The sequence below is a fragment of the Melanerpes formicivorus genome, unplaced genomic scaffold (genome assembly GCF_026170545.1).
Source record: "Melanerpes formicivorus ecotype bairdi unplaced genomic scaffold, bMelFor1.0.p_v2 SCAF_6, whole genome shotgun sequence".
In the NCBI taxonomy this organism is placed as follows: domain Eukaryota; kingdom Metazoa; phylum Chordata; class Aves; order Piciformes; family Picidae; genus Melanerpes; species Melanerpes formicivorus.
The window spans coordinates 11,611,543-11,755,721 of record NW_027142358.1 but is presented as its reverse complement, the minus strand read 5'-3'; the positions used below and the strand labels follow the sequence as shown (position 1 = coordinate 11,755,721).

Below are 144,179 nucleotides of genomic sequence, written 5' to 3'. Positions count from 1 at the left end.
TATTTGTTCATGCTTGCAAGGAGGTGATAGCAATCACATAGGCACGCTCTGTGAGAAATGTACTTTAATATGCAGTATTCCATTCCAAAAGGCACTTCAAAAATTTTAAGTAATTCTAAACACTAAGAATTGCTAATTTTAGTACAGCACTGTTGTGCTCCATTCTGCAGTTTCCAAGTGCACCTGTCACTCAGAATCACCAAGGTGGGAAGAGACCTTAAAGATCAAGTCCAACCTGTCACCACAGACCTCATGACAAAACCATGGCACCAAGTTCCACATCCAGTCCCCTCTTGAACATCCTATTTGTGTAATATCCACATATCATTTTTGCATCATTTACAAGAATTATAGGGAGATTTAAAGCTAGCCACTGTAACTCAAACTTGATGACTTAATGTTTTCCTGCAAGCTGCAATTCTTGTGATCGTTGGTATGCTCTGGACTTTGGACACTGTATCCAATGCTGAAAATAGCTTCCTAAAACCTTAGCGTGCTGACACCAGACTAGGCAGCATGGCAAAACCAGCTGTTCAGATACAGCAGTGTATCATACAAGCTGCTGTGCAGCCATAATGCAAACTGTGATATTTATCAGCAGATAAAAGTTCTGTATTTGTAAACTGTTTCTGACGCTTGAGAAGTTGTGTAAACAACCTATGCTCTTTCCTGAATGCTTGAGGAAACAGGGATCTGCTTTAATCCTCAGAATACCTGAAAAAGTAGCTCTAGGAAGAGTTTGGGGACATAGTAACTTATACTGTTTCTATTAATTTTTTTAAAGGGTATTGGTACATAATGACTGTGTTCTGAAAAAAAAACAAACCACACCGACATTTCCTCGCTGCAACACACTAAAATGAATCTTCAGACTGAATAACACCCATTTTGATACGTGTGCTCTTTGCCCCTGTAGTTTTTCATCAATGAGCTCATTCAGTGCAAATTTGTCTTCTCAGAGGGTACTAATTGTACAGATGAGTGATCCAATGCCATCTAAGGCACCTTTACTTAGACAAGACATTTATCATATGTGAAGCAAATGTGTCTTATTATTCTGTCTGACATGACACTGTGAAGACATTTACAAACAGTATCATGTTATTTGGTTTTTTTCTGAGTAATAAGGAGTAAGAGCGGTTTAACAGAAAGATTAACTTGTAAGTAGAGGTGTGTCTGTGGCTACCATACTCCATGCCAGTCATAATAATCTTACTTTTCACACTCTCTTAGAGGATATTTTGTAGTTCAAAGCCATTTCTTTTGCACCTAACTCACTCACAAAATCTTTTCCCCCCCCCTTTTTTCTGTTCTCCTTTGAAGAATTCTGATAAAATGCTATTATTTGAGTCATTTGAAGACTGGTTTTCTAGCTATTTTTATCTTCTGTTTCAGCTTGTTTAATGTGGGAAATGAAACTGGAAAATCTGTGCTGATATGTGTTGGCAAAAGGTCTGTAATGCCCTGTGTAAAATTTGTACTGGTAAAATTCCCTGATTCCTCTCTCTAATAATCATCTCTATAAAGTTTCCCATCCACAAGGGGATGACTTTCAATGTTGCTGATGTTATTTCAGATGAAAAGAAACCTAAAACATCTGTGAATATGAAGGCATAGCCTTTCCTTTTACTTGTAAGAGTCTGCAGCTTTTAATCTCTGTGAGTAAAGGATTGATGTGGGGCACACGTAGAGTGAGAATGAGAAAACAGAGCAAGCTGCACATCCTTTGCTTCCCTTTCTAATTTTCTATCTTTTTACTGACACCATTTTCTCTACTTTTACTTCCTCCCAAGTGTACCTTTTTTCCTCTTTGTTCCTTTCTTTCAAATGTAACTTTGTGAAAACTTTTAATATAACCTCTTGATGCTGTTTAGGAAAAGTAGATACATACCCTGGGTTCTGTCTAGTGGCAGTCAAGAATATTTGTTCATTCTGCTCCTGCTTAAAGCCGGAAGGCACACAAATAAGTTACATAGATGTAATGGTCAGCTTGCTAAGAAACGTGCAACCAAAAATTCCAACAATACAAGCTTTTTTAAAACATGAAACTTTAAAACAGTAATGCTGTTTTTAAGTTGAGGTATTGCTCAATTTTCCTATTCATGGTTTAAAAGAAATGTGAAGGGTTTTTGTTGTTTTATTCTGTCTTACCTACATAAGTGAGTCATAGAGAGAAAATAGCCAGTTAAGAGAGCTCAAGATGTGAATTAGCATGTTCTGTTGTTCAAGACTTGGCTTCTTCTCACTCCCTATTTTGACACTTTAATGATATTAATAAGAACTTTAATTTACAATAATGGAAGTGGTCTTTTTGCTATGTTTTTATTGTGAATTTGTAAACTAGGTCTGTGTCTTAGACAAGAACTCACTTTTTTCTTTTTTTATTTTGACTGCAATTGCATATCCAGAGGCACAAATGGTATTTCAAATATAAGATAACTGACATGGAACAATGTTGGACAATGTATGTTTTGATTAGGATTTGTAAAAGCTTGTGGAAAGATTTGTGACATATCCGAAACTCAAAAAATGATTCCTCCCCTTGGGCCCACTATGATCTGCAATGCAATTGCCTTGTTAGTCAGAATTACTTGTTAGTCAGAATTACTTGCAGTAATACCTCTGGTGAATGGATTTCCTGATGCAACTGTGCGAGTAACAGGCATTTTGTTTTGTTTTCAAAACCCTGGGTCAGTTAAGATGGTCCCTGAAATTTTAACAGGCAGTTGGGCAGTGGTCATAGAATAATATTTACAATCTCAGTGAGTAAATAGTCCCTCTCTGATTACATTTGATCTGCTTCTTTATTGTAGCTTAATATTCACTGGCACTGTGAGTGGAAAGCAAAGAGCCTGTCACCACACTGAATAGGGTGCTGTGTGCCTCCTGAGCCCTGCAGCATCTGTTGAACAATAATGATTGCATTTGTTGTTACTAGCAGACACAATTCTTTCTCACTCTGCTTAGCTTTCCCCAAATGGCTAAAATAATCACTTTATATAAATTACATTTGATGTGGAAGAGAGAAATATCAAGAGACTGTAACTTTGTGATAATCACAAGGCCAGTTTTATTAGACAACATTATATTGGTGATTAAGGTGAACACAGATTTACCTGAGTACAAAGAACAGAGTTATATGAAGCACCCTGTATACATTTCACTACTAGTTCTTCCACACGCTTCTTTTCCAGGTCTGTCTATGCTGTCAGAGTCACTGTATTTTTGTATTTACTAGGCACACAACTGTTTCTTCTTTCAGTTTTTAAGTTTGCCCAAATTTCCAGTGTGTGCATTTAAAGTAGTGCTCAAGCAACATCAGTTTCACACGTTGTATTTGTTGAAATTATGGAATATGAAAAAAATGCCACTTATTGCTTTTATAACATGTAGAGGGCAATTCTTCAAACTTATTTTCCACTGATATATCTTTTTATACATTTGTGTGATGACAGTCATATAAAATTTAGCACATCTGCACTTTTTGTTGTTTTGCTGATTACATTGCCATTTCTATACCTTTTGTCCCAGATGTGGCAGGACACTGAAAGCCTCTTCGCAGTTTTCAGCATTGAAATAGAGGCTCTTCTTTGGACTGTGTGACAACAGTACACTGTTGATACTCTCTCTGTGGCTTTATCGAGTCCCAAGTGATGCCATTGTGCATTATAAAGGTCAATAGTAACTGATGATCACATATTTCCTTGAGTAGTCCTATTTCCCAGATGGGATTAGAAACTGAGGCTGTGGAAGACTGTGAGTGTTTCTGAGAAAGAAAAACTATCAGGATTTATTCAGTTGTATTGTGCTGCTGCCCTATCAATAAAGGACAGAAGAAATTATGACAAACTGCTTACTGAAATAGTAAAGTAAGGAAGAAAACTCAAGTAATAAATTCAGAATTTGCTTTGTGCGTTTTGATGCAGGATTTATCACAAAATGTGTACTACATAGATAGGTAATCTTATCAGTAGCTCCACATAGTACAGGAGTACAGAAAGAAACTAATGGGAGCTAGGAAAAAGTGTTGCTGTTGCTGCTGACACATGATAGAACAATACTGAAGATTAGGAAGTTATCCTATATATTTAAAGTATTTAAAGATATTGGTAACTACTAAATAGTTCTGATCAAAACATTCAGTCTTTCAGTTCTGCTTGTGATGTTGATACTTGGTTTCTGCACTAAAAGCTGTAAATTAATATGGAAATACCTAAAGTAAGCTTATTTTTCAGTAGTCTTATTGCAGCTTTGTAGCAATTCAGCACGGGCTGTTTCTTCACCAAAGGAGTCCTTATTTCAGCATGAAGCCAAGCTGTTGGCTATGAGGACTGCCTGTAGGGTAGATTAATTTTCAGCCACAAATTTTAGAGAAGAATTAAAATACTCTATTTTTATTTTAGTGAAAAGAAGACTTTATATCATTTGGCTCCCTGTAAAGCTAAAAAGAGATGGAGGAATTTTCTGAATAGTTTTATTTTTTCCCTAGGATGTATAATTTAATTTATGATGCACTAATCAGTGAAATTCTCAGCATTGGGTGAGACTTGCTGAGCTGGCCAGTAAGTTGTATGCCAAGCATCATGTGTAAGAGCATTAGAGGATAGCTATCAAGTATGCGTGGTGTGGTTTTCCATACTACTGCTATTAAAGTTTTTCAATAGTTCCCCAATAGCAACTGCAGACAGATTGTATTTCCCATTATTAACGCTGGTTTAGATATAACATTAGAAAATGTGTACTGTGATACTGTGATACTGTGAAAAAGAAGCTGATGAAGTGGCAGCACAGAAATAATTAAAGCTTACTTAAGGAAATTCACATTTCAGAGGGGAAAAAAATTGACATAATTAGACTCTATGAAGTGAAGCCTGGCATAAATGGCTGGATTGCCAGCATAGATACAATGCAAAGAACCAAATTCTATCAGAAGCCAGTTGAAAAATTAAGCTTTGTGGGTGTTTTGGCCCTAACAACAAGGTTTTCTCAGATGAAATCATCAAGTACAACTCAAAAAATTAGACTGATTCTTCTGTGTGTAGAATGCATGAACTACACCCCAGGCTTCATAGAGCACTATGCTATTGAATGCTTAAACAAGACGGAAGGTTCTCTAAAGCACCATCACCTAAGAATAAGGGTGCTAATAGCCAAGCATATTTCAGAGTTATAAGTTATATACATTCCTTGCATCAGACTTTAATTTTTATTTGGAAAAATAATAAATAATCCAAAGCATTTAAAAGGTGACAATTTGTATGTTCTCAGTGCTTTCACTGGTTATAAATATTGTTGTTTTGTAAAATATTGCTTGGGACGTGAGTGAGGATTCCTTGCTTTATTTATTTTTTTCCTAAGTGGAATTTGTTTTGGTCTGTCTCAGAGATAGCTATGTATAAAACTAGAGGGAAACAAACAACAAAAAAAAATACATGGGGAGGAAAAGAAGCATAGAAAGTAATTTGAGATGCAGATGAAGCTTGTTGACCCAGGGGAATAAAATAAATGAGCAGTAAGTAAAATGCTTAAGCAAGATTTTCAGAGCTCATTACTTGCATAAAGACACACAAGTACTCTGAAAAAAAAAAAACCACAGTGTTGCTTGTCTACTTCTTTAGGCAGCTAATGAACCCTGCTAAGTCATTGCTATTCTAAAAGAAACACCATAAGTCAACACAAGTAAAGTGCATGTGGAAAATATGGTCAGAGATATTTTAAATCAAATTTGTCCAGAATAAATTGTAATCAGGTACAATTTCTAATAAGCAACCCTAGCACAATGCATTCTACCGAAGATCTTACTTAAGCCAATGTCTCAGTGGTGATTAGGTTTAGTGAGCATCAGTTTTCTGTATTGTACGTGACTTAAGAAGTAAATGCTAGTTAAACCCACATTTAGTGAATTGTAAAATGATCTTTGGCTCTTATGTTAGCCTTTTTGAACAGCAGCAAGAAGAATATTTGTTATCTGCTGCCCATAATTTTCTGCAGTTCTAACAACTTCATGGCATCTGCTTTGTAATATTCTAATATTCTGTTTTACACTTCAACATCCTTAATACTCACATTTGTACCTTATAAGTTGTTTTTCCCCACTGAATTTGCATTCAATATTATTAAGTGATACATTTAGCATGCTTTATACCTTAATGTTTGCTTTATCTGCTTTTATTTCATTCCTCTGATATTTTCAGTAGTGAAATTAATATTTTGTAAACCTACACAGGTTTTGAATACTGCCCAGAATAGCAAAATTTTTCTTGTTCAATGGGGGGAAAAAAAAAAAAAAAAGGAAACAAAATACATAAAAATACTCATTGAAGACTTCTATTACAATCTAAACCAGGAGTATTCATCTACAAATATTCTGACTGTTTCCAGGAAGAAAAGAAACTATACTTGTCATAGGATTTATTACACCAAATTTTTACTCCCAGTTCCTGGCTTCCAGCAGTTAGAGCTAACAGCAGAAATGTGGAGAATTGTGACACAATGGTTGCTTTTTGCTACCTCCACTTCAGCAAATATGAAACACTACTGAATGGATGTCAAGAGCTAAGGCTGGACAGGCAGGCTTCCCAAAGGAGAAGAGAAAGGGAATAAGGAAGAGAGGCTTATGCATTGGAAAATAAAACTGAAACAACTTTAATGAAAATAAAAATGATCGTATACAAATCCTGTATTGAGCTCAACCTTACTGATGGCAATTATGTCACTGTCACCACTGATGCTATGGGCAGGCACTAAGGAAGTATGGAATCAATGACAGATGAAAATTAGATTCAGGAGCTGGATTCTGGATCTGGACTCAGAAACACACAGATCGGGATCAAAGGTAGAATGGACAGAGTTCTTGGATGCCAGAGAATAGAACTTGACACTTGTGATCCTTCAGCTTTATGCTGAATATGATGCATATGGAATGGAATACCTTGTTGGTCAGTTCAGGGTCACCTGTCCTGTCTGCTCCTTCCTGTAGGAGCAACCTCTTATTGCAGCCCCAATGCTGTACAGAAGATTTAGCAGTGACCTTGGTTTTCACAGGCACAAGTGTAAGAGAGAACCTTTCTGCATATCAATCCTTACTAGAAACTGTAAACATTGAGCAATATCAATATTAGAAGCAAAATCATGCTGTTAACTTCAGAAAGTGTAGGTACTTAGAAGTGGCTAAGCTACAAAATCAGTCATTGAACAGAATTAGTTCTGTTCTAGCTCAGACCGGGACAACTGAATGTGCTGCTACAGTGCAATCTAGGAGGAGAAGTAATTGAAATCAGAAACAAGGCTAGGTTACTGTGTAGGATTTGCACTGCTGATCAATGACTACAAGTACTCAGAGGGGGGGGGGGGGGGGGGGGGGAATGGCAAATATTATTGTATTTTGTTTACTTAGGTGTTTGATGCTTGGTTTTTTCCAAGGAAATTGGTAAATGGTTGAAGTCTGTGCATTGCTCATTCAGTGAGATTCATACGATCCAGGTACAAAACAGCTCTCAAGGACTGAAGAAGAAAGCAGAACTGTCCAGGAAGGAACTTTTTCATTTGCATTTTAAAAAAATACATTACTTTTGAAACTGCTTTTCTATTCCACTGCCTATTTATTACATATTCCAAAATCTCAGCTTGGGTCCAGCCCTCAGATCAGCAAATGCCATTCATGGCACTTGACATTTCTCAAAATATCTTCTGTTAAAATGTAGACTCTGAATGTTTTCGTTCAGCAAAGCTACCTTTCTGCTGGCCTGATACTCATCTCCATAGCAAAGCAGCCAAGAGGTTCAAGTGGTTCAACTATTTATCCTCAATTTAATGAGACATCAGTCCAGCTTTTCTGCAGAACTGTAGTTCAGTGCAGTGTTTCTGCAACTTCACTATGCTACTACAGTAGCCAGGCAGCGCTCCCTGGAAAGGTGCAGATAGAAACAGAGCACAGAAATACCTGGAACAAGCCAAAGAAAGGATTGTCAGACAGGATGCTCAGTCAGAGTAGCAGCTTTTCTGATTTGCTATTGCAGATCTCTTAGAGTCTGCTGAGGCTACTTCAGCCCCAGTTTGAAATTGCAAAATGAGAAAATTTGAACGGGAACAGATTTTCAATTGCGCTGATACAGGTCTTCAGTTAATGAAACATCTTGTCCAGTTAATGATACATCTCATAGGTGGGGCATTTTGCAGCATTTGTCTTAAGTTTACTTTTCATCTTATTTCATCATTGTCCTTGCAATTCTATTTATTTGGTAATTTTTTTATCTTGCCCTATAATTCTTCACTCTCCCGTGTGCACAGTTACTTTCTTCTTTCACCTGTATTTGATGTTCAACTCTTAAAACATGAATGAAGACTTCAAGTAAATGGAATTGTTGGGTTTGGGGTGGTTTTTTTGGTGGGGTTTGTTTTTTTTTTTTTTTTTTATCAGTCTGAGAAATCATAAACAGAAAAGAAATATTTCAAATATATTACTATTAGAGCTATTTTCAAGGGATTATACTGCATTCATGTCTTTCTGACACTTGCATGCACACCAGTCTGATTTTTGCTCTCATGTTACTTTTTAAATTTTTTTATCACTTCCTCCTCCCTTTGGTGTTGCTGCTGTCCAGATAAAGCTTTCTACTTGCCATGTTCCAAGTTTATTTTCTGCTTTTGTTTCCAGTCATTCTAGGGAAAATTACTTTCTTCAATAACAACCTTACCACCAGACCTTATTAACTTCTTGTATTTTTGTCACGCTTATGGAACGTTTCCTCAACTGTTTCCTCTGTATATTATGATCATTAAGGTACCTAGCTTTTAACTATTAATTGCCTGTTAATTTTGATCTAGTCGTAGTAGTATCTGTTTCAAGGCAAAAAAAAAAAAAAAGTGTATTTTAAGCATAAGGTTTCATTATATACTAGGAAAAAATTATAGCAGCTGGAAACTGCAGATATAAGATTAGAAAAAGGGATGCAAATCAGTGTGTTATGCCACACTTGTGCTTTCCACACTCCCAACAATACTAGGGAATTGCCTTATTTCTAACTTGAGAAAAAAGTAGTCTTAACAACACCCTCGTTCTTTAAGACAAGGCAAGAAACATTATTTTATATAGCTGTCCATCTTTATGCCTGATGGATGCTTTGGGGTATTTCTGTCTCTTGCATTTTTTCAAATCACTAGAGCAGTATCAAAGGGATGGGGAGCAATAGGGAATAGTTCTTGCTATATCAAATGCTTGACTGGAATTTAGATAGGTTTATTTTATTCATCTCCCTTCCCTGGCCTCCCCTGGTTCTCTAAAGCCCAAGAAATTGGGTTGTATAAAGGTTATGTTTTCAGAAAACTGAATTGATGGATCCATCATGTTCAAAATATTTCAGCTGAGTTGTTCATTTGGTATGTTACTGGAATTTTATTTACTGGTATTTTGTTAATTTCTTTGCCTTCAATGACCTGATACTACTGCTTTTCTGAGATTTAAAAAATTAATTGTGTTAACATTAGTCTTGTAAATCAATTCCTTTGACATGTTAAATTAGTTCTCCATTCTTGACTGCTTGCATAAATTGATGTTTAGCATCCTCTCAGTTTTATCGTTACTCTTGTATTTCCTGTCTTTGTTATTTTCTTCAGCATACTTAGACTATATTGTACCAGAAATTTTAATAATTTGTTAATATTAACACATTCATTATTACACTCACTTCCTTCATCATCAGAGACACATTTCCACCCACCCACCCCTATATTTTTCCCTGAGTTTTTGGGTTCTCATTTTGAACTTCTTAATCCCTAGAATTTTAGTGACCCTTCCTCTTGAAGGATTCCCCTGAGCACCACCACCACCACCAAATTTGATGTGATCTACATTTTTGGTTGGTAACTTCCTCTTTTTCCTAATTTGCTAGTCATTTAGCTCTCATATGCTTTTTGAAGATGTGGGGGTTTTAGGAGACAAGTGTATTGTTGTTTATTTGTTGCTTCCTTTCTTTTTGGAGATGCGCCCTTTGGTAAAACAAAACAAAACAAAACAAAACAAAAAAAAACCACAAACCTAACCAAAACAAAACAGAAAACTCCATCCAACCAAAAGATGCACACACCAAAACACACCAAAAAAACCACAAAACAAACAACAAACAACAACATCAACAAAAAACAATGCACATCTTCCATACCCCTCTTTTTTTTTAGTGGTTATTTAATTAACTCAACGCTTTTCTTTATATTCTAACACGTAGGCATGCTTTGCACTCATTGCTTCCTGTGAAATCAAGCTTCATACACAGAACTAAGGAATAGATAGGTTTGATAAAGTCTAGCTGCCCAGCTCTATCAAGGGTGGTATATTTCTGAACATGCCCAGGAATAAAGGTTTAGTTAAGTAGAAATGAGAATACTGGAAGTGTAAAAGCCTCCACTGATTTTGAGAGAAATAAAATTGGCATTTACAGTGTAGAAGTGGCATCACTCAAATGCTTCTTTCGGAGAGTAAAGCTTTTTCTGGCTTTATATCCTGGGTTCTGTTTGAAAAGGTAGAAGTTAAGTATTTAAGTAGTTAATCAGTATATACATTCTTGTGCCTTTCTGTTGTTGTATATGGCTTTCAATATACAACATCACTGATATTTCTGGTTAAATTACCTTATTTTCATAATTCCTCTTCACTCTGTATAACCATAGTTATTTCCCTTTCTGCACACAACAGGATGTTAATTCTTTGACTTCAATTCACACTCTGCTGGCGTTTTTATCTCAAACTGGACGAGTTGTTCCCTTGATTTATTTATTAGTTTAAATAATTAAGTGTTATTGAGGGATTTCAGGATTTGGCTGTGGGGAGCTGGGAGACAGCTGCTTTTGAAAATTGTAATAGTTACTTTTCTTTGCATTTATGGTTACAACAACCTGACTTTGAACTTGCAGTTTCCAGGAGTCAAATTGTGTACTTACTGTCAGCTTCTGTAATAGCCGGCATCTTACATTATAGAAATCCTTCCTGCTGCCATCTGCTTTATAAATGTGAGCTCTGACAGATCAGTGACTTTTGATATTTCCTTTTTTCCTAGTAGGGAAGAAAATGGTATTATTTTCAGGAATGTTTGTTATAAGGTTCATTTATTTGATTTCCAGTTGTCACCTTGGGTGACTAAAAGGTCAGTTCCTAAATACACTCTATAAAGAAGTGACAGGAAAAAAAGACTCTTGAAAAAATATTTTAGTTAAATGAAATTGGTCATTCAGGTCAGATGTCTGCAAGTACTGGATTGTTTCTTGAAGTTTTGCATGCCTCACTGATACTAGGTCTATTCCACTCCATAATCTTTTTTCTCCTTGTTATTCAATGTACACTTTCTTGATGTAAATTTTATTCCCATGACTGATATGTTTTAGATATTTTTGACTCATCCCCAGTTCATACAACATACTTCATGTCACTGCATCTGCATGAATAAATACAGCCTTATTGTCGTACATACATACATACATATATATATATATATATATATATATATATATACAGTGGTGATTTATATTGTGTGAGAAAAAAGCAGTGTTTTCATATTGGAAAACTAGTAGTATTCAACATCTTTCTTTTTAGTTCACAGACAAAAGATCATCTACTAAAATTGGTTGCTGCTGTCATTTCTGATAGCATTGTTATGTATGTTAATAGCAGAAGAACAGTTGTTTTATTTCATATCTAAAAATAACACCACTACATTACATAGCACATATGTCAAACTGTTATACTAAGAGGAAGTTTCTTGCTATGATGGTCAATGTTCTCCTTCCTGATTTAATAAAGCCTTTCCAAAGAGCACTTATCCTCTTCTCTTATGGGAATAAGAGACACTTGAAGATCTATGGCTAAACTATTCCATGTTGAACTCATTAAAGTTAAGAATAACAACAGTTTCTCAGCTATTCTCAAAACCAATATATTAACAAAAAAGAAAGTTTTCTAAAGCTGTTTTTAGTTCCTAGATGAATTCTGACCTTGTAAGAAATCTGTGCTGGTCCCTTTGATACCATGTTATTTTCCAAGAATGCTTTCTGCAAAAAAAAAACCAAGGTCCACTTCAGGCATGTCACTGTTTTATTGATTTTTAGTTCCAAGGTCTTTAGAGAAAAGAATCAATTCAGCAGTAGATTTTGAACAGGAAAAACTGTGGCCTATGTTATATGGGAGATTGAACAAGATCTGTATGAGTGAGATTGGCTCAGTTGGTAGCACATAAGACCCTTAATGGGAAGGTCGTGAGTTCAAGCCTGCAGTGGGCAGTAGAGTCCTCCCTACTCTAGTCATGAGGTCTGTGGTGACAGGTTGGACTCGATGATCTTTGAGGTCTCTTCCAACCTTAGTGATACTGAATACTGAACATGTATGATTGCTCTTCTAGCTTTAAAGTCTTTAGAGTTATAGAATATATTTAAATGTTTGTTACAGCTTCATGCTTGAGTCTCTGCCATGGGTGTCATGCAGAAAGTCCTTGTGTGAGCTTATTTACTAATGCTGCAGTATATGAAAATAGTGAGCATAATAACAGTTCATTCCTTGACATGGCTCATGCCCTTGAGGCTTGTCAATGGGAGCGTTTTGTTGTGCTGAAGCACAGGAGAAAGGAGCCATTCTCTCTCAACTAATACCAGCAGAAAATGACACCTCTCTGTTCAAGTTTAAATAACATTTCAGAATAATGCAGACTATGATCAATATTCTCATTTCACTCAACCACTTCACAGTGATAAAATATGAAAATTCATTAATATAACACGTTTTCAAGTGTTTTGGAGCCAGTGATTGTCACACAAATATAAATCCATGTAGTATTTAATTTAGGCAGGTAATTAAGGGGGGAAATATAAAAGCTATAAAGAAAACCAGGCAAAAGTACTAGACACAAATAGGACCGAGCTCAGTGTTGCTTAGACAGAAAGTAAGAAGTATTTTGGGAACACCAGGATGGATGAGGTTCTGGCTAGCCTGATCTAGTGTGAGGTGTCCCTGCCCATGGCAGGGGGTTTGGAACTAGGTGATCCTTGTGGTTCCTTCCAACCCTGACTGATACTATGATACTATGATCCTATAATGTTGAGAAAATCAGTTTCTGACTGTCAAAATTCAGGCACATGACCAAGTAGATAAGTTCTGATTTTTGTTGTCTCATTTCCAGTTCTGTTTATTTATCCCAGCTTTGGTTAAGGTGTTAATATAGTTCATAGCTAGCATAGTAAAAATTATCAGAATTTTACATATTCTGCTTCCAGAAATACTCAATGTTTGGTGAAGGATGAGCAGTCATGTAAGAAGTATACTCTTGATATTTTCAATATCAGGTGCTGTCCTAAGGTGATTTGGGAACCATGGATTCTAAAATACCGTAAGCCAGCTCATAAAATGCCATTAAGACAAAAATATGCTCACATTACTGCATTCTTCAATTGTCACTAGTTTAAAGTGCATTGAGAGCCTCTGAACAAAAGTGTGTTGCAATTCAGTTAAGTAGAATACTGATTTCTAATTAGTATTTAATTAGAAATGGAATGCACATTGGGAAAAGGGTGGCTTTCTTTTACTAATTACAAAACAATGTTTTCTGATTCCAATTAGCATGATAGTTTGTAAACTCCTTGCACATGAAAGCAATTAAATTAAATTAAATGTATCCCATGCAAAACATTTCATTTATGCTATGAGTTATCTACAGTAATGAATATTTTTGATGATATAAGTGGTGGTCTTATGTAATTAAAAATGTATTCATGTAAGACTTGAGAGGAAAACAACAAGCAGTTAATGTGTAATATCTATCTGCACTTAGGTGAACTGAGCTAGTCTGTCTTAGACCTGCAGGTTATTATCCTACGCAGCTCTGGTGTATGTATAATTCCTGTAGTCCCATCTGAGCCTAGCCCTTACAGCAATAGCTTTTCTTCAGGAGACTCCATAGTACCCTGGGGGCAGAAGTGTTTGCTTTGGTACAGATGTACAGATACAGCCTCAGTAATTTGATGTGCCTACTATGTTAAACCTGTATCTGTTTCTTTCCAGCAAGCACAGGAAAAGCAATTTGGGTGCTCCCCAAAGTACTTTAAGGTTGCAAAGGAACTGGATATCTGAGAACTGTGAATGTGTCTATTATTTTTTTTTCTTTTGATTGGCATGTCTTACACTTGGTAGATCTATCACACAGAGCTGTGGCATGTCTGCTCAATTGGCAGTGAGGATCTAACCCAGTGACAGATATGCAAGCAATGAAAACTAATTGGTTTCAGCCAGTTAACTACCTTGTATCAATGAAGCAACTACAAGAATGATTAGAACAATTAATTTAATAACATAAATGGGTAATGAAGAAAAAAAACAGCTGCTGAGAAAGTATTTTATAGATGTCAACATCCATGAAAATTAGAAATTTTAGAGTACTGTTTGATTTTGTTACACTTCTTAAAACTCCCTGGTTTTGGCAAGTTTCAAAGAATCCTTACAGAGTTAGATATTAATCTTTCTCAATATATTTCTCAAAGACAAGTTTCTTAACTTTACTCATGTAATATCACATTCATAAATCTGCAATAAAACAAGATGAAAACTTCCTAGTAATAAAAGGCAACTAAAGATCTGAAATCCCTACCTATAAGCACGGTTCATTTTTATTACTTTGCATTTGCTATCTCCATGGGGTCTAGAAAAATACCATCTTTGTGGTCTTTTCATAGATAGATATTAACAGGCAGCTCTCTTAAAAATAAATATATGTAGTAGGTGAAAGGAACTTTTGGACATACTTGCTTCATTTAGTTGATCATAACATACAGTGAATAGTTACTGCAAAAAATACATTCAGTTTTCCACACGGTTTCAGGTTCTGACCAGTCAATAATCTTTGTATGTAGCCGAAGGTCAGTATCATGGAGAGGTATAAAGAGTTTGTGAGCTTACACATGATATCTTCTGTCTTCTCAAGCCCAAACATTCTGCTTGTTCTCACTGCTCAGCTCCATCCCTCTGAGCTTATGGTGTGAAGTGACTACTGGCCATAGATAGCTATAAATTAATGAATATCAGTTACTGGCTTGAATTCAATTACTGGCAATTTCTTCTTGTACTCAAAAACATTTCTAAGAGGTGTAAAAGGAAATCTTTACTGAGGTACAGTGTTCACACTTATGGTGGATAGAAATTATGCCAGATGAACTTCATGTATCCCTTTTCTTCCTAAAGAGGTGTTTTGACTTGCAATTGGTCAACTCATTGCTCCTCTTTTATCTGTTGGTCTAATTAAAAAGAAATCTTTCCACTCCTTTTTCACAAAGTCCATAGGTGAATTGCAAGAACGTATTCTTTGTTGTGAATGATGTCTTGCAAACTAAGGGAATGTAAAGTTTTCTAGGGAAAGTGAATTACTTGCTGTTCTTTTAAGGGGATTTGTGAGGCTGGGCTACTTTCTGAAGAATAGCTGAAAGTATTTCAAAAGCTTTTGTGAACCAATTATGTTAGAGGTAGTAATAAGCATAATTTCTTAGAAAGTGTTCACCAAACCCAGGAAATGTCACTGAATTTATCATTCACCTGCTAAATGGAATAAAAAAGTTCAGGTAAATTGTCTAACTATGGTTAGACCCTAAATTTTAAATCCTTTTTTTAAATGAAACCACCATTTTGACTAATGAAGAGTCAAAGAAGCACTCCTATTTAATTTATCCCATGGCCCACAGTGTGCAGCACCTGTGATCTAAAGGTCATTTTATTGCCCACAGCGTAGTTAAAATTTTCAGTTTTCAAGCTACCTATTCCTTTAGAGACATTAACTTGCCCTTGTCAGTTTTCCATTAAAGAAATGTCTATGCCTGAAAGTGATTTGTGGTCATGCCAGGAAATTGTTGTGAGGTATATGAAGAGGCTGTTAATCCTTACTATATTTTAAAAGCATACTCAAACACTAAAAACTGGATGTGAGTCATGATTAGCCATATTTCTTTTGTATTTTACTCTGCTGTAATAAATATAATATTAATTCTGTTTTATTATTGGTATCCTTTTAGGCTGTTATGGAACAGAATATAAATAATATTTTAACAACTAATGGCACTTCAAAAGGCACCAAAATCCTAAGTAAACCATTTGCAACTGTAATCCAAACTACACTTTTCTTTTAGAGTCTTGTGCTGTTAATGCTGAAGTTGACCTTAAGATGATACATTAGTGGTTTCTGCTAGTTGTGCCTACTGCTGCCATAAACAAAACCATAGCATACTGGCTTATTTAAATCATAGACTGCCATTAATGAATGAATTAATCAATTTTCTGCTATTGATTGGATAGATTTGGTGTCATGTCATAGTTTAGGAGGTCTATCATGGAACAGTGAATTTGAGAACATGAAATTAAGCTATACTAATGTTGACCCTAACAAGAGTATGTCACTGGAAGTGCAAAACTCAGTCTGTGCAGAACAAAAGGCATTGTTACTCTTGCTTGGTTTTAAGGCAATAGGAGGTGAGAACAGACTGACCAGGCTGATATGCTTCAGATGAGGAATAAACAAGGCAAATGTTGAGTACTTTCTCTAAGCCTGAGGATGGGACTATGGGTGGCCATGGAACTCATACCCAGAAGAGCAGGATGGTTTTCCCAAAAAGCTGGTGTGTACTTAAGTATTTGACACAGAGTAGTTATCAGGCTGCAGTGAGCAGAGACGTGTATGACTTGATCAGGCTGCCCAGGGCCACAATGAGTCTGATCTTGAATATCTCCAGGGACAGGGCCTCAGCCACATCCCTAGGCAGCATGTTCCAGTATTTTACCACTCTCACTCTAAATAACTTTTTCCTTATGTCCAACTTAAATCTACCCTGCTCCAGTTTAAAACCATTGCCCCTTGTCCTATTGCTACAAGCCCTTCTAAAAAATCCTTTCTCAGCCATCCTATAAGTCCCCTTCAGATATTGAAATGTAGCTATAAAATCGCCCCAGAGCTTTCTGTTCTTGAGGCTAAGAGGTGCTCCAGCCCTCTGATCTTTTTGGTGACCCTCCACTGAACCCACTCCAGCAGGTCCATGTCTCTGTTGTGTGGGGAGTGGAGAGCTAGACAAACTACTCCAGGTGAGGTCTCACCAGAGTAGAACAGAGTGGCAGGATTCTCTCTCTTGACCTGCTGACCACACTGAAGTGGCCACTTTTATTACTTTTAAAAAATTGCAGCATCAAAAATATCTGAATTTTTAACTATACCACAGATGTGTATTTGGACAGTTAGTGTTTTGTTAAGTGGTGAGATGCAGCAGTGGAAATCATGTTCTGAATTCAGGTCACAAACAAAGAAACCATTTACTCTTTTCCTTGCTTATGAAGAGATAATTGCATTACTAATGTACTGAGCCGTATGATTCAGTAATAATATACTTACCTCTTTCATACAACAGCTTCATCAGTAGATCACAAATCACTTTACAAAGGAAGTAAACATAATTATCCTCATTTTATGACACAAACTCTGTAAAGAAACACAAAAACTCAGATAAAAAATATTGTGCTGCAATTGTACTTAATTATAATATTGTTAATATTATCAACCTTACATTCATAAACCATCATAGTCACTAACAAGGCTAAGAATCTTCTGGGTTTTTTTTAATAACCACAGAAGCCCCAATTCAGGTTTAAAATTGTGAATATGTTGATTCTCTTTATTCAGCCTTTTTCTACATAATTACTTCTGCTTTATTCTTGAAGCTGGTAGTTAAGGGTCTCACAAGACTTTTGTCTGAACCTTAGGTCTCCATGCATGTAAAGCAGGCAATATTAAGAACAAGATGATAAAGCAAAGTAGAACGTATGAATTCCATCTCATTTTAAATCCTAAAATATCTAAATGCTGACATTCCTCTTTTTTGCTGTTTTTTTGAGAAAATTGCTTACTATATACCTGACTTATATAATCTTCTATCTTCTATAAAGCACCTTGCAGTTTGTTTAGAGGAGGCTATGAATTGTATTATGAAATTATAAAACCCTAGAACCTGAGACCGCTAAAAAGAATAAGATTCCAAACTGCAACTGACATAAAATACTGCACTAAGAAGATGTTGATTAATTTTTCTCTTTTAAATAATTCAAAATACAATGCATTGCAGAAGTTAGAAAAGTGAAACATTCTGCTCCAAGTTCAAGCAATCCTAAAGTAATTGTAGTAGTTTTATTGACCAAATTCTTTTCCTATCTCTCACTTAAAGGTTACCTGTAAAATCACTATTGTTGAAGCTGCTGAAACTGAACTGAACCAGAGGAAACATTTACTTCTTTGAAAACTTGCACAGTTTTCTAAGTAAACAGATGTTGAAACTATTCCATACCTGTTTCATCTAGGACAACACTTAAAGTTTTCTAATAGGTATAGAGATTTTTTTTTTTATTACATTTTGGAGTCTGGACAACTTTTCTACACATTTTTTCATCAATGTTTATGTAAGGTTTTAAACTGATCCATTTTTTTGCCAAATATTTGTAATAGGAATTAAGAACATGGTCTAGAGTGGCTGATCAGAAATATACAGTGAAATAGCAGATAGAGTTTATCTGCAAAGGCATGCAAAAATAGTCTCCAGTGCTTATCCTAGAAAAGATTTGCACTTTTAATATCACTGTTGAGGAATAATCTGAGTGAGCTGTTAAGTTTTTTAAAATCAGTGCATACTTCTGAGCTCAAGTGAGTACTTTTACATTGGAATTTCATTTAATCATGCATTTTCCTGATCTATGTTCTTGAATTTTCTAAGTAGCTGACAGATAACTTCACTGCTATTTAGCAATTCGCACGTGTTTATAGAACTCCTCCTGTCTGAGGTTTGTTTCATTTTCCAAATCACCATATGTAATGGTAAAACCTAGTAGTTTGAGGATAGGAGTTTGGTTTGTTAGGAGAGAAGGGAACTGATCAACTGAATATTTTTAGATCAGATTCCTTGTAGTGATCTTCACACTTACCATACAACTGATCAAAAGGACCAGTCAGAAATAACAATCTAAACATAACCTGCTGTTTCTATGGCTCTGGAGAAAATTAAGCACAGTGTTAGCTTGCTAAGAAAGATAGAGAATCCTCGCCACTGAGGGCTTTAAAGAACAAGGTATCCAAAAACCTATTTGGAGCAAGGCAAGAAAAATTCAGACAATGATTCCCTACAATTCTGTAATTCTGTAATGAAAAGACTGGTAGATTGTTAGGAGTAGCTAAAAAAAAACAACCCTAGCTGTTCAATGAAACTAAAGCAGTTTTGGCTGTGCATAAATACAAGCATGCATTCATTTCATCTATAAATTACAGTTAGGTGAATTACACTAGCAGATAACTGACTTGCCTTCCCCCCACCCCCCAAGCAAAGAGTTCTTTAGTTCCTTCTTTCTTCAAACACTGAGCCCTATGCTCCTAACAGAAGTAATACAGGCATTTGCAATTTTCTGTGAAGAAAGATTTCTTTTGTGATTGTTTGTTCTGCTGACATTTTGGTGGAAATTGGTCTTCCTAATGCATGAAAGGCATGAATTTTTAAAGCTCATCATAGACAACACAGAAAATTTCAGGAAAGGTCAGCATATGATACACTTAATGACAGCCTTTATGGGAGTGTGTCCTCTTTTTTTTCGTTCTCTCCTCCCTTCCAGCATTGTGCAATATGCAATATACATAGCTATACCAATGTGTTGGGTGTATACTTTAAATCCACTGGCTCACCCAGAAGGATCTGTGTATTACCACCTGCTCCACTGTGTCCAGCTGCTTGGTCTGGTGTTCATAACTAGCAGAATTTCATGACTGTATGGGCAAGATCTGAGTGCAGCATGTTTGTTAGAGATTAAACTCTGCCCTTTGTAGCCTTCATGCTCTGCAATGCCCAATGGTATGATTCCTGGCACACAAAACCTAGAATGGGCACTAGAAACAGTCAGAAATCATCTCCTTCAGTGTATTTCTTATGTGAGAAAATCAGCAATTCCGCTTACTAGCGCACTGAAACTCCCATTCAAAACAGCTTTTACTGAAAATCTGTTTGAGTCATATCAAAATATCCTTTAATTAATGAGTTTATGCAAAGTTGTTGTTATCAACCATAAGAAAATACACAGCCCAAATGCAGTGCAGAAATTGAGAAGAACTGAACCTATGTACAGGACCTTCTTGTAATCCAAATGAGTGGTATATTTCTCTATTATATATGATGTGAATGCCATGGAAGAAGGAAGAAAATGTCTTCTTCAGCCTTTTAAAACACAACAGGCAGTAAAATTGGATGCTGGGAATGATTCAGTGCATGTGTTAGAGTTTGTGTGTGGGAAGTCTGTAATTATGAGCAGATTGACAGTTATGTGCGCAGTAATTCCCTTCTGATAGCCAGAGTACTAATACTGGTGGGCATACATGAAGGAATACATGAACAGGCCAAGAAAACCTGCTTTTCCTGGATCTGATCCCTGTAAGCAGGCAAGCTTTGTGAATTACTTCCTATAATTAAAGCATTCACCAGCTCAAATTTTGCTCCAACGGCTCTAGAATGTTTTCATTTATTTTTAAGTTAGTTTTTTACAATATCAATTTTGTGATTAACTTCTAATACATATCCTACAAAATATATGCACTACAAACTCTCAGTGCTCACGAATTGCTGGGCCAGAATTTGCAGCACTGAAATATAATTCTTTCCTTTGTCCACAAAATCTTCATATCTTAGTTGCCACTAGTTAAAAGAGATGTCATAAAAGCAGTCAGTTGGCCTTTAAATGCCTCAGAGAGCCCACATAATTACACAGATGCCAAGCTCTACCCACAGGCAATCTGCAAAATTTCCTAGTGTTCATAAATTGCCTTCATCTAGGCTAAAAAAGCAAATATTACCCTTGTTAATGTATCTGATTTAAAATTACCTGTATCTCATGATAAATCCATTTCTCTGCTAATCATTAAAATAATAGTGTTTATTAAATATTTAGTGCCTTAAATTAAAAGCATTTATCCATTAAGCTAATAGATTAAGAATGGAAGTCAACATTAAGTTAGAAGTATCTCTTTAATAGTTGAGGAAGACTTCTTGGGCAATGAGTAGCGCAGTGAAGACAGATTATGCCAAGTGACTTCATTAGCTTTGTACAGAGCAGATGGGATTTTCTATTACAGGAATATCTGGGGAGAATGTTTTGAAACCTCCTGTAAGAACACTCAGTCTAAATTTCCTTTTTCTTGTTTTGTGTTTATCCCATCCTACTTGCCTGCTTTGTAAGATGCATGGGTCAGATGTTGTCACATTTAGTGTTATTTTTAAAGTTTCTGCTTTTATCCCCAGCCTAAATGAGCAATGACCGTCCCTAATAGTAAGGAGAGTTTCAAGGCTTTGAGTCTATGGCTGACTAATAAAGAATAGGGCTCCATCCTCATCCCCCAAGCACGCAGGACTGAAACAGGAAATAGAGAAGGCATTTGACACAGTGCATAAGGAGGTACAGAAAAGGATTCTGTACTGCTATATATATAGGAGTACATAAACACATACAGTTGCAAATGCTAAATATTGAATTAGATATGGAAGGGAAGGCTCCATCTAAGACTCCTATAATGACCTTTTCCACAAAAGGATGTATCTGGCTTGCTAAGCAACCCTGTGTTGTACATATCTGAAACAGCAGTAGCACAAATTATACCACACTTATTTAATTTGACAGTAAATAAAAACATTAGAGGACAATCAAACAACAAAACGGATCTGAAGGAAATTCTGAAGCCTAAACCAGGGGTCATTCAGATAGTCAGTGGTGAGAAAATGTGGAACATTTGGCTCTCTTAAGTCATCAGGTATCATGCACACTTGATCTCCAAGTATTTCAATTTCTATTTTGGATGATGTTACTCTTACTCTGAAAAAGGCCAGTGTTGCCTTTCCTCTGAAACCCCAACTGTCTTCTCAACCCCTCTGAGGCTTCACTTGGTCATCAGTTTGTGAATAAGTAGAAGCTTGCTCCTGCTACACTGTGCCATTACTGGAGAAAGCAAATCTCTGACTATCAGCCTTGACTGTTTCATCAGGACTAGCCACATAGCAAAACAGTACAATTAAACTATAATCTGATCCATAATGCTCTAAGAGAGGGAAAAAAGGTAATTATTAGCTGAGCCATTTAGAAGAAATTCAACATGTTTTTTAAACTATAACAAGGCTATTACTTTGAACAGAGAAGAACAGAAGGGAAAATTGCTAAAGAACAGTAGCACAGGTCTCACAAATAGGAGTTGAAAAGACACATTTATTTATAATGACTTGGGGTATAGTTATAGTACACTCTATAAAAAAGAGAACAGGAAGGGAAAATAGTGACTGTATGTTTCTTCAGCTGAGAGCTTCAGGGTGTTGAAAGTGATGATGCAACTAGTGTACTTATAAGGATAAGATTTTTTAGCACTTGTTTTAAAAACCCTCCATGATAATTTTTAAATGTTCTCTTATATTCACTTCCTCACTGTGGGATTTATTTAGCCATCTATTTATATGCAAGATTAAAAGACTTGAAAGTTATACACCCAAGATAATGCTCAGTAACCTCTGGTTTATGCTTTTTTTGGCTGCTCTTTTTTTTTACCAATAGCTGGATGCCCTGTGGATGTAGGGCTGTTAAACAGGGAAGCATTCAGATTGTTCAGTGTGTTCTGGCTGATTTTTAGATCCCTGCTTCACAGGACTTTAAAGGGTCTGCAACTTGGAAAAACCTGATGTTGCTTTGGTGTGGGGGAGAGGAAGTGAATTTATTTGGCTATTTATTCATGCCTATGGCTGTGTGCCTTTGCCTTCCTAATATGTGAAGATAATCTCCAACTCAACCACAAAGCACATCTCAGGGCCACAGTGAGACCTTTTTCTACCTGTCCATCTGAAGTTGCTCTCTACTGATTTTTTAATTAAGCTAAAGAAATTTTCTCTGTTCCAGTCTTTCACCTGAAAGCAAGGTTTCAGCCTGCTGATTCACTATGATTTCAGCCATGAGTCAGGGAGCCTCAGTGCCCAGTCTGTTACCAGCCTGAGAAAGAAAGATATATATTTTCTTTTTTTTCCCTCTTTTCCTACAGTTTGTCTACATGAGTCTCTCCCAAGATCAGATGAAAAATCAAAAATACAAATGCTTTCAGTGCAACATTTCTATAACTTCCAGAAAACAATGTTTGGGTTTCTAACTTACTTCCCACTCCCCCAAACACAAAAAAAAAAAAATAATAAGGATAATAAAACATTTTGCATTTTCTGGCACTGAAGGCTACTAATCTTGCCCAGTACCTTCAAAAGTATAGGCAGTCAAGAGATGCAAACAAACTCCAAATCATTTTGAGTTGACACGAGTCTCATGAGTTAGAATAGTGAACCTGGAATTTGAACCAGGCTAAGCTCTCTGCTTCTGCAGCAGCTTTGTTCATTTTCTTGACTTGCTGTGATGTAAAGGGATACCATTTTCTGATTTTATGGATGCTAAATTTAGTAGGCTGCCAATTCAAGGCACAATAGTGAAGATCACCAATTAACCTGCAATGGCTGGAGGATCCCTGGCAGCCAAATGAAAGGCAGGAAAACCAATAGAATTTCTAATAGTTCTAGTGAATTTGCACAACAGACAAAAATCATACAAAACAGAGGGAGCTGTATCATTTAGGATTGTTTCGAAAGACTTGGTTGTTGATGATGTATCATACTTTTACCGATTAACATTTCTGCAGTTGTCTCCCACATGGCCTGATTGCTTGAGCCTATTCCCGTAAATAGTTCTTTAAGCTTTGCTTAAAATAACATTTTTGCAATTTCTTACATAAATTTATGGTTTCCTCTTTTGCTCTTGCCCACAAGAACATCTGATTATCAGTGTTCTCTGCAGTGTCTGTGGGAATAAAATCACAACTAGCATTGTGCTCTGACTGAGCTCATTTGCTTGATAACTGTCTTTGACTCCTGATTGAAAATGAGCTTGTAACAATAAAACCATACAAAGAGACGAGAAAAATGTCAGGGCCAGATCCACCAGTCTCTCCTGAGGGCTGCAGGATTGACTCAAATACTCAGTACAGCTGATGAAATAAGAAAAATAATATCTCATCTTCAAGCTGTGAGCTATAAACCTTTCCACTTGGCAGGGCTCACTTTCACAGGGATTGTTTTTTTAAAGCATCCTGTACTTCTCTGCTGTGTCTCAAATGCAGCTTGATCACATTTATTTACTTAATATCTCAGAAAGACAAATTCTGAATGTTAGGGAAAACTGATATTTAGGCTTTTATTTGACAGTTTAGTATATTGCAAAGGACATTGCATTTCTTGGAAAGCTGACCCTGGGATGTCAGTAAGTGCCTCTGAGAGTCTATTTAATGCTTCTGAGTTTCTCTGTAAGTGAATCTTTTCTAGCACCATGTTTTGATTCAGCAGAAACTCCAGCTGTGTCTTATCTAACTCTCCATCCCCATCTCAAATTAAATTGTCTTGGAAGTCATTAATATTTTCACTTGATTTGTAAATTGTTTTAGTGTGGTTTTCAGCTACTACAAATCTCTTGTCATTTCTGAAAGTAAGTTATCGATTTCACAGACCAGGATTTAGATAAACAGCTTCTTTAATTGTCTCACATGGAAATATCTATGTTTCAAGGGCTGATATCCATAGACGTTGCTCCTATTTTGCTGTATAGGCAAGATGCATTTACGTAGATTTTGAGATGCTGCAATTCAGGTTAGAGTTGCTAGACTTTCCCTACTAAAGAAACACAGTGTTTAATCATAGAATACATGATTGGAAGACACCACAATTATCATCTGGTTCAAGATTTCCTTCAGTCTTTATTTACTTGGAATAACTCCCAGATAATAAAATAAAGTAAGAAAGTAGCTGCTTACTGCTGGAATATCTCTAGCATAATAGTATAGATCATTGGGAATCCTGTAAATGAGCTTTGTTTTCAAAGTGCAGTGATTTACAGGCAACATTTGAAGTTGGTATGCTCTAAGCATTGTGTCAAAGCTTGATGTGAGTACCTAACAAACAATCAACATTTTGTTACATCTGTAATGGGCTTAAGACCACTTCCTGACACTGTCTTTCCCAACTACTCATAATCTTTTCCTCCCAAAGAAAGGGGGGTTAGTAAGTTTGACTAAACAGAGCAGGACAGAGCTAGTGTTTGGTATGTCTCAAATTTACCAAGTTTTTTATCTATGCCAGAGGTATTGATGAGTTGGGAAGAGTACTCCCCAACTTTTTAAACCAAAGCTGTAGCATACTTGCAGTCTTAGTAGTGTACCGTCATCAAATGGAATCCAGTAATGTGTTCTGCACTAAAATGTCACAGTTTACTCACTTCTATCACACTGCAGCAGGGTCAGATTGGGCCTGAAAGAGCTTTCCAATCAAGAGTGAGGATGATTTTAAATAATACCTGATATTCTTCTGAAAGCTGTGTCAGCATCAGAATAGCAACAGTTGGACTCTTTCCATCTGTACTTTTTGTTGCTGGATTAATTTTAGATGTGCTGCATATGGTTTATGCATGAAATGTTGTTTTCCTGGTTTTGTTGCTGCTGCAATTAGTTCCACAGTAAGTAACACTTCTGGGAATTTCATGGTCCAGCATGCAAGCCTGTTCTGTCAGTACTGGAACCTGAAAAGTAACAATGTACACTCAAAAAATTAATTTGTGGCTTTAGAGCAACCTGTGGCTAGGAATAGGAGAGCCAGCCACCAGCACTGTGACTCCATCAGTTGTGGCCAAGTCAGATGCTGTGCTTTGCCTGGAGCTGGGCACTGTTAGTGATGTGCTGGACAACCCCACCTTCTGCTGGGGAGCTTGTGAAATTATCATGCTCTGAAACTCAATTTAAGTAAGAATCAAATAGTAAATCTAGTATTGTTATACTTTGCAACCCAGATATTTCCTAATGACTTTTACAATGATAACAGCAACAGAAACTCATAGTTACATGGCAAAATATGTTCTCTGATCACTGTAGCCTAGTTCTTCTCTATAGATTTCCTAGCTGCTCATTGTTTTAATAGTAATGCTGGGTGTATGGCCATTTACACTAGTTAGTGATTCCTTTACCCTTGAGAATACAGCCTGTTGTAGTATAGATGTTTTATGCACCCAGAGCAATGCTTTCTGGACCAGATGGAACAGCCAACACAACAAAGTATGGATTTTGTTTTCTTCTAACTGAAAAAGTTGAAATCTTACTTTAAAAATAAAAGCACACTTTCATAATAATTTTTGTGGACAGCTGAAATCAAAGCAAGCAGTGTGGCCTTTTTAAACATGTAACATTTTTTAGCATTGCACTATTCTTATAAAATGTTTGCCTGCAAAGAATAAATAGTACTTTTTTTATTTTAAGGCACTTAAACTTTTTGTGTAGGTTTTTTTATTTTTAAAATGAGATTTTACTGAATACAAGAGTGGACAATTTATAGTGGTTGTTTCATAAGTGGACTAACACCAGTGTTAAAAATCTCCTTCAGTTGAAGTTGCAGGTTGACATTCTCCTCCTAATGCTGACAGTGTGGTGTGCCATTTTCTTAGGCACCAGTATGAGTTTTGTATTATTACTGTGCTTCTGAACACAAAAATAGGGATAAAGCACACAGAATGGATCATGACCTTGAAAAATTACTGTGTCGTTTGCTTCATCTGACAGAACTCAAAGGCAATGGGTTTAAGGTTGAGTTTCTCTTCCTGTTTTCATTCCAAGGTGGAAAAAGTGGTGGCTTATTCCAGTACTAATTTCTAAAATATTAAAAGACATTTTCTGTGTATGCCCCAGCCAAACTGCAGAAAAACAGCTGGAATTAAGAGCAGCTGTTGAGCTGTCTTTTCCTAGTGGAAGAGGGACATTGATATCTGTCTGTCGATGCAGGACCAGGCAATGTGAATCAGAGATGTGCATCTGCAGCACGTTGGGAGGGTAGGAGAGTTTTTAGGCAGTTCATCAGCAATGCTTAACAATTTGTAAAGCTGTGAGAGCAACTCAGAGTTAAAAATATGAGAATGAATGTCAGGTAGAAATGTTTGCTTGAGTCATGTGAGATGGTGTAGGCTGATCTAATCACTCAATCTGTTGGCAGAAGGAGGGATCTATACCTTGCTGAATACTGCACTGAAACAGTTCAATGACTGACCCAGTGACAAGCCATCACCTTCCCTCAGGCAGACACACATGGAGACAGGCTTTTCCTTCAGGCCAGACTGTCTCTCAGTTGTCTGTTGCTGCCTCTTACTGCAACCCTCAGCAAGCATTGAGGGGTGGCCGTGGTGTAGGCTGGGCTCCAGCCAAGACAGGCAGGAGGGAAGCCTCCCACTCAGGCAGTAATGAGCTCTTGGATCAGCTTAGACATCTCATGCAACTTCTTTCTAAGGTTCACTGAGCCTCTTAAAATAGAGAAATGGTAAAATTTCTTTTAGATAATTAACTCCTTTGCAGAGTTTGAGGGATGGTTAATGCAAGGTTGCTGTTATCCACATACAGGAGGACCCAGTGAATAGGAAATGTTGTTAAATGGCTTCATTTTTGCACTGAGAAATACAAATTTCTCTAGTAAGAGAAAACAAGGGGGGGAGAAGGAGGAGCTTAGAGGGAAAAGGGGAAGAGTCTTGCAAGATAACAGGTACATCTCTTCCTTAATTGTTAGCTTCCGTCTACAGAGCTTTCTTTGATTTAGTTATATAAATTTTTGAGTCCTCTTCTGGACCTTTCTGGCCATTAAGCGTCAACTCCATTGAAAGCACACTTTATTTTTTTAACTTATGCTTGTCAGTATTCTGATACTGTCAATTAATATTGACACTTCAGCATAAATCTTAGGTATGGCACAGAAGAATCATAAGCAAGACCTAAGTTTTAGTAAAATCTGATAGAATCTTTATTCAACTTTTATGCAACTTTTTATCTATACCTTAATCTCATATTTCAAATCTAAATTCTAATTAAACTTTATAAAATGGAAATTATAGCCTGCTTTTCGTGGTAGCTATGCATTGACCTAAATAACAATGAAAGGAGGTAAACATTAGTCTTTCTTCAATCTTTCCTATCAATGAATGCAAATGCATCTCTGCAGACACTGTAGCATCTACAATTGTATTTATATGCTTTGCGGGGTAAAGTACACATCAAATGGAAGTGGAATAATAAAATATATTTATCATTTGCTTTCTATGCTTTGTTTGCTTTGGTTTGTTTTATAGAAAATTAAGTTTTATTTTATGCAAATTGTTAAGTAAGTCCTCATAATGAGTGCTCCACTTCTGCTTATATATGCATACAGAATGGAGGTTTTCCTCTTGTGCTTCCTGGCCATTTTATTAAGTGTTTGTGTGGGTCTGTTGCAGATTTAGACTTTAGCTTATGCAGGATAATATGAATGTATGAACAATTTATTGAATATACAAACAATGTGGTACCACTAGCCAAATGTGTGGCTAGAAATCCTCGTACTCATGTATGCAAGATGAAACGTGTGTTTGTAGTATAATACTGCATATACTTGCCATATCACAATGCAAGTGTCACCATTTTATAGGTTGCAAGAATCTGTACATCATGGATTATTTTCCTACAAATGTTGCTTACCAATGGTTCACTTAAAGAATATTAGTGTGTGTTAGAGAACACCCACAGTTTCCTGGATATGTCAGTTTTTATCAATAGGATTAATCCAGAGTGGGTAAAACACTAATGCCCAGAAGCACAGTTTGAGAAAGTGTGTTGATTATGTAGGAGATCATTCTCTCAGACGTCTACTTAGTATGCTGAGAGTCTGATTTATTGAAAATAGAAACTAATATCCTATATAATTAGACTCATTCAGGTAGAAAATCTGAGGTACAAATTGACAAAAAGAGAGCTAATGAAGATTAACAGCTTTGCTCTTTCTTCAATTATTTTCTTCTGTCACACTAAAATTGTTTTCCTACCTCCTTGCTGGCGCTCTAATCTCCTCCCTAGGATGCAAGATGGGCTGCTCCGTGATTATATTATCACTCCAGTTTAAAGGCCACCAGTTCAACCTCTGCACTGGGGCATCATGATGAGTGTTTTAGCACCCAATTTCTGATGTTTAAGGGAGTATCAGAGCTATTTCTTCACAAGTGGACACAGTGTCCCTGGAGGAAGAAAATTTACAGTTTTCATCTTACATGGTTGTGCTCTAAGCTGCTCCTTGCATTCCCACAGGAGACAAATATAACAACCTAATCTTCTTTTTAAGTAGTAAATGATAGGGTTTCAGCTCTACAATGTGTGTGGGTGAGCTGAGTATCAGAGACCATCAAGAATGTTTTAGATGAAGCTCTTTTCAGACAGGAAAAAAGCATCAGGAGAAAAATCATGAAGTTTCTCCTGGGAGAGAAGCTGAGGGTTCATAGTATCATAGTACCATTCAGGGTTGAAAGGGACCACAAGGATCATCTAGTTCCAACCCCCCTGCCATGGGCAGGGACACCCCACACTAGATCAGGCTGGCCAGAGCCTCATCCAGCCTGGATGGTAAATAAAGATGAAAAATGCTGGCATGACAATGTTAGAGATGACTGTCACAATGGGATATTTGGTTATTATTTGAATGGATTAAATGATACAGGGACTTAATAGGCAAGAAAGCTTGAATGGACAAAAGGGAAACCAGCACAGGGATTAAATGGAGTGGTGGAGGGTCTACAACGCTTGTTTCAGTAACAGTGCATTGAATACAGAGAAAAATGTTGCTAGAGTCAAGCTTTAAGAAAGGGAAGTTTAAGCATAATATGTTGAGATCTTGGAGATGTGGGTGTAATGACAGAAAGAATGATGAGTCCTTCAAGGTACATGGGTAAAGAAAATGAACAAAATCTGGAAAGAGCTGAAAAGTGTAGAGAGGGATTCTTGAAGTTATGACTTAAGGGGGGAGTAATTTCAAAATTCCATGTCTATTATAAAATATTTGTGGCAACAGTGAGATTTTCTTCATCCAAACTGCTGCAGTTGGGTCACAAAAATGCCCAGAGCTGATCATTCATGACATGTTGTTTCATTACCAGAAGACTTTTTTGCTTAAATCTGTATTCGTGATATATATAAATGAAGTTTTTGAAGACCTAAATGTCAGTTACCTGAACTAATCACTTACCAGTGAAATATCATTTCTTAATGATATTTCTGCTGTGAGAAGAGCAGACTGTATCTTGTAGGCTACAAAATCAAACACAAAGTAGCTTTTCTGAAAAACTTTATCTGAGGCTATTTAATATCAATACATGCAAATTCAATTCAAACACACCTAATTGTGAAACAATTTCAGGAATGTGACAGTAGTAACGCATCATCTTGTCACCTTGGTTAGAAATTATTTCTCTACAGAAAAGCTCTCCTAGGAGAAATGCATAAGTACTGACATCTAGCACTATCAGAGAAAGTTTTGTCACTTGATGGTGAGGTGATTCCTGCCTGAGTAGATAAATGACATTTGGTCTTCTTTTCTTTTAATTACTTCCTTTACAGCTTCTTGTTTGTATATCCATTATTCTCAGATACTCAAAAAAATATTTAAGAATATCACCTTTATTGTAGTTATGCTGTTTGGATTCATGTATGTGACTAAGTTGGGATTTTTTTTAATGTTATAATTTATTTAAGTTACCTTAAAAATAATTTAGCTGGTGATTAAACTGTGTACATGAGTGTAACATCACAGGCTAAATGGAAAACCTGAGTAACTGAACAATGTCAGTTACAAAAGGAAGCTTTTCTAGGCTGAACCAACATGTGTGGAAAAAAAACCCAGACCCACAAACAAAACAAAACCAAAACCAACCAAACAACCAGAGAAAGAAAAAAAAAAAGAACATTATAAAAACCCACAACAACAAAAAGCAATTTTTTTTTTTTCAAACTTGCTTCCTAAAAATCCATTGATCAAAGCTCAAAGTGTACCACTGAAGTGGAGGTCACGTTATTTTCCCATCTCCCATCAATATCCCCATTACAGACACTCTAGATACCAGAAGCGCTTCCTGACAGTTATGGTCACTCATAAATGCTTTTGTATTTATTTATGCCTTTGAAATAAGCTCAAAGAAAATACCAAACAAACAGAAGATCTCTTAAATATGGCCGTATTAATTCCCCTCTCTTTCCTCACTTTTACCTAATGGGGCTACATTCATCAGACCATTTGATCTTTACTCAGTCTTACTGATTTCAATGAGAATGACATACTTGTATGCCTTGCTCACTAATGAGGGAATTAAATGTATGTTTAAATAGTTCACTGAAGCAAAGCAATTTCTTTGCTTGCCTTTTAAATATTGGAGTGTGTGTATATATATTCATATCTACAGATACAGGCAGATATATGAACATATACATGCATAATGCCACTTGTGTGCCCAGCCAGCAGAGCAATAAATGCATTCAGAACTTTTTTCAGAGCTAAACTCTCTCAGGACTGGAGTTGTACCTCACCAGACCTTTACAGGATGGATCTTTGCACCATGTAAGGGCTGCATGCCAAACCCTCCAGAAAGGACAATTTCATCTTCCTTTCTCAGTCATGCCAAACAGCAATACTAGATAAAAAAAATCAAAATACAGTGAGTTCTCTCGTTGCCTAGATTTTGTGGCAAGTGGAAGGGATAAGAATAGTGGTGCAAAATTTTACCATATTTGATGTGGTAACGAGATCTCACCTCATCTTCAGATTAGTTTATTTGATGCCCGATCCCTAAAGGTATTCAGTAATCCTGAGAAAATGTAGTAGAGTTCTTCGTCAAGTCTTCTGTCTCTGTTTTGGGAAGGACTGCAATTTTATTTTAGTTCTTCTCTCACCTTTAAATCTCCAAGTTCCTGGTCCTCTGCATCAATCCCTTTACCTTTTACATCTTTAATTTTGATATCCGTTTTCACCATATGCTCCTATTTTTCAGCCATCCATTCATCTTTTAGTTTCTGGTTTCTTTTTAGTTCAGCCTGCATTTGCTTCCTTGCTTCCATCATGAATTATACTCTTCTGTGCATGTTCTTTAATTTCATGTCTTGCTTAGTTTATCCCATTGATCAATCATAGATGGTACTGCAAGTGCAAGCTGTAGCATACATATAGCCATCTGTAGGGCCTATAGAAATAATTTAAATTATTTATTATACCTTGTAGTCTATGCTATTTGCTGGATTAAGGAAGTAAATTTAACATTCTGTTTATGCCACATTCTCATGTTCCATTTTACTCCAGGTGTTTCATAGTTAAGTAATCCAAAGGATCTGTTTTAGTCAGATTATGTCATTGTGGACACAGCAGAAAGGGATGTTGTAGCGAGGTGGGCGTTGGCTTCTTCTCCCAGGCAAGCAGCACCAGAACAAGAGGACACAGACTCAAGCTGCACCAGTGGAGGTTTAGGCTGGATGTTAGGAAGAAGGTCTTCACAGAAAGCATGACTGGCCATTGGAATGGGCTGTCCAGGGAGGTGGTGGAGTCACCATGGAAGTGGAAGTGTTTAAGAAGAGACTTGATGGTGTGCTTGGTGCCATGGTTTAGTTGATTAGATGGTGTTGGATGATAGGTTGGACTTGATGATCTCTAAGGTCTTTTCCAACCTGTTAATGCTATGCTATGCTGTGCTGTGCTGTGCTATGCTATTTGTAACTCCCAAGCAGCTACATGCTACAACTCAGTAGAAAGGAACGCTGAAGCTGTCCAGGAAGAGCACTTGCTTGTGCTGCAGTGGTGGATGATCACTCTGGTATGGCTTTATTGTAATGTTAGTACATGTCTTGCCACATAGCAATGTCATGTTTGAGCTGTAATTGCTCAGTGCTGAGTATCGTAAGCATCTTCCCACTGATACAATTTGATTTCAATTGGACTTTCATAAGGAAAAGCTTTTCTACAAACTACATGATGCATTTACAGTTTGCAATCTCTACCTTTACCTGTTTAACGGGCCTGACCCATTCTATACATTGAGCCAGTCAGGATGAATTGCCTTTGAGCTAGAAGTGAGGTTTGAATCTAGGATTTTCACCACAAAAAGCCCAAGAATGTGTTAAGATGGAGTACTAACAGCCAAAGAAACATCAAGCGCAATAAAAGAGAAGGTTAATGAGGACTTGGTTTTGTGAAAATGTGCTAAAAATGCATTTGATGTAATCACAGTTTTGATCTAAGAGAGCTCTCTCTGACTGTAGGGGGGGAAAAAGACCTTATAATTATGCTTGGACAAGCAAGAGGGTTGATGATTAACCTGTAGATGTTAAATTATCTATGCTGACTGGAAACCAAAGTACCAGTTATTAATGTTACTTCCTGCACCCTCCTGCACAAATAACTACCCTTTATTGCAAAGTGTTTTCATAATGTGATATAAAACAAAGTGGAGTTAAGAAAACATCAAATATGTGTTAACAGATGAACCTTTTCAAAAACTGCTTTTCCAGAATGCCATTCATTCCCGAGAGAAATAATTAAGTAGCTTGTAGAAAATTCAATTTGATGTCATCCTTCAAAGTAACTGATGCTATTATTACATGTCTACAGTGAAGATCCTGCTTTATTTCAGACATATGTTAGCTTAGGCATAAAGACACAGAACCCTTCATTTCAGTAGTGCAGAAAGCTCTGGAACATGGTCTTATCAGTCTATATCACTCTGTATTTTCCTTTCAGTGCATTACCAAGGCAAGTTTTGATTTGTCTCTGAATTCTATTGAGTTATGTACATAATCCATATTTTCCCTGCTATAATAAATGTGCAATGTTTTTGCCTGCAGGAGACATTTTATGCAGACAACAGAGCTTAGATTGCAATATATAGTATGACTCTGTTAAATAGATAACACTATGTTATGGTAGCTCTATGGAAAAAAACACTCAGGTAATCTATCCACCAGCCTCAACAGGCTATGAAGAATTTGTTCTGATACTATAACGTGCATAACAATGGTTGAAATGAAAGAATGATCTTGGAACTAATATTTTGTCTGAAACCTAAAGTGTTATCTAGAACACACATTAGTTAAGATGTTCCTTTAAAGTGTGAGAAATTACAGTTTTATTAGTGACAAGCTGTGCCACTTTGCATTACAAGGAGTAATATTATTGAGTCAGCTGAAGTCTCAAACTACAAATCTGACACTGCAGTGTTTTTAACTGCCAGGACAGCTTTTGGTAAATATGATCTCAGTCAAGATGCCTCATTTTGAGTGTTCTCAATTTAATTCACTCTAGTACCAGGAAGTCTTCTGTTTAAATCCATGGATAAAGTGTGCTAGTAATTGTTACCTGTGAGTTCTGAAACACCAAAGGGCAGAGGCTCCAGGAAACTATTAGTTCATCTCACTAAATAGATCCCCTTTCAATGGGTTAATAAATTGGTAAGTTTTTGAAGTGCAGAACACTTATCCTTTCTCTGATGTGTTATGGAATGGATCAATTATAAAATTATATTTTATTCAAATTCATTAAAGTTAAGTTTCCATTCTAAACTGATTAGACATATAACACCACGTGTAAGAGCTTTAATCTCTTGCTCAGATCTGTTAATCTTTAAATAGAAATGCCATTCACCTGCTGCCAAGGAGAAATTTTAAGATTCTACACACACACACACACACATATGTATATATTCAACTGTAAAATTCCTTGTGCATCATAACCTCTTGGTCAGCAAAGGCAAATACCAAGTTTTAAGCAAAGGCTCCATTCATCTGCAAATTCATCTGTACATGTCAATAATTTTTGATTCATGGGACTTAATTACTCTTTTTGAAAGACAGCTGAAATTGCAAATGCAAAGGCTAAACCTGGTCTTATAATCCAAGTTGGGTTTTTTGCTTGCTGGTTTAAATCCTAAGTAAAAGGGTAGTTTAAGAATTGCAGTTTAACATTAGTACACAACCACAAAAAATTGGTTTAGCTGTCAATTTTTTGAATAGTTTTAAAGAGAAAGGGAACTTCTGAAAGCATAAATAATTTTTGTGCTGAATCATCATCAGACGATGACGATCAACAGCTCAAAGGAAGTGTAGCAGGAGATAATTTTCTGCAATTTGATTCTTTGTGACCTTGCATAGTTAACATAAACTAAAACTTACCATTAGCTGCTAACATAGTACATAGGATTGCAGAGAATCACACCCAGAATCAACCATGCAACACACTGCATATTTTACAAATCACAGGTCTATCCTTTTGGGCTACTTATACGATGCCTCTTCCTATAAAAGTAGTAAACAACTGGAACAAGTTTGCTTCATGGGTTCTCATGGGTTTGAATTACCTAGGCAGCAGATGTACTCATGTGGCACCAGCAAAAGACACAGCTGTTTCCAGTGCAATCCACAAAGAGTTGATGTGCTCCAGTTTCTTTTAAAGCCTTTGCTAGCCAAGAAGTAAAATTCTGTACTATAAATGTAAAAGACTGAAATATTTATCAAATGTCAGTTGGAGGACAGAAATACCTATATGAGTTTGTATCCCAAGTGATCTCAGGATCATGCTCTCGAATAAAGGCTTCATCCCTGGAGGTGTTCAAGAGGGGATTGGACATGGCACTTGGTGCTATGGTCTAGCCATGAGGTCTGTGGTGACAGGTTGGAGTCAATGATCTTTGAGGTCTCTTCCAACCTCAGTGATACTGTGATACTGTGATCTTTCCCTGTGTTTTATCAGAACTTGCCAGTCTTAGCTACTGCTTTTTTCACTGACTCACAGTTTAAACTCTGCAGACTGTGACTTGCAGATAAGAGTTTGAGGTCAAAATGGAAAAAAATTTGTGTCTGTGTGAGTTGCAGTTTATGGAATTATGCCAAAAGAAGACAAATATATTTTGTAGAGCACATTCAGGTTACTTTTCTTCTAAACATGCATTTTGTAACCTCTCAATATTTCACTAGCTAATTAAGTGGGCTAGTTCATGAAAATGGAGGAAATTTTATATATTTACAGTTTATTCTATGTTAAAATTAAAAAAAAAAAAAAAAAAAAGGTTCTTTCACCCTGTCAGTTATCTAGGACAGATCTAAATGGGTCATTTTAAAGGCTGTAGTGTTCCTTTGTGGCAATAGAATAATTTTAAATGACATTTTAAAACTTGCTTTGATACAAAAGCTTTTATGCTTGATAGTCTGAAGATCATTTTAGGAACAAGTTCTTTACTATGAAGGTGGTGGAACACTGGAACAGGTTGACAAGGGAGGTAGTTGGGGCCACATCCATGGAGATATCCAAAGTGCGGCTCAATAGGGCTCTGGGCAGCCTGATCTAGTCAAGGATGCTCCTGCTTACAGCAGAGGGGGTTGGACTAGATGACCCTGTGAGGTCCCTTCCAACACAGACCTTTCCATGATTCTATGAATCTGTTATCATTCACCCAGAAAAGTCAGACTGGAGAAGAAGAGGCTGCACAATGTAAAAGCTGCTGTCAATTCTGAAGTTTTCAATATTGTATTTTTATACTTTTGGAGCTATTACCTAGGATTACTGTGCCAAATCCAAATAACAGAGCTTGACCAATTTCTGTTATGAGTTCCAAATTCTGGTCATTGAGATGAAGAATGTTATTTGCATGACCTCAGTGACGAATAGCACATCAGTATTTATATAATGGCTGAATAAATGCCTCCAGTCTAAAGCCCTCCCTGTAAGTTATACTTTTCATACAGTACTTAATGCATATTCCCAGCACCTGCTCAGCTTTTCATTAATTGGAAAAATATCAGTGCTTTCTTACTAAAGTCTTGTGAAATTTCTTACTGAAGTCTTGTGAAAACATCATTTAGATGTTAGGGAACTTCATTTTTGTATTTTGAGAAGTTATTTGTAAACTGGAGCACAGACTAACGCAGCACCAACCACCAGAGCACAGTGTGTCAGCCCTCTGTAAATGGCGCTTCCCCCCTGCACTCCCTCCTTGGATTTATCTGGCCTGCCTTCCTCTTTGCAGACCTTGCTACAGAAAAATTCACTTCCCACTCTGCCTTTTTGAATGTGACATCAGCTGCTTTGTGTTTTTATTAAAGTGTTTATGAGATCCTAGTCTTGCTGTGGTAAAACTAAATTTCTAAATAATCTTAAGTATAATCAACTTTAAAATAAGTGTGTGGTTACTTTTGTGTGGCAAATGTCAACTGCTGATCAAGGTCAAACACAGTGTTTGAGATGCAGAAGATGTCCAAGCTTATAGGCTTTGGCTTTATGGTGGCAATACTGGACTGGGTATTTGCGTTGGTCCAGAAGAGAGGACCTTGAAGGTATAATGAGAACTTAGAAGTAATGCATCAATATATTTAGATAAAGGGTTTCTGGGAGAATCCTGAAAGGTAGGAAACTCTCTAAACAGCATCAGTATTTTACCAGGTTAGGAAATAACCTTGCAAAACACATCCAGAAACATTATGAAGAAATGACCTGTTGAGGCAGTCAGTTTTCTGAGTGGAATATGTGCATCCACATAGGAGGAAATTACATGAGGAAAGGCACTTATTATCTTCTGTTGGAATGCTTTGAGATAGAGTAATCTGTGTAGCAACAAGTAGCTGCTGATTATCTCAGCACAGTTTTGAATAAATATTTTTTTTCTGTTTTTACATTGATAATCAATAATGGATCAAAATATCTGTAATGGATCAACACTTCTGTATCCACTGAGTATTTAGTATGAGGAGCTAGTGTATGTACAGCCTTTGAAAGGTAAATACGAACTAGTAATTCAAGCAGCAAGATGAACATAGAATTAAAGGCTTTACATAAATTACCTTAATTTATGTATTGGTTGGTTTTGGTTTTCATCTTACAGAATTTAACTATCTATATGCAAATTACCAGTGATACTGGCTGCTTTTTTTTTTCTTTCTTATTTGTCATAGCTCCACAATGGATCATAACAAAGGAATGAGTACTGTTGCTAACAGAAAAATGTATTGAAATGCACAAAAATGAAAAGCTGCCAATGAAAGTTTAGGTCCCTCTCTGGCAAGCTATATTAATGAATATAATCATTCACTGTAAAATAACGTTTTTATCCCTGTGCTAGCTGCATAGTGGCTCTATGGACTTAGTAATTTTCATTACATCTTAGTCAGTCCTTAGAGAACAGCATATGTTTTCTTTTAGTTAATTAAAGCTGGTAATATAATATCCATTACTTCATCCACATGTTTGTGCCAGCATACTTTGAATATGATTTTATCAAATCTAATGTAAAGTTTAACTTCTTAGGCTCCTGATGCCCAAAATGAAATGCCAATGTCTGTGTTAGGAGTATAGGCTTCTACTGTGGTGTCTGAGAATGGGCTGGGAGCCTCACAGTGGGATTTGGGAGAAATAAAACTGCCTTCAAGTAGCCAGTATAATACTCTGAGTTATACCTGGAACTGCTTTCTGGAACTCAGATATGCCTGCTATTTTTTGGGTTCATTCCTAAAGACGGATATTTATGCTCTTTTCTTTCAAAACCTCCCTGAAGCTCCCTATTTTCCCTACTTTGCTCTTCCCTTAAAAGGCTTGAATAGATGAAATCACCTTTTGCTTAGGAGTCATCAATCTTGACCTGAGCCAGTGTTCATTATAGCAATGCTTGTGCTGAACAAACCAAACCACCCCTTCATCAGGAGAGTGACTGATATTTCCCATCTCTCACTCTTCTTGTTCAGTGCTATCCAACAAGTGTAGGTAACTTTCTTTAAAATTAATTTTCATACAGTAAGTATTTTAAAGTAGTCAAGCTGGAAAAAAAAAAAAAAAAGACACATTTTTGTAGATGAGAATGTCTTCCATGAATCTAAATTAAAATCACTTAAACAAATGGATTCCCTGACTTCTGTAACATTAGTTCAAAGAAAGCATATGACACAGGCACAGTATTCAGTAGACTTACTATTTTATTTTACAAAAGTAATTACCTCTTAAATACTATCCAAATTAACATTATAATATGTCTGAGGACATACAAATTTTAAAAGAATAATATATCTCAGTACCTAATACAGAAGACCCCTATTTTCTTTTCTACTGAATTAGTCTACTGTGTAAATCTTAGTAATTTGCAAGTTAAATGGCAGCAATTGTTTATTTTACAAATAAGAATCATATTGGAACCAAAGATACTCAACATTTTCAGTGCACACCACTTACAACTTAAAGAGCTTAATTTCCCTGTGTTTATGTTTCCTGGTAAGCTGTTCATGGGAAGTAGTCTCTCATGTTAACCATCTTCACCTTTAACTGGATATCATCAAGGGAAAATATATGACTTAAAACATAGAGTTTAAACTCCATTCTCTAGTGGCTTTTGCATACTAAAAACCTCATCTGACTGAAATTTTGTGAGTGTATATATATATATATATATAAAATTCAATTTTATCTCTTAAAATTATCCAGAACATCTGGCTTTTCATATTGTATATAGATATGTTTTTTTCATACTTTCACATAACTTTTACATTGGTGCATCTTGTGATAAGATCATTGTATTTCTGTTTTGCCCAGGTCTGAGGAAAATTAATCACTTTGTCACATGAATAAAATTGGTTAATTTAGCAAGAATTTTATGCTAGAATCAAAGGAACACTATGAAAAGGCTTTAAGTTTGTAAAGAACATAAGACAGATGAGGAGGGAAGGGCAGGAGAGTTATAATAAAGGTATAGTAGATTGGCCCAGAAGATACCTCAGCTTTTGATCCCAAAAATACACATGGAGAACAAAACAGACTACTGTGCATAATGAAAGATCAAAGCTTTTGCAAAAATATGGGCAAATTAGTTTAATTTTTATTAAAATTGACAATGGTAGAGTGATAAGGCAGCTCTGTGAAAATGCAGTCTGCCCACTATCACATCCCAGACCAGGTCTGGTTACAGAACTAGAAAGGTATCTCCTATGGAGATCTCTACCTCTTGAAAACCTCCTTTTGTAGTGTAACAAAATACATTCAGTATGATTGATGATCCCTGAATATTAGTGTCAATGTGGCAAAATACTAACGTGGTAAACATAAATGAATGCTCTCTGCACTTTTTTTTCCCCCCACTCAGTGTTCCAAACTCTTATTGCTGAAATTATTTGGCTTTCTCAGGCAGAAAGCTATTTTTACTTGTATGTAACAGCACTTTGCCCCATAACAAACAAGATGTGACTACTTCCAATAAAAATATAGTTAATGGAATGTATTGAGCTCATTGAGTAGGTTTAGCACATTCTCATCAAAAGAAGATGAAGTACGTTTCATGTATCTACCCCATTCTTCATTTTTCTTCTTCCAGTTCTGGTTTGACTTTTCCTGAATGCTTTGATGCACATTTGGTCATGATTCTTTTTCCCTGGAGAAATCAGGACTTCTCCTGTTTTTAAAAAAAGTGGACACATTAGATGAGAAATGTTCTAGAGCAACTAAAAGACATGATCAGGAAATAAACAGAAACTTTTCTTAAGAGTCAGTTAGATCATGGCTAATGAGTTCATTCTCAAAGGTCCCATGCAAAGGAGGAAGGCAGGGGAAAGCAGATGATTCTAGTGGTTTCCAAGTCTCTTGTGCTTATTGCATTCTGAGTTACTGTGAGAACTGAGGAAGTTCGAACTCCATTTTACACAATTCTACGGCAGAAGCCCAAAATTACTTCTGAAAATGTAGCTGGTTTTACTCAGAGCCCCACTTCTGGCCCAACCTTCCAGCCTCTTGCAGCAGCACAAGCCAATGTGTGACTGTTCATGGAGACCTCACACGTGCAAGAGAAAAACTTTCCACAGAATACACATCATAGCTGCTACCATGGCGTATTTTATCCTACCTATAACACCATTACTCTAATCATAATTATGGCAAGTTCCTGCCTCTAGTCTCAACTTTGTTGAAGGAAAGAACCAAGCTGCTACAGTAGCCAGGCTGAAATGTTATAACAGAAACACCTGCGAGATTACAAGCTTTTCAGAGCATCCTAACTCCAGTTCTGCCTGGCTATAATGTGTAGCAAGGTAGTCTTTTGTGTGCCTATTGAAGTCATTGAATGATTCACATTGGTAAATATATCAGGAGAAGACATTTTTACACACAAACCTGCATTCTTGATAATTTCAAATATTTAATTAACCAAAACCACAATCCAGCAAAAATGGATCCAAATTAAAGGCAGGCAAATTGGCAGAAACTTTGGAGAATTGGACAGGTAATTACATTCAAGTTCAAAATAAATTATAAAGGAAAACAAGGAATCTTTTTCAAGTTATGTTTTAGCTAATTGTGGGCACTTTTAAAAGTCAGAATAAAATCCTGGACTTTACATCATTTCCCCTAGGAAATACTGTCTAGTCTAGTCTACTCTACTCTACTCTACTCTATTCTATTTTCTGGTAATGTATTGCATTCATTAGAACAATTTTCATTGTAGCTATTTAATTATTATGGCTAAAATTTTGTTTTTATAAATCTTTGTAATACCAAACCAATTTGTTGTTGGAAATATTTGTTGTTTTCTGGGCTGAGAGGAGATTATTTTTGAAAGAGAAGACTAATCTTTAAAAAGTCATTTATTTTACAGCAGTAACTGTTGTAATTCAACGTCTGGTTTGGGGCTGTGTGTGGTGGTTGATTGGTCGGTTTGGTTTTGTTATTGCAAGTTAAAGGTCTGTAGCATCATTTTCAGTTGCTGCATTTACTGTTTTGTTTGAAGAGAGAAACAGAATTTATGGATTTGTCAACAGTACTTACTATGTGTAAGATAAGAAAAACTCAGAGTATTCTGTAAGGGACAGGATTTCTCTATGCTTGCAATAAAACATACAGATTTCAGCTTCTCTGAATTTGTTTGGTTCCTATGTTAGTTGTTAACTATTGCTGCTATTTCTTGTCTCTCAGGACAAATATTTAGATCTCTTTAATGTCCTTAGCTTGGAGATGCAGTGTGTACCTTGAACAGGTCCTCAGTAGTACATCTGCATACAGGAGCTGTGCATTGTCCTTATAGCAAATACCTGCTAAAGTAAAATTATTTTACTAGACCTCAAAACCACAGCAGCTTGCTCCAACATTCCTTAGTGAAAATCTCCATTAATTAAATATGCAAGAAACAAAAGTAGCTCTCACTCAGTTTGGAAACACATGCCATTAAGGTATTAATTTTTGTATTTCTATGAAACATCTTGTAATATTTTGTCATTATGCTGTTTAAGTATTGAGATTTTAAAAACTTCATCATTGTTTTAACTTACTGGGTTGGGTTGTTTCATGTTTGCAGCTATTATTGGGAGGTAAACATTCATTTAATTTGCCAAATTGTATCTTTTCCTTTTCTTCCTTCAGGATGATATATCTGACTGAAGAACTGTTGCTGTTTTATCACAGACCTGCTGAAATCTTGGTTCAATTAGACAAAGATGTGAAGTTTATTGAGACATTGGTGAGTTCATCCAGATGTGTTCTGCTATATTTTCTTGTACTTTAAAACAGATTCTGCAGAAGGGCTGAATTGAGTATACTACAGTGGCTTTCTTTCTCTTCTCTCACAGAAAGTGAAAGTATACTATAAACACAATTTTCTGGAACCAGCAAGACCACACAACTACTGAATTAATGAAATATTGTTGATTTTGACTGAGCAGACAGAAAACTAAAAGCCAAATATTTATTCAATCTGGTACATTGGTTTATAAAAATGCATTAGTCTCTTTTGGAAACTTTGATACGCACTATCAGTAGAGTCACAAAGTTACAAACCATCAAAACACTTTCCTTTGCACTAACCACATAGTAATATCTTTTAAAAAACACAACACCTCGGTGGAGGTTGGGGTGTTTTGTTGCAGCAGAGAAAATTAATCCAGGAATCATAATCATCTTCCAGTTTTCAGTGAGTAAAACAAATTTGCCTTATTAGATGTACTGCTACACGAAGAATGGTTTGGTAATGCACAGGACAGCTGAAAGGGGGCCCAGAATTGCAAGCATGGGGTACAACAGGCCTACCTTGAATACTGTTTAGAAAGCAGGTATAGAAACAGTATTCATTCACTTCAAACTCATGCTGAACCCACTCTTCAGTGTCAATAACTACCTAAGATATTAGAATTGGTAAAGAGGGTTATAAGTTTATATTTCTTGCAAGGTGCAAAGATTGCTCTACAATGAGGGATATCTTAGGCTATTTACCTGAGCCCTCCTTTAAAAACCAACCAAACAAAAAATCCCAGGAAAAAATAAAAACACAACACCAAACACTAAAAAAACCCTACAACAACAAAACCCCCACAATTTAAAAAGTCCAGTTCTCACCATTCCTACCTCTTCAGCCTTTAAAATAAGTGGTGTCTTCTGTGTCGTGCTGTTAATAGCTTTGCACATTAAAACTATTCCCTATCTCTCTGAATTTTCTCCCTTCTCACTCCCTGCATCTTCCTGAGTAACACTGTTTTAAAAGACCAGAACTGATTCTTAAGCAAGATGTGATCAGGTTTGATGATGCATTTCTCATTTTCTGAGAATATTATACTTTGAATAGTTTTTCCTGAACGATAAGAAAAATAATAATGAAAGCTAAGCTGATAGCTAAGGGAAAGCAATAGAGCAAACAGCATTGCATCCAAACACCTTCCAGTTCTATACCTGTAGCAGCTTGGTCAGCAATCCCAAAACTTAATTGTATTGTAATGGTCCTGCACTGACCCCATTGTCTGGAGCAGGGGCTGTCTGGAAATCCATTTTCCTTCTGTGAAGCAGGTAGAAAGGAGTGAATGCATTCTGTCTGCATTATTTATAGTATTAATTTGAGAAACAATAATTTCTTTTCTCTATGTCCATTGTAGTAGATTTTTTTTCCCACTATCATTGTAATAGATTTATTTCTCATTGTTTGGCATATCTTTCTGCAGGTGGTGCTAGCTAATAAATCATGTAAACAGAGCATGAAAACATTGCTTCCCTTCCTGTGAAACTGAGCTGGGAAGCAATAGACATATAATAATGAGATATTGTATAAATTCATGGTTTACTACTTTGTTCATTCTATTATTACCCAGTAAGACTCTTGCTAAATAGAGGAGTTTGTTAAGTACTAAAACTACGCTACAGCTGGGAGAAAATATTAGGGATGAGGCTTCAACCACAGACAGACTCCCTCAAAAAAGCAGTACTAAGTGAATGAAGGGAGTACAGTTTTCACAATGTTATTGCTACTACATCAAAACCTTGAGTTTTATTTGAACATGGAGGAAATACACCATGGAGAATGCTGTATGTTGTTACTGCCTGGTTGTACTGCAGATTAAGAGCTATTGAGAAAGGAAAATGGTCTATAGAACAAGAGGACACAGTCTCAAGCTGCACCAGGGGAGGTTTAGGTTGGATGTCAGGAAGAAGTTCTTCACAGAAAGAGTGATTGGCCATTGGAATGGGCTGCCCAGGGAGGTGGTGGAGTCACTGTCACTGGAGGTGTCTAAGAGGACACTGGATGAGGCACTTGTTGCCATGGTTTAGTTGTTTAGATGGTGTTGGGTGATAGGTTGGTCTTGATGATCTTGAAGGTCTTTTCCAATCTGGTCTGGTCTGGTCTGGTCTGGTCTATTCTATTCTATTCTGTTCTATTCTATTCTATTCTATTCTATTCTATTTGAGGCTAGGAGAATGTTTGTGGAAAAGCTGTCAGCAAGAATGGCAATGAAGAAAGATGACAATTTGTGGCATGGCTCCTGATTTGATTCTGGATAATTAACTCAATAGAAAGAAACAGAGATGGGCGGGTGCGAGGTGGACAGGCAAGGCTGCAAAACTAGCCAATCAAAGCTCTTCAAAATAAACACTATCTCAAATTCTGCTTCAAGAGTATTGCTTACCCTGAGGAGAATTGTTCCATCTCTTTGTTCATCTAGATCCTTTATGGTAAGCTGTGCTGTATCTGAGCAGGATGAGACTTGAAGGATGCAAGTGACTTCCTAGTAAAGTACAACTTACACATCGGCTGCTATATTACTGGCATAAGACACACTATAGAAAGACTGTTTCAAGTAAAGGAGGCTAATCCAAGACTCCCTCACCTGGGATCCATTGAGATCTAGTCCTAGTTTTGTCTATCAATTATAGACAGGGTATTGCTAATACCATATAATGAGTTGCAGAAGAGGTTGGGGGATTTTGTTCCCTTTTCCTGGTTTTGATCTGTGGCTTTTATTTTGGCCACAGCTGGTCTTTATCTTGGGTAAAATATGTTTGTGATGCCGAGAGGTGGGCTTAGGGAAGGATCTCTGGCATAGCCATGACTAAAACTCCTTTTAGAGAACTGTTTCAGTCATTGGATGATCTTGAGGATTCTTACATACACCTCAGAGGTGAACAAAGAGATGTACAAAATAAAAAAAGGTTTGACAGGCATCTCCATATGGTGGTGTCTAGATAATTCTGGCACCTATTGAAGATTTCAGGCTGCAGCCAAATACTGACTAAGTGGTTGCTTGTGCTGGATGAAAAGGTGATCTAGATATTGTCAGCAGCTGCACAGCTGCTCCCCAGTTTCCTCATCTGCTGGCTGATCTTAAAGGTCTTTTGCAATTGAAATGATCCTTTGATTCTATGGTGCTATGACTAAGCTTTATAATCAGAAATAGTGTATGTGTGCACTGTAGCCAATAACAAATGCTGCACTGACTTTCTTCAACAAAAATCCAGCTAGGGTGAGGCCAGTTCTGCACTGCAGTTAATGAGAGATCCTATTCTCCAGGATAATCTTTTTCATACTTTCTTGTTTTCCAAACTGTGCTGCCCTGTGCACCTAAGTACCAACTCTATCTTTCTTGTCAAACACTTATTAAACAAAGTGGTAGCTACCTTCATAGAAAAGCTGAGATATTCCAATGTTACAAGCCATTCAAAATCTATATTTAACATGGGACTTCTCACATCTCAGACTGTGACACAAGGATGAGATAGCTGACATCTTCCAAATCTCCCAGGAGTGGTGTTACAGAGTTAGCTGTCACCATTATCTTCCTCTTTCTGTGACTAAAGTTTGTGGATTTATCCAACATGCAGTGATTCTTTAAAAGGAAAGACTGGTGTGGAGAGGTTTGTATCTTTATCTTCAGCATCTAGGATATATATCTCTGTTGCCTCTATAATTTTGTGCTTATTTTCCCAAAAGTAACTATCCTGCCATAAGTCTGAAACTCAGAACAGCATCTGTGCCTTGGTTCTGATATCTTGCCTTTCTTTGTCTCCATTCAGGTAGTGTCATGCTGGTCTCTCTATGTCCTAACTTGTTCTGGGAGGGGTTTTATTATCTTTTCTTTTCCAGTCACATCTACCTGATTCACCCACCTTTCTTTCCCCTAGAAATGTGTAAAAGGAAGCACAGAGCAGGAGTGATAGGGCTTGATACTAGCACATGTCAGGCTGCACATGTGTTGATATAGACTTCTCGTTTACTCATTCATTTGCTACCCCTTATGTTTCTTATCTAAGCCTCTTTCAGTTAGAATTCTGATATACTGCTAAGGCATTTTGATAATGAACATGGTGTCTCCTCATTGATGTCCCTGTATCTGAAAAAGTAGATCAAGCTCTGAAATAGTCTTCTAGTCTTCCTTCACTTATACATATTGTGCTTCATCTGGAGCACGGTGTGCAGTGCAAACTCGGTCCCCAAAAAAGCATCTTGTTGTTATGTGTTGTTTTAATCATAATAAATAAATGTATTTATTGTGATTAAAATGTGAAACATAAAAACATAGAAAATACACATTAAAAATAAATAAAAAAGTAGTTTATTATTGGTTATTATAGTAATATATTACATAATCAGTGCATTTTATATTAATACATTGCTATTCATATATTAATATAATTAATGCATTATTATTAAATACAAATATTATAATATTTGGCCCTGCTCTATTGAGGAAAGAGCTTTGTTACCAAAGTCAAGAGAAACAGAATCACATACTTGGATGAGCTGCAGTGGTGAGGGAAACAACCAGAAGAAGAGATGTTAAATTGTTGTGATCCTTACAAAACTCAAGGCTATAAACCACTTCAAACAGAAAAGATGACCAAAATCAGTTAAAGTCCAAATTTCTCTGAATGTCATAAAGTCTTACATTTGTTTTTTTTCTTACTGACTTCAGCAAGGAAAGAAATCCCAAGAAGATAAAAGACCTTTCAAATAGACAATAAATTAACTGCTGAAGTGGAATAAGGACTAGCCATACATCAACAGAAAAAGCTTGAGCACAGACAGGCTCTCAATCTAGGTTAGAGAAAGGCCCAACTGATAAAGCCAAGAGATTTAAAGAAAGAAAGGACAAACCAAGACCAAACAGCTCCTGAAATAAACTGTAATCAGACATATTTGTTATACTAGAAATACAGGGCAAGATCTTTACCTGGTGTAATTGGCATAGCAGCACTGGCCTAATTGTGCTGCATGACTGCAGCTACAGACATTGCTCCATGTGGCTTTTCTCAAACTCTTATATTCACATTGGAAGTGTAACTTGAGCTTTCTGTGCTATAGTTACTGTTCAAAGGCATCATTACATTTCATAAAGCACTTTGTTTCCAAGCAATCTAGTAAATTAACATTGTGGGCTTTTGTTTGTTGTTGTTAATAAAGGGTATTTCTAAGCAATATAAATTCTCTGACCCAGCTCCTTCTTAAATGATTTATTTTTATAATAACAAAGTGGAAAGCAATGAATTATATGGAACTTTTCTTCATTCTTAAATCTTTATTACAGAAAAAAAAAAATGGCTGGGATAAAAGATGCATCCAGCATTCACACCTACTGAAAGATTTTGAAGCCAAAGACCAAACAAATGGGTTAGGCCAACTTTGCTCTTTCCTTTCCAGCAACTCAAACATTTTGCAACACCTTTTTATCTCTCCCCTGACTGGTGCTCCTCTAACACCTGAATTCTTTAGATGGTGTTCTTGTTTCTCCAGGCTCACTAGAGATGGTGGGCTGTACAAGAATTAACCTTGCTACCTTTCTGTTTCTTGAACACTGCATTAACTGTACTCAAGAAATCTGGTTCTTTCCTTAACTCCTTGTCTATCAAATCTGTGAGGAAAAAGTTAATATAATAAAACATCAAATTATCAAGTAAAGGATGAATGACCTTACAGAACAAATTCTGGCTTTTCTGCAAGCTTCAGAGCCTCATGCATCCCTGCAGCTGATAGTTTCCGGTTGATGTTCCTATATCGGCATTGCAGGAGGTTGCGATAAGTTGTCCTCAGGTCCCGATTGAAGAAGGCATATATAAAAGGGTTAATGAGAGAGTTTGCATAACCCAACCATAGAAATGTTCTCTCAACCCACAGTGGGATACAGCTGCATGCTGTACCACAGATGAAGGGTCTGGCAGTGGAGAGGAGGAAGAAGGGCAGCCAGCAGATAGTAAAAGCCCCAACGATAATCCCAAGTGTGGTGGCAGCTTTCTGTTCTCTTTTAAAGATTGAAATGTTTTTCTTGTCATTCTTTAGGAGTCGAGAAAAGTTAGTACATTCTTCAGATTCCTTGTACAGTTTTACAACTCCATTCATAGAAACCCCATCCACTTCTTCTGGACGGGGAAAACCAGCAAACTTGTGTTTAGCAGCACTCCTCTTGGCAGCTTTGTAAATCTGATAGTACATGAAAAGCATCACCGACATCGGAATATAAAATGCAACTGCTGTGGAGTAGATGGTGTAGCCAAAGTCCTGACTAATCAAACAAACTTTTTCATCATTTACATTTTGGGCCCAGCCAAAGAGTGGGGGTATAGTGATAGAGGCAGATAAGAGCCATACACACAGAATCATCTTGGCCATACACTTCCCATTCTGCCTTACAGGGTAGGTGAGAGGTCGTGTTATTCCCAGGTACCTAGAACAATAATGTAGAGTTACTACAGAGGTTAAACAATAAAAGTTATTCACATAATCTGCCCTAAACCAAAACATCTTTGGCTAAGATTTTATTTTTCCTTTTTCAATCCTCTCTTTGCCTGTGTCTTTCATGCTAAAATCCATGTTGTTGATATTCTGTATAACAGGTCTTTTATTCTAGTAGGTAATCACCCAGGGGCCATAATGGACTGTGATTTTAATGAATTTGTACAGTCTCCATTTTTTGGCTTTCAGGGAAATTCTGAAACCTACATTCTATTTGGCTAGCTTATCAAATCTTAGAATATAGATGACTCCACAAAGCTTAAGTCTCTTTGGGTTGAGTTAAAACAAGCATTCATTCATCTTCATTCTTCTTACATATTCAACAGTTACGAAGATCCCTGCCACTAAACTGATATGATGAGTTCTCTCTCTTACCTCTATTTTTCAGAAGGGTACAACAAACTACAAACTTAGGTTGAGTAGATGATTTCAGTTCTACAACAGTTTTCTATCATCATGTAATTATTATAAAATCCATGGGTTTATTCAGTGTTCACATTTTACTGAACAAAATAACAATCTCTTACAGTGACAGCTCAAGAAAACCTGGGCAGGGGAGGGGGAAATAGTTTTATAAAAAGCTAAGTTTATGGTGGTGACTTGTAAACAAACATGAAAAAATGTGTCTTGACTGTTGTCAATGTCTATGTTTTGTAGGCTGTGATATTTAAAACTATGGGGTTTTTTTCTAGCTAAAAAAAAATATAATTACAAAATTTCAATGTCCCTATAGTTGGACAGAAGTATCCTAGGTTTATATTTACTCTCAGCTTACTTTATTTCCTCTCTAGCTTTGGGAAGTTAAATACAATTAGATGCTTTTTTTCCCACACCTAACATGGACATAGAAATTTATTTTCTGCTCAGCTGGAACTTACCTATGAGTTACTGTTAACTTCTCAAATTGCTCTTTTCTTTCCTCCTCCCAAAGGAAATACTGAGAAAAATCACTGTGATTCACTTTGTTAGTTTTAAAAGACATGGTTTCAAATCGGGTTTCCAACCAGCATTTTGGTTTCAAGTGGTAGTAGTGTTTAGTTACACAAGGAGCTTTTTGGAGCATTACAAACAAAAAACACAGTAACACGATTAGAAATATTTTTGGGGGAGCATTTTTTGATCTCTCTGTTCACCTAGCAAATTAAATGAGTATTTGCCAGGCTCAGCAGAATGCTGGATTGTTGATTTTACTGCAATGCAGTAAATCATGGGCAGTGCTGCTGCTTTACACAAACACCCATGTAGGTTACAGTTCTAGTAGTAAAAAGAAACATCTTTTCATGATCTGTCCTGATGAGTACCAACATTTACTTTTAACAGTGTCATTGATTTTATATTACTGCTGTGGCAAGTGTTACACAAAGGAAAGAATTGGGGGGGGTTATGCCCTATTCTTCACAACATGCAAAATAAAAACTAGAGCAGGCCAGTGTTTAACCAGTAAGGCTGTGCCTGGTGGAGCCATGAGATAGAACAGTTAGTAAAATTGTCCAGGATCAGAGCATTGCAATACATGGACCATGGTATAACATTTATAACTTTTATGAAACAAAAGGCTGTTTGATGCACCCCTCTCTGTTAGCACTAGAATATAGGCACTGGACCAGCTCTGGTGGCCGTGGCCAAACTCTGTAGCCCATGGAGGTTTCTGGTTGACAGCATATCAGCCAAAATTCTTTGCATAGCCAAGATGCTGAGAATTTTCTGAAGCACTCCAAGATGTTGAAGAGCAGGGTTAACGTAGTCGATTTTCATAGTTATTTGCCTAAAGAATACATTGTACTGCTTTCAGTAATGTAGCTGCAGCAAGCTTATTAGCTGGAGTCATCCTGGGACAAGAGTTGCACCCCCTTAAAATTTGTCTGAGAATAGCATGATTTTGCTACAAAACAGTTAAATACATCCTTTGTGCAGAAAGATTACTTAACACTTCAAATGTATGGTGTTGAAAAACTCTTTTAAAAGTTGACTAACCTTCCAAAGTACTTTTTTTACCTGTTACCCAATTGGTCATTAAAAATAGCACACTTAGGAGGTGAGCTTTATTATGTAGCTAAAAAAGCTAAAGTGGATTTCTGTAAAAATCAGATCTGTGGGTTGTATGCTCTGAATGCCTACTGATGCATTCTCATGCATCAGAATATAACAAAAAGAATTCATGAAAGCAGAAGTATACTGGAAAAAAAAATTAAAATTCATTAGTTTTGCCCTGGCACCACTCTTTTGGAAGCTATCTGAGCTCCAAAAATGTGATTTGAAATTAAAATATGTTAATTAACATAAAAATACACCAGCATCCTTTCTGCCTTATCCATTTTGCTAAATGAAATATGATAGGGAAAAGAAGTCAGCAAGCATAAATGAAGGAATGTTGCCTTTTTGTCTCTCCATTTAAATCTATTATCCTTGAAAACTTCCTTGCAACTTCAAAATAATCTAAATCTCTGCTGTTGTCCAATACACTAGAGAGTGTCCAAGACTTAATAGATTCATAAACTTCAAAAGCATTGTGTCAAATTCATGGCAAAATATATGCTTTGTAATGCTGAATCTGTAATTACTGCCTTCCCCAAAAGCCCCCACAAGCAAACAACAGCAACAAAACCACCAAAACCGACCAACCAACAACAAAAAAACCCAACACCAAACCCCAAAAGAAATGAACAACATCCCCAAGAACAACAACAAACCAAAACCAAACCAAACAACAAACCTTAAAGGACATAAAATTCAAAAAATATGTAACACCTTGAGGCTTGCTGCTGGAAAAGAAAGAATGCAGTTTCCCTAAAAAAGCTCATTTCGTGTATCACAGCTATCTCCCACAAGAAAGAAATGTCTCAGATTTGTTATTTTGAGATTTGTATCTTTTACATGCCACAGATGTTCCTTTTGATCTTGGTGGGGAAGAAACCGTTCCTCAGTTCTTTCTTGTAACAGAAGGGCAATGCTATTTCCCATTCTTCCCTCTCTGAGTTTCTTGATTACATGGTTCTGCCAGACAGGGCATCTATCCATATTGCACAGTGAGGACTATATCTAGGTTACTACCCAAAAGCACAGCATCACAGATGCAAGGCCCTTGTTTCTGATAACCTGGCAATGGCATTTTCTCACTCAGTATTGACTGATGCTGTCTGCAGAATGCTGAAGTGCAGGATGCTACAGCAAACAACTGTTAGGCAACACTATGAGAAGCACACTCCAACTATAGTCCTGCTGTCATTCCAAGAAGAAAGGTTGCTGAGTGAGTGGAGAAAAATGAGAAGGGAGAACTTGTCACTGATGTCTAGAGGGTGCATAAGAAAAAAAAAAAAAAAAAATTGCAGGAACTTTTCTTTGTACTACACACTAGAATCTAAAAAACAGCCCCATGTTGAAGAGCTCAAAATCAGAGCAGAAATTGTAGACAAAAAGGAAGGCAAAGAGTACATTTCTTTTAAAAGGAAGGTGTGTAATTAGTCTCTTACAATTTTTTCAGTGCCTCCTCTTCAACACTGCAGGATCAGAAACTGCCTCCTGTGCTGCTGTCCAGAAAGATTGTAGCATCTCCTCTAGAGACTTTAAAAACCTGCCTGGAGGTGCTCCTGTATGATCTGCCCTAGGTGATCCTTCTTTGGCTCAGGGGGTGGACTAGATGATCTCCAGAAGCTCCTCCCAACTCCTACTATGGAGGCAGGGAGCAGTATAGTTCTCCTGTAATCCAGGAGGAAGTAATTAGAGACCTGCTTAGCCACTTGGATCCCCACAAATCCATGGTACTGGATGGGATACACCCTAGGGTATCAGAGTATCACAGTATCACTTAGGTTGGAAAGGACCTCGAGGATCATCGAGTCCAACCTATCAACACAGACCCCATGCCTAGACCATGGCACCAAGTGCCACGTCCAATCTCCCCTTGAACGCCTCCAGGGTCGATGACTCAACCACCTCCCTGGGCAACCCGTTCCAATGACGAATGACTCGCTCGGTGAAGAACTTCCTCCTCACCTCGAGTCTAAACCTCCCCTGGTGCAGCTTGAGACCGTGTCCTCTTGTTCTGGTGCTGGTTGCCTGGGAGAAGAGGCCAACCCCTTCCTGGCTACAACCACCTTTCAGGTAGTTGTAGAGGGCAATGAGGTCACCCCTGAGCCTCCTCTTCTCCAGGCTAAACAATCCCAGCTCCCTCAGCCTCTCCTCATAGGGCTTGTGTTCAAGGCCTCTCACCAGCCTTGTTGCCCTTCTCTGGACACGATCAAGTGTTTCGATGTCCTTCTTAAACTGAGAGGCCCAGAACTGGACACAGTACTCAAGGTGCAGCCTAACGAAAGCAGAGTACAGGGGCACTATGACCTCCCTGCTCCTGCTGGCCACACTATTCCTAATGCAGGCCAGGATGCTATTGGCCCTCCTGGCCACCTGGGCACACTGTTGGCTCATATTCAGGTGGCTGTCGATCAGCACACCCAGGTCCCTCTCTGTTTGGGAGCTCTCCAGCCACTCCGACCCCAGCCTATAGCTCTGCATGGGATTGCCGTAGCCAAAGTGCAGCACTCGGCACTTGGACTTGTTGAATGCCATCCCATTGGACTCTGCCCATCTGTCCAGTCGGTCGAGGTCCCTCTGCAGAGCCTTTCTACCCTCTAACTGACTAACATCTGCCCCTAACTTTGTGTCATCTGCAAACTTGCTGGTGACTGACTCTACCCCTTCATCCAGATCATCGATGAAGATGTTGAAGAGGACAGGGCCCAGCACTGATCCCTGGGGGACACCACTGGTGACTGGCCTCCAGCTGGATGTGGCACCATTCACTACCACTCTCTGGGCCCGGCCCTCCAGCCAGTTCCCAACCCAGCACAGAGTGTAATGGTCCAATCCACAGGCTGACAGCTTATCCAGCAGTTTGCTGTGGGGGACGGTGTCAAAGGCCTTGCTGAAGTCCAGGTAGACCACATCCACAGGCCTCCCCACATCCACCAGACGGGTCACCTGATCATAGAAAGAGATCAGGTTGGAGAGGCAGGATCTGCCCTTCCTAAATCCATGTTGGCTGGACCTGAGCCCTTGGCCATCCTTCAGGTGCGCAATTATTGCCACCAGGATAATCTGCTCCATCACTTTCCCTGGCTGAGATCAGGCTGACTGGCCTGTAGTTTCCAGGTTCCTCCATCTGACCTTTCTTATGGATGGGGACCACGTTGGCCAGTTTCCAGTCATCTGGGACCTCACCTGTGAGCCAGGACTGGAGGAAAATGATGGAGAGTGGCCTGGCTAGCACATCCGCCAGCTCTCTCAGCACCCTAGGATGGATCCCATCCGGTCCCATGGACTTGTGAATATCCAAGTGGCTCAGCAGGTCCCGAACTAATTCCTCATGGATTACCGGGGCACTACACTGCTCCCCGACCCCATCACCCAGCTCTGGAGGCCACTCGTCCTGAACTCCTGCCTTGCTGTTAAAAATTGAGGCAAAGAAGGTGTTCAGGACCTCACCTTTCTCCTCATCTTCAGTCACCGTGTTCCCCTCCAGGTCCACCAGGGAGTGCAGGTTCTTCCTGCCCTTCTTCTTATTGTTAATATATTTATAAAAATGCTTTCTATTGTCTTTGACTGAGGTGGCCAGCTTCAGTTCCAGCTGGGCCTTAGCCTCCCTAATTTTATTCCTACATAATCTAACAGCTTCCTTGAACACACCTCGAGAAGCCTTCCCCTCCTTCCAAAGATGATACAGCCTCTTCTTCCCCCTTAAATCCTCCAGGAGCTGCTTGCTCATCCAGCCCGGTCGCCTTCCCTGCCGGCTTGCCTTCCGGCACGTGGGAACCGCCAATTCCTGTGCCTTCAAGAGCTCCTGTTTGAAGTAGGTCCAACCCTCCTGAACCCCTTGGTTCATGAGGGCTGGTACCCAGGAGACTTTGCAGACAAGTTTCTTAAATAGGCTGAAGTTCGCCCTTCGGAAGTCCAAGGTGAAGGTTCTGTTGGTGCTCCTCCCTATCTCCCTGCATATTGAAAGCTTCACTATCTTGTGGTCACTGCACCCTAGGCAGCCTCCCACGATCACGTCTCCCACCAGCCCTTCCCTATTGCAGAACAGCAGGTCAAGCAGAGCCTGTCCCCTGGTAGGCTCTCTTAACAGCTGGCTCTCTTAACAGGGTGTTGAGAGAGCTGGCAGATGAGCTGTCCAAACTGCTCTCCATCCTTTTTCAACAGTCCTGGCTCACTGGAGAGGTCCCAGATGACTGGAAACTGGCCAACATGACGCCCATCCACAAGGAGGGCCGGTTGGATGAGCCAGGAAATTACAGACCTGTCAGCCTGACTTCAGTGCCAGGCAAGGTTATGGAACAGGTCATCTTGAGTGCAATCACACAGCACTTACAGAAGTGCTGGGTTCTGCATATTGGCCACAACAACCCCATGCAGTGCTACAGGCTGGGGTCAGAGTGGCTGGAGAGCAGCCAGGCAGAAAGGGACCTGGGGGGTACTGGTTGATAGTAGGTTGAACATGAGCCAGCACTGTGCACAGAGAGCCAAGAAGGCCAATGGCATCCTGCCCTGTTTCAGGAATAGTGTGGCCAGCAGGAGCAGCGAGGTCATTCCTCCCCTGTACTCAGCACTGGTTAGGCCACACCTTGAGTACTGTGTCCAGTTCTGGGCCCCTCAGTTTAGGAAAGATGTTAACTTGCTGGAATGTGTCCAGAGAAGGGCAACAAAGCTGGGGAGGAGTTTGGAGCTCAAGCCCTATGAGGAGAGGCTGAGGGAGCTGGAGTTGCTTAGCCTGGAGAAGAGGCTCAGGGGAGACCTCCTTGCTCTCTACAACTACCTGAAGGGAGGTTGTTGACATGTGGGGGGTTGGTCTCTTCTCCCAGGCAACCAGCCCCAGAACAAGAGGACAGTCTCAAGCTGCACCAGGGGAGGTTTAGGCTGGATGTTAGGAAGAAGTTCTTCACAGAAAGAGTGATTGGCCATTGGAGTGGGCTGCCCAGGGAGGTGGTGGAGTCACCGTCACTGGACGTGTTTAAGAGGAGATTGGATGAGGCACTTGATGCCATGGTTTAGTTGATTAGATGGTGTTGAGTGATAGGTTGGACTTGATGATCTCGAAGGTCTTTTCCAACCTGGTTAATTCTATTCTATTCTATTCTAAGATTCTATGATTCAGGTATGAGACACACTCAGGGTGCCCAGCTCTAGGGTAGAAAAATGATCTCTTGCCCTGCTCTTTCTGGAACTCTGCTCAAATGTAGGTGGTAGGTAACGGAGTCCCTCCTTCATGGGGTGATATTGCTGGCTGTTGTATACAATAGCCATTTGACACATTGTGGTGGGTTGAAGCCTAAAACCACCACATACATTCACTCAATGAACACCAGCAATGGAAAAGGTAAATGAGTAAGTCCTTTCTTTCCTTTTGCTTAAAAAAAATTAAAATTGACTCCCTGAGTTCCAGTATTCTTTCCTGGTACCTTTAAATTGTCACCATTTAATAGAAGGCAATTGTTACAGACAATTTAATGGAAAACCATTATAACTATATAGGACTGCACCTGAGATCATTCAGTATGTGGGTTTTTTCATTCCAGGGTTTTTTTTAATACTGCTGCATTACAACAGCCACACAAAATAGTTTTTATCCTACAGGGCTAAAAAAAGCCTCAATTATCACTTGAACTGTAGCTCTTACAGGGAATTTCTTATTACAGTGTGCTCAATATATTGAATGTTATAGCAAGCGTTGAAATGTAATGTATATGGACCATTACATGGTACATGGCAAAGGGAAGAGGCACCCACAGACCCTGGTTTTGGTACACCATTTTATCTCTCTGTGACTCTTTGTATTCCCTCTTTCTGTTTGTGTTTTTCTTAGCTGCTTGCTTGTTGTGATGGCTGTCATACTTAATTGCTTGCACAGTGATTATCAAACTGGAAACTGGACCACACCACTGTGTGTCCCACTAGTTGTTATTATAGTTAAAAATGTGAAAAGCTCAATGTGGTTTATTTTCTTCTAAATACTTGCATTTCATTCCCTAATCCCAGAAATTGTGAAAAGTAGTTTGATTTATCTGCGCTACTATGGAGTGAGTTAACATAGCCATCTATTTGTCATTCACATGAATAAATCTCTGTTTGTGGTTGAATTGATTAGTAATTCTGTAGATGTAGAAGAGAGCATTTTTTCCTGTAAGAAAACAGCATCAGCAGTGTCAGGTATGGTAGCATTTCATATTATCCAGGTATAACTTTTGTGAGTGTGAAGCTGATTTTTTTTCTCTTATCAGCAACAGAAAAGTTCATTTCCTTTTCTTTGCGTGTTTGTGGTTTTTTTTTTTTTTCCTGAGAAAAGTAAACATAGCTGAAATATTAAAGCTGAAAAAATGGTGATCTTTTTCATAGCTATAGTAGAAACTTTGTGATGGGTCATCTTTTTTTTCTTTTTTTTTTTTTTTCAAATATCAAGAAAGCAAACTGAGGTTTAACAGCTACACCAACTTCAACAACAGAAAGAAAATACTAAAAGGATGGTCCAATTTGGGATCCTGTGTCCAAAATCTTTCTTTATTACTTCTGTTATATGGCTAAAAGATAAATGGGGGGGGGGGGGGGGGGGGGGGGGAATAAAAAGGAAAAGGACTTGCTTCTCACTGTGAGCAAAGTCACAGAGTAACAGAAAACTGAACAGCCAAAAGCATGGAAACTGTTTCAAAGCCTCCTGCCCAATACAGTAATAAATTGAATGTGCCATGACATCAGCATGATGACTACTGCTTTTGAAGCACACACATTTAATTCCGTTGTGCCTGGTCTCCGTGTACTTCATAAGCAGATAGAATTCCATTCTAATTAGTCCACATTTGATTCTCAGAATTCACTGACTTCATCTAACTGATTATTCCAGAGTCAGATTAACATCCTTCACTGTTTGACTTAACAAAGCAGATTGGGTTAGTATGGAACAGAATTTGAAGCACTGAACTGGAAAAGATAGAGACGTGTATTCTAGCTATTTCTACCAGCTATCTTGACATATTGTTTTGTTATCACTTACCATCTGACTAGGAATTGTGCTTAAACTGAGGTTCTTTCAGTTCTTCCTATTTTTTTTGTTTTAACAGAGTCATAAAATTATTTTATTTCAAAGACACAAAAATGCTTACTTGCTTCCTTCTGTGCGTTTTCTAGTAAAGCACCTTCCCATATCTCCTTGTATCAGTTTCTTTGCCAACCCACGGCTATAGAATTCTCTCTAACAATTTGCCTCCAGTAATAATTTATTCAGAAGAATGATGCTGATCTACTGCTCTTCCTTTGGTGGTTGTGATTCTCTCATGATCTTTCATATTTTTTCTGTTTAACTCAGTGCAACATCAAGAGATGCTTCACAAGAATAGGAGTAGGTGCATTCCTAAAAGCTACCCAGCACTCAAAAGTATTCTCCCTAGTGTAAGGATCAATCTAGATTCACCACCCCACCCCACCCCTTTTTTTTTTCCTTTGATAGACTAAGCAGTAAATGTAAATACAACAAGTTGCAGCAATGATCAAATCCATTATTTCTATTATGGCTGTGTCAAACCACCTAACAGAAATTGTTCTTTTCAAAGATATTGTGTTTACACTAAGCAAGAGATGTTCTGTCCCATAGACCTGGTTTTAAATAGAATGAGGTATACAAACTGCTCAGGGAAATACTATTCCCATTGCATATTTAATTGAGATGGAAGTAAAGGGATAGAAATGTAAAAATACTTAAGTACCGAGACATGAGCATTGCAGAGCATGACTAAGGTGTTATAATGTGAAAAATAACCTTGTTAATTACTGTATGGCAGCATTAATACCTGGCTTTCTGCAGTACAGGCTGGCCTCATAATCACATTATGGTAACCATGAGTTTATTGGCTGTGAAGAGGAAGATATTTCAGAGGCAGTAAAATACTTCTCTCCTTCCCAGCAGAGAACAAAATTACTGATTTAATTGCATATAGAACAGCCTTCAGAATATGAATTAGATCACTTTAAAGCCTAAATATTTAATACTGTGCAATGTCAGACTGAGACAGCAGAACTAACAAAATCAAACCATTATTCAGTGGAGAGAAAAAAAAAGACTTTGTTCAACAGTCCTGTGCTCCATCTAGTTAAATGTTGCATCTTTTCTATGTAATGAATTACTACATTGTTTATAAAAAGTCTTATCACAGCTCCCACATCTTGACTGCATTTGCTAGAAATGGTTAAAGCTCTCCTTCATCCTTTTTAGTAGCTAGTGAATGCAGTAATGTGTGAACAATCTCAAATGTATGGGTTGGTATCTATTGTTTCAGATGTTTATGGTTCATGCTTCATACAATTTCAGCATCATTTTTATTATTGAAACAGCGATACTTTGATTTTTATACTTGGAAGAATGAGAATTAAATACTTGTTTTGCTTTCAGCAAGATTAACACTCCCCACTATTCCTCATCTTGCTCTTAATTAAACCTATTTCCTTAAATTCACTTTACAAGAAGAAGAAATTCAGTCCTACTGTTAGGGTATGTATGGAATACAGTACTATATTTTTATTGTGCATGGTAAATGTTCTGACTTGATTTTTCATTAAAAAAAAAAAAAAACAAAAACACATTTTAGGAGGTTATTTTTTATGGAAATCAAGAACTGTAGGCTTTCCTGGTAGAGGGGGAGGATTAAGTCAATCAAAATTAAATATCTAAAGGAATGTAATTTGCATAGTAGAAGATTATGTTCTCCACTATTACATTCCTCTCATTTTCTCTGTACTTTAGGGACTTTCTTCCTCTCTTATTGCATAACTTTACAGCTTCATATTTTTCTTATTTTTCCTTCTTTTACTTCAGGCCTTAGCTCCTTAGCTTCATGTTCTGATCCTTACTCCCAAGCTCTTTTACCTCCTGCACAATAAATCTCACTGTCCTTTTGGCAACTGCAGTCTGTCAGAAGACAGACGTTAACGATGATCTTTTGCTAAATGCCTACATGTTTACAGGATTTGAAGCCTTAGATGATTCATTTGCTCATTGACTTGAACCACCTATACAACTGAATATAAGGCTCAAGGCACTGAACTTAATTTGATCCTATGGGCTAAGCGTTATAGAAAAATGAGAGTTGGTTATCATCAGGATAGCCCAAGCTGCCCAGCTGATAGGCAGAAGCACTCCACAGAGTTGATATTTGCCACTATAAAAGGTTTATTTGTTGCTTTGCCTTTGCTGTGAAGGAGAGTAACTTTAAGCAAAGATGTGGGTTCTTGAAGCACCAGCTGAGATCAAATGCCTACTCTCTTAAAAAGAGGCAGTTCATAGCTAAACAAAACAGAGGAATGGAAAATAATCCATTTTGCAGATTAGGAACTGGAAATTCCCTATTTTCCTCTAATTCTTTTGTTCCTCACACTCAGGATATTGCCAAAGCCAATGAAGATTTCAGGGTTCTGTCAGTTTACAGTGCTTCTAACATTTTTGGTTTTCCCTTTATTGCCTTCAGAGACAGTTTTAGTTCTCAGACTCCCAACTTCCTAACAGAGTTCAGGTTTCTTACTCTCCCATATCCTGACTGCTGCTGTCCTGTGGCAAAGACAAGCACTCATGATTACAGGCCAGCCTGCCAGCTTCATTCAGGCCAGAGGAGATGTGCCAGAACACAACCACCAGATATGCCTCAGTCTTGGGTCCATCCTGTTCTGTGCAAGCGTTCAAGTAAGCTGTAATAGAAATTGCAGCATGTTTTGCCTCAGTTCTGTACTCTGTCAGGCACCAGAACAAACACCTCTTAGCTGAGCAGAGGCAGATTATAGCCCACAGGACCTGTGCCTGTATTTTGGCTAGCAGATGCACATCAGAGGGTGCCTATGTGGATGCAGCTGAGGCAGCCTGGAGAGTTTCTCAGGGGGAGGGGTGGAGTCTCAGACTGGGAATGGGACACCAGGCCTTTAAACAGTTCTCAGAAAGAAGAGGTTGTCAAAACAGTACAGAGATGTGCTGCTCAGTAACACAAAAATGCAGGTCTGCTAAGTTCCTGTGCCCACCTGAGTGCTATGTCCATTCCCTGACACCATATTGGCATAAGACCCAGATGTCCTGTACCCCTTGCTTTTCACTGGAGAACCCCTCAATGCTCTGAGAACCTGAAAAACAGGGGTGGGGGTTGTGTTTCTTGAGGTGAGCTAACAGACACCTTCAACTAAAATGTGTTTGGGCTTGATTTTAGAGCTAGGAAAAATCATCTTTTTTTAAAACGAAAAGCCTCATCAGATTCCCATAAAGTAGAAATGGCTAAGGTGATTTTTTTTCCAGCCTCACTACATGAGTCATGCTTGGATTGACACTAAGCGTCAGCTTAAAAGGAATTATTTTGAAAGTTATAATGGTGTTTCAAAATGAAAGCCTCCTACAACCTTAACTAGAAAATCATGACTGATGTCTCAGTACAATTAAGTGAAGCATTTCAGAAACTTCCACAGCATAAGTGATGAATGAAATGAAAAATCACAGCCCGATGAACCACTGTATTAAAACAAAGTATTTAATACCACTGTATTAAAACAAAGAGTCTTCAGGGAATATCTATTAAAATGTGCTGATATTTATGTCCTCTCTCTTCCTTCCTTGAATACAAACGTATCTCCAGATGAAGCACTTAAGAAAGAATTCCTTACAGATTACTTCCCACTTCCCCCTTCTTTCTCTTCCTCTCTCTAGACAGAAAGAGTTCTAGAAGGACCTGGTCCAAATTCTCCTCTTTGCTTCTCCACAGTAGAGCCCTAAGGATAACCTATATAGTCGTATGGTGGAATCCCAATACAGAACTACTCTACTTGGACTGTTTGGGCTTTGTCCCTAGCTGGCCTGGCCTGAGGGCAGGTCTGAACTTGTCAAAAATCACGCAAAGAATTTGTTAGGTTCCTCTGGATCTGGTATGTAAGAACTGTAAATTTTTGCCCCAAGTTTTATATTTTCTGCCCCAGTTCAGCAGGAAAAAAACCAAAACCACAAACAAACCAAAACAAACAATATATCGATAAAATGTGTTAGTTACACAGGAAAATCTGAGTCTAAAGCAAGTTCAATTACAAGTCTTATTTCTAAAACTTTGAGTCTGTACAGAGTCTAGGTCTCTATAATGTGGAAATGTCATCCAGAGCTACCTACTGTTCCTAGAAACTAGGCACTGTGGGTTTTAATTTCACTCCTTTCCTGAAAAATATTTTAATTGCAGTTCAGTGTAAAATACTTTTCACTAATGTAATCCCCTCACAAAGGAACTCTCAATGCAAATATGTCTGAAAGTAATAAGCGAACCCACTAACAGAAATGGCAAAGTGAGAAATGGCAAACTTTGGGATTGTAACTGATGCACTGAAGCAGCCAAAGAATCAAAGTATTTCTGTTTCATAACAAAGTCTGAGATTAAAAACTATACTGTATCTTTAGCTGACTAACTTAGATCAGTGATGCTTTACTTGAGAATAGCAGCAAAGCAAAGAATTTTTGTAAGACAGGGTCAATGGCAGTGGAGGGGGTGGAAGGCAAACAACCAAACTACCCAAAACAGGAGGTAGGCAGCTAGTGATAAATTTCCAGTGTATGAGTAACTAAATACAACTCTAAATACAACTCTAGTCTAAGCACTAGAAGAATTAGTTATCTCTGCTCAAAGTCACATCCAGACAAGTATCTAGCAGCGCTTTGTGAAGAATGAAGAGAGCCATGCTGTGTTCCAGTAAAGCTTTACAATTGGCCTTCATTCTGAAATATATACAGGATTTTTATCCTGATTGAGCAGTTTGAAACACAATGGTGCACTGGACCTTGCTGCTCACATACAAGCAAATGAACAGAACCATCTTGTTCTGAAGTATCAAAAGAGGACACTGCCAGAAAATAATTCTAATTGTATTGCTCTAACAAAATAAAATCCAGGAAAATTGTCTCAATTGCATAGAACACTTTTATAATAGAACATCCCATTCTGCTTGCCTACAATACCTGTAGATTTTTAAAGATGCAGACTCTGGGCTTGCTTGTTCTTTACAGTAGTAAAAGCATGTCTCCACTTCCTATTATGAATAGGTCCTATCATAGGAAGAAATCGTAACCTGGTTTGGAAAGGGAGGCAGTGGGTTGGAACACAGCAGGAGAGGAAGGTATCAAGGAGGGGAGGCAGGATATTAGATCACATTGTGTATCTGCAATTCAAAGTTTTTAGAAACCAGTCCTTTCCAACAGAAAATTCTGGAATGGGGACTTACTAGAAGATAATAATGTGATTCCTTCCCTAACTTATACAGGTAGTTATTTATTTGCCATTTATTGATTTTTAGCAGTATATTTTTGCTCAGTATGTGGTACAGAATAAGATTATCATGTCTCATCATCTTTTGTGTCAGTTAATGTGAGCTCTGCTCTAGCTGCCACATCTCTCAACCATATGTCATTTATTTTCTTAAACACTTAGCGTTTTATCTAACATATTTATTTACAGCATGCTTATACACCAGATCCTCAGTTCTCCCTTCACATGTAAACCCCCTGCCTGATGTCATTTACCTCGGAAAAGGCCTCATTCACTGATGTCTTGGAATTTAATGTCAGTAAATAAATTTGTCAGATTGAGCTCTCCTCTATAAACTGGGAATAGACAAATTGTATAAATGTAATATTACTTTACATGTATTTTGGGAATCCTCAAGGATTGGCATTCTGGCCTGTATCATGAACAGTGTGGCCAGCAGGAGCAGGGAGGTCATTCTGTCCCTGTACTCAGCACTGGTTAGGCCACACCTTGAGTACTGTGTCCAGTTCTGGGCTCCTCAGTTTAGGAAAGATTTTGACTTGCTGGAATGTGTCCAGAGAAGGGCAACAAAGCTGGGGAGGGGTTTGGAGCTCAAGCCCTATGAGGAGAGGCTGAGGGAGCTGGGGTTGCTTAGCCTGGAGAAGAGGAAGTTCAGGGGAGACCTTACTGCTCTCTACAACTACCTGAAGGGAGGTTGTAGCCATGTGGGGGTTGGTCTCTTCTCCCAGACAACCAGTACCAGAACAAGAGGACACAGTCTCAAGCTGTGCCAGGGGAGGATTATGCTGGCTGTTAGGAAGAAGTTCTTCACAGAAAGAGTGATTGGCCATTGGAATGGGCTGCCCAGGGAGGTGGTGGAGTCATCATCACTGGAGGTGTTTAGGAAGAGACTGGATGGGGCGCTTGTTGCCATGCTTTAGTTCATTAGATAGTGTTGGGTGATAAGTTGGACTCAATGATCTCAAAGGTCTCTTTCAACCTGGACTATTCTATTCTATTCTATTCTATTCTATTCTATTCTATTCTATTCTATTCTATTCTATTCTATTCTATTCTATTCTATTCTATTCTATTCTATTCTCAAATACACAGCTCCAGGTGCTCTTTAACTGAAGAAGAAAGTTGAAGGGGATAAACATCTGGTGATAAGAAATAACTTCAGGAAACCCTAAACTCTTGTGGGTAAAATTATACATTCAGACCCTTACAAACACAATATTTAATAGCTAATGTGTCACAATATTTATTAATTTTTACTAGCATATTTGGGAATGAAGAAATTAATGGCTAAATGGACACTACTTCTTTCTAGCTAACCAGTCTTCCACTCTCATGAACTTCGAACCTCCTGAGTCTTGCTCGGCCCTGCCATGTTGTGGTTCTGTGTGACTGCCTTTTTCCAGCTTGCTGCTTCAGTAAATTTAAATCCAAATCCAGGAGTCCACACTCTGCATTTCAGACGTCACTAGTTCTGCTTTTCCAAAAGCAGCTCCAAGTAAGCTTTGAGATCTCTATACAGGAAACCTGAAAAAGAAAATTACCCAGGATAATGTGTCCTTTTTGTCTTGTTGAGCGAGGGCCTACCCAAAATGAGCTTTCACTATAGTCTATTCTTTTCCTTCAGGAATGTCTGTCATCATTTTCCTCCATTTCAAAATCTTGCAGAATCTGCAACACTAAATATTTTTAAAATATAGAACAAATTTCAACACAAAACAAACTGCTACCACAAACTTCACAGGTATGCAAAAAGAGTACATCCAATCTACAGAAAACCTTTTACTTTTTTCCTCTCCAGAAAGAACTTTCTGGCTCTCTTTTGGGATTTATGTACAGAATGATAAAATTTAAGCTTGGATTCACCCACTGGTTAACCACAAGCAACCACTTATCCAGCTCACTCTATGTGGGGATCACATTTATTTTACAGTACCTTCTCAAGTTCTCCAGAATTTAGAATACCTTGATGCTGGACCAAAAATAGACACAGCCAATAACAGATCATCTCCTCCAAAGTCTTTAAAGATAGAATGATCTGGAGATCAGCAAGGATCCCAGACTTCTCTATTTGTTTTACAGATGCTACACCACACATGAAGGCACTGAAATATGTGGGACCAGCAGAAAGAAGCCATTCTTTCCGTCTCTCATTGAGTATGCCTTGCCTTTCCTTTTCTCAGCAGCAAGTTGGCAACCCTAAGGTTCTTTTGTGACACGGTTGCATCCACCTTGTGTGGATAAAGACTAAAATACCTAAGGGTTATTGTGGTGCCTAAAGCTTCCAGTAATATAAGTTCTTTTTACCGTGCTGAAAACTTCAAAAGTGGGTTTGAAATTAGGAACAGAACTGCGACATCAGTGTGGGACAAATCACCACAGCTAGCCTATAGACTTTGCAGGAAGCTCACTGCAAACTGCAATTACTTGGGATACTTGATCACATGCTCCCTTCACTTCAGCACTTAGGCAGCAGTGCAGAAGCTTCATGTTAAGTAACAGGCTTTGGAAATGTTTAAGTTCCTTCTTGCATTGTTTAATTCACAGGCAAACAGTCTACTATGCTATTTTAATTTCAGTTATTTTTAGAAATGAAGACTGTGTTCTGCTAATGACCAAACTCATTTAGCAAAACCAGCTTTTTAATATGGGACAATACATTCCTGAGAGACTATATTTGGTGTTCTTGCTAAAACTACTTGTGTTAAGAAGTAGGTCTGCCAGTGCAGACTCTTAAGGTAGAAGTGAAAATGTAGTAAATAACAATGGGGGGGGAGGGGGGAGGGGGAGGAAGTCTTTAGAGCCAAAGCTGTACTATCTTTAGCATCAAAACATCTTGTTAAACCGTTAAAGAAAAGCTTTGCATCTTGTCAGCAGCTGTTTTGGGTCATGGGTATAAATATTTTCAGGCAATTTATGGTCAGACAACACACTCTGACTTTGTTCATGGATTTCATACTTCAGCTGTTTGTTAAATGTCAACTTCTAGAGCAAATAAACAAAATTTAACAACCCACATGGAGAACTGCTTACAGAAAATTATTCTGGCAAATGGTACTGTGTATGTGAAATATTTCTTGACAATCACAACATGTTTTCCTGATTTGTATTCATGATGACAATTGTGGCACAAATTCTACAGTAAGTTTAGATAGCATCACATACTTCTGCTACCTGTGCTCATGCCTTCCATTTCCCCTTTCTAATTTTTATGCCTGTTACCAATTTCTAAATACCTGTTAGCAGAATAAATTGTCTAGGATACTATGATTCAAAATTCCCTGCTTTTTCTAGTATGGGAATAGTCATAGCTAGTAAACACACTACTGACAACAGATGGATGTTTTTGCACCTACTTTTTGTCGCCTTCTCTGGAGATCTGCAAATCATATGTTGAAATACATTGTCCCTAGTGAACAGTTTATAAATAATGTACTGAAAGAAAGCTCTGTATCTGTGGCTCAATTTAACTAGCAGCACCAATAGGCCATATTTCTGATGTCTGAGATACAACAAATCCTGTCCAGTCTCCCTTTCATCCCTGAGCAGTTTTTCCACCACTGTTAATAGATGGCAAACATGCTTACTCCTCAATCTGCTACAGCCTGCAGGACAAATAGCTCCTAATATGAGAAAAGTGTTACTTTTCATATGGTTCTACTTCCGCTTCTCATAGTCTCCCTAAAGGAACATAAGACACCATAAACAAAAATGCATAACTAATTTTCCTTTTGCTTATAAAGTTCCACGAGCTAAAAAAAAAAAATGGTTTCAGGTTTTGACAGTACCAAAAAAATGCCCATTTCCTTGATATATCTCAGGAAAAAACTTTGCTGCCAGCTTTTTCAGCAAGACACAATGTACCTCTAAGAATAGACTTTGCCCTGGTTTCTCCTCAAAAAAAAAAAAAAAAAAAAAAGAAAAAGAGAAAAGAAAAGAAAAGGTTATTTCTGTAATGTCCCTTCATGTTTTTGTGGTTTGGGTTGGGTGTTTTTTAAACACTCAGGAACCGTTTTGCAATGAAATAGCCATCCACGATGATGTTACCCCTTCTCAGAGGTTTCCTGGGCTAGGTCACAATTTAACAGCAGAGGCCAGTGTAAAGACAGAAAGAATATAGTACTGACTTGATTTCACTGCACATCTCAATTCTGCATGTTATTAGAACAGCAGTAACTATTAGAAATTTCATTCTTTTCCATACATTACCCCCCAAAAATTTGTTTACTGTCACAGGTGAATCACTTCTTGAGTTGCATACATGCTAATAAATTTAGAACCACCCGGATACATCAGATAAGCTAGATGTCCTTGTATAAAGGCTTCTGATGAATCAGCAAGAAGAAAATCAAAGCTTCTGTATTCTTTAGTTTTGTTATATTAAGAAAAAAAAAAAACATCCCTATGCCATATTTAATTACAGGAGTATTTTGGAAAGGAAAGCTTCATCTTTGTAGTAAGAGTTTGCTAAAAAAAGTCACCTGTTTTTTTTGCTATGCTCAGGATAGTTAAGGATAGACCATGAATCAATCCTTTAGAAACAGTTGGCTATTCAGTATAGCACAAAAAGTCTAAAACTTGCAGCTTTCCAGCTGAAAGAAATTATCCTGCCTCACATGTAATAGTGACTCTTAGGACAGAACTGCACTGAGAATTGCCTCATGATGCTTATGCTTTGTATACTCAGATATAAGAATTTGTAGTTTTACTCCCCATTCTTTATTGCACAACTGCATCTTGGCAGATTCAAGTGTTTCTCAAGCTCTTTCAGGTTCACACAAGACCTACAACAGCTGGCTTTCTTCAGATTTCCTAGTCCACAGAGGAAGGACCAGATCTTTGTGTGAAATACTGACAAAGAAGTAAAAATAGATACTTGTTACCAAAAGACAGGCAGGACAATATCACCTGCAGATAAAGTGGGATGTTCTGTTTTAAAAGTTGCCACAAATGTTTTCAATGAACTCCTTCAAATTAAAAAACAGTATTAAAAATAATGCTGGATTTCTTAAAGAAGTGAGATATTACCCTTATATAATTTACAAGGATTGTTATAAATAAGCTTCAGATAAAATTATTCCAGAAAATTCAAATAACACTCCTTGGTTAATTTCTCTTCCTCTAGGAGGTTGTGGGAGCATGCTACCAACGACACAGTAGTCTTGCTTCAAACACAATATGACTACAAATGCTTTGATGTTTCATTCTACTATACTCATTCAGTTCAAGAAAACACTCTAGGAAAATATAGTTTGATACCAGTGTACCTAGGTTACACTACACCATCACGCCAGTATGATATGTGTTTGCATTTTTGTGGTTTGTATTAGGAGACAGTTCTGAAAACTGCTTTCTCCCTTCAAAAACAAAGAGAAGTGTTTCTAGAATTGTATTTTTGCTATGAATCTTCAAGCAAATCCAACCTCATTTAGGGAAAGTATATTTATGAACTTGACAGGAAGAAAATAATTTTTGTAATGTCTCCAGAATGCCCTGCTTGGCAAAAATGTGAATTAATGTTCCCTTACCTCTGACTACCAGGCTCCTTTGAAATGTCTGGATGAACCCCCAAGAATTAGAGACCCCAAAATCACTTCTCAAAACTCATTCAGTGTTAAACCCTGGTAGGAGCAAACAGAAGATAGTTTCAAACGTGGGGGGGAAATGCAACATCCAATTTCAAGAGAAGGCATTCACAAAAATGTGATCTAATTGCATGTCTCCTGGTACTGACTTAACTATAATTCCCCATTCATGCATACCTTGGAACATTACCAATTGCAGTCACCTTTTCACAGCTTCGTTTGCATCTCCACACTTCATGACTCCCTTTCATTAACACCACATCAATGCAGCCAGTATATAGCAGCAATAATCAGTCTACAGACTTTTTTCTATGGCATCTTCTAGCTTCCTAAACTTTGTCAGCCCCTACTGTGCAGCCATGGGACACATCTACCACACTACAGATTTTATGCCACAAGAGAAGGACAAAACTTCCACTCATTTTGATGGTAAAACCCCCCACCTTTCTCCTGAGTTGTTAAGTGTTGACAGAATTATCAGTATTTGATAAAATATTGCAACCTCCCATCTTATTTATTGTGTATCTGGCAGTCTGGTCATAGAGCATAATGTCTCCACAAAGTCATAACAAAGTAATTCCTATGGGCAAGACTAGGTTACAGCACAAGCAACTTCACCTCTTGCAGGCTGCCTACATGACATGGGAAAAGATGCCTAAGAATGTCACAGAAAGGTGCTCAAAGTGTGATCAGTTAGTACAGAAAAACACCTTGTCTTCATGTACACTTTTGAAGCTAGCTCTGAGTGAGAGATACACATCGCACTGCCTTATACTAAATGTATCCAACTTCCAATTCCTTTAATCTTAGAATTTGGGAGCAAAACTTTATGTTGTACCTCTTTTCAATGTAAATAATAAAACAGTAATTGCAGGACTGCTCAGTAAGAAAATCCTTGTAAAAAAAGAAACTACAGTAATTTGAAGAATGTTAATTGGATTAAATTGGAAGAACTACATGAAAAGGAACAAAAATAAAACTGGGTTGTTTTCCACTGTAGTGTATCAATGCTGCCTGTATCTTTCATAAGCTAGACAAGTTATTTACAGACTTAGGATCAGAATACAGTTGGGGTTTGGGATGAACAATGAGAAGAAGGGTTTTGTGATGGTGGTGGTAGTTAGGAATTAGCTGTTATATTGATCCTAAAACTTTCTTCTGCAGTATACACCTTAAATGCAATAACTCCATCACACAGTTTTCCTATAGTTCCTTTTAGGTTTTTCCTGATTCCTCATTAATTTCTGTGTCAATACCTATACTGAACAAATTGCCACAGTGGGTACTGCTGGTGCCTATATTTATTCTGCTGCCTACATTTATTCTAGATGCAAAATGGATTTTGTCGTTTCTGTCTTACAGATAGGACAAATTTTTCTACATGCATTTTCTGAAGGAACTAAACAGGACTAGCAGAACAGACCACAGCTGTTTCTGCCCATGGCCTGAAGGTAGTATTGAGCGGGAAGCTATGCAGGGTTCTTAAGTTACCATTATGCTTACAAAATCACTGACAGAGTTTTCATATCACATTATCAGATTTGGATGTAGGCAGAATCTAGACACCTGGATTGTTTTTAATGTGCTTAAATTTTTAATTAAATTTAATCCCAAGTTCTTCCTGTGAGGCACACTGAGACACCTCAGTTCCCAGGCATGCATCAAGGACACTGGAAATGGATGAGTTTTTAAGGACTGACATATTCTGAAGTGAAGCATAAGTACTTGTACTTACTTGGAGTATGGCAAAAGGTACCAAACAGGGAGAGAGAGAGAAGCAATCATTGCATATAAAAATCTCATGCTCAACAGAAAGGCACACTTTGGTGTCATTTCCATGCACATTGTAAATTCTCATCAATTTAATGGAACTCTGGAATACTCATGAATTGTTGGCTAAAATGCAGACTGGGAAAGTTCCCCAAAAGTGTTTCATTACTTGTGTGGGGAAAGTGTTATAATTCATCAACTCTATCTGAGTAGTTATGTTACTTTATCACTTTCTAAGCCAAAGAGCTATTCTTGAACTGAATTTAAAATTGCTACTTATGCAGTTATCCAGTGGATACTCTCCAAAACATGATGAATCAGCATACAAACACCACCAGTTTAAATTAAATTCATTCCCTGTATAAGTTCATTCACCCACAAAGATACAGTTTGCATCTGTTCCTTGTAATTCCCTCCCAATGTTTCCTCACTCTTAAATGAAAAGTAATCTTAATGTGATATAATTTAATTCAGAAGCAGAAAAAGGGGACCCTTACAAGGAAAAAAAAAAGCAAGCACACTAATAAGAAATACCGAAAGGAGACTACTAGTCACTGAGGCACAATTATCCTGCCAAAGTCTGTGTAACTCCCACCTCTCTCCAGAGCTATCATGGATGGTGATTATAGTGAAGGTAATAATGATTGTCTGGATATCAAACTGTCTTGCGTGTTTAATCTTTTAACAAATGTGAAAATGCAGAAATACTCTTATCTCTCTGTCACCTCTGTTTTAGGTATGACAGACTAGCCTCTAAACAGATAAGCCTTCTTCCGAAGAGGGGGCTTAAGTAAGATAGAGATGCCTCAAAAATAACATGCTTATCTCAGGTCACCCTGACTAAAGATCTGTGGAAGTTTTCATGTTGTGAGATAATAGGAAAGATATGATCTGAAGAATAGCATAACAGTCCAAATCTTGGTATCATGGAATGGAATGGAATGGAATGGAATGGAATGGAATGGAATGGAATGGAATGGAATGGAATGGAATGGAATGGAATGGAATGGAATGGAATGGAACGGAATGGACCACATCAGAAGAGACCTTTGAGATCATTGAGCCCAACCTATCATCCAACATTATCTAATCAACTAAACCATGGCACCAAGCACCCCATCCAGTCTCTTCCCAAACACCTCCAGTGATGGTGACTCCACCACCTCCCTGGGCAGCCCATTCCAATGGCCAATCACTCTTTCTGTGAAGAACTTCTACCTAACATCCAGCCTTAACCTCCCCTGGTGCAGCTTGAGACTGTGTCCTCTTGTTCTGGTGCTTACTGACATTATCTCATGATTTCCACAGATTTTCTTCCTTGTGGAAAATAAAATTACCTTTTCAGACTAGCTTCTTTCTTGTGCATGCTCATAATGGCACACAAACACCAACCAGTCTCCATTTTTACACAATTTAGTGTAGAAGCTACTTCAAAAGCATGAGCAGGGCTTCATGTGTCTGACTAGGGAAATATTACTGCTGTTTTTCCTTTTCCAGCAGTATGAAACCAGTCCATTCATAGACTTCATGCTAATCTGCATCTTTCAGAGCTTTCCGGCTGATAAATTCAGCTGAAAAATACATCCACCCCTAAGTGCAGCAAAATAACCTCTGTGTGCAATGGGTTTGCCAGCTGCTGGCATTTCATGGTTCTCTGTGGCATTAGCTGAGCAGCACATATTTACACAAGGGAAACAAATCAAAAAACCTCTTTAATTTACTCATTTTATCCTCTTTAGAAGGGTCTTGAAGCCCCTTTTTACCAGCTATAATTTTGGTGTCTGATAAAAGTTAATACCTCTCCTTACAAATCTTGCCTGTTTCTAACAAACTTCTTTTATGTTGTTGTTGTTTTAAGATTAAGTCAATAGTAACATTCTCTTAGCTATTTACCTTCAACTGAGTCTCTTATCTACTTCAGGAAGAATCCAGATGTTTAATGATGAACATTTTAAAACACCATACTTACTTGCTGTCTCTGCACTGACTGCTACAGCCTCAACATTCTCTTCAGAAAAGACTTTACCGAATCACAACAAAGGCTTCCTAAACCGTCCTAAAGTGCCAGGTGGCAGTGCAATTCATAACTACTCTTCAAAATTGTTCCTTTTTACCATATCTTAACCCTTCTCCCTAAACAAATGTATTCCATGTGCCCCTGGGACACCTACCTGTGTTAAAATGTTTAAGTGTGTCTAAACAGCACTATGGATATGAGCCAAGTTAAAGGACCAAGAATTTCATTCACTCCTCTGGTTTTGGATTTCTTGATTCATATCATATTTGTATACTTTGAAGTGAGATAATGAGGACTGATCACTGGTGATCTTCTAGATAATATCAGTGTGCAAGTGTTTCCATCAAAACCATGAGAAAAATGTCCTCATGGAAGTGGTCTGACACTCCAATGTGTTGTACATGCGGTGATGTGCAAACTCCTATACTATATACAATTCTTTATCTGGAGGTACTTATTCTTTCAGAGATAAATCTCTCTCATTGATCAACCAAAACTTTCCTAACTTTTTAAGTGTAAGAACAACTGCCTGTAAGATAGTATCATTAAAATCAATGCTACACTGGCAACATCTAATCATTCACATTTCATGTTCATCATTTCTCCCTGGTTTGCATATTCTGTACATATTCACTGTTCAAAAATCAGTTAACATCCCAAGCTAGTCTTTGGCCTGACCAAGCAGTGTTACAATAGTATAAGATGATTTTATTTTTTTTTTAAATAGGATTACAAATCATGGAGACTTCTTAATTCTTTTTTGCCAAGTGGCAGAGACATTTTGCTAATGAACTGCTGGCTTGTTTCCTTCTATTTGTGGCATCACCCTTCTTAACTATATCATGGATTTAGGTGACATAGGTTAAAGCACCATGATTCACACAATTTTGATTTCAAGTAGGGAGCAGACAACAGTATAATGAATTATGAAGAAAACATGTTCAATAAACATCCAGTGATAGAATTGAGGACAAGAGGAGAATAATTCTGGTTTAAACTAGCACTTGTTCATGAAAATCAGACATTCATAGTAAGTTATATTCTGTTCTAAATACACAGCTGTATCTCTTGTTAGTATTTTTGGGGGAAAGGGAAGTGGAATGAGAATGGAAAGCAGACAGCAAGAGATTAAGTAGTCGCTGTGACTGGTTCAGTCAAAGCCCCTGTTCAGCATATAGCTGAACTGTGTAAATCAGTCATGCAGACCTACTTGGGTAAGAAGGCTTAATTCTGTTAAAATGCCTTCAAAAATATTAGAAATGGAGGCAGAGAACACAGAGATAGATGGAAATGCTTTATGCAAAGAGGAAAAATTAAATCACCTGTCTTAGAATAGGTTAGAAAAACAGAATAATATACCTTAGGAAGGTAGACAAGCCTGTTCATATTTTCTTACAGTGCTGGAGTTAAAAGACAACAAATTTCAAGGCAACCGAAAACCAAACCAAAGAAAACAAAGAAAACCCGAAACAACAAAAAAATCCACACACCAAAATCCAACAGGTCACCACTACCACCACCACCCCCCAAAAAAAAACCAAACAGAAAACCAACCAAACAAAATACTCACAAACAAAACCAAACACATTAAAAAAAAAAAAAACACCACACACACAAAAAACCACACCCCACCCCACTTCACTGCTTCAAGATGCTTTCAAGTATTCAGTCACAAAATAAAGAGTATCGATGATCAATGCAGGGGATGTTCACACAGAAATTAAAGTTTCACAAGTAATATAAACCATGATGCTCCCTGGCAGGAAACAACCCTCAGTTACTGTGGGAAATTCTTTTAAAAGAGTATTTCTTTGCAGAAAGTTAATGCACAGCCCTCTCCAGAAACTTTTTGAAGTAGACAGCCAAGGCAACTGTTGGATATTGGACTTGATAAATTACTTCTACAGTCTACTTAAGAAGTTCTTCAATTTCTGCTAATTGCCTTGAGTTGTAATGAAAACAGTCCTCCTCTAGATGCTAAAATTCTTGGCATAGGATTTAAGATGTGGAAGAAGGAATTTACAATCTGAATTTTATTTTAGAATGGAACCTACATGAAATAAGGGAATCTGTTTTAGTCTTAGTTACAGAAAAGAGCCTAGACATGAGTAAATGTGAGATTTAGGTATGGTCTTAACATGAGATATAAATGCCTAAGATCCTCTTCTGCAGTCTGTATACACCTCCATATGGCTCTTGTGCCTGTATCTTTTGGAAGCTAAATTCCTAATGACCATAGCTTGGGTTTTAAGAGGGCAGAAAAAATGTTTGAAGATACAAATCTTTGAAAGCAATTTTTCTTTCAAATACAATGTTATTTGTCAAAAAATGGTTCTGTTACTTGAAGTGAAGATATTCTTGAGTTGTAAAATAAACCCTTAATAAACACTGATCTGGTAAAACTCCACTGAACTCAACAATGTTACACTGTCACAGCTTCAGAAGAATCAATTCAAATCTAGTTGTGGTGTAAGGCAGTTTAAAGACGTATGTTGTAAATTCTAAAGCGGCTGACTGCAAATGCCGCGTTACTTGTACAGGGCCACAGTAAACGTATACAGTTTATCACCAGATTTGTTCTGACACTTTGACTGCACTGGTAGCAGGGACATTACCCAGGGGGATAAAAGAGCATCTAGGCTGGGACAGCGGGAGGCAGCACGGGCTGCTCCGGCGGGCTCCTTCGCACGGGAGAGGCTGCAAGGCTCGCCTCTCTCCGCGCTTTTAGCATGCCTACAGGTAATTTCCAGAGGCCCCTGGCTCATAGCAGGTCCCCAAGGCCAGCGGCCACCCTCGGGAGGCGGGCATGGGCGCAGTGCCGCAGCCAGTGCCGGTACTGCTGGTCCGGGTCCTGCCGGGAGTACGAGGAGCAGCGGGAGGGCAGGGCGGGTCGCCGGGTGTCTCACCTGTCGATACTGATCACGCAGAGGGTCATGATAGAGGCCGTGCAGCACATGACATCCATGGCAATGAAGACGTTGCAAAAGAGGCGCCCGAAGATCCACTCCCCGCCGATGAGGTCGGTCACGCTGACGAAGGGCATGACGGCCAAGGCCACCGAGAGGTCAGCCAGGGCCAGCGAGACGATGAGATAGTTGGAGGGCTGCCGGAGCTTCTTCACGAAGCAGACGGAGATGACCACCAGGCAGTTGCCGGCGATGGTCAGCAGGGTGATGAGAGAGAGGACAGCCCCGATGATAACTTTCTCCACGTTGCCGTAGCTAAGGATCTGCTCACCGCACTGGGAGTCGTTGGCTGGGAGGGGGCTCGTCGTGGGCAGAGCCGACGCGGGAGGCGACGGGCCGAGCTTCGCCAGGCTGCGCGGCTGCCAGGAGCCGGCGATCATCCTGCCGCCGCTCAGCGCCCGCGGGTCCTCCAAGACCGTGGGCCGGAGGTTACCGTAGAGGTGACTGCCGTTGAGGGCGAGGACCATGTTGGCGTGAGCTGTCCATGAAGCCCGGCCGCCCGCTCTCCCCGCCAGCCGGGATGCTCGGGCTCCTCCTTGGACACCCGGTGTCGGCCGCCCCCTCGCAGCCGGCTCTGGGGCCCAGCCTTCAACTTCTCCCGGAGCAGCCGGGATCGCCCACGGTGCTCCCCGGGCGGGCGAGCTGTGGACACGGCGTCAGGGCCCCCTGCCCACCAGGAGAGGGGCGGGCGGGAGGGTGGTCCCTCCCTGCCCACCACCCACGGTTGCTTTCCAACGCCGGCGGCGGGGGACGCGGTGGGAGCCGCTCCGCCCCTCCCGCTGCCTCCTCCCGGCAGGTTGGAGGAGCGCCCCTTCACCGCAGCCCCTTCGCGCTGCCGCCTCGGGCCACGGTTTCGCCGCCGCTCCAAGCGGGGCTCGCTTCGGGAGCCCCTCTACATATATATGCATACGGCACCCGAGAAGCTGCAACCCGGTGGACGCGCTTCGAGTAGAAGCGACCGCAGAATGAGCTGCTCCGGTCGGAGAAGGGTGACAGTCCTCCGGCGTGCTTGCTCCGATACAGCCCTGTGCCGCTGCCTCCGCTGTCGAAATGTACAGGGGTCCCACTGGACGCTAGCTCCTGCTGAGAGAGTTGATAGTGGCTACTCTTGTAAGATCTACTCCATCAACACGGTCATCTCTGAAGTATTTCTTTGTATCCGCAGGCTTATAGATCCTCCTTCCTACTAAATTAATGTGAATCCCATTACCTGTATTTTCTCTCTTCTTAATATTTATATATCATTATTTTCAGTTTATGCCCTGTTTCGTGTGTTATCCTTCAGGCAAAGTTAAAACAACAACAAAATTGCATTGCTTTGAATTAGATGATTTTCCTGCAGATCCCTTGCTCTCTTGGATACTAGCCTATTTCTGGGACTTACCAGCTTTTTCTATTCTTTGAGTCATACTCATGCCTCCAAGTGGGGTGAAAACTATCTGAGTTGTCAGTCACCTATGGGAAGCCAGCAGATTACACCTTTTGGTATAGTAACATGCTAGACAGTGAGGATTAAAAACAGGAAACACATGCTCTTCAGTGTCTCCTTGCATGTCCAACAAGAGACAGAAGGCAGATGAACAAGGGAAAGAGAGGAAATGAAATGACCAGATGGAGCAGTAGCCTTGGAGCAATGTCACTGGTCTTGCAGGCAGACACACTATTAGCAAGTTTTATATACATATGCAACAGACAAGAGGGAAGAACTGTTTGTGTGTCCTAACAGTAGGACACGCTGCAGTTTGAGATCACATCATACAGACATTAAAATCTTTGAAGGTCTTTGAAGAAAGAACTAACAAGCATTCAACTATAAGGAAAAAAATAATTCTTAGTTTTGATGAAATGTCAGCATCACCTATTTTGAAAACAGATTTTTCCACCATGAATGAGGCCCAGCTCCTCCATGAACCTTCATGAGACTGAGGGACTGGGGTAAAATGTGCCTGACACAATCTGAGTGCAGGCAGTCTCCTGCAGTCAGAAAAGCAGCCAGCAGAGAGCAGGGTTTGGGAGTTCAGTTGCTTGCCTTCCCTTTCACCCCAACATCTTGATTTGATAAATACAATAAAATAAGCAAGTTTCACATGACAAGGATGAGGTCTAGTTGGGCAGCCTTTTGCCATTATCAATCTGAAAGTGTTTTTCTATTCAGCCAGATATTGTTCTACACTTTGCCTCACTATGTCCACTCACAATAAATACTTTCCCTGTTTAACCATGAAGAATGTGTTCACGGGCCTTGAGCTTCAGGTGACTTACTCCTCCAGGGTGATAAAAGCAAGTCCTTTTGTCCCTCCTTCCCAGCTAAGCAAATATCAGGAAGAAAAATATCTTTAGAAATGGCAAGGGTAATTCAAAGTAAGTTAAAGCATTAAGGAGAAAGGAGACTATTTCCTCACTGTGTGAGTACTTCTTTTTTTTTTTTTTAAGAATAGTATCTGAAGTACAGCTATAGAGACAGGAACTGGGAAAAATTTGTTCAAAATAAATTTGTATCTTAAAAGCTGATAATGCTGTACAGTTTAATACTCACTGTAAAAGCAATTTTTTAGTTGCTCAAAATGTCACTAAGGCAAAGCAAATTATAATATGGTGCTTCCTGCAAATGTGTTGACACAGTTCTTTAAATCAGTCACTTTTCTTGACAGCCTTTCAAGGCATTTCTGGAACGTGACACCCTAAGTGAACTCAGTGGATGATATGCTGGATTATTTTTGTGTTACTCTTACCCACTCCAGCCTGAAAGGAGGATTTTAGCTTCATCTTTTGTTCTGTACCTTAAATTCCCATAGAGTTCATTAGAAGTTAATCACTTGGTTTTCTTACTTCTCAAAGGTCTCATGTCACCATCCTTTGTATTTACTCTCATAATCTTATTTTTGAAGGAAGGGGTTTACATGCTATTGCAGAGAAAATGGGAAACTTCAGCAAGATGAAGCAGATGACACCTCTCTAAAATATCTTCCTTAAAAGCCTTTCACTAGGACACATCCAGAATAACATGCCAGTTTTTAGGGCTGGGCTGAATCTGGTGAGGTACTTTCCTGGAGGGCTTTACAGGGTTTCACATCTCCAGTGTATGGGACTACATCTATTTTATATATTTAAAATAATGGTACCTGAAGGTAGGTGTTGATCCTTCCAAGTGTACTTTTGTCTTCAGCACCCTATCTACATATTCTACCATGCTTCTCCAGAGGGTGTACATAAATGATTGGGTGTCAAGGATAACAAGCTGGCATTTGTTCCCCTCAAAATATAACTTTTTTATCTGCCATTAGGCTCCCATAAATATAACAAAAACAGTTTTCTGGCTGAGTTTAATAACATCCTGTCCTCTGGGTAATTTAGGCTCTCTGTGTATTTTTATACACTTCTTATTTCTGTATACTTCTAACTCTGTGCTATGGCCCTTTTTCCTCATTCTTCCTGCATTTATTGAAGTTGAATTATTTTATTCACACATGATAATGTATTTTATTTGTAAATCTCATCTGTGATATTTACATTTGGTTCCCCATTATTAGGGGGGGGGAAGAAAATTATTATTTTTCTTCTACTTTTTACCCCCTCCTCCAGAGATAGTATTAATCACATAACATCTCCATTTGTGAGTCATGCTAATTGTATAATACAGCACTGGCTATTGGTATCAGTTTTTTACTCTTATGTTAGTGAGGTAAGATAAGAAAGGCATCATCAGAACTAGCTAAGGAAATCCAGTTTCCCTAGCACATGTTCACAGAATCACCAAGGTTGGAAGAGACCTCAAAGATCATCAAGTCCAACCTGTCACCACAGACCTCATGACTAAACCATGGCACCAAGTGCCACATCCAATCCCCTCTTGAACACCTCCAGGGATGGTGACTCCACCACCTCCCTAGGCAGTCCATTCCAATGGCTAACGACTCTCTCAGTGAAGAAAGCCCAGATCTATCTAATCAAAGCATTTGTATAGAAAGAACTTGCACTAAATCCTGGATTCTAGTCTCTCCCTGGAGGACTTAATTCTTGCAGTGTCTGTTGATGCAGTAGGTCTTTGCTAACTTGGAGCACCCTGACTGAAATGAGTCAAGGAGTGCAAGACAACAACTTCAGCCTTGGAGCAGAAAGTGTGGAAAACCAACTCTTTCCTCCATACAGCCACCTCTAGAAAAGAACAGCTGTAGTCAGCATAAAAGCTTAAAGGCACCACTTCATTCCCCTTCTTAAACAATTCAGTTTTGGATGCATGACAGAAAGGTAACTCAATATGAGTATGCAACGCAATAAATACATAGAATATTTTTTTTCTTGCGCTTCTTCCCTTTTTCATCGTCCTCTTTTTTACCCTTCCTTGCCTGTGACAGTCTATAAGCCATTGTTTTAATTTGTCTGTTGTACATTGTTTTTTCTTTGCTTTCATTTTCATCTTCTTTTCTTGAACACCAAGATAAGTCTGGTGAAGACTTGCTATTTGGAATAATAAATAAAGTATAGGTATATGTTTCTTTGGCCTTGGGGAAAATATGTTATCAAAATGTTGAGAACATTTTGTCAGAGACTGGTTAGAGCTTCGTGGACAAATATTACTGAAACCTCAATTTTTATTCCCAGCATGTACATCTAGCAAATAACATTTTTGTCCTACTTCTTATGCTGCAGCTGCAGTTTTCCTTTCTGTCTTTTCTTGTCTTTGTGAAAATAAATCATCACCACTCTGGGGCAGTAAAACAGAGAGGTAACCATTCTCATCTTTGGCATTTCTTATCATTGTCAAAATAAATACTTGCATCTGTGCAACTGAAATGTGAAATGATATCTTCCCTTTTTGGAATCAGCAAATAAAACAGTAAGCTGAAAAGAATCAGCAAATACAACAGTCATCTGAAAAGAAAACAAAAAAGATGGAATTTATGCCAAAATTCTTTATTGCTTAAATCCCTGAAAATTTAGTCTGCACCTTTATGAAGGAGGTTATGAAGTGATAAAAGTGACTGTGACATTCATGCTACTGAGTTGCTGAGATAGTGCCATCTTATCTCCCTAAAAATGTTGCACACAGAAGTAAAGCAAAAAACCCCAAAAATCTAACAGTTGTTACTATAGGCTTCCTATTGAAAACATACTAGGGTTTCTGTGTAAAAGTGTACTGGAAGGACTGTCTTGAGATCTAAGTTGTTGAGAAAGAAAATACCTGGAGGGAGGAGATCTATCTCCACCGAGAGGACTTTAGAACATCAGTGAAACAAAACACCTTAGAAGTTTGTGAGGACCACAAAGTTATTTTAAGTAGGGGCCGGCGTAAATAAAAGTTGTAAGAACTAAGTAATTAATGTAGTAAATAAGGTTATACACTGGTTTAAGTACATGATTCATGATACCTGATGCTGAAAGTGCTTCTTAAAGCATTACAGCAAATAGGGTTCCGCAGATCTTACTGCATGAAGATCTGTTTAAATGTTCTCTATTTAAAGTGCCTCAAGGAAAGGCTTGTGTTGTTTGAATACTGCCAGACACAAAAGATGCTTAATCCTGTTAGAACACTGCTATAGCAGGGGCATTCCAAAACAGTTGATAAATGTTTATGGATTGCTTCTTATGTTCACTAGGACAAATCAAATTCCATCATATGCTCAGTCAAAGAAAAGCTGGAATAATATCTTGACCTCCTCCATTTTCACGCACACGTCAAAGAAAAGCTTTGACAATACCATTCAGGCTATGCTGCTTGTTTGAATGGCTGATAGAGTAGCAGTAGTGAGTGATCTAATGTAATAGAATGGCACCTTACAGGTGGATATAGGCCTAAACAGGGCTCCTTTACTCTAATGTTTGACCCAGTGTTTTAAAGAACAAAATGCTGCCATAGATGTGGTAAGAAAGACTGTACTAGCTGGTTTTTTTCCCTTTCAGAATGAGGTCTCTTTGCCTTGTCACAGAGATGTGGCAGGCAGTTTACCAACCCTGAGCTCCTCGTCCAGCCTCTCCAACCTACAAGTAACTCCTCAGCTACCACTAACCCAGGTCTTTGTAACTCATCAAACCGCAATGCCAGAAATGTGTCAAGAAGCCACTATGTGTCTCAGCCATTCATTGTAAACCATGTGATCTCTGTTAGAAATAATCCATAAGACCCCTGGCATGGCAGGGACATACTAGAAGCTGGTGGCATTGACAGCTTGGCCTTGGTTAGAAGCGTTTTTGCCTTATTAAGAATTCAGATCTCCAGATATCCCAAACACTTCTCTAAAGGAATATTTAGCCCAGTTTGAAGAAAGAAGGAGGTGAGGACTCCCATCCAGACCAAGGTCCTGAAGTGCCACCTAAAATTGGATGGGAAATGGAGACCTGCTGTCCTCACAGCTACTCTAAGTCTTCATAGAAAAACCCCAAACAAAGAAAAGGACACCTGTATTTTACATATTCTGTACTATTTATCAGTGGTAGAACGATAATTTGTGCTTTTTGTGATAGTGTGGCAGAGTGAATGTGAATTTGCATATTGGTTTATTATAGTTCCTCAGCCCCTTTGCACGTTAGGGGATATCTCTTGACACGGCAGCTTGGGGTTTTGTTTCACTTTTTTTTTTTTTTAAAAAAAAAAAAAAGTTAACATAGGGAAGAGAAACCTTTCAATAACTAGCAAGGATTTTTTTATTATTATTATTTTTATTTTTTAATTGACAGCGTTCAGGTGGAGCTCAGCAAGTTTAACTGGCAGTATTTGAGTCGAGGAGCAAGGTTACTGCTCCACCTGGTGGGAACCGGCAGGCCTCCGAGGAGAGCGTGGGCCTCGGTCTGCTCTGCTTCGGCGAGACAGAGTGGCAAAGAACCAGATTTGATCAGCCTCAGGGACAGGTTTGATCTTCTTCAGAGTCCTGCCTGAGAGCTGAGAAATTCACCACACAGGCTTTCTGCTGGATTATTACAGCATTTGGTGCAGCACCTGCGGACGAAGAGCATCCGCCATGAGCACGTCGCCTTCCTTTGCTGCTGCGGTTCTGCAGTTGGCGAATCGCCCGGGCTGTTACCAGTGCTGCCGGGCTGGGGGCGCTGCCTTCCCGGGACAAGAAGGGAACTACAAAGCCCAGGCTGCCGCTGGCCGTCTTGGGGCGGTGTCGTGCGTGGCACGCCCGGCGCCGCGCACAGCATGGCTGGCTTTGCCGATCTGAACCTCCCGCAGGGGCTGGACAAGAAGTCCCTGCAGAGCTTGCTAGACGCCGCAGCGCACTGTGAGTCAGTACTCCGGGCACGGCGCGGCGGGAGAGGGAAGGGCGGCAGGACCGACCTGGGGCTAGGGTCCCGGTGCGGAGTCAACGGGCCTGAGCTGGGGAGGGCTGGGCCTCGCCGGGGGGGCAGCAGGACGCGGGCGGCAGCTCCACCAGGCTGGTGTGAGCAGCGTGGTTCTCTCGGATGTGTTTTCCCTTCTTGTAGCCTAACTCTCGCCATCCTCTTCCCTGTTCGGTTTCCCCTCGTTCCTCTTCGTTCTTCCTCTGCCTGCAGGTTTCTGCCTCTGAGGTGACAAGGTCTCTGTGGTGCCTAGTGCGAGGAAAACTTATGTTGTGTCTTGCAGGCGCTGGCTCTGCCATTGCCTCTGGATCCCAGTTGTTCTTTTCCCAGCGTGGATACGGGTTTTTTTGTCTGCAGTTTCTTATGGCCTAAATATGGGGGGGGTTCTGCAGAACTATTGTACGGCCGGATGCTGCCTGGCCAGTATTTGGGGGTGATTTATCTTTGGCATGTGTACCATCTTCCTCTCACCCCTGCTAAAGGAGATCTTTGAAACGAATTTGTGAGCATCGATTAAACTGCTCACCTTGCTGCCATCTCTAGCTGTTTCTCTCGCAGCACTGTGCTGTCTGTAATTTTTAACAACTATCCTGAATGTTATTAACCGTTTTCCCTAAAGAAAGCCATCAACGGGCCCAAACCGGGGCAAAATCTTTGGGAATCCTAACCGTAAATATTCATGTTCGTAAAGCTTTGTCACTGAGTAAGCGTTGTCAGAGCTGGGGTACATTAAAAAGCTAACAGATTTTTTTTTTTGTTTTTTAAATTATTTTAGGGCACTATTGTTTTGTAAATTAGTCTTCAAAAAAAAAAAAGTGAAAGGTAAATATGTGTGTGGCTACAAAGTCTGAGACCCGTGCTGAGTGTTTTAACGGGTTTCTGTTCGGATTTGTTTCCATTTGTTCAGTGTACAAAATGTTCTTACTATGTGTTTGCCTTTCCAGTGGGATATTCTGCAGTTGCTCTTAATCATGTCATCGATTTTAAAGAAAAGAAACAGGTAATTTTTTTGCGGGGGTTAATTGTTCTTGATGTGGTTTTATATGCCTTATTATTACATGTTCCCAAATAGCTTTAGATGCAAGTCCAAATGTCTTCATTCATTCCATTACTCCTGTTGTATAATTCCTCTGGGGTTAACATTTAATATGGTCTCCATCCCTGAGAAATAGTTTTGTTAGTATGGCAAATTTCTTTTTATGATTAGAACCCAGCTTTTGTTTACATTATAGATTTAACCCATGGCATTTTGAATAACTTTGTTTTGGTCCCTTTTAAGGAAATTATCAAGCCAGTATCTCTTTCGGAGTTGTTTCCATCTTTGCCTATTGTACAAGTAAGTCTAGCTCCAGTCTGAGTTATGATTTTTCAATTGATGGGTTTGTGTATGTGATTTTTGTGTGTTACACATTAATAAGAAAGAGAGAAATTTGTCCACTGCTTGATTGTTTAAACTCCAAGCATTGGAAGAAATAGACTTGCGCTGTTCGTTATAGAATCAATAAAATAATTGCTTGCTGTCAATTTTTAATCTTCTTGTAGTTGAATAATTGCAGTATAATTCTTGAGATTTGAGTTTTGGAAATATCTCTTTGGTTTTGACAGACCAAAATTTGGATATAATGAAACATGTCTGTGTTTGAAATCATTGGCACATGTTAATGTTTGTAGTTGTGGCCTGGCTGGGGAGCTACCTTCCCTGCTGGCTCATCTTTCGGCTCATGGGCACAGCCTGTTCCTGTGCCTTCCAGAGCTCCTGTTTGAAGTAGGTCCAACCATCCTGGACCCCTTGGTTCTTAAGGGCTGCTACCCAGTGTACTCTCTGAATTACTTGCTAAAATAAGCTGAAATCTGCCCTCTGGAAGGCCAAAGTAAGGGTTCTGTTACTGCTCCTCCTTATTTCCCTGCATATTGAGAACTCCACTGTCTCATGGTCACTGCACCCTAGATGGCCACCTACCATCACATTTCCCACCAGCCCTTCTCCATTTGAGAACAGCAAGTCAAGCAGGGCCTGACCCCTGGTAGGCTCACTTAACAGCTGCATCAAGAAGCTGTCTTCCATATGTTCTAAGAACCTTCTGGACTGCCTCCCCTTTGGTAAGTTAAGTTCCCAGCAGATGTCTGGCAGGTTAAAGTCGCCCACAAGGTCTGATGATCTTGAGACAGCCTCCAGTTGCTTCTAGAATATTTCATCAACCTCTTCATTCTGTTTGGGTGGTCTATAACAGATTACAACCAGGATGTCAGTTTTGTTAGCCCTCCCTCTGATTTTAACCCACAGGCACTCAATTCTTTCATCCTCAACCTCAAGTTCTGTGGCATCAAGAGATTCCCTAATATATAGAGCCACTCCTCCTTCTCTTCTCTCTCGCCTAAAGAGCTTGTAACCATCCAGTGCAGTACTCCAATTGTGTGAATCATCCCACCATGTTTCTGTCATGGCAATTATATCATAGTTTTCCTGGTGAACTAAGAAAGACTTCCAGTTCCTCTTGTTTGTTACCCATACTGCATGTGTTGGTGTACATGCATTTCAGCTGGGCTGCTGATTTCTCATCTAACTCTAGTTTATGTCTCTCACTCTCTTCTCCAGAGAGACTGGTTTCAACACTCACCCCCTTCAAACCTAGTTTAAAGCCCTCCCAATGAGCCCTGACAAGTCTAGTGCTAGAGCCCTCTTGCCCCTTCTAGATAGATTCAGAAATGTAACTACAGGCTTTAGAAAATTAGTGTAGGCAAGGCACTATTTTCTTTTATAGCATACAGGGTGAAAAAAATCACCATACCATTTTTGCTTTGGAGCTTTTAAAGTCTGTTGTACTATTTCATTTTTGTAGGGGACATCTAAGAGAATTAAAGTATTAACCCGGCTAACACTTGTTGTTTCTGATCCTTCCCACTGCAATATCTTGGTAAGTATATTTAGTGTATTGATTTTCCAATTTGTATTTTATTTTCTCAATGAATGAATGATGAAACTTTGGAAATTGTATGGGGAGAACTTTGAAGATCTTATAGGACACTCAGCAGTGATGTCTCAGATTGCATCTTCAGCAAATCATGAGGAGATGCAGATTTAGAAGACTAGATATGGCTTCCATTGATTATTTAAGATGGGACAACAGTTCTGGATTATTTTTTTTGTTTTGTTTTCTGGAATTCTTTGTGTAAACCAGTGTCTGCTTATGCAGTAGTACTACATGATTGGAACAAAAGATCTAAGTGTCTTACCAGAGGGGTGACAAGGCTCAGAATGAGAATGAATGACTTCACAGTATGGCTCGCAGTGAAGGTCTGATATGCAATTGGGTGATTATTGGGTTTGGCCTTGTTTTACTACTTGAAAATGAAAAGGATCTTTTTCTTGTCATTATTTTGTTATTCATGATCATGCATAGCTTTGGCATCTGCCAGAATTCAAGGTAGTGTTTGTTTCCTCCTTTTGCAGAGGTCAACGTCTGCAAATACAAGGTTATTTGACATCATAGCGGTATTTCCAAAGACTGAGAAACTGTTCCATGTAAGTACAGTCATCTAATTAATAATGCCTGTTCAGAAACTTCAGGTGCCAGGCTAGTTTGAGTATATGCTTTGTTTTGACACATTTTTTTTTTTTTTTTACATATTTAAAAAAAAAAATTTCCATTTATACAGGCCTGCATATAATGGAGCTAACTGAGCAATATAGGCCACCTTCTCCATTGATAGACTGATAAGATTGGGAGGGATTGCAGGAGGCTGCAAGGCCTTAAGGTGACTGGTTAAAGCCTGAAATGTTTACCTGATGAACAGGCTTGTATGCCCCCTGCACTCGTTTTCCTGTGTGTCTTAAACTTCGCTGGAACGTGTGCAGAGGAGGGCAACAAGGTTGGGGAGGGGCTTGGAACACAAGCCCTATGAGGAGAGCCTGAGTGAGCTGGGGTTGCTTAGCCTGGAGAGGAGGAGGCTCAGGGAAGACCTTATTGCTCTGTACAGCTACCTGAAGGGAGGTTGTGGACAGGCAGAGGTTGGTCTCTTCTCCCAGGCAACCAGCACCAGAACAAGAGGACACAGTCTCAAGCTGTGCCGGGGGAGGTTTAGGCTGGATGTTAGGAAGGAATTCTACACAGAGAGAGTGACTGCCCATTGGAATGGGCTGCCCCGGGAGGTGGTGGAGTCACCATCATTGGAGGTGTTTAGGAGGAGACTTGATAGGGTGCTTGGTGCCATGGTTTAGTTGATCAGGTGGTGTTGGATAATAGGTTGGACGTGATGATCTTGAAGGTCTCTTCCAACGTGGTTTATTGTATTCTACTGAGTATTCCTCTGGAGTGAGTAGAGAAAACATCCTTCTTTTTTCCCTTATCTATGTATATATATGCTACCATTGTGTATAAAACTTCTGTCTTGAACTTCAATTTCTCAAAGTGGAAGCTTCCACAAAACGCCTTCGCTATCTTCTGTTAGCACTATTTGTTCCTGGTCTCTGAAATGCCAGGGAAAGTGGAAAGATTTTAAAGTCTCACTAATGTGGTTCTGAGAGTTACCTTCTTCCTTTTAGTCTTAGATCTTCTCTTGGAACTTCTTTCAAAGGAATAGCTGATTCCTTTAGACTTCCCCTTTATTTATTTATTTAAAATCAAAATAGGAGCAGGAGTTTGAGGCAGAATTAGTTCTGGTTGTCATAGCATCTTATGAACATCTCCAAAAGTAGGCATGCCTGATTCAACATAATGGCCCTAGCTTCATTACCAGACTGAGATTTCTGGTTTGGTTTTGTTAAGAGTGGTTTGAATGCTCAAGTGAGAGAAGCTTTACTCCTATGACTTTATGATATGTTTGTTACTTCACCTGCCAAGAAACCATTGAGGCTGTACAAAAGCCTCTGGGGAAATACTTGAAGGGCAGAGAGTCATTTTCTTAGTCAGATTGTGTTCTGGTTGTTCAGAGAAAACTTGCAGGTGACAAACTCACAAAACTTGAGTTTCCGTATCATTGTTACTGAACAGATGCTGACATCTGTAGCAGTTGTAGTACTCCAGCAGTATTAGTGAGAGAAAATAGGGGGGCTGAATAACTTTTAAAATGTTTTACTTCCTTAGGCCTAGTTTGACTTTAGCCCAGTGCTGTTTATGCTAGTAGAAATGCAAATATTTTGAACAGAACCACCAATTCTTGTGTTATTTCTGTGTTCATAGAAAAGCAAAGTGTTTCAAATGTCTTTGACCATGAAGTGGTTTGGTCCATTTCTGGTGTTTGACTGACAAAGACATTTATTATTTAGAAGCCATACCTGAATACAGCAATGTTCAATAGTTCTTCAGTCATTACTAACAGCACCGAGCAGCATATTGTCTCCCAACTTTTATCCATAGCTGCTAGATCTTGAATAGACTCTTCCTACCAGAAAATTCTTAGCTGTTAAATGCCCTCCAAAGCAGAATGATCTCAGCTTGTCTTGGTGAATGATAGAGGTTTGTTATTTCAGTCTCTTATTTTTAATGACTTGGGAACAGCTGATTTGAGTGTTGTCATCAAGTGGAGTAACTGGAAGCAAGTTATCTTTTTCTCATCATGTTTCTCTTACAAAAAACTGAAATTTTGATGGCTGACCTGTTGCAAGCTCATAAATAACACTAACTCTGAACTGGCAGAGTAGGTGGAGGTGTCCTGTCTCTGTTAGTCTTGCAGTCAGCAAGTAGGCATGCAGTTTAAAGTAGTGTGAAGAATGTTTGGGGACACCAAAAGCAAACATGAATCTCTTTGAAAGAGTGCCAGAATTTATTTTCAAAGCATTCTTGTCAGTGTAAAATTGAGTATGGTTTTTGTTTGGGGTTTGGCTGGTTGGGTGTTTTGTTTGTTCAGGGGTTTTTCGTTGATTTGTTTGGGATTTTTGAGACCTTTGTTTTGGTTTTTGGTTTGTTTGTTCTTTGGGGTTTTTTTTAGTAAGTTGAAGCTACTTTGTAGCACTGTTGAGTACTTGTTTTGACACAATTCAAAAAATAATAGAAGAATATAATTTTATTCTAAATTTTTACCCTTCTTTTTGAGAACTTGTCCAAATAAGGTATAATGCAAAAGGCTGTGGAAGGTGAACTTCAAAGAATCTTTCAGCAGAAGAATTCCAGCATTAATCAGAACAGTTACAGCTTAGTAAAACTAATTTCTGACTGTTTTTATTTTCATTGCAAGACTTGAGGGCGTGAGACAGGTAAGTAGTTTTTTAAACACTTTGAGGGCCACTTTCCACCTCTTTCTTTTGTTTTCTGGCAACAGAACTCAATCAGTTTAAACAAGCACCCTAAGCCAGGTAATCAGCAGGGACATGCTACACTGGTTATGGTGGAAAGGGGCTCACTCTTTCACTTAAGCATGGATATTTTTTATTTTTACACATATAATGAGTTCTCCTGCAGTTGGGCATCCAGCTGTGGCAGTATCTAAGCTGACTTGAACAGCCACTCATTTCTGCAGGTCTGTTGAAGCTGCTTGTTTAGGTGCATGGCAGTTTGGTTTGAGGAATATGTTTCTGCTGGTTATTTTGCAGGCAGATCGAGTTTCCCAGCCACACAGATAGTTGTTCTGGCACAGAGAGGATGGCTAGGCTTTGGGCAGGCTAATGCAGAGAGCAGCTGTTTGAGCTGACACCCTGCAGGTGATGGACAGATAGGAAGACTGCAAGGCTGTCAAGGAGACCATCTTCATTGCTTCCATGCTGGAAGCACATTGAGCTGGGGAGGGAACCCAAGCATGTTTCTTGCAAACCATGTGAGGTGAAAGACTTCATGCTTTCATGTTCACATTGAGGGCAGATTTATGTTTGTCTTTTGTTTAAAGTTTTTAGGTTTTCTAACTCTCTGGAGAGATGGGTCAATTTTTTAGAGGAACAGGAAACCTGATGCAACTGATGTTCAGCATGCAGTTTCAGCATTTAGCTCTGGCTCTTACAGATGTTTCACTGTTAAGGATAATGCCTTCTAGAATGGATCTTGGACCACAAATTCACTTCATATTTCAAAAGTGGCTGTTGGTAACTCATCATTACCTTGAGACCATCATCTTTCTCATCAGCAATTTTGCACTTGGATTATTTTATGTTTTTGTGAAAGAAATAGATGAGTGATGGAGATGTGCTCTAATTGTGGCACATCCCCAAACCAGTCTGTGCCCGAGTGTGGCACTGAAATGTATTGAAATACATGCTTGAATTGTTATAAAAAATATAAAAATCATATCTTCAGGGGTATGAGAAAGCTGTGTTTGCCAAGATAATTGTACAACAGGCCGCTGCTTTAAGTCTCCCTAGAGGATTGTTTTGGGCTGCACTAGGAATGCCCACTCCATGCCAATAATGAGGTGTCTGTCTGTTGCTTTGCAAAACCTTTTGCTTTTCATTTCTGACTGGTTTAATAGTATTAGTTGTGCTTGCTGTTTGAAAGCAATTAGCATATCATCTGAAAAACATCTAAAAACACTTGCTCACATAAGTGAGAGGATGTAGCGCAAAGCCAGATTTCAGTGTTTATTCCTAAACTACTCTCTGAAGCTTTCTTCAAGCCATCCAGGCAGTGTCTTGTTTATTTCTGGCTGGCAGGAGTTTGCCAGCAGATGGGGCTCTTGCCTGCGGTGAGACTGGGCAGGTGCTGGGCTGCGCAACTGCTGCGTATCGTTTTCTCTGTAAAGACTTTACGCCTCAGATCCTTTCAGTAGGCGGGGTAACCTTAACTTGCTTGCCAGTGTGACCTGTGCGGCAGCCAAAGCTAGGCTGAATATTGGCATGTTTGGAGAAATTTCCTTTCCATCTTTCCATGCAGTGCAGGAATTCTGCCTTATGGAGAAAGACGCCTCTTAATTTTGTTTTGCCTTGGTGGTGTTTTCAGAATTGTTCTTGTCATGGGAATCATATAGATATCCTGACACCTGGGTCACTTCCCTATCCCACTTTGCTTAATTTCCAAAATAGAAAAGAGTTCTCCAGTGTTTCTGGAGCTGATAAGGAAGGTTTGTTTTCTCACCACATAGGGCAATTTCATCTTTCTCTCCTCCTGAGTTTCTGACAGCCTCACTGATGTTTTCTGGGACACAATTCAGAGCTATTTGCTCTGTCCACATTCCTATAAATTGCCTGTCTGGATGGCAGTTTGTGCTCCACATAAGCAAAGGAGTAAAGCTGGCCGTAGTATGATGTACATGAGTTTAGGTTTATGCAATGCATTCCAACTGTGACCTGCCTAACTAAGTTGGTGAAGGTAGGGCATAAAGATAAAGTTTAGTCTCAATGGTCTGGTGAGACATGTTAAGATAAAAAAAAACCTGGTGGTCTGCTGAATTTTTTGTTTCCATGTATGCTGTGGCTCTCCTGTATAGGAGGGAGTACTATCTCTAGGTAAGGAACACACATGCCTGGAGCTGAGCCTCTGCTCTTGTCACCATCCACATTCCATGTAGATACACTGGTAGAAGACTAGTTTGCAAAGCAGTAGCCTGCCCTGAGTTAGAGCAGCCCATCCCTGGAACTCCCCACAACCCCTACCACTTTCATGTTGGTGTAAGGAGGGATGAATGGTTGGCATGTGGCCCAGGTGTATTTGGAGCAGCTGCTGGCAAGTTTCTGAATGCAGAGAGTTCCCCTATGCATAGAAAATTCCTTTTCAATTTCTTCAGCCTATTTTGTCTTTTTTTTTTTTTTTGTTACAGCACTGTTTAGAGACATTAATCTGGCCCTGTGTAATCATCTTTATGGGGCTGGCATATATAATTCCCATGTCTTGTGTGCATGAGATTATATGTAAATCAAGGGCTGGCTCCCTTTCATGTGCACTTCACTGTGGAGATTCTCTACCCTTTTGTTCATTTTTTTTCCCCCCACCATTCGACACAGGCTGTAAATTGTGATGTAAGCTCAAAGATAAGCCTTTAAACTATAATCTTTCATACCATCTCCAGACTTGTCCAGAGACATGGCTTTCAGGAAGGGCTGCATATTCCTACCCAGCCAGGAAAGTGAGACCCTTTGGCCTCAATCACTGTGGCACAACCAGAAAGTGTCTAACATTCTGCTTTTCTTCGGTCTTTCCTCAGTTGCTTCTGGTAAAAATAATTAATTGTGAAACCAGACAGTTTCTAGGCTGGAATTGGAGTGATGGGGCATGGGGCAATTTCTGGACTGGTCCCTTTGTAAACATGGGTTGCCCTTCATTAGCTGCAAAGTTTTGTTTTTTACCAAAAGCCAGCATTGCTTCTGCATGTCCTATGTCAGATAAAAATAAATCAGTAAGTCTTGCCTTTGAGTTGGTCATTATTTTATAGGAAAGGTAGTTCTAGAAGTAGGAGAAGGCTTGAGTTTTGTGCCTGAAATGCTCAAGCTGTGCACCTGCAACCCTGCTGTTTACCGACATACATGCAAGGTGTAGTACTTCTTAATTTTGAAACTGAACTCCCCCTTGAGAGGCATTTGTTGGAGACTTGATGGGGTGCTTGGTGCCATGGTTTAGTTGATTAGATAGTGTTGGGTGATGGGTTGGACTGGTCTATTCTATTCAGAAATTAAGGAGACTATGAGTGCATCTGAAGATGGTTATGCATTTTCTGGCATATCTAATAATCTGTTCCTGTTTCTTTGCTGCAGATTGCTTGCACAACTCTAGATGTGGACCTGGTGTGCATAAATGTGACAGAAAAGCTGCCGTTCTACTTCCGAAGGCCCCCTGTGAATATGGTAAATTTACATCTAAATTGTTTTCTTGCTGTTAAATTCTGTATTTAATGTCAGTCTGAGTTGAATTCCCTACCATTTCCCTCCCACCATTCCCATCTAGGTGGTTCTTTTGTTTTATTTCATAATGTATAGTGTTGTTTCAGATGCCCTTAACTTCAAGGCCTCCACTGCAGCATTTAATAAACAATGATGTAAGTTATTTTTTTCTCCTTCCTGTCCCCCACTTAAGAGAGGAGTGGTGTTCCCAAGCAGTAGAAACAGAGCCTTAAGGCCACTGTTTGCTAAGCAGTGAGATGCAGTGTAATTGCTGACTAAAATGCTTCCCAAACCAGAGCTGGTACATCTGTGTCATAACAGATAAGCAGCCCTGGCAAACTGGACATTTTAAAGGAAAGTGTGCCATGAAATGCAGACTGTGATGACTTTTCAAAACTACATTAATGCAGAGAACAAAAGAGCAACACTATTAAAGCAAAATCTGAATTTAAATTATTTTAACCATACTTTAGTCTTCTCAGAAGATTGCATGAGAGCAGGGTAGATGCATTACATGGCACTTTACTAATTTTCACGACAAGAGGATCGAATGCACTCTCAGAAAGGTTGCGAATGACGCCAGGCTGGGAAGGAGTGTTGATCTGCATGAGTGTAAGCAGGCTTTGCAGAGGAACCTGGATAGGCTGGACTGATGGACCAAGGTCAATTGTATGAGGTTTAACAAGGCTAAGTGCCACATCCCACACTTGGGAAGAGTGGCAGAAAAGCTTCCCAGTAGAGAAAGACCTGGGGGTATTGATCAATAGTCAAGCAAACCTGAGCCAGCACTATGCTCAAGGGGTCAAGAAGGCCAACAGCATCCTTGGCTACATCAGGAATAATGTGACAAGCAGAACCAGGGAAGTGATTGTAGTCAGCACTGATGAGGCCACATCTGGAATGCTGTGTTCAATTTTGGGGCCCTCACTACAACAAAGACATTGATGTGCTGGAGCAGGTCTGGAGAAGGGCCACAAAGCTGGTGAAGGGTCTGGAGAACAATTCTTATGAGGAGCAGCTCAGGGGACAGGGGTTATTTAATCTGGAGAAAAACCTTACTGCTCTCTACAGCTACCTGAAAGGAGGTTGTGGTGAGGTGGATGTTGTTCTCTTCTCCCTAATAGCAAGATGAGAGGAAGTGGCCTCAAGTTGCACCAGGGGAGGATATTAGAAGAAATGCCTTCACTGAAAGGGTTATCAAACACTGGAATAAGTTCCCCAGGGAAATGGCTGAATCCCCATTCCTGGAGATGTTTCAAAGATGCATAGGTGTGGTGCTAAGGGACATGGTGTAGTAGCAGACTTGGTAGAGTTAAATAATGGTTTGACTCTATGATCTTAGAGGTCTTTTTCAATAAAAATGATACTTTGATTTTGTGATTTAAAAGACCAAAGAATATGAAAGACATTTTCAGTTTGGGAGAAGGGTGTCATGCCAGTTATTTGGAAGACAACTGTATTAAATCCATACTCAGACAAAGGAATGTCTTGGCAAGTGAGCCAAATATGGAATTGCTAAATATCTGCATTGGGAATCAAGATGCCTATCAGCATGGATAAACAATATTTTGGTAATAGAATTCTGACTGATATTGGTGGTTTGCCAGAAAGCTTAATCTGAAGATGCCTTTAGGTGATCTCTTTTTTTTTTTCTGTGACTACATATCAAGGTTCATTACACAGGAGTATTCTTGACTGATGAGGTGCTTAAACATTTAAATTTGGAATTGACTAGAAATCTTAATTCCTCTTCTACAGAAAGTTTGACCTAGAATAAGAATTTTAAAATAACTAGAATCAATCCTGAAACAGAACAAAAGTACTACTTTGGTATTTTTTTATGGACTGGGAATTTCAACACTCCACTTGAAGTAACAACTTTGTGAAGTGTTTCGTAGTACCCCACAGTATCACAGCATAACTAAGGTTGGAAATGACCTCAAGGATCATCGAGTCCAACCTATCAACACAGACCCCATGAACACAGACCCCATGCCTAATACTCCAGCAGTTGACTCTGATGAGGAGCTGTGTGACTCTTTGAGCCCTTCATTTGGAGGAATTTTCCTTACAAGCTACTTCTGAACTTCTACACTGCACCCTGTCTGTCAGACTGGTTTTGTGCATCCTGGGGCACTCAGCTTTGGCGGTTATGCCAGACAGACAGATTGGCAGGCAGCTGAAGTGGTAGAGATGAAGTTAAAAATCTGCCTGAAGGGAGCTTGGTACGTTGCCATCACCTGTTTCAGTTTGGATAAATTCAGGCTTCTTTTCTTGTTTGCAGATGTTGGACCAGTTCTGTGTAAAACATTTGATGTATACATAGCTTCTGTTGCTCTTGCATGGGTGGGATCTGGACTAGCTCCATCTGTATTTAGTTACTGAATTCTTACAGCATCAACACTACAGCATTTTTTTAATAATATGAATACAAAGCATAGAGTAACATTTCAGGCAAATGTACCATAGGCAATTGAACAGAGAACTCCTAGCTTCCAGTTATGCCTTTGTCACTAACTCAGTGTCTTACAGCAAGTTGCTTAACCTGTCTCTGAGTGTTTGCGGAACTTTGACAGATAGCCAAGGATTTTAATGCAGCTGAAAATACCTTAAGTATTATTATCTGGAACCTCTCCTATGACTCACTGTTGTTTAACATTGCCACAAAGTATCAAAGTACCCTGTAAAACAAGAGAGGAGGGTCCTCATCATTGCTGCTATCATATAGGGGCAAATACCTAATCTGGAAGATATGGGTGCTGTGGGAATGGGCAGTCTTCCTAAGAGCAGCCTGTGGGGCTGAAGAAGAGTCCTCAAAGTATCAAACTTTGTTTCTGACCAGCATTGGTTTCCTGTCTCCTCAACTCTGTGCTAGTGGAAAGCCTATTAAAATTAATAAGTGGCTGTTTTTTCTTTTAAGTCTCATTTATCCATCATCCCAAGATTCAAGTGCACATCTGGTGTACACTGCAGTCTTCCCCACTGCTACTTCTGTGCTGTTCTCTGCTCTTGCTGGAACAGTTCTTTTTTTTTTGTTTTCCTGTGTAATACAGTTAAACTGAGAATAAGCTACATCAGTAATAGACAGCAGTTGTTAGATTGTTGTGCTCCTCTCTTTGATTTTTGATCACTCCCTTTTTTTCATGAAGGCAATAGATCGAGGCATTTACTTTGAACTTCTTTACACGCCTGCCATCAAAGACTCCACAATGAGAAGATACACAGTTTCAAATGCACTCAGCCTGATGCAGATCTGCAAAGGGAAGGTAAGCTCTCAAAGTGAAAGCCAGCTAATTAATTCAGTCCAAATTCTTCAGTTCACATTCTTCTGGAGTTACACAGTGAGCCATTTTAAATTAGTTTGATGCTGGGGTTTCTGAAGCTGTGACTGCATCTTTTTCTGCTAATAAAAGGGCACAACTATTCCATCTCGCATACCACTGCATGCTTTCTTCTGAAGTTGTCAAACTGTTAAGATTGTTCTGAAAAAAGGATCTATCTGTTGTTATGGTATGCAATACCCAAAACAAGAAGGGGAGTGGAGAAAAGTGCTAGAGATCGAAGGGTTGTGCTAGAAGTGAAGTCCATGCATGTCTTTAAAATCACCTATTTAACATTTCTGATTGACCCAAAGCTCTTCTTTAATAGTATACCTTCAATATGAGGGGCTGAAAAATAATAAGAAAAAGGCAGAAATCTTGTTTTATTAAATTGTTAGTAATCCCAGTGTATGAAACAGACACAGCAGCCAGCTGCCTATCAATCAGGGCTTTGCTGCAGTCAGATCAACTTCATTCTTACCTCCTACTGAAACCCAAGGGAAAAGTAATGCTTACAGCTGAGATGCCTGTAATCCATTGCTTTCATACCTTGCCTCCTCCTCCCATGCTACAAGGCTAAGCTGCTTGTCATGCTGGATCCTTTCAGGGCATGTGCTGCTTATTAGTTGTTTGGGGTTTTTTTATTAGAGAAGCATATTGTCATACATACCCAAGTTAAAAACAATTGTAGTCTGAAGTGAGATGTACAGCTTGGAAGGCCAATTAAAATCAGATCCATTGCTACCTCAGTGTCCCTCTGGCATGGCAGTTTATGTCACAGTGGGGTCAGACAGATAATTCCATTGGTGCTAACACAAGAAAGTGAATATTTGTGTGGCCTTTCCTGAGAAGTCCAGCTCTGGGAAGCAACTGCACAAAATACAGATTGGTGATGAGGTGCATACACAAAAAACCTCCTTTACCTGGGGATTCCTTTTTACAGAGCTGCTCTTTCCTCTGTGCAGTTAAAGATGTGCTTCTCATGGGGTCATTGATTTGTAAGCCTGAGCTCAGTCGATGTCACTAACAGAGGAAGTGAGACATTTGAACACTCAGTCTGTGCACAGTTCCCTTTGTTTCTGCATCTGTCATTGTAGTGCATCACCTGTGCCTGGAAGGTAAATCAGATGGAGCTGAGCATGACAAGTTGTTAGACACTGGAAAAGCTGGGAAAGGAGTGATAGGATGTCTTTATTTTTTGTCTCCAGACTCAGTATGTGGTGAGCAAGCAAATATGGTTATTAGCCCTCACTGGCAGTTTCTCTTTATCAGTTGTGCAAAGGCCTTTTTTAAATGACATGTGGGATGGCTGGTCTACAGCCTGCTTGCATTAGAACCTGGCACACAGCTCTTGTATTCTCTAGCCTATAGCTGCTGAACATGTTGCAGGTTTTGGATCCATTTATTCCTCTATTGTAGTAAGGCAGAAGAACTTCCAGAAATTTGCTGGTGTTGAGCAGAGTCCTTAAAACATGTTAAAATGTGCAGGGAATGAGGGAGGGATTCACCTGCCCTTCCAGACAGGTGTGCATAGCCACAGTCCTTCGCCTCCCATGTTTTGGTAACTGAGTGCAGGTACTGTGCCTAGAGCAGTGTACTAAACAAGCTGCTGTCCCCTTAACTTGGGGAGACAATGTTTTGCCTTTGAGTTCTTCCCTTGGATTTGCCTTTGCCTGCCTCTCCACTCACTAGCAGTGCTTTTCTTGTCTACTCTTGCTGCCTTCTCCCATCTTACCAACCCCTAACTGGAAGCCAGTTGCCTTACAGCCAGGAGGAGTATATCTAATACACAGTGGTGAACCAGGACCTCGCACTGATTCATGATGGCTCACACAGCTTCTCCAGGAGCTTCTCTGAGTCTGGGAGACAAGCATTGGCTGCTACATTTCAGGGCAGGAGACTTCATTTTTTCCAAGCAAACACTTGCAAACCCTTGCAGTCAGGGCCACTGAAGCTCAAAAGCACCCTTTGGACCCATGGTGCAGTCATTTTAAAGGCGAAATATGCAGAAAGAAATGTCCTGGACTCAATGATGATGTGTACTGTTAAGTCACTCTGATGTATGTATTGCTTCTGCTTCAGGCTTTCCTTACACTAAGGGAGAGTTGTCTGTCCCATCCTTTCTTCCTCGGTGCATCAGGATACCTTAGGCACAGTGTGAACGTGCAGTCATTTCCATGCAGATAACTCTTTTACGTGTTAAATTCCAGCTGCACACAGAGCATTGTCTTCCAGTGCTGAGGAGGTGGCAGGACAGCCAGGCAGTGAGGGGAAAGTATCAGAAACCCGACGTTGTAAGCGGAGGTGGTGTGATGTGTTGATAGTGCTGATGTCAGAGAAAGTCTTCACTGCTTTAGTACAGTTCCCATTCCCACCCACTCAAGCAGGAATTCCCAAAGCTTTTTATTCAGTATAATAAAAGGCAAAAGGAATTTTTTGCTGCTGCAGTTTCTGCCTGTGCAGAACAATCTCCCCCCTGTGATCATCCTTGGAGATTTACATCAGAAAAGCGCCGGCCGTTTTGCTGTGATATCTGCCAACCCCCTAGCAGTCACATACCTGTTTTGCAGAAACACTTTGGGAGAGAAGGAAGAAGAATGTCTCTCTGTCTAGTGAATTTATGGGGGGTGTCAGTACTGAGGGAAGTAAGTGTATGGCATGAGTTGGCAGCCACTGCCTAGCTGCAGCAGTTCAGTTTCCTGAACCAGCATGAGTTTGAATAAAGCCAGCATGAAAGCTGAGGTTAAGGCTAAGCTGTACTGCAACACAAAGAGTAGGCTGAAAATTTGGGAGCACCAAACTGTCTAAACTCCTTCTAGGGTATCCTGGACTCCTAAGTCTTTTACAGCTTAGGCTGAGTTGTCATTTGTATGGAGCCTCTTTCAGCTAGTGTAGATATATGGGACATGTTTTAACACAGCGTATGCATCTCTGTATTTCTTCTTTACCTTTAAGGTCCCTTTAAAGTTCACTATGACAGACACAGGCCAATAGGTGCTTGCTTTAATGCCATCATTCTGCTGTTTATACTGTTTAGCCTCTGAAAGGTCTCCTCCAACCTTGGTGATACTGTGAAAAGGTGCAATGCTTATTCAACACACATCTGTCTGTGAGAGGTTTATAACTTCAAGGGACTGCTTGTCTGTGTGCCCCTCTGTAGTGGACAAGGAGATAACCTCCATTTATTGATGTCCCCAAATGAAGATCCCCACTGTCAGGCTTGCTTCATCTGGGGATATCAGATACTCTGATGTTTAATTGGGTTCTGAGCCTGAATTTGGTTAATGCTCATGCAGACTTTGCTGCTTGCTGGCTTCTATTTTTATTTTCTTCATCTCTGCGTGCTGTCTAACAGATGAACGTTTGTTCTCTTTTGTTTTGCAGAACATTGTAATATCTAGTGCAGCTGAAAGGGTAAGTCCCAGGTAGTTGGGGTCTCTTTTAAGAACATTTGAGGATTTATCTGTCTGAAACTGTAGCTTTAATTATTTAAAAATACAATTTCTGTGTGTTTAATGTATATGTTTGCCATCTTACGGGTTTATTTAATCAGCCTGGTTTCCCAAATTTTATTGTGTGGTTTGGGGGGATTTTGTTTGTTTGGGTGGAGTGGTTAGTTTTGCTGCTGTGGTATTTTCCATGACAGTTTTTTTTCCTCAGATGGATTTGCTATATTTCCTAGTGCATCTTCAGCAGTTTGCTACTACATAGCATTTAATCTTGCTTTCCTTGCCTGTTCACATTCTGTCAGCTGTAAGAGGATGCATGCACAATCCAACCTTCTTTGTTTTGTTTTTAGCCTTTAGAACTACGAGGTCCTTACGATGTGGCTAATCTGTATCCTTTTTCCAAGTCCAAGTGGTTTTGAAATACAGCTTCATGCTCCCTGAACTTTTACGCAGCTTGTTGGTGACTAGTTCAGTGAATCAGGGCCCTGAGTGGATGTGGAAGTAGCAACAGGTCTTGGTCATGGAGCAGTGTGAGCAGTCACTGTAAATATCTGTGTTCAGCTGCAGGTATGTTTTGCTGTGATATGCATTGATACTATGTGTGGATATAAGTGGAGAGAGGAATAAAGACCATAAAAATATCTATGAACACTGTGAACCAAATGAGAAATTACTGCTCATGGTCTTAAGGTGTCACATCGTTGGTAGAAGAAGCTATAAAATCATAGTTACATAGTTACCAGCACTCGGGCACTTTCTCTTTATTGATGTTACTTCTGTTCTGAATTTTCCAGTCTTTAGTTATGTATCTGCTGTTAAATAAGTGGTTGTGGCCTAGAAATGAAGGGGAGTGTGGCTTTTCCCCTTTGAGGAATTCAGATGCTAGTTCCCACTCCCGTCACCACAAGTGTGTATCTGGACTGTCCCTTGGAGGGGAGGAGCATGCTCTGAGTCGTGAGAACTGTGTGGGAGAGTGTGCAGCCTGGAAGGATTTTATGTGCAGTATTTTCTTTCCTTCTAAACAAAGGAGTCAGGCTCAATCCTAATTAACATACCTAATCTGGTATCATCCCTGATTGTATCAGTGTCCTTTCCCTAAACCTGAAATTTTCAATTGAGTAATTATTTTTGCTTGATTATGCATATGTTCCTATGTTGACAGACTTTTCTTTTCAAGAGTGCAGCTTCTTGTCTGGGCAAAAAACAATGCTGTCAGCAGCTTTCCAGGAGGAATGCTGAGGAACTGCAGCTAGGGGAAATGGGTGCCTCAGTTTCTCTGGCTAATGTTATTCAAAATGCCACTTTGAGTTACAGCTTTGCTAATTTGTAGTTATTTTAGAGTAAGTAAACTTACCATGCAGACAGACTTCCCTGTTTGGTGCATTTTGATCCTGAACAAAGGGTGACAGAGGTTTGCTGTTTGGCCTGTCAGAAAGCGAAGCCAAGGCAGCTGTGTCTACCAACTGCAGAGCCACCATACTTCACGGAGGTAAGTGAAAAGCACACAGAAGCTCATCTAGGTAACACATACATTTGTTAAACTAAGTTCATGTTAATGCATATTTTTCTAAAGGTCCAAGACCTTACAGGGCAAGTCAGCTTGAAGTTTTAGCTCCCTTGTCCAGTGAATGAAGAGGAGCTTTAGTGGCAAGGGTGTTCTATTTTCCCTTGTTGCCATGTTAGCAAATGAGTGGCTGAACTGATGGCACTCTCTGTATTGGAGTACTTGCTTAACCCCACTAACGAGTCATAACCTTTTTAGCCAAAAAGCATGCCTGTTCATGCTTCATAGTGAAACTATCTCATGTTTCTGAAAGGGTCTAATTCTGATCACAGTGACACCAGCAGAAAATACATCTTTGACTTCAGGAAAGTCAAGGGATGCATATATTTTGCATTTACAGCCAGAGATGTACACCTTTGCTGTAGCTCTAACACAATAGAAATGTTAGCAAAGATGGTCTTGGGGTTAACAAATCCTGGGTAACATCCAACGCAGATGAGCCACTGTGAAGGTTTGCATCAACAGTAATGCCAGACAAATTCAGCCATGTATTAAATAAGCAATTGTCACCAAAAAAGATGCCTCCATAGTGGGTGGAGGGAAAGGGTCACAGCCTGGTAGGGGTGTTTATGCTGGCCCACGTTACACCCCCTACACCCCCTTGACTTACCCCGGTACCAGCATCAGTGGCATGTGTGCTTCCCAATGACAGAGGGAGCATGCACTGTCATGTCCCTCTCATGGATTTTATACCCCAGCCCATGTTGTCTCTGCCTTATAGGTGATATTTAACATGATTTGGAAGTAATGTTGAGTAACCTAGTCATATGTTTAGCATGCACTTGAATTTTTCCTCATTAGCGCTTTAGGGGTGTCAACTTTAATATTACAGTTAATTAGTCAAAGGTATTTGGGCACCCTGACCCTCAAAAGCTGCTTTGAAGTTGGGTGTTTGTAATTTGAGCCTTGCTTTATCAGTTTTAGCCAAAACAGGACCATCTTATCTTTGTGAGACTCTCAGCCCTTCTGTAGGCCATCTTCGTGGATTTAACACAAATGCCTGCTGATTGTAAGTGACCTTGGTCCCAAAGCATGGTAAATCAGCTTGGCTTCTTGTCCATGGCTAGCTAGGCCATGGTTTCACACCACCACCATAGCACCAGTTTCTCTATCTCTACCCTCCCTTCCATGTGCTTATTTATTGGTTCTTTGTGTCTCTTGATTCCTGCTGCTTATTCTGATGGCAGTTTAACTTTGTGACTGAGTAGTCTCATCAAGCTCTTACTTTCTGCTTCTGCAAGGTTTGTTGGGTAGATATGATTTCTAGTCACCTTCCCAACAATTTGGATCGCTTTAAGTTTCAAAGGCACAGAAGGATTTGGTTTGCATCTCTTATTTCAGTAAAATTGGAACTTGAACCTGCTGTCATTCTCAGCAGGTAGCTGATCTCTTGGAGAGGGCATTTCTATGAGCAGGGTCGTCCTTCAGCCTGCTACTCATCTGCATAGACACAGCATGTTGGAAGAATTTGTCAAGTTTATGTGGAATTTCACAAGACCATCATCTATCTTCTGTGTGAAATTAAATAGCAGATGTCATTTCCCTGGCCACCAAAGGATACTAGCCCAGAATAAGCCAATACGTTCTGGCAAAGTTCTTGCAGAGCCTCTTTGCTTAACAGTATTTGTAAGGAATCTCTTCTGCTTCAAATTTTGCAGAGAGGCCTCCCACCAGTAGTTGTGAAATTTGATTGGGCTCACTAGGTTGGGTGGCAAACAAATTTGTGAGAAGTTTGATAACATCACACAGCAGTATTTTACGATAATGCTGAGGATTCTGTAAGTGTCCTTAAATTATATAAAGCCACTTCCTTGTGATGTGTAGGGGAGCCTCTGCCAACTTAGCTGTGCCAGCATAGTCTGTTTAAGGATCCTGGGGTTTGTGAATACATTTGTGTGGGGATTTTTAAGGACAGTATGTTTTGCTCAGAAATGCAGAATTGCTTTTGACAGTGCTTCAAGAATGTGTCCTTCTATGACTACTGAACTGATTAGACCTGGTTTTCTGTGGTTCTATGTGTCTGCAGCCTTTCAACCCTTGCAGGACCTCAGTTATCTTTTCTTTTAAACACGTTGAACTGTGCTTTGGGGCACAGACACCTGAAATGAGTATACCTTAGTGTCATTTTATTTGAGATGCTGCATCTTCTGTTTGTATATTCCAGAAACTCGGAAGAGTGCCTGTGGCATAGTGTACACAGTGAAGAAGCCGCGTAAGGTTGAGGAGGAAGAAACAACACTGCCAGCCTTCAAAAAAGCTAAAACTCAAGCTTGATGACTGAACCGATTGTCAACAGGAGCCTACATCCCACCTCTACCCAGTGCTCAATCTTCCCCCATCCTCCAGCCAGCCCAGTTCCTCCCTCACTACTACATTTAGCCTGGACAAGAACTATTCTTTTGGTGTTCCAAGTAAGGAGAGCTATGGTAATGAGACTACTGAGTGCTAGTTCACCACATGATGGGCTTCTGACCAAGGTCAGGAAACTCTCTCTCCATGTTTTACATCCTCTGGAGTTGGTGCAAACTCAACATAAAGTTTTTAGTACATGGAAATCTTGAGTTGTACAAGTACATTCCTTTTTTATTAAAACTGTTTCTAGGAACATGTCTCCAAAGTCTAGCTCGTATGGTTTCTCAAGTTCTGAACATCTGTACTAAACCTTTAAACTGATGTCCAGTGTATGTTTACCACTGGTAGCTTGTACAGTAAAAAAAAAAAAACAACCAAACAAACAGTTAAAAATCTGTTTTCCCATTCTTTTGAGATCTTGGGATCTGTCACTTGCTAGGAGATATCTTGGATTTGTGTGCCATTAGGATAAACTCACCTGAACTGCCAGACACATCTCAAAGGCCATCCCTGTCCTGCAGCTCCTAAAACCAAGCAGTAACATGAGATGGTCACCACAGATAAAGAAGAAGAGCCCAAGGTTACACTGTGTGCTTAGTGTGTTGCAGTTGCAGCAAAACAGCTGTCTCACCTGGGCCTTAGCAGTCTCCACATCACATCATTTTTACAGCATCATTTCCTTCTTCGTGTCCAGGTCTGGCAGAGTCGAGACTGTGTTCATTTTGCTGCCTCTTGCCTTTGTTTTCCTTCCTGTTAATGCTTCAGTAAACCTAGTCTGTCTGCCAAAAAGGCAACCCTAACAGATTATAATCAGCAGAGCATTTTCAGAGTTCCTCCAAATGTTGACTGAAGTTTTGGTGGTTTTCTTTTTTATTAAACCAGTATAAATGTAGTCAAGATACTCTCCTGCCAGCTTTACTGTGGATATTCCAGTTCTGTATATGCATCTGACAGCAAGGTGAGAAGTTGAATTTATAGCATGTAAAATACTGCAGAAATCTTGCAGCTGGTCAGTCTGTAGACTGATCAGACTAGATGAAATTCTCAATAGACTTAACAGTGTAAATCACGACAGCTTTTTCTTCATTTGAGAAATAATATTTTCTCTTTACATTGTTGTTATATTTATTGTCTTTGTGATTCAGGTCTATTTTATTGCAGGTATTGGGATGTACAGGTAAATATATGTACACAGTAGTTTGTAATTTATGGCCTTACCTTCAAAGTGATGCTCTAGCCTGAGAAGCAGCAAAATGTGTTTATCTGGTGCTATCTTCTGTATCACAGAATCATTAAGGTTGGAAGAGACCTTTGAGATCATCGAGTCAAACCATCAATCCACCGCCACCATGCCCACTAAACCATGTCCCAAAGTGCCACATCTACATGTTCTGTGAACACCTCCAGGGATGGTGGCTCCACCATCTTCTGGGCAGCTCATTTGAATGCCTGACCAATGTCACTAAAGAAACTTTTCCTTGTCTATACCTCTCCTGGCACAACTGGAGGCCATTTCTTCCCATCCTATCACTAGTTACAATCTTGCCTTGACCAGGGAATAACCTACCTTGAGCATGACAGAAGTTGTTGGTAACTGGCAAAGGGGAAGAGGCTTTTGAATGCTAGAGATAATTTGTGTTACTTGTTTGGCTTGATTTACAGCCTGCTTCTTTGCACTTTTAAGTAGATACAACACTTCTGAAACTGAAAAGTTTCTTTTCCCCAGACTTCCTGAAGCACATTGTTCTGGACACTTTGCTGTGTGAAAAATTGAAATGCTTTTTTGGTTAGGATGATAAACAGAGTTACCCAGCACTGATGTAACTTCTGTTTCCTGCAAGGCGTGCTCCCAGTGTCTGGGTAATTGTGCAGAAACAAACAGTGAAGTAGTGGCTTACAGAAGAGGGCAATGAGCAGAGGTGTGCCATAACTTTTATGGAGAAGAGTGTGTTCACAAATAAAGCTTGTGGCTGGCAAGGTGACACTCAGGAGTTACAGTGTCTCTGTAAGAAAAGTATCATTTGTCTAAAGCTGTTTGCCTCAGTCTAGGATAGCTGGCTGCAGACAGAATAGGTGTTTTCTTCTGCATGCTTCATTGTGGAGTGTCTGTAAATTCACTTGAGTCTCTACAATTGGCACTGCAGTAACAACTATTCATTTCTGCCCCCTCCTGATCCTACCTTGTTGCCCAGGACATTGCTTTGGCCAGCTGTTAAGCCTGTTGGCTAGAAGCCAGCCAGCACAGATTGGTGAAGGTATGTGGGAGCCTGTGGCTTATTTTGCTGGGAGGCCACACCATGGGATTTTTGCTGAATGCAGTGTGGTATGTCCCAGTGAGATTGAGCATGTGAAGATGTTCTGCTTCAACAGAAGAGGTGCCTGCATAGCCTGGCAGGACCTGGACTCTCCCTTGGCATGGATAACTGAGGCTATCTCATGCTTTGCACAGTAAGTACTGACTTGCTAAGAAACTGAGTTTTTAAATCCAACTCAGTAATGAAACTAAGGTCATTTTACATTGAGGTACAGTCTTTCTGGTTTGGTATATGTATTTCCATTTAACAAAAGTAAGAGATGGCATTTGTTGAACAGTGGCAGGGAGGTGGAGCCAGCAACCCCTTTATTAGAATAAAAATAAACCTTTATTAGAATAAACCAAACCAGGTTGGAAGAGACCTTCAAGATCATCGTGTCCAACCCATCAACCAATCCAACCCACCCAAACAGCTAACCCATGGCACCAAGCACCCCGTCAAGTCTCCTTCTGAACACCTTCAATGACGGCGACTCCACCACCTCCCCGGGCAACCCGTTCCATAGCGCAATCACTCTTTCTGTATAGAACTTCTTCCTAACATCCAACCTGAACCTCCCCTGGCGCAGCTTGAGACTGTGTCCTCTTGTTCTGGTACTGGGTGCCTGGGAGAAGAGACCATCATCAGCCTGTCTACAACCTCCCTTCAGGTAGTTGTAGAGAGTGATAAGGTCACCCCTAAGTCTCCTCTTCTCCAGGCTAAGCAGCCCCAGCTCCCTCAGCCTCTCCTCATAGGGCTTGTGTTCCAAACCCCTCACTAACTTTGTTGCTCTTCTCTGGACTCGTTCCAGCAAGTCAACTTCCTTCCTAAACTGAGGGGCCCAGAACTGGACACAGTACTCGAGGTGTGGCCTAACCAGTGCAGTGTACAGGGGCAGAATGACCTCCCTGCTCCTGCTGGCCACACTGTTCTTGATGCAGGCCAGGATGCCATTGGCCCTCTTGGCTGCCTGGGCACACTGCAGGCTCATGTTAAGCCTACCATCAACCAGCACCCCCAGATCCCTCTCTGCCTGGCTGCTCTCTAGCCACTCTGACCCCAGCCTGTAGCACTGCATGGGGTTGTTGTGGCCAATGTGCAGAACCCGGCATTTGGATGTGTTAAATCTCATGCCGTTGGATTCTGCCCATCTGTCCAGCCTGTCCAGGTCTCTCTGCAGAGCCTCTCTACCCTCCAGCAGATCAACTCTTGCCCCCAGCTTGGTGTCGTCAGCAAATTTACTGATGATGGACTCAATGCCCTCATCCAGATCATCAATAAAGATGTTAAAGAGCACAGGGCCCAGCACTGATCCCTGGGGCACACCACTAGTGACTGGTTGCCAGCTGGATGTGGCACCATTCACCACCACTCTCTGGGCTCGGCCCTCCAGCCAGTTCCCTGAACTAGGCAGCTGATACTTTTTTTTTGTGTTTTAAAGAATTTTCCAGAGGCTGAGACGTGAACTTTCTTCATAGAGACACAGTTGCCCTGTGCACGTCCATCACTACACAAACTGCTCCAGCAAATAAAAAGAAACACTCTGTTTATTTAGTCTGAAATAGATTAGTACAAAATGTACAGAAAAAGTAGTACAAATGTACAAATACACATAATCCAGTTTTGCATTCTTCAATCAGACTTCACTGTAGTCTAGCTTAAAAAAATTCACATTCCTGATACTCTCTCCACTCACTTTAATGACATTACATCTGAATCCTGCGCTGGGCGGTTACATGATGGTTGGATCTCAGTCCTTGAGTTATCAACCACGCTGCCAAACCCTATGTAAACCCAAGTACTCAACTGCTTCTTCAAACCCATTTGACACCTCAGTACACCTTCCATTGCTCTTCCACATATCAACATTCATTTAACATTTCAGTAGTAAGAATTTGGCAGAGAAAAGGCAACAGTTGCAAATATTCACTACTTAGAGCTATTGGAAGGCTTGAGGGAATTTGCTAATAGAGTTGGAAATACTGCTGTCTAAGACAAAAGGATTTATGTTGCTGCTGAAGATTGCATTGGGATGAAAAGCTCGGAAAAACACGATGAGAATCATTAAAAATCACTTTTGAAATAAATAAATAATAAATAGTAATAAATAAAGGTTTTTCAGAACCAGTGGAATTTTAACACTTTTTAAAGTAATTTCTTTGCATGTTTGTTTTTCAGTGCTCAGTGAAGGTACCTCAAACAATTTGGTACCATAAATATTTTCAATAAAAATACTATGTTCACAGCTGTTCTCCAGGATCATATGAAGCATTTAAAAGTAGCAAAAAGATTTGTCCCTTCAGAGCTTGCCAAGATGGCCCTTCTTACAGGAATTAACTTTTAGGCTGTTGAATATCTCTTTGGTGCCGTTCTGCCACTGAAGAACAAGATCCATGGGAGTTTTCCCTTGCTGGTTAAAAAAGCAGAGGAAGCAAGATTTAATTTCAGCCAGTGATTACCGAGTCCATTCTCCCTTAAGTATTTGTGCACTGCATCTGCCTGCTGTTAACACCTGTCAGACTTACTCTTGCCTCCCTGAGATCAGACTCCTTTTGCTGTACAGATTGAATTTTGACTGATTATCAAAGATGTCAACTGGCATTGGTAAAACACACTGTCCATCCTACTGCTGCTTGGTTTGGGAAAAAGGGTCTGTGATGTGCTATGTTTTAACTAGTAGTCATAGAGCTCCAGCAATGCATCTGTGGCTGCTGCCCTGGCTATGAGCAGAGTCAGGTGTGGGGCTTCTTGAACCGAAGTTTGGTTAAGGCATAGAGGTTTGTTGCCTGTGCGGTTATCAGCCAATATGAGGAGCTTGGGCTTGCCATCAGCTGTGGGCTTAACAGGAAGGAGATTTCTCTGATGAGCTAAGCTCTTTGCAGGGTAGTTGAAGCCCAGGAGTTGCGCAGAGAGGAAGTACCTATCTTTTCAGTATATGACATGTAATCAACATTGCATCTTTCTATGATTTTATTCAGGTTGATGGGTTCCAGTTTTAGAAGAGGTACTGGTTTTTCCTCTTCTCCCTGACCTCCCCCAAGTTATACTTTCCCTGTGTCAGCTCTCCTTTAATTAACTTTAATATGATCTTAAGTCTGTTCACAACTCTCTCCCAGCCTTAAAACTGATGAACCTGCTCTGAAGGGAAACTTATTCTAAAGCATTTTGTATTATTGCCTTTTTTTTTTCTTTTTTTTTTTTTTCCCCTGTTACTTACACAGTTCTTTATAGTTAGATCTGCTCCATATAGAATCAGAAGCCTGATCATTTTGTAGCGGTTCAGCCTCACAGCATCGTGCATCGGTGTGTCTCCTTCCTGCAGATGCAAGACATGGACCATAGCGTCAGTCCCACCAGTCCAGCCCCACCATCCAGCCCCAGCCAGGTAGCTAGGGATTTTTGCAGGCAAGTGGAACTGTCCAGACAGATGGCAGCTTGATGCTACCTGATATCTGACAGATAAGTTGGTACTTACTCTGTCTCTGGCATTGAGGTCTGCTTCACAGGCAATGAGGTGCTCCCCGCAGTCATACTGACCTGTTCTCACAGCCACGTGCAAAGGGGTGCTAAGTAGCTGAGAGATGGGAGGAGGAAGCAGTCAGTGGCATGGAACAGCTAAGCCCCACTTCAAGAATGGTAGCCAAAAATGGAGTAAGGGTCAGTTTTTCATCTCTCATTTAAAAGGCTGCATTCACAGAAGCACATACCTTGTCTCTCGCATTTCTGTTTATCCCTTTGTCCAGTAAGAACTTCACAATATCTAGGTTCCCACCCCGGCAAGCCCAATGTAGGGCTGTAGATTGAAGCTGCAGCAGGAAAAACAAATGGAAATTGAATTTGGTGTTACATTTAAAAAAAAAAAAAATCATTTTAATCAATATCTAAATTAATCCAAATTCATTTTCATGCAATATGACCTAAAAGAGTTTACTGTAATCACTGAGTTGTTTCTAGTAACAGCTTTTCTTATTTTGCCCTAATTTCTTTAGTACTGTGATTTCTCACTCTTCACACTCCCTGCATATTTGCTCTTAAAGACAGAGATCTTGGCAATGCTGCTGTGAGTGTGGATGTGTTTCGTCTATTCTGTCAACTTAGCAGTTATTTTTAGCTGGGTATATGGCTGGTATGTGCTAGTTAATATTTTTTTATTTGATGCCTTTTTCATTTTAAAATTAATAGAAAATGAAGCTCAAGGGAAACAATAGTTTTCTTGTTTTTAAAAAACAAACAAACAAAAAAAGGTCAAAACTGAAAAAGCCTCCACAAAAGCCACCAAAAACCCCACCCAAAATATGCAAATGCACAAAGTAAATTAGAACCCTATTCTTCTGCAAAATTTATTTTCTCTGCCTTCAGATCTGCTGGAAGGGATGGAATGTCCCTTGAAGGTCTTGTCCTGACTGTTGTTCTTCCTATTCCTTATATGTTCTTTGAGTGCTGCTGGGCTGAGAGAGGGGGGACAAGGCTGGCTGATTTCAACTGTTTTCTAAGTGGACAAAGAGCTGAGAGCAAAAAACCAGCTGCAGGAGCTGCTGCTGCTCAGCTGCTCTCACGGCTGTCATCCTGGAGGTGCAGAAGTCTCTCATGAGCACCACCTCAGAATCCTGGTGGAGGATGTACACATTGCACTGAGCCCTGGTACATATGTGGGACACTGGTACCTCCAACACCTGCTAACAAGCTGATGTGGTAGCCTGATCTCAGCTCTCTTGCCCTGCGTTAGGATTTGCTGTTTGTGGCAATCTACTAACCAATGAGTTCCTCTACTTCCTGTGTTTTCCAGCACCTATTTTGGCTAAGGGAAACAGACACCCTCTCCTTCAACTTCTTCTCAACAGTGGGATTTTAAGGATAAACTTACAAGGCATTGTAATGCCTTTTAATGCTCCTCCTTTACATAGAAGCACTTCTATAGTGCTTCTTTTTGCACTTACAAAACAATGAACAATTTTTTGAAAGATGTGTAAGCTGATGTTCATACCATGTCTTTCTGTTCAAGCTTGGCTCCAGCTTCCACCAACTTCTTCACTACCTCTAGGTGTCCTTCAGAGCATGCCCTGTGCAACGCAGTGCGTTTGTACTAGCAATTAAAACAAGTGAAGTCAGATGTTAAACATGGCACAAAGAGTCAGCTTTAAATCTTTTCTCCCCTCCTCCCTAGGATGATGGCAAACACATACTTTATGCTGATTCATTTTCAAGAGTGAATACTTTTGATACCTGAAATCTGATAAATTTTAATAGCAGCCTAATAGCTGACTACCCAGCATTATAAAGGTTGTGAGAAACATCTACAGTAGGGCATTCAAATTTAAAATTATGCCTCTTGAGGTCCCACACCCAACATGGTGAACTGTGTTTTGCAAATGCAGCTCATGCATTATGGAGCATGAGGCACCATTAATTTTTTTTGTCCTTCTGTGGGTAAATTTCTTGTTTCTTCATGTGTAGCATTGGAAGATCACCTGTTACAGAAAGTCACAGAGTCTCCTGGGCACCAACAACTTTCTTTTAAATACAAAGATTATTTTGAGGCAATATTATTTTGAAGGGTCCCAGTGGCCCCTTTATGACTATATAAAAAACTGTAAGTGTTTGTTTACTCCCCACCACCACTTCTTTCCTCCTTATAAGTGTGGAAGCTACAAAACCTAGCGGTAAAAGTTATTTTTGCTCTGTAATAACTTCTCTTCTGTAGCAGACTGCAGTAAGAAAGAAGATTGTACCTCATCGAAGACATTTGGATCTCCATTGTCTGACAGGTATTTTTCAATTACTGACAACTTATTCTCCAGTGCAGCTTTGAAGAATGTGGATATATCCACTGGTCCTGTCTAATGGAAAGAAGAAATACAGGGCATAAATGTGTGGTACAAACCCCCATCATTGTTTTCCCAGAGTGGGGAGAGGAGAGGCGGGGAAGGTACTTCGGAATAGCTTACAACAACTTCTGGTTCAGTTTCCTTTAAAACAGGTGCTTTCACTTTCTTGTATTTTTTCTTCTTCTTCAGCTGAATAATTTTTTGAAGATCTTCCAAGTTTTCAAGTTTTGACCTCTCCTCTAATTTCTTCTTCTTCAGCTGAAACAAATTAAGGAAGCCAGGAAGTTGAGCTGAGTGTGACTACCTCTTCCTTTCAGAGTGGCATGACAGGCTGTGACACTATTTACCTTTGTTCAGTTAAGACTGGATGTACTTTGAAACAAGTTGTCTTCTTCTTTTGCAGCTAGAGCTAACTGACTAGAATAAGTTACTAAGGCTGTGAGAAATTCTACATCATCTGTTGTTTTACATACACATCAAACCTCTTTCTAAGTGCTGCTTCAGCCTGTGACTGTGGGCTAGATGACAGGGATTTTGGTTGGTGTTAGACCAGGAGCTGGGAACACCACTGCAGTCCATTCTGGCCCAACAATTGTAAGAGATCTCACATGCAGCTTGTGAGAGCTGGGAAACCCTGCAATTTTAGCTGACTTCCACAAGGCATTTTTTATTTCAACCACTTTTAAAATGCAGGTCCTGATTTATTGTAACTTTATCACCTCTGGTTAAAAAGGTACTCTTAAGTGAAGAGCAAGTTTTATACTTCTGTTAACATTTCAGTCAGCAAGTGTTACATTTTGGTAAGCTACAAAGAATGTCTTCAGTATGTTTGAAGGGGCAGTTCAGTAAATGTTTAAGACTTCTTCAGGCCTGCTTATAAAAACCAGCCTGCATGAAGCCATTATAGGGCACTGCTAACATGAAGGGTGTCCTTGAATTCAGAGGGGCATTCACAAACAAGGGGTAACTTGGGCTGAATACAGATGACCGATCTTTGTCCTATGGTATCATTAAGGGTAAATACATTGGTAACACTCTGTATAGTATATGGTATAGGGTTTTTTAAACTGAATTCTTGCCTAAGTTATTTCCACCTCTTTTTATTGCTCTCTGTGTTTAGGGTTTGTTCTGTAGATCATTGACTTAATGGAACATAATTATGTTGGCTGAGTGGACTGTGGATCATTATTTTTGGTGGCAGTCATTAGGTGTGCATACTGAAGGTGTCTTACTAGCTATAATTGTGCCCTCCGCCCTCCCAGTTACTGGCAGCCAGCAGCAGGTGAATCTGGGCAGAGGGGAAGCCACAAAGATTTCAGCTGGAAATGGCCAAACAGGGGGAACATTTGGGTTCTGCTTTACAATGTTACTGCCTGCTTCCATGGCCTACAGGAGTCAGCAGATCTCCAAGGCCTTCAATGGACTTCAGATAAACCACCTTTGGTAGTGATTTCCCAAGGGTTTTTCTAGCCTACCATGCATGTTTTTCTAACTCAGAGGCAAAACATCAAGGGCTGCAGCAGAAAGTGCACACAGGATGATAAAAAGCCAAGCACAAAGCCCAAGAGCCTACCTCAGCTTCTCGTTTTTTCTCCTTCTCATAAGCCAGATCACCTCGGGTCAGTGAGTGTTCAGGGACTGTCTTTAGGTCCTCCTGCTTCTCTAATTTTACAGCAGCTTCATACTCCCCATTTTTGAAATCCTCAGGGAGGAAGCTGCCAGTCTCTTTATCATCTCCTTTCTTCCCAGTAACCTGTAAAAGCAAACATGATACAATATAAAAAGCAGTTTCATGACTGCAGTAGCCACCCTGTGGCTAATTGCATGTCATTCCTGTCCTGCTCTAGGAGTATGTGACAGAGTGCAGACCTCCTTCAGTCTGTGCCTGAACTGACCATATATGTGAATGGCTAGAGCAATCTTGCTTGCAGGCAGATTGCCCACATCTAAGCAGCAACCCCTCTTTGGCATTTTCAGGGCTTGGATCAGGATTCATGAGGCCAACTCACACTTCAACTCCCTGCCTGTCTGGGGCCAGGATGGTCTTGCATTGACAAAAGCCAAAGAGCTGGGAGAAGCATTCTTTTTGTTCAGGATTTTCTTGTTTCTTCACTTGGCAGCACATGTCAGACTCATTCAGAACATTGTAAAAGGCTGTGGTGGAAAGAGCCAAGCCAACCAACCACCGGCACCCTGTGAGTGTTGAGCAGGGGAACTGAGCAGGTAGAGTGGGAAGAGAGGCTTTCTTTTTATTGAAACACATCCAGAGCAGTTAAATTGGGTTGCTGAGTAATTTCAAGGCTGGTTTTACCCAACACTGTCAGTACCGAAGTCCCCATTTTTAGCACTCAGCAATAGTAGCTCCCACGCAGAAGAGAAGTGATGCTGAGCAGCAGCACAGCTTCCAATAGCTTACAGAAATATTTCTGATGCTCTGTTAGCTATGTACAAAGAGAGAACCTGTTAAACTTACTTGATGCTGTTGCATGTTTTGGAAGTGTTTCTGTAAATTGATGGGGCCCCAACTCAATTTCCTTTCAAAAACCTTGTAAAAATATGTTTGTTACAGAGTTTAACACTGGAGAAACTGTCAGGGTATTGCCACAGGCTTTAAGACAGCATTAACTAGTTAGATTATGTGCAAGTTAACATCTTAATATAGTTATCTGGGGGGGAAAAAAGCTGTTTCTGCATGATGTTCCAGTATTTTACTGGATCATTCCCTTTTTCCCAGTTTATTGATTAAATCAGGCATTTCATGGGTTTCCCTGCATTTATACCTACTCCCAGTCCCTTACTAGACTGGAATTGCTCGGTGTGATCACACACTTAATTTCTTTAGCCTCATAAACTTTAGTTTTTTTAAAAAATTAAGATCCAGGTCAAAGGAAAGCACATAGCTAAATTTTGGTCAGTCTCTTCTTCCAGGTGAACTATGTTCTGATGCAAATCCAGACAGCTATGTAATTGTATCAGTGGTCAGCCCCCTTCCCAAGGAAAAGTTGAAGTGAGGATGTAAGAGGATCACATACAGTGTATACAGAGTTTGCACCTGGATCACAGCAGTACTAGTAACCCGCTGAATCACCTCAGTGATCCACAAAGGTGGATATCTGCCTGATACAATGACAGTCTAGAAGGAAAAATAATTATGAATAAATGAAAGTACCTACCAGTTCTTCTACTTTCATCGTCATCATCTTTGCTGATGTTTGTTTGATGTTCCCTGTATGGCTGAAACTCCCAAGTGCTCAGGCCACCTCTGCAGACACCGCCACGCTAGCTTTGCTTATATATCTTTGGGAGAACTGTGCTTGAATGAGATAATCTTCCAACCTGGGAATCCAAGTATGTCTCTTGGGTAGGCTCACGCTCATTCCAGACATGTTAACGAGCCAGATCTGGTGTCAAGTCAGGGAAGGGGGCGTCAGTTGGGCGAGGAAGGGTGAGCCTCACAGTCTAACCACACTGAGTATGTGAATCGGAATGAAATGTGAGCTTGTCATTCCTTTGGCCATGACTGCACCACTCAGCAATGCAAGTCATTCTGTTCCCAGTGCCCACTGGGACAGCTGTCTGTTGATAGAGCATTGTAACTTCATCTGTGGGCTGATGGGTTTTTTTTAAACTGATGTTCAGATGGCTGTAAGACACTGGAAATGGTAAATGGCTTACATGCAATACTTGTAGCAATATCTTCCTGATAAATGGATTATGACCCCTTAAGTCTCAGAAAGCCTTTCTTTACATTGCCATTTATTCTTGAATGATAAACAGTTTAAGGGAATAGGATTTTTCTCATCATGATGACAGCCTTCTATATTTGTTGGAAGGAATTCTCTGAAGTGATTACTAAGTTGGAATGATGTCTCTGGTGCTAAAAGGGGCTTGTGATGTGATAACTTACAATCAGTGTTAAGATCTCAAAACAGCAAGCTTTGTATTTTTCTTGGGCTTTGTCGTGATCATAAGCAGAATAATAAGTTATATCCCACTATGCCAGGAAAAGAAAGAAAGTAAGCAACTAAAACTAATCCTGTTTTCTCAGGCAGTATTTTCTCTTTGGATATGAGAGAATAGGGGCACAGAAGTGATTTGTCCATTGTTTTGAAGATAAGATGTGGACAGGTGATGTGTGTGTTTGGGTGAAAGGAGTAACTATGTCCTTTGGAAAAGCTGTCTCCTGTGCTGTTAATCAGAGTATCCTGGAAGCAATTGTATAAAAGGAAGATGCACTAATTTTTGCATTTGAAGAGTGTGGGTAAATGCTAAGAAAAATCAGTTCTGCCATTCTGCAATACTTAGAACTCCTGTCTGGTGACACATGAGCCTGGCTGTAGGCATCCAGGTCACCTGGCTGAAATGAATACAACTGTTCAGGTGCTTCAAGTACAACATGTACATCAGTGCTTCACCAAATCAAGAGTGGACTATCCTGAATGTTGTTCATATCATTAGCATCATTAGCATGCTGTGTTCCTGACATTGACCTTTCAAGGTGTCTCTCCTCTGAACTATCCTCCAGTAATCTGAGCACATCCAAACTTGTCTTCCAGTGCCCATCATACCTATGCCCTCCCTTTCCCTGAAATGAAGCTCGACATCAAGTGGTTTCTTTACTACTCAGAATATATATGACATTAGAGGATGAGATCCAGAACTAAAATAGAGTATGTGGCAGCAAGAGAACTTTTCAGAACACTTCTTTCCAAACCTGAGTTCAGCCAGGCTATCCTTCCCCCTGAGTGGTATGTCCCGAATCACACTGATGGGGTGTTTTTTCACAGCAGTTTTGTACTCCTGCTGTAGATCTGTATGATAACAGGCAGTGTGGTTTGGCTTTTTGTTATTTACAAATGTGCTGCAACAACTTATCTTAGTCTGTTTTATTCTGTGATGCTTATTTGGGAGATGGTCTTTGCACCCATCCTGTTAGGCCTGTGGATTTCAAGACAACTTCTGATTTAGTGGAAACATTACAGCAGAGACCTGATGCAGTAAGAGAAACACAGGGGAGTGCTGTAAGGACAAAAGCTGTTGAAGAAGCTGTGAACTACCTCTAGCTCTGTTGTATTTCAAGCTTAATTCCCCCTCCCTCCCCCTCTCCCCCCAAATAAACAGTCTAATGCATAAAACTGACTCAGCAAAACCTAAACTGTAAGGTTTAAGTAGTTAGATCTTCTTCTGCAAATGGTATGTAAATCCAGAGCCAGAGCAGCTTTACAGGAAGCCTCAGTGCTCAGAGGGGAAACCCACTTAACCACATCATGCGTGCTACCAGAAAAAAACCAGCTTATTTAGAGACAATTCAGTAATTGTCTTTAAACTTCCCATGCCTGATGACTCCAAAAATAATAAAGTATGGAAAAGAATCTTCCTTGGTTATCCTGTGTCTCTGTGTGAAAAGGACGGCACAGAGAAACCTGTTCTACCCAAAGACTGGAACCTAAATTAAACTAATGGCAAATGCTTTTAAGCTAAATGTTGTGTAAACTAAGGTAACCCTACTGAAACTGTAGAAATGCACTGATTCATATCAGCCAAGACTCTCAGCTGGATGATTATCACTATTGCTTAATATTGGAAGGGAAAGTAGTATAATGAGCTTGCAACCTTGTGCCGGACTATAACCACTTAATCACCTTTCAATAACTGGTTTCTTGTTAAGGTGGTAATAACATATGGTCAGTGGGAGATGTGTAATGGGAATCTGAAAAACCCTTGCTGACCTGCTAAAGGATAAGGGCAGAACAATTATCTGCAAGTGGTAAGGCAATTGAATATTGTCACAAAAAAATTCACAGAGGAAAACAAAAATGAAGTAGGCTCAGCATGACAGAGGGAAAAATCTATATGGCACACCCAGTTCCCTGCTATCAAAAGAGAAATTGTCAGAATAGCATAAAGAATTTTGGTAATACATGCTTTTAGGAGATTAATGGTAGAGAGAAAGCATTATGTGTGACACAGATGATATTGCCACCTCCTGTCAAGTATATTACCATCATGTTTTCAGTGCCGTCACTGTTGTACTCGGCTATCTTATATTCTCCAGCACTTTGCCCTTGGCTCTGCCCTTGCATCTGAAGATGTTGCCCTTTGGAATGCCATTGTGCCTGGCTGTTTCTGTCCATGTCCTGCTGCTATATAAGGTATGAAAAAAAAAAAAATCAGTTGCTGGGGAGTGGTTATGCACTGAAGAGAGTATTAATCCAGCAAACTATGTTCCACGTATGTGCAGTTAAGGATAAATTCATAGCTAAGGTACATGTAAGAAGCAATAACCTGTAACTTACTCCTGTATTAGTGATCTCCTGGTATGTAATGGCTTGTTTATTTCTCAGCATGCCTTGCACATGTCCATATTCAACAGAGCAGTAAATACAAGTATACTACAAATGTAATACAAGTATATTCCTCCTCTTTATTAGCAGTTTGTTTTCCTTAAGAGGTAAGAAATACTTTTATTTGTCTGACATATACTTTTGGTATTTACTACTAAAAAGCATTTTGAGTATAAGCAAACTCCAATATGCAAATTCGGTCACTCATGCTCTAACTTTTTCAACATATTGACATATATGTCTGCCTGTGTTTTCTAACGTGGCCAGGGAATTGCAACATCATCTATCTAAAACAACTTGCAGACTTCTCATCAGTGTCTATTTCTGTGTATAAACCTGCTAAAGAGAAACGCATTGTTTCCTTGAGGGGGAAAAGACCCCAAGCTATTTCACATAGGAATATGGAGTTAGTCTCAACTAAATTATTAGAATATGACAAATTGTTAAATTAAAGCATGAGGCTGTAATTGCCTATCTTCAGATCAGTTGTTATTGAAGAATTAAAGAACTCCTAGGTGGATGGTTGCTGGTCTGGCCAGCACAAACTTTTGGTTTCAAAACCCAAACAAGCAATGAGTCAATAGTTGCATCACTTACTTTAAGGCTTAAAAAAAACCCCATCCTCAAATGATGGTAGGATTGGGGATTCCACATAATAATAATAAAAAACCCCACCCTGTGATTTTTATTTAGAAACAAGGGATTTGAACTTATCTGCAGCTGTGAGCTTTATCATTATGCCATTTGTATGACATCTGAATCTGCCTGGTTCACCTTAATGGGTCTCAGTTAACAAGTGCAGCAAAACACACACCAGAAGGGTTGTTGTCTGTGGTCACATGGGGTTGTCTGTGGTCAGATGAGTTTATCTGCCTGCTACTTGACTTTTCTAATCAGTGGTATTGGTCAAGGTCGTGCTGCTCCAGCACACCTGTGCCAGTGCTCTGTTCACATAACCTCTGACTACATTTTTGTGTGGTCAGGGAAATACAATATTCCTTCAGATGCTTAAAAAAGGCTTTTCCTTGTCAGTGTGGAGTTGTATAAATCTATTCTGATATTCATAAATACTCCAGAGCAGGTCCAAGTCAGTCAGGAAAGGAAAAGTGCTTAATATAGAAGAAGTTATTATCCTTACATTGAGAATAAACCTGCAAATCCTGGTCACTTGACTTATCATCCAGTGCTGGACAACTGCTCTGCAGTGGCTAGTGATTTTGACTGGCAGCTAGGTAGAATTCAACTTCACTCCAGCCATGACATTTTTAAACTTTATTTTTATTTTTAATTTTACATTGTTCAACTTAAAGCCTCCAGTTAGTGAATCTTGCTGTACCTTTGTCTGAAAGCTCTGAAGCGTTCCCTCTCATCCTGGTAGTACAGTGCCTTTTTCCTGTGTAAATATGAGAGGACTGTATAGTTTAGGGCGGTAGAAACATCCTTCTGAAATGCTTCATAGCATGTACAGGACTGTTCCTTGCTTATGGAGAAAAAAATCCAGATCCTAGCTGTCCTTCACTCCACTAACAGCAAAAACAGCAGCTCAGGAGACACAGCAGCTCAGGAGACACAGCATTACATTACAGACCATACTGAAGTAGCTGTCTCACAGGATTCCCAGATCACTCTCCAGGCAGCATTGACCAGTGTATAGTCAAAACACATGGTAACAGGGAGGACCTCGGGATGTTGTCTAGTCCTAGTTTAGGCTCAAAACAAAGTTTAAAACTGAATTCAAGTAAGTAGCTCAGGGCATCTTCCAGCCAGATCCTGAAAACCTCCAAGGATACAGATTTCATAACCTCCCTGGCCATCCCAATCCAATGCCTGAGTATCCTCATAGTGACTTCTATCTTTTTTTTCCCTTATACACAGTTGAAACTTCAGTTTATGATTGTGATGTCTCATTCTCTTCCCACAAACCTCTGTAAGGAGCCTGGGTCTCCTTTCTTCCTAGCTGCCTCATAGGTTGCTTGCAGTTTCCCTGAAACCTTGTCATCTCCGGGTGGAACAAATCTGTTTTGCTCAGCCCTTTCATGCGTGGTAACTGCTCCAGCCCCCAGCCATCGCAGGGCCGACTTTACATCATTGTTTGGACACGTGATGAAAATACTAAACGATGCTGTACCAGGAACTGATCCTTGTGGGAATCTGCTGGAAATAGTTCCACCCATTACTCTCACCACTCTGCAATCTGTCAGTGAGCCAGTTTTTAGTTCTTCCAAAGTACATCGTTTTAATTCCGTGTAATGCACGCTTTTTAATCATACCAATATATGCCATTAATGAAATACTTTGGCAAGACCCAAGTAAACTGCATTAACACAAATGCTGCTCTCAACCAGACCTCTTATCCTGCTAAAAGCATCTTGTTTAAAAAGATCTGCTTTATTTCCAGCCACATGGATTGGTATTGTTTGCATGTAATGTATCTGATTATTTCTTGATAAAGCTTTGGTTAATGCTTTCCCCTATTTTCCCAGAACCGAGTCAGTTCAGCCTGCGTGTTGTTCTCTTTCATCATTTTCAGGCAGTCAAATTATCTTGGGAGCTTAGGAAAAACTAAAAGGAGCTTCTCTGCTTCATTGGCACTAAAGCTGGCTGGTGAGATCTTTGGATGCAACCCAGGCAGATGGACTACATCGGTGAGGTTTCTGCATCTTGTGAATAAAAGGGAGCTCAGGGAATCAAGGTGAGAAAGAATTGGATGGATTTTGCTAATAAAATATGAGAATGTACTCACAGAACATTGATTTTGCAATCTTTTTGCAAAACAACAGTATGTCACTACAGTGGCATAATACCTGTGCTGAGGCATAGCAGCCTTTCTCTTTTGCTAAAACCTGTATCCTCTAGAGTGTTAGAAAAACATTGAGGAGATTTTGAAAAATCACTACTACCTGGAAAAAAACAAAAACCAACCCTTTTATGAGTGTTTTGTTTATTTTTAACATATTGCAATTAAAATATCAGTGCATTAATCTGCTTCACATTAAGGTTACTGAAAAGCTTTCTCCCCTCCTTTTCTTGATGTCCTGGTTTGAGTTAGAACAAAACTAATTCTGTTCAGTGATTTATTTTGCTGCTGAGTCTCTCCCAAGTAACTGCACTTTCTGAAGCGGATGGCATGTTTTCACAGTAGGACTGCTAGTAGTGATAGTTCTCAGTGTTTATAGTTAGTACCAAGGTCTGGTATGCAGACCACAGCTACACCTGCAGGGAGGAGTGGACAGGACAGGTGAGCCTGAATGACCAACAAGCTATCCCATTCCATATATGTCATATTCAGTGGAAATCTGAGGGATCAGAAGGATTGAATTTTCTTCTTCAACAGGCAATATCAGAGGAGGACTCTATCTGTTCTACCTTTAATCCTGATGCATGCATTCCTGAATCCAGATCTGGTTCCCATCTGCCAGTGAGTCCAGTCTGGGACTCCCCCAGTCCCTGTCTGCAGCATCAGTGGTGACAGTGACATAAAATGAGGGGGTTTGGGTTCAACATTGGTTCTCTAAATATTTGTATATATCTCATTTTATTGTCATTACTTTTATTAAAGTTACTTTAGTTTTCTAATCTATAAGTATCTCTCCTTTATTTCCTCTCTCTTCTGCTTTGGGAAAGGAGAGGGGTTAATAGAGAGCATCTGCCACTTGTTTAGGGCCCAGCCCTAACCCTTGACATACAGCATGAGGTTTCATTGGCAGTGAGATATTATTGGATTTGCATCAAAGCTATTTTTAACAAATATCTCCTTTGATTCCCCTAATACCAGGGAGGGTAGAGAAGCATTGATGCAACTTTGGAATTACATCATATAATGCTGATCATCCTCTTAGGGTTAGAGGGTAAGTATTTCTGTGACTGCAAACAGGGACAGAAAAATTCATTTTCCCTTTTTTTTATCAGTTTGTAACAGGTACAGTTTATATGCTAAAAATGCAATTTGAGATTCATTTTAGAGAAGAGAGTAATTAAAAACCAGACAAATGAAAACAAACAAAATACCTCCAAATCCACTTTTTCCTCTGAAGTGTCATACCCTGAGGCAAATATCTGTTAGATGATGAACTTGGTAAAAACCTTGTGTCCTTCTGTAGCACATGGAAGTTTACAAGAGTCTGTTACGACCCTTCGGTGTGAGAATGCCATATTTGGGTTTATGTCAGAAGGAAATGTAGGCAATGCATGAAAGAGGTGTGAGTGATCTAAATTGGTTTCTCTGGGCCTAGAAAATGCAATGTATTCATCTGCAGGCACTATTTTTAGTAAGTTGTTATTTGGCAAGAAAGAATACCAAAAATTTCCCCCTTAGCTATTTTCTCTCAGCAAAGGCATCTTCACGCCAGAGCCGGTTGTGTAAGGAGACCACAGGGTAGACCTTTTCCCCCCAGAATTAGTTGTTATCCAAATTAAGGAGATAGGAAGGTGACTAGGCTGTGACTAATCAGCCTTTGCTGAGGCTGTACTAAGCCCATACCTTGCCAGTATCTAATTCACATACCATGTAAGAAATACTCTATGAGCTTTAAGGTTTTTTTCATGTCTTTTAGACCATATATGTGTCAATTTCAGTGCAGGCTGTTCTCACTATAACATGATAGAAACACCAGGGAGAGCCTGCTCTTTCCTCCTCCAGGGGCACTTGAAGGGGAGGATACAGGACAGTATTAATCCAAATGAAACACTGTATTTTATGGTGAAGAAATGTAAAAACAGTCACATACTTTCCTTTTTCTGATGGAGCAAACAAACAAAACCACAAACAAAACAAAACCCACAAACAAAATAAAACCAACAAGATACTAAGATACTAAGAAGGGCATTCTCATTTACCTATGCCAAACTTTTCAGAGGGCCAAGGGTTCTTGCTAGTCTACCACAGAAGTGAATATATTCAGTGATGTTCCCATCTGAACACAGCAAAGATGGTGCTCCCTTCTCTGACACTCTGATTCAGTCCAGGCTGTTCAATTCTGTTGAGTAATCTTACGCTTTTGTATCATGTTGCATCATGAGGAGGTGAAAGGACATTGCTTTCCCACTCATCAGCATGAGTGGGACAATGAGTCTGAAGGAAATAAGAAATCAACACGGCCTTTGCCAGACAAGTGCAGCTTGTGAAATGTAGCACAGTTTTGGCTAGCTGTTTTGGTTTGTTCATACAGTCTCTCTGCACTTCTTGGTTTTGGCAGAAAGGGGAATAGAATTGCTGAAAGAAGAAAAGCAGAGGCCTTGCTGCCTGATTTTCTCTACCATTTTGCAGCAGAATCGCAGAATCACCAAAGTTGGAAGAGACCTCAAAGATCATCAAGTCCAACCTGTCACCACAGACCTCATGACTCATAGCACCAAGTGCTTCGTCCAATTCCCTCTTGAACACCTCCAGGGATGGTGATTCCACCACCTCCTTGGGCAGCCCATTCCAATGGCTAATGACTCTCTCAGTGAAGAACTTTCTCCTCACCTCAAGCCTAAACTTCCCCTGGCACAGCTTGAGACTGTGTCCTCTTGTTCTAGCAGCATGTCACCTAGTCTTTCTAAAATTGACACCACACTTCCAAGCTCATGTCCTGTGTCAGAACTCTTGGTGAATGCCTAAGAAGAATGATCACATGTTTATTTGGTGCATTGATGTTGAAAAAGAAATCATTCATAACTAAAACTAGGGGGGGGGGGGGTGGGGAGGGAGAAAAACAAATACCGGAATACCTGAAATAACAAGTTAAAATGTAATTATATTTTTTTCCAATTACAGCTGTGCATCTGAGAATGCCACTCATTAATCTCTTATCAAAGCATTCTACTTTTCTTTGATCTGACTGTAATTTATTGAGAACAGTTGCCACAGGCATCTGTAATCCTGCTTTAAATCCCTCTATGCATTCCGCTCTGTTCCAGGCTGGCCTTTTTCCACCCAGTGTGGTGAATTCTCCCAGGGTATTCTCCCTTTTGTTTGTGTGTGCATCTCCCACTTGTCACTATTGGAATTAGAGGCACACACATGCATAGGAATAGTCCCTTCAAGTGCAAGTTTTCTTTCTATTTTGTTTGTTTGTTTAATATGTGTTCATTAATTACTATGATCATTTGCTACTTGGGAAGATCTCAGCTGTCTATATTAATGGAGCCTTCAGACTGTGAGGAAAATATAAATATTTTCTTGCTTGTTATTGTCTATGAATAATGGCAGGGACATGTGGCAGCAGCTTTCACAGGATGATAGTGTTTCATTGGCATCTATACAGCATTTTTATTTAAAAAAAATAGTAAATATTAAAAAGGAACTTTATGAAACTCAGGCTAGGAGATCAAAAATGCTCTAACTTCTGCCACCTGTAAATGCCCAAGGTAAGTGACCTGGGCAATTTTGATGGACCCATAGTGGTTCTCTACTTGCAGTGAAGTGCTTGTCTTTCTTACACACATAAGGCCTTTTGCATGGATGGACTGTCCCAAAACTGCAGACCTGGCATAGAAGTACTCCAGTGAAATGTACACTTTTGTAAGCAGTATCTAATAAATTCAGAGACTAATTACCCATTTCTTACTGAAAATGCAACCAAGCACAGCAATTTCTTAGTCCTCAGAAATTGGTAGTGGCTTAGGCATGAACTTGGATTATCCATATTTCAGGATATTATTTCTATCTCTCTTTTCAGGTGGTAAACTTTTCAGTTAATAATTTACATGGTTGAAGACTGTGGTTGAAAATTCAAAGTCTCCTGAGATGCTTCCTCCATAATCAGCTGTTACCTTAAAGTGGCTGAACACCATCTGGTTGAAGCTAATCTATGTCCAAAACAGAGATGACACTAACAGACGAATCTCTTGACCTATTTCATGGCTACACAAGAGCACCATCAGTTAAAAGCAGAAATCTCCAAAATCATAAATTAGTCTACATCACTTTTTGAAAACCCAGTGACCACAAAACAGGTGCTGCTTTCAGCATCTTCACAGAAGATTGTGCCATAGTTATACTGGACTTCACCCCAGTTACCCCAGTTCACTTAAGATAATGAAAAACTATTTTACCCTCTCTTTGACCAGCACATAAATATACCTCACTTATGTCTTGGTAGTTGTGTGCTGTCAGCCATAAATTTCACCACATTGAAGCACACAGCGTCTTTCAGTTGGGTATTTAATCAAAGTCAACTAGAGACAAAAACTCAACCACAAGAATTCCCAGCTGACAAGAAAAAGTTATTAATACCAGTTCTGCTCACAGGAAAGAAATGGACACAGGTTCTTTGAAAAAATAACCAAGTTCTGCTTGTTCTAAGCATAGAAGGGTCTCCGCAATCGTCCCTCCTCAGGTAGCAAGAACAGTTATCTGTGAGATTATCACTATGTTGAACAAGTGTAGTGAACTCTTTGAGCTTAATTAACATACTTCCTACCTCATTAAATTGGCTTGAGCATGAGAGATGAAAGGGAATAGCTACTAACAGTACCTTTAAAAAAATGTTACGAGGTATTTGTTAGTCATAATAGTCCCAAGTGAGAAAGAGGAGTCATGTTAACTGTTAGAAGTGTCAGTCAGAAGTGGACAAACTCAGCTACTCCGAGGAGCTGAACATGGGTACACTTCCCCTTCAAAGCAAGGGCAATGCCACCTCTACAGCATCTGAAGCTGCACATTCCTGGAGCCAGTAAGCTCAGGGAAAACACATTGGGTCAAAGCTTGGAGAGTTTTGGCTGAGGACTAATAACCTCAGCCACTGCTGACTCTCCCTTCTACTCTGCACAGGGAATGCAAGCCCTTCACACTATAAACTATTTCCAGCTGCAGCTGCTAGGTATTCATAACAAATGTCTAATGGCTAAAACTGTGTACTGTGGACAGTGTCATCTTTCATGTCACATAGGGACAACTATGTATTCTCCACTGCTGTTGGGATAGTGAGCTGTTACCCTAACATCATCTGGAGTTGTACTCTTAGACCAGAAACTGCTGTTAGCTGAGCAGTAAGTTCTGCCCCTTGCTGGTGCCTTCAATGTATCATTATTGTTCTCTACTGTTACACTAGAACCAGGTAGCTGCCACTGTTTCTCACTGGAAGAGAGGAAGTATAACTGCAGTAGCCATGTCAATGAGTTGTATTTTAATCAGGTTTGATTCCAGGTTACAGAAGGACAAGGGACACGCATGTCCCATTCCAAAGTTCTTCCAAATCTGTGCTTCATAAGGCAGTCTGCCTTTTGTGCTAATGCGTAGTATCATCAGGAGAAAACACAAGGAGCACATATTCTGTTGATGAATGAAGGGAGCAGAGCTCCTGCCAACCACAGTGAGGATTCTGCTGGATTACTCTGAAATGCCTTTCTTCAAATAATCCTGAACCAGTCTTCTGGGGAGAACATCCTTCTTCCTGATTTACACTGTAAAACTAATCTGAAAGATTAATTCCATGAATCGATCAATTTTCCACCCCCCAGAATTTTGCAATCATATAAAAATCTGCATTTTGTCAGAAATAGCTTTGGTAAGATACAATGAGATACCACAAACAGCCTGCTAATGTGTAAAACACACAGAGAAATTACTATGCTGTGTAAAGACACCAGGACAGGCCAGTAACCAGAAAATGCAATATATCCTATGCATCAGACATGTTAGGAACACACACTGCACCAGCACCATGTGGGCCCTAGTACCTTGAGGAAACTGCAGTCCAAACACAAGTGAGGGGCACAGTTGGACTGACCATGTAACATGTTCAGATACATCCTGGATATACTAAATATCATGAAAATATTTGTAACAACTTCACTGTGTGCGCAGCAACAGCTCAACTGGCATTTCCTGAGGTTCAGCAGACAAATAAATGGGAATCTTCCTCTTGAAGGGTTGCATGTTGCCACCCCAAATCAGTAGAAGTGGTACATTTGATCATCGTCTTCCTCCAGCATTAAATCTAGATTTGGTAGATGAAGATGTGAACTTAGGGCCAAAGGCTAATACAGAAGAGAAGGAAACATCACTTGCTTCTTCTGCTTTGTAATAGAACACCAGAGGCCAGTTCTGCTCCTGTGAAAGGGCAGGACATCTTGCATTGAGGGCTATCACCCTTTAAGGGGCTCTGGGATTATTTTTTAAATGACAAAACAATCACATGATTTCTTTCTTGTTTGCAGGACACATGTTCTCACAGAATAAATCCAGCAACAAAAGGGAGTGGCAGGGAAAGATGAATAGCATTTGGTTTTATTAACAGTCTAGTTGGATGAAAATATCCTTCCTATATCTGTATTTTAGGGTGTGTTGTTGGCCAAGTGAAGCCAAGCTGCACAGTGTTCAGCCAAGAGAGCACCAGTTTTGGTCCAATATGTCAGTGATGAGATTTACTAGGCTGTATTTATACATACAGAATCAGTATAAAGAGGCACTGCAGTGTTTGTTATCAAGTAAGGAAATGGCCTCATCCTGAAATGCACAGAGCCCACTTTGCCTGGTGCTGAGCCACTGGGCTCCTGTGGGAGTTAATCCAAGCTGAGATCTTTTGGAGTATTAGGGTGTACCTCATACAGAGGGTGATGTATAGGATCCTGCTTCTCAAATGCTGAAAAGTCCTTCTTCTACACTGCAGTTCAATTCTAGAATTTGGCACTGGTGTGTATGCTTTATGTGCTTTTTTGTCATCACACACAAACATCAAGGTGCAATTATTACTGAAATAGGAGAGATAAAAGTCCTTTCAGAGTAATTTTGCCGTATCTGAAATAACATTTTCTAATGCAAAGCAGAAAAAAACAATGTCTGTCCCAAGGGAAAACAAAAAGTTAGCCCAACTTCAAGTCAGTCCCTCCTCTGATATGCATCCTCTCTTCATGTACTAAATTAGTCTTTCATTTCACAATGAAGCCATCCCTGCAAATGGTAAGGTTTCTTAACATCTGCAATAGTCTCATCTCTGAGCTTGACTTGGGTTTTAGTTCAGGTTTTTTGTTGTTGAAATGATCATAAGAAACTATTGAAGTAAATCAGTAGGTTGATCTGGATTTTTACATTTGCTTAAAGCTTTTGCAGTAGCGTAGCAAATATTTCTTAACTCAAACCGACCCTCTGAAATGGATGCCAAGAAACAAGGAGCTTACCTGAAATTATGCAGCTAGAAAGGAAGCAATAACCCTGATTGCTTAGCACATTCAGGAATTTGTTCAATTTAAATTTATAGAGGATCTGAGGCTTTGGCTTTACGTACATGAGATGAATTATTTCCAGCCCCTCTGACAGTGGCATTCTGTCTGCACTTCTGAATGTCATAAACAGATTGTACTAAATCCATTTGCAGTTGCATGTTTTAAAATTACCCTCACAACATGACTCATCACGAATATCATTATATTACAAATAAAAGGAATGGTGATTATAATACATACAAACATATACATTGATTATAGCTTCTACTCTTCCTTCAATGTTTCTTGTACACCCTTTCTAACGAGATAGTGAAAGTGGATCTCTAATCCATAACCTCTAATCCCTGAGACCATATTCTATTACACTAAGCTGTTCCTGAAATAGAACCCTTTAGTTTCTTATGTCATTTATATTCTTCATCTCCCACTCACATGTTTGGAAGCATTTGTGGCATAGTGTACCTGTTCATACCACAACACAAAAGGCATCTATCCACAGGGCTGCAGAATTGTGTGGTACTAATTTACATGAGGTAGGTACTTCTAAATCACAAGATACTTCTCTATGAGAGCATAATTTAATGTAATTAATTGACATTCATACCATATCTTCCTAGAGCAATTGAAAACACTGCTATTTGCATATTATTGTATTTTCATGAAGTGGTGTCAACAGTTTATTAGAATACTAGGGTGATACTGATCAAGCCTGAATGCAGCTGTTTTTTTAATGGAAGGTTAACAATGAAATGGCCATTAAAGCTCATAAATAGTTAGAATTAAACAAACTTTATAAAGAATCATTAACTGTATTCTTTTGTTTGGTATCCCAGCTATCCCTGCCCTCTGCTAACAAGCTATGCTGAACTAGCAGGTGTTTCTACTAAGGACCATTGACCGTCTGACCTCCTGTCAGGTAGCTAATAAGAGAGAAGACCAGAGTGGTCTCATGTGGGAAAGTAAGCTGGAGTGGAGCAGAACAGTGATGGGTGAGAGTAGTTTGTTTTCTAACTCTGAACTGAAGTATGCTACTTTTATTTTTAGATTATGGTGGAGGGTTATTTTTCTTGCTTTGTTTACAGAAATCTGTTGGAGCCTGTTGAGTGTGTTTCTGTTAGTTGTCATATATAATGGTCCCTCAAAGGAATTGTGCTTTGAGATTATTGCCTGTGTGGTCTGAGATGTCTAATCTGGAGGAGGCTAAGGGGGAGACCTTACTGCTCTCTACAACTACTCAAAAAGAGGTTGTAGTGCAGTGGGTGTCAATCTCTTCTCCCTGGTAGCAGGTGACTACTTGCTTGGCTTGTAAAAATTCTCTAATGTCTAGGATGGAGAACAAATAAGAAGTCTGTTTCTTGTATGGCAACAAGAATGGGAATAAGATGTGCATAAAAATCCTCACTTTGTGTGATGAACCACTTGGCAGTCTTCTGCAGAAGCCATTCTTTCAGTGAGGTGAAGGAGAAATAAATAAATCCCATATTTACTTTTTGATGAATCTACCTTTCTCTGCTGCAGCCTCCTACTTCCTTATTTGAAAGGAAAAAAAATCAACTACAAACAAAACCAACCAAAAAACCCCAAACAAAACAAACAACCAAGCCCCAAAACCTCAAACCCTCAGCTACTCTAATGTTTGTCAAAAAAACCCTGCCTCCTCTTATACACCTCCCATAAATCTGAATGCCTCATGCTCCTTGTTCTCTCCCTGATTCCAGTTCCCCCACAGGCTGCAAGGGGGGATACAGAGCACTGAACTAGGAAACCACCAAGACTTGAGAGCTTCTCTGGGATATAGCACTTACTGCAATACATCTGTGGAAAGGGCTACTAAGCACTCCGGGAAAGGGAGGAAAAAAAGTGCATGTGGGGCTCTCCTGTCTTCTCTGGAAGCTGAAAAGTTTGTGCCAACTCCCATATGTAGAAACATGGCCATGTTTGGACTGAGAGTGCACTAATATCCACCTCTCAGTACTTATCCATATGTCTCAAAAGCCAAGAAAACTATGTTTAAGAGTTGCCAAACACAGCACATCAAAGGACCTCAATTTTTGTAGGTGTCTTTTGCCTTCTTGTTTCACCAGAACTGGATGGCTCTTCGGGTAGCTTTGCAGTCTTTTACTCTCTATAGCCAACAGCAGATCCTTGTCAAGAGCCTAGTTTTATCATCAGCCTTTCTGAGTGGCTACAGGTCTACATCTACAGACAGGGCAGGATAACATGATGGTGCATTGCAACTTGTTTTTCCCCCGCAACTGTTTTAAACTACCCCCTGTGCCAGAACCTTGTCACATTGGATGCAGGTGAGATGGATGACTAAATTGGGCTTGGCTGCAGTTCTCAGCCAGTCTTCCTGTGATGACTACTGCTAGTATCATACTAACTCTCCAGAGCTCCTTCCTCCAGTTGGTCTTATCAAAACCAATAATTTTTCCTTCTTCCTGTCCCCCAACAGCAGCAAGGCTATAGAGGAATAATGCTCAGAAAATTGTTTGACTCATGCACACCTTTAGCCTCTGTACTTGGCAGTGAGACCTGCATTTGCACATTGGCTTAGAGAGGAATGATTTCCATAGCAACAGCCAGGATATGTGGGATAGTATGAATATTGCCTTGGAGAGCATATAAAGGACCTCCTTAAGAAATAACTGATTACACAGGCTCTGAAAAAAAACACTCACAATTTGCTGTATGAAGGAAGTGTTATGTAATGGGTTTTTTTGTGGCCCAAAATTATATTCATGTTTTGGTGACTTCACTTTTTTTTAAAGCCCAAATACCTAGGTGTAGAGAATGGGGGACTCTGGTTTTATGTAAACTGTTAGTGGGTGCAGACGGTGCAGAAAGATCTGTGGTGATTCTTCAGCAGCACAGCAAAGATCTAAAGGGGAGTTACCTGAGGCAAGCATCAAGGGGAAGGGGAGAATGACAGCTCAGTTGGCTGAGGGGAGAGGGAAGTAGAACCAGATAGTTTCTTCAAATCAGAGATTCTGTGGCTATTACTGAGGGGAAAACTTTTTGCTTTCCAAAGACAGGCTGGCAATGCTCTAATACTTGGGGATGCAAAAAAAAAAGTCACATGAAGGAATGAAAACTACTTAGTTCCTGATTACATTCATGTTTGTCTTTCCCTTGCTGATACTGTTCTCCTGCTTCTTTTTTAGTTTGGGGGGTTTTGAGTTTTTTTTTGGTTGGGGTGGGCTTTTGTTGTTGTTTTTTGGAGGTGCTGGTGGTGGTGTTGCATAGCATCCAGCATCTGGAAACCCTCATCAGGCCTCTCTGGGGAAGATGGGCAGACCAGCATGCTGGCTTCTGTAGGTTCAGATGTGCTAGCACATCAGGAAGGTTGGTCCCTTCCCTCTCAGCCCTTTCATGAGCTCAGGGGAGATGTGTCCCTGAGCACACATCTGCAGTGAGCTCTGCGGTGCCAGCAGCGGTTACCTGGATACAAACAGCTGCATCTTTCTGAATGGCATGAGAGTGGGAGGAATTGCTTCAAGTCATTACAGGTGGAATGAATCAAAGCAACAATCCTGATTTCATCACTTTCTTAGTAAGGAAATACCTGATCGACTCTGTGTGCTGCATTTCAGCACAAACATCTCAAAAATAAGCAATTTTGGGAGGACAAAACTCCATGTTTCAGACATGTGATTTGATCTTTTAAACTCCTTCTGGTTGTGAATAGCGCAAGCCTTTGACAATATTGAATTCTATGCTTGAGCTGGATGCTGCAAAAGTCATCCATGTGCTATGGAATTCTTGCACTTTCCATGCAATGAAATCTGTATGAGTTTGCACAATTCATCTTCCTAGACTTATTTCCCACCTTTAATGTTCCTGACTAGATTTATTTGTTGGTTTGTACAAGTCAATCTTTTTCTCATCCTCCTCAGCCTGAAGGTTGCATTCTGTAACATTCACAGGCACATGCAAAGTCACCAGCAACAGTGAGAGACTTGGGTACATCCAGCATGGGGGAGTAAAAGGTGCCATGCTCATTTCTGTGTGTTTGGTACTGTAGCAGTGAGAAGGCTGAAGTGGAGACAGTTGCAACTGGCTGTTGGGTTTGTATGGGCTCTGTGTGCAAAGCAGCAGCCGGGGGACTCACTCTGGGCCCTGCTATTTGCAAATTGCCTTTGCAAATACATGTGCTCTAGCACTTGTGCTGAATAGAGATTCTAGACCCATGTCTTCATATTGGGAGCAAAGAGCTGTGGGATTTCTTCAGGTGGTGAAACTGGGGATGGCAAGCCCTGCCTGCAGAGACCCATAATGGCAGGTTATCCCACAGCATCTGCTGCTGTGGGGTTTAGGTCTTGGGAACAAAGCAAGCTATTTTCTTTTAATGAGTATTATGTACTCCCATCTTGTGTTTTAATAGGATTAAACAGTCTCAGCACAGCTTTGGCAGGGCTGCACATGCCTTAGGGCAGGAGAGTCTAGACTCCCTGTCTGCCCTAGGCATCCTTGCCCCCTTGATGTTGGCATGAGAGTAGCATGGCTCTGGGGGCACGTTGGCAAATGTGGTATGGCTGAACGTGGTACTAATGCAGGCTGCCTTAGGCTGAGATCAGGTTATTGTCCTGTATTTACCTGAAAACTCACATTTAAAAAACAAAAGATGAGCTAGCATACTGCACGTGCTGAGGCAAGTGTTGTACTGGGAGATGCATTTCTCTCTGAAGAGAGGGAATTGTGAGTTCAATGCCATCTCCCTCTGCAGAAACCTTTCCCTCATCTCCCTTGTCATTCTCTGCTCTCTCTTCTGTGCATGGCTTGATTATCTAGAGACATGTAATGTTGAACAGCATGACCATCTGAGGGTGTCCTTGTTCATAGGATTGCTTCTGTTCTAGAGAAAGGGAGTTGAAAGTCTGAACTAGGGTGGGATGACAGCCCTGGGTAGACTGCTGTAAGCAACAAGCTTCATGCTAAGAGCAGGGAATCTCATGATGCAAGACTAAAACCCAGAGATACAGAAACTGTGGGTCCACGTTTTGGTGTCTGCCTCATAAACATTGCAGAAGTGTGGGTGTAGTTTCAGGATGGAGATCTCCTCTTATTAGTGCCACTGAAGGCAGCTCCGTGGAAGCAAGTTCCAATTAAAATCAATGACTTTAGAAGACCAGTGTTGGAAGATGTTTTGTTTTGTCCCATGTACCTAGGATGTGTCTCTGTCAAGGCTACAAAATAAATCTTTTGTACAGACATGAATAAATTAATCACGGGTAAATCAGATGGCATTGCCACATGCTGAACAGAGAACAAAAAGGCAACAGTAGCTTGTAATAAAATTACTTTGAGGCAGTAAAAGTCCACATGATCTTCTACCAGTCCTTTAAGATAGTAATAAAAGTGTCTCAGCATGTGCTGTGGTAGCAAGTAGTAGATGGCTTTCAAATTGTGCTGGTAGATGAAAAACATACATTAAATACAGGCTTGGACTGATCAAGTATGGACTCCTGAAATAACGTGTGAGGAAGAGGATCTGCTTTAACTGCTCTAAGGCTCAGGATAAACATGCACCACAAAAAGAAAGCATCCTCTGCTGCTACCACTGCCTCTCTCTGCCACCCTCCTGGGCAGGCAAGTGTCAAGTGCAGCTAAGCAAGTAAAAAAGTTGAGTGATGCCAGAGGTTGCAGGGTCTGGCTGAGGCAGAAATGGGAAGATGAGGTTCTTGGTTACCTTGACTGAGTTATCACCTTTCACAGCTGTTTTTAAGTCAAAATCACTGCTCTGAGGCTTTTGGAAATGAAAGCTCTGTAGCAGAGTGGGATATTGAACTCTGTTACATCAATGGTATCTGGAAATAGACCCCTGATTCCATTTTTGTTCAGCTACTTCTCTATCATGTTCTCCAAGCATGGTATATCTGTGGGAGCTTCCGTGAGATGATTTGGTGATCTGCTTAACTAAAACAAGCTGGCAAAAAGTCATTTACAAAGCAGTGGAGTAGATTAAGCCAAATGAGATGAGGTTCGAACTGAAAGCATTTACCAGATGGGGGAAACAAGTCCAGTGCATCCATGATGGTGAGAGTGCACCATGTGGGAGAATGGAGAGAGGGATGGTGGGGGAGAAGTTAATATGACAAGCTGCAGAAATAATGTGAGGGTCATGGATCCATGTGAATAATGGGCTAAGAAATCTCTGTAGAGGTGTGCATCCCCTGCAGAGGAGGGCCAAAAATGTGGCTCTAGCGGGGGGGGTTTCTTCTTCGGGCTGGCAGAAGCTCACACAGCTGATGTGCTTTGCTCTGAAGAAGCTGGTTTGACAGACCAGCATGGGTCTCTGAAATGAGCTTTCTGCCTTACTGCAGTTTTTTAGGGTCTGATTTCCTGAAGGCAAACCACTGGCCCACACAGAAACTTGCACCATCAATACCTCCCTTGGTAGGAAGCTCAGCTGCAGTTCTGAGGTCCTGGTGGGACTTCAGAGATCACTTGCTTTCAGGATTTATTGGTGAAGAGAGGTCAGTGAAACATGTGGCTCAACATGAGTTGTAATAACCAGGACAGGAGGAAGAGAGGCAATAGGATCTATTCCACACTTAAGCAATTTTGCCTAGAGGCTCTGGGGGAGGAAACATCTACAATATTACTATGTGATGGGAACAGATGCAGATACACCCTTTCAGAGCAGTAAGGGTACCTGCTTCATGCAACGAAGTCCAAGCTAACCCCAGCTTCTACGTTTGCAGCAGGCTATACTGCTGTGACAGCCTGACTCCCTCAATTCAATGGAGTTTAATTGTTGCAGAGTATACAGCAGCCAACATCAGGCTTCAGGTATGGACTGCTGTGGATTATTGACCCCCATCCTTTGACTCCATCAGTAATTATTGATGATTACAGGCCTGTCAGCCTGACCTCAGTGCCAGGCAAGATCATGGAACAGGTCATCCTGAGTGCAATAACACAACACTTAGAGGATGGCCAAGGGATCAGGCCTAGCCAGCATGGATTTAGGAAGGGCAGGTCCTGCCTGACCAACCTGATCTCCTTCTATGATCAGGTGACCCGCCTGGTGGATGTGGGGAGGCCTGTTGATGTAGTCTACCTGGACCTCAGCAAGGCCTTTGACACCGTCCCCCATAGCAAACTGCTGGCCAAGCTGTCAGCCCATGGCTTGGACAGGAGCACACTGCAATGGGTTAGGAACTGGCTGGATGGCTGAGCCCAGAGAGTGGTGGTGAATGGTGTCACATCCAGCTGGCAGCCAGTCACTAGTGGTGTGCCCCAGGGATCAGTGCTGGGCCCTGTGCTCTTTAACATCTTTATTGATGATCTGAATGAGGGCATTGAGTCCATCATCAGTAAATTTGCTGACAACACCAAGCTGGGGACAGGAGTTGATCTGCTGGAGGGTAGAGAGGCTCTGCAGAAGGACCTCGACAGGCTGGGCAGATGGGCAGAGTCCAACGGCATGAGATTTAACACATCCAAGTGCCGGGTTCTGCACATCGGCCACAACAACCCCATGCAGTGCTACAGGCTGGGGTCAGAGTGGCTGGAGAGCAGCCAGGCAGAGAGGGACCTGGGGGTGCTGGTTGATGGTAGGCTGAACATGAGCCTGCAGTGTGCCCAGGCAGCCAAGAGGGCCCATGGCATCCTGGCCTGCATTAAGAACAGTGTGGCCAGCAGGAGCAGGGAGGTCATTCTGCCCCTGTATACTGCACTGGTTAGGCCACACCTTGAGTACTGTGTCCAGTTCTGGGCCCCTCAGTTTAGGAAGGATGTTGACTTGCTGGAACAAGTCCAGAGAAGAGCAACAAAGTTGGTGAGGGGTTTGGAACACAAGCCCTATGAGGAGAGGCTGAGGGAGCTGGGGTTGCTCAGCCTGGAGAAGAGGAGACTCAGGGGTGACCTTATCACTCTCTACAACTACCTGAAGGGAGGTTGCAGACAGGCGGATGATGGTCTCTTCTCCCAGGCACCCAGTACCAGAACAAGAGGACACAGTCTCAGGCTGTGCCAGGGGAGGTTCAGGTTGGATGTTAGGAAGAAGTTCTATACAGAAAGAGTGATTGCGCTATGGAATGGGTTGCCCGGGGAGGTGGTGGAGTCGCCGTCATTGAAGGTGTTCAGAAGGAGACTTGATGGGGTGCTTGGTGCCATGGGTTAGCTGTTTGGGTGGGTTGGATTGGTTGATGGGTTGGACACGATGATCTTGAAGGTCTCTTCCAACCTGGTTTGGTTTATTCTAATAAAGGTTATTCTAATTATGTAAAGTTGTCTTGTGATGTGAATAAGCTGTGGTATTAAAACTGTGGCACTCATCAGAGTGATGATAAAAACTTCTATATGCTTATCCCAAGTTGTTGTCTCCTGAATAAGACAGGCTAAAATTTCTTGCTTCCAACTATAAAAGCAATCCTGATATTTCCTGATGCATTAAAAAGCCAGTACTGTTTGTTTTCAAGTCAGTTGAAAAGTAATTCTTTATCATAATGACATGCAGATATCGAAATGCCAGGCAGAGAGGAGCCTGGGAACCACCTTTACTCCAAAGCAGAGAGGGAGAGGTCATGCTGGATATGAAAATCATCACCAAAAAATTATCTGCAAGCTGCTCTTATCCTGTTTTGATGATCTTTTTTCTTTAATGTAAGTGTATAAGTGCTGCTCCTTGTGAACCTGGGAATGTGTTATCTTAGGCAAGTTCCTGTGTCACTGAATTATTACAGGACAGAAAATTTATGCCTGCTTATGAGGAGAGACTTCAGGAGCTGGGTCTCTTCAGCTTGGAGAGGAGGAGACTGAGGGGTGATCTCATTAATGTTTATAAATATGTAAAGGGTGAGTGCCAAGAGGATGGAGCCAGGCTCTTAGTGGTGCCCAATGACAGGACAAGGGGCAACGGGTGGAAGTTGGGGCAGAGGAAGTTCCATGTAAACATGAGGAAAACATTTTTCACTGTGAGTGGCATAGAACACTGGAATGGGCTGCCCAGGGGGGTTGTGGAGACTTCTTCTCTGGAGATACTCGAAACCCACCTAGACGTGTTCCTGTGTGATCTGGTATAGGTGATCCTTCTCTGGCAGGGAGGTTGGACTAAATGATCTTTTGAGGTCCCATCCAGACCCTAACATTCTGTGATTCTGTGGTTTATCAAGCAGTTTCTCCTGTCCTTTCACTCTTCAGGAATTTATATAACCAAACAGGATTTTTTTTCTTTCTCTCAAGATATTAACTTATAGCAAGTTTCTGGTTTTGAATTGAATATTTGATTTGTTGTGTATGCAGGTTTGCAATTGTTAAATTTGTCTGTAGATTACTAAAACCTATTGTATAAAAGCACATTTCTGTAGCCAGGAGCCATGTGAACACCTTCATAAATGCTCATGTGAATAATCTGCTTTTAATAGCTTTGTCTTTCTGTGCAAATAATGGTCTTCCTGTCAAGGAAAATTATTGCAATATGCATATAAAAATATGAACAATTGGAAGTACTTCTATCAGTTAAATACTTCTAATACTTCCAGAGGGCTGGAGTGCCTCTCCTATGAGGACAGACTGAAGGAGTTGGGGCTGTTCAGTCTGGAGAAGAGAAGGCTCTGAGGTGACCTAATTGTGGCCTTCCAGTATCTGAAGGGGGTCTGCAAGAAGGCTGGGGAGGGACTTCTCAGGATATCACGTAGTGATAGGACTAGGGGGAAAGGAATGAAGCTGGAGGTGGGGAAATTCAGGCTGGATGTGAGGAGGAAGTTCTTCACCATGAGAGTGGTGAAGCCCTGGAATGGGTTGTCCAGGGAGGTGGTTGGGGTGCCATCCCTGGATGTGTTTAAGACCAGGCTGGCTGAAGCTCTGGCCAGCCTGATCTAGTGTGGGGTGTCCCTGCCCATGGCAGGGGGGTTGGAACTAGATGATCCTTGTGGTCCCTTCCAACCCTGACTGATTCCATGATTCTAAAGAGAAAAGACAAATGTAAAGCATTTATGTGAACAAAGTGTGATAGTTGGCTTTCATTTTGTGTTTAAATGTTGATACAAGATTCTAACAAGTAGCAACAGCTACGAGGAAGATAGTTTATTCTACTAACACATGCTTAGCTATCTGCTGAAGTGGTCCCCTCCATAAATTAAAACCAAAAATGCTTTTCTTGTTTTGAGATCTTCTTCCATCAGAATCCTGAATAAATGAGCAGAAAGATGAGTGATAAGCAGATGTTACACTTGAGGTGCTGTATGAACTTGCACAGATGAGCAAGCAAGAATGAAAGTGATCACAGTGGCAAGTGAAAGTAAAATAGGGACAACTGAAAATTAAGAGTTTGGGGTAGTCCTGAAAAAGAAAATTTTTCTACATCTTCTCCTGCCATACCTGCACAGTACATCTCCCTTATTCCTTATTATATGTATTAATGGAGAAGAGAGAGAAAATAAACTAAAACTGCTTAAAATGCATGCTTTGTCAAAGTAATTAAATCTCATTTCACTGCTGTGATGGCTCCCTAGGCTCTGCCCTTTGCTTCCTTGTGAACACAATCTTCTGCTGCAGGAATCCATTAACACATCTACAGCCATATACACAGTCTCAGATTGTTGAATTTACTCTTAGTTAAGCCAATAACTGTGCCTCCCTTCACTGAGGAATAACAGCTGACAGCTGGGTAGGTCCCTCAAATACGGCCTTGGGCACTGCAACAGGAAATCTTGGCTGAGGTACTAAAGTAATACAAATAAATAACTTCCAGTAAGTTGACAATAAGTAAAGCATAAAATTGTAGATGTAAACTTGTACTAGTGGATGTGTGCTGATGATCTCTGCTGCTTATGTAGTTGTTTGCCACCATGTAGAAGGATGAGAGGAAAAGGCTTACACTACAGCAAGGGAAGTAATTATCTTCCAGTGCACAGAGGACAGTCACTGCAGCAGTCTCAAAATAGCAATAATGCAGCTACCTGCAGACAACGTTGGCCTCCAAGCAAGCAACAGGATTGTGTTATTACAGTGCCTGTTATTATTATATCCCCTGAATTCTAATTACCAGGCTGCTGAGAAGGCAGAGTTTACCCAGCCTTCTTGCTGTGATGCTTGTAATATAAAAGGTTGATTTGTTCCAGGCTCTCTATCATGGTGTGATAAAGCAGAAAAGTGGAGCCACAGGAGTGCTTGTTTGTCATGGAGGAACCACAGCTTTGCTTAGATTCATCTGCACTGGCAGCTCTGGGAGTGGCGAGTACTTAACCCGCTTGCAGGGTCATAGCCCAAGCTGACAGGAAAACCTACAAAGTTTCTCTTCCAGTTCTCTGTACCACTAAGCTTCATGCATGGCATCTGCAGGAGACAGCCTTTATGCTAGCAAAAATAGTTTCTGCTTTTCCCAAGGTGTCCTTACAAACAGCTTAGTGTTCTCCTATGCTATTTCCATGCTTCGTTCTGTATTTTCATTCCACCATTCTTCCCCTTGTACCCATTGTGACTGGCACCCATTGAGAGGTTCAGAGTAATTAGGTAGATCTCAAATTCACAGACAAGTTGTAGAGCACAAAAAAAAGGACAGCAGTTAGGTGTGCAAGGGGAACAGCACAGGCAGAGAACTGAAGCTCACAGCAGACACTTCCCTTAAATAAAGCAACCACTACTGGCTGGAGTAGGAAACTTCACTTAATACCCAACAGCAATTCCCTAAAAGTAATACAGCTGTAAACTCATTCTGAAGTTCATCACAGGCTTGCGTTGCCACCCTTTGAAACCAAAGTAAGAAGGAAGGTGCAAAGCAGCATTTTGTGACCAGTTATTTCACTTCTAAAACTTGCATTGGTCTTGTTTTTCTGGTCTTGTTCAAGCTATCCTTGCATTTATGCTTAGTGCCAAGAGCAGTCCCTAAAACAGTGACTGAAATAAATATTTCAGAATCTGGTTAGAAAACAGATATTAAAACTGTAATAATGAGTAGTTTCGTGGAGGAAGATAGAGTTGTGTTACTTGTTTGTGACAGCTGGCAGTTCATCTGTTGGCAATATCTACTACAAAATACAGCTTGTGTTGTCATGTGTCTCTTTATTAATATTATGTTTGAACCTAAGGCAAAAAAAAAAATGAAAGGATCAGATGAGCAATACTTGGTTAACTCTTTAAATCAATCAGCATCTCAGCTGACATCCTCTCTCTTCACTAAAACCAAAGCCAAAAGCAGAGCGAAAGAGAATGCATTCAAATTATGATAAGTTCAGCAGAATTAGGAAGACTCTACCTCAAAAAAACAGGTTTGCTCTTCCAAGTACCAGCTGATACAGTTGAGAGAGTAGAAGGAAAAAGCTACAGGGCACAAGTGTGTGTGTGCAGTGAATTTCTGTGGTAGGAGGGGGAAGATTTGAGTAGGAAATTTCAGTAATGGTAACACAGTAGTTTTCTTTTAGATTTGAGCTTTGTAACGATTTTATAGATTCATAGAAGGGTTTTGGCTGGAATGGACCTTAAAGACCATCTAGTTCCAACTCCCCTGCCATGGGCAGGGATGCCTTCCATCAGTCCAGGTTGCTCAAGCCCTCATCCAACTTGGCTTTGAACACTTCCAGGGAGGGGACATTCATGACCTTCCTGGGCAACCTGTTCCAGTGTCTTACCATCTTCACTGTAAAGAATTTCTTCCTAATAATATCTAGTCTAAATCTACCCTCCTCAAGCTTAAAGCTGTTCCCTCTCATCCTATCACTTTCCTCACTTTTCTGTTTGTTTGGCTTTGTTTGTTTTCCCAAAGCAAAATGTATTCCATCCTTCCACACAATCCAGTACTAGATGCACGAGAAAAAATATTTTGGGAGAGGTAGAAATAGAAAGGTGAGTTGATTTTATCCATTCCAAGGGTGGGCATTTTTTTGTCTGGAAATTGTCATATAGTCACTGCATTTAGTTCCTGTTGGACCAAAAATCAAAAGTAACCTTTACTGGTGCTCATTATTGTATCTGTTTACTGCTGCCAAAAACTTCAACCAAATGCAAACAAAACAAACAACAAAACAAGCAAGCAAACAGGAAAAAAAAAGAACTAAAACAAACAAAGGAACAAAGAGCAGGGTCAGAAGTTACAGAAGCTGCAATAAAATTCCTAATTCTACAGGTGTCTCATCTAGGTAGGATTACTGAGTTGTTGTCAAATCCTTGCTAGTCTTACTCATTGGAGTAAGAACAGGATCTGAATTGGCTGCTAAAAGTACTGCCTTCTTTTTCCAAAATCAGAATAATTTCTGATAATCACAGAATCACCAAGGTTGGAAGAGACCTCAAAGATCATCAAGTCCAGCTCGTCTCCACAGATCTCATGACTAAACCATGGCACCAAGTACCATGTCCAATCCCCTCTTGAATGCCTGCAGGAATGGTGACTCCACCACCTCCCTGGGCAGCCCATTCCAATGGTTAATGACTCACTCAGTGAAGAACTTTCTTCTCACCTTGAGCCTAAACTTCCCCTGGCACAGCTTGAGACTGTGTCCTCTTGTTCTGTGCTGGTTGCCTGGGAGAAGATACCAACTCCCTCCTGGCTACAACCACCCTTCAGGTACTTGTAGAGAGCAATAAGGTCTCCCCTGAGCCTCCTCTTCTCCAGGCTAAACAATCCCAGCTCCCTCAGCCTCTCCTCATACGTCTTGGGCTCAAGGCTTATCACCAGCCTTGTTGCCCTTCTGTGGACATATTCAAGTGTCTCAATGCCCTTCTTAAACTGAGGGGCCCAGAACTGGACACAGGACTCAAGGCATGGCCTAACCAGTGCTGAGTACAGGGGCACAATGACCTCCCTGCTCCTACTGGCCACACTATTCTTGTAATTTGTACTAAAAAGCCTCAGTAGTGCATGACAGCACCAGTATCATTTTTTTTCATGACTGATAGATGCTCTTGGTTTCCAAGCATCTTTTTAATGATAGGCAGCTTTTGCTATTTGGAATTTTTTATTGTAGCCTTACATTTGAAAAAGTGTATGGCTTATACAAATAGGCTGGGGTAAAATTCAGACAAACCAATAAATTTTGGAGTTTAATTAAATGAGTATTGCAATAATGAAAGTACATCTTTAAAGGATATGAGATTTCATACAATTCCTTGATAAATACTACTTCTGCCAATAAAATTTGGGTTGTGGGACCAATGATCTACTTCCACTTTCATCAGTTATAGAACTATAACATTTTGTGAGAAGCATTTCAACCCTATTTGAAATTTTTTTCTCCTGTTGTTGATTAATGATTATTTAAACATTTAATCCTTGTTCACCTCTACAAGTACAATTGGCAGTGGAGTTCTGGTGTTCTGAAGGCCCACAGAGCTGAAATGGATTCTACAAGTAGGATGACACAATAACTTCCATTTTATATTGTAAAATTGCACTTGTGGATTATTTTTTTATTCTAACTGATGCAGTTTCTCCTGTGATTGAGCCTGTGAAATATTCCCCTTTGAGCATAAACAAAAATCTTCTCAGAAATCTACTTCTAGAAATAAGCTGAAGGAGTGGGGTGCAATTGGAGCTGCTTAAATAAGGAGGGGCTTTTGGATCAGTAGCTAAGTTGGAATATCCAAGAAAAATATTGGGTTGACTCAGAGTGAAATTCTCTTGGATTTGTTTTCCCAGTAAGATAAGGAAAAAAAAAAAAATCTTCTTACTCGTTACTGTTTCAACTGACTCAAAAGCAGAAAGATTCCTTTGGTTTAGTCTCCATTTGGCAATTTTCAAAATAAATACCAGCTAAATGTCAATGTATTAACTTTCCCACTTTTTCCTCTTTGGTTACTATTACATGCTAAATCTTAATCCATGAAAGCTTTCTCTACCTAGTTCCTCGTTCCAAGGGAGGAATTCTTCAACAAAATGTTTACCAAAGTGTACTTAATGTTAACTTGAGTTGCAGAACTCCAGTCAGAAGTAGGTCTTGTGGCCTTTGAATAGGTTGGGTGTTGAAATCTTTGATCAAAGGATATTGAGTTCAAACAACCTCCAGTGACCTCCACCTGATTAAGGATTCAGATAGCTCTTTTTTTGCATGTTAAGAGTCTGGCTCTGATTTAGCTTGAATGGTACTGACATTACTGTTCCCAAAGCTGGTGTTGCTGCCTGTGGTGCTGTTGCACCAGGCACTGCCTAGGTCCAGAGAATAAAGCTGGTGCTTGCTGCAGGCAGGTGCAATTGCCTTTCCAGGCATGCAGATTGATGATGGTGAGGTATATAGACAGCCAGTGCCCCAGGACAGTGGGCAGTGACCACTGCACTGGGGACAACAGCAGTGGCATCCAGATGCCAAACAGCTGTCAGCTTTATGTTGCTGTGAAAGTAAAAGAGAGGCTTGAGGGAAGGAATCAAAAGGCTATGAGGAGTTTCTTGTAAACATTAGCAAAGCCATGTCTCATCAAGTCTGCAGGGCAGAATGTCAGGGTAGAAATGCCTGTTTAAAACTTCCAGTGGGCAATGAGGGCTGACAGTGCTGTTCTGCCAAGGGCAGGACAGTGTATCTCCCTGTCCTTTCTCCACCCTTTTTGCCCTTAGGTCCTTTCTTTATCCTTTAAACCATCCTGCTGTGCAGCAAAGCTGAACTAGAGCTGCAGGTTAGGTGAGGAATAATAGACAAAAATATTAACGAGCAGCACTGATGCTGTCTGTGGTCCAGAACCCCTTTTCTAGTGTCTGCAGGGCCTCAGAAGATGGGAAACTTCAGTCCGCTATGATGACTGCCTGAAGAGATGCTAGTCAAATTCCTTTGTGGTTGGAATATGCATCTATTCTGGATCTGGGGGGACAGCAGGATCAACCATATTGAGTTCTATTCTAGGTTTTTGTAAATTATTATTTTCCCTGATTCTGGCTGGAGATATGGCCCAGGTAACTGGTTTAGGCCAATTGTTGGTTCAAAAACTTGAACATTTTATGTACAGGAATGCAAGTTGTAGTTCCTTCCTGTTCTTATGAAGTGGGACAGTAGTGTTTGGTATCAAATAGACTTATTCTCCAGCCCTACTTCCCAGCTTACACATCTGTCCAACCATTACAGCAGTCCCAGATCACTGGTTGTGTGCTTCTTGAAGCATTCTTCTCACAGTGCTCTTAGAACAACAGAGATGTACGTATGTGAGAATTCATGCCTATATAGTTTTGTTTGCTTTAAGCAGTGATAAGTTTTATTTGCCAACAAAGCTTTATACATCCATTGGTGTGGCTGACAAATTTGTAGATGGAGTGATTCAATTATTAGAGTGCAAGAAGAATTATTACTGTAAAGCAAGATGTTGTGAGAAAACTACAGACTTCTTTTGATGTTGACTTGTAGATGTGAAATAATTGACTTA

General features: G+C 39.9%; 3 protein-coding genes across 6 annotated transcripts; 1 reads left to right on the top strand and 2 right to left on the bottom strand.

The window, feature by feature from the left end:
* Positions 1-39,349: 39,349 nt before the first annotated feature.
* HTR7 (5-hydroxytryptamine receptor 7) lies at positions 39,350-76,215 on the bottom strand. 2 transcript variants are annotated; one of them, XM_068139701.1, is made up of 3 exons: positions 75,522-76,215; positions 48,126-48,872; positions 39,350-40,363 (listed from the first exon to the last, which is right to left on the bottom strand). In XM_068139701.1, exons 1-3 carry the CDS (start codon positions 76,046-76,048, stop codon positions 40,327-40,329), a joined length of 1,311 nt encoding a protein of 436 aa, XP_067995802.1. In that variant the 5' UTR covers positions 76,049-76,215; the 3' UTR covers positions 39,350-40,326. The 2 variants fall into 2 exon arrangements, with proteins under 2 accessions (XP_067995802.1, XP_067995801.1); XM_068139700.1 differs by having other exon boundaries at positions 48,121-48,872; positions 75,522-76,147.
* A 6,460-nt stretch (positions 76,216-82,675) lies between these two features.
* On the top strand, positions 82,676-105,919 carry RPP30 (ribonuclease P/MRP subunit p30). Of its 3 annotated transcripts, none has more exons than XM_068139697.1 (11): positions 82,676-82,801; positions 83,804-83,859; positions 84,139-84,195; positions 85,700-85,774; positions 86,311-86,382; positions 92,470-92,559; positions 95,745-95,861; positions 99,300-99,329; positions 99,715-99,752; positions 100,774-100,853; positions 103,093-105,919. In XM_068139697.1, the coding sequence occupies exons 1-11, from the start codon at positions 82,720-82,722 to the stop codon at positions 103,200-103,202; spliced, it is 807 nt and encodes a 268-aa protein (XP_067995798.1). In that variant the 5' UTR covers positions 82,676-82,719; the 3' UTR covers positions 103,203-105,919. The 3 variants fall into 3 exon arrangements, with proteins under 3 accessions (XP_067995798.1, XP_067995799.1, XP_067995800.1); XM_068139699.1 differs by having other exon boundaries at positions 82,755-82,805; XM_068139698.1 differs by lacking the exon at positions 84,139-84,195.
* Positions 105,920-107,103: 1,184 nt separating this feature from the next.
* Positions 107,104-114,677, bottom strand: ANKRD1 (ankyrin repeat domain 1). The gene is made up of 9 exons (XM_068139696.1): positions 114,573-114,677; positions 112,973-113,152; positions 111,520-111,657; positions 111,304-111,411; positions 110,559-110,657; positions 109,282-109,380; positions 109,050-109,148; positions 108,792-108,890; positions 107,104-107,984 (listed from the first exon to the last, which is right to left on the bottom strand). The coding sequence occupies exons 1-9, from the start codon at positions 114,597-114,599 to the stop codon at positions 107,874-107,876; spliced, it is 960 nt and encodes a 319-aa protein (XP_067995797.1). The 5' UTR covers positions 114,600-114,677; the 3' UTR covers positions 107,104-107,873.
* Positions 114,678-144,179: the final 29,502 nt, after the last annotated feature.

Bases quoted from the DNA above. Each gene is read 5' to 3' on its own strand.
- ANKRD1 (XM_068139696.1), bottom strand. From the start codon at position 114,599: ATGATGACGATGAAAGTAGAAGAACTG. The intron at 111,412-111,519 runs GTAAGCTATTCC...TCTTTCCATTAG, and splicing joins AAACTGAACCAGAAGTTGTT to ACAGGACCAGTGGATATATC. The intron at 107,985-108,791 runs GTAAGTAACAGG...TTTTTTAACCAG, and splicing joins ATCTAACTATAAAGAACTGT to CAAGGGAAAACTCCCATGGA.
- RPP30 (XM_068139697.1), top strand. From the start codon at position 82,720: ATGGCTGGCTTTGCCGATCTGAACCTCCCGCAGGGGCTGGACAAGAAG. The intron at 83,860-84,138 runs GTAATTTTTTTG...GTCCCTTTTAAG, and splicing joins ATTTTAAAGAAAAGAAACAG to GAAATTATCAAGCCAGTATC. The intron at 99,330-99,714 runs GTAAGTCCCAGG...TTTTGTTTTTAG, and splicing joins TATCTAGTGCAGCTGAAAGG to CCTTTAGAACTACGAGGTCC.
- HTR7 (XM_068139701.1), bottom strand. From the start codon at position 76,048: ATGGTCCTCGCCCTCAACGGCAGTCACCTCTACGGTAACCTCCGGCCC. The intron at 48,873-75,521 runs GTGAGACACCCG...TTATTGTTCTAG, and splicing joins TGCGTGATCAGTATCGACAG to GTACCTGGGAATAACACGAC. The intron at 40,364-48,125 runs GTAAGGTCATTC...TTTTAAAAACAG, and splicing joins GAAAAGCCAGAATTTGTTCT to GAGAAGTCCTGATTTCTCCA.